This window comes from Girardinichthys multiradiatus, chromosome 18, assembly GCF_021462225.1.
Source record: "Girardinichthys multiradiatus isolate DD_20200921_A chromosome 18, DD_fGirMul_XY1, whole genome shotgun sequence".
Taxonomy (NCBI): Eukaryota; Metazoa; Chordata; class Actinopteri; order Cyprinodontiformes; family Goodeidae; genus Girardinichthys; species Girardinichthys multiradiatus.
The window spans coordinates 23803761-23939547 of NC_061810.1; the positions used below are offsets into that span (position 1 = coordinate 23803761).

The following is a 135787-nucleotide window of genomic DNA, read 5'->3' on the forward strand; positions in this document are numbered from 1 at the left end:
TGTGACATTGCAGAAGCTTACTGAAACAATGCCACAGAGAATGTGGGCTGTTATCAAAGCTAAAGGCGGTTCACCAAAAATTGTGTGTGACCTTTTTTTTAAGTGCCTACTTTCTTTTTGGCCAGGCAGTGTATTACAAACAGTACGTAGCACTACAATGATTAGCAAATCCCGCTGATTTATTATCTTGCAACCAAAACACATTTAACTTTGCTGTGATGTCATTTCCAGATGTGACCCCTGTAGCAGAGAAGGGCAAGAGGAGAAGTAGCAGTGGCTCAGTCTTTCCAGGGGGAAGCAGTGGACCTCAGAGGGCAGGGTCTAGGGCTCTCCCCTGTCAGTGAATACAACGAGAGTATGGCTTGCTTCCCCCTGGAATTTAATTTGCAAGAATATTTACTGCCCTGTTTTCCAGGAGATGCTCACCATGCCCGGTACTCTAGAGGTGCTAAAGAGCATTATAATACAACTAAAATGGCATGGACAAACCATTTTTCTTCCTTTATTGCCAGTTTTGCCCGCTTCACCTGAATCTTAAAGGACCTTTCACACCTCTTGGTCACAATATTATTGACTTTTTCTTGTCATGGCCTTCAAAAATGAAAAGTTGTTTTTTTTTTCAGTTATGTGCAGCAGTCACTCCTGTTGCTACAAGCTCATCCAGGAGAAGTGAATGCTGCAAGTCACTGATGCGATGCAATCTGCTGGGTTTCCTTAGATAGAAACCCTTTTAACCAACTTGAATAATAAAATGAATCTGACTGCGCTGTTTGATAGTTAGGATTAATTGGATGCATGTACCCAATTTGAAATCTGTGTGCTTCGATTGAATTGACTTTGTGAATTGCCACTATATAAATGAAACTGGATTGAACTGAATTGAAGTTATGATTAACTATTACGATGTTCCTGTGGAACAGATTTTCACAGTCTTGCAAGTCCTAGTTTTATAAGAAAATGTGTGCTGACCGTCTGATATACCTAAAACAGTTGAAGAGACTTTCTATCTTTTTTTTAAGTTTTGTTATCGTAATATAGAACTAACCTAAACACCTTGTTATAGTTTCCAGTTCTGAGAAGATCTCACACAGCAGCTTCCCTGCAGCTCCCCCGTTGGTTACCAAAGGAGTCCACATCCTGTGAACCCACTGTTGAAATGCTAACACAGTTGGCATCCCATAACTCAGGAGTGCTCTATTTGGTTAATAAGATGGGCCCAGTATTTTAATTAGCGGAAAGTACCCTCTCACATTCCTGTAGTGTGTGTTTGTGTCTGATTTCCATCTGCGTGTTTGCCTGTTTGATGTCTATCCCGAATGTTGTCAGGTGAATATGATTAATGTGAAATATGCAAAAACATGCCGCCGCCAGTAAGTGTAATGGGGTGTATTTGCTTACAAATATAGTGTGAGAGGGTAGAGATAACAGGAGGATGAGCAGATTATGTGCTGGAGGGATAAAGGAAAGCAGAGAAAGGGTGAGCTATATTGGGAAAACATTTCGTTGTTAGGACTTGATACGTATACAAAAAATACCCCTTATGTAATAAAGACGTTGATTTCAATAGTTTGCATGACAAGCGATCAAAGATAGGCAAAGGCATGGTTTGGAAATATCCTTATATCCACCATGTTAAGAGTATGATCCTCCAAATACTTAATTTACATAATTTACGTTATTACAAGAGATTTCAGGCAGATGTCTGAATTCCCTATGGCAGGTAAAATACTTTCTAAGGACAGTCAATTGCATGTAGTGATTGGCTTTGCAGCAATCTCTGCTGCATTAGCGACTGCATTGACTGCATCGAGTTGATAACTTGATGGTAATCCCTCATACTGAGCATGCATGTCACAACAGCTGGAAAACTCGCCTTTAACAGGAAGAAACCTGTAGCAGAACATAGCTCAGTGTGAGCGGCCATCTGTCCCAACCAACTGGCGGTTTTAGGAGACCGAGCAGAAACAAGAAAAAAAAACAAAAATTAAAAACACTGAAGCACTGGTCTATGAGTAGTTTCTATGTTGAAGAAACTAAACAAAGTTCTTATAAGCTGTTGCTCTTTATGTGGCTATATTTAACAGAGAAACACGGCTTAAGATGTAAGCTCAAGCCAGTTGTAAGATCTATCGGATGAAAAATAGAATACATTCAGTTAGTCTCACCAATACCTTATGCAATTGCTTTGCCTAGGAGAGATAGGATTAAACAGAATAACAAGTGTGTCATGTATAGAGAAAGAACATGAAGTTATTAGCAGCAGTAGCTAAACACAAACTCAGAGCCAGGAGTAACTTTCATGAAGAGAAAGGAGATACCACATAAAGTTAATGGCAGCAATCATATTTGCAGAGTAATAGGAAAAAGTAGCAGAGGGAGTAAGAGTTGTAATTTTGTTCTTTAGCAGCCTAAGCCACTAGCAGCATATTTACAGAGATGGCTCAGAATAACCTAAGTCACTCTAACTATAAGCTTCATTAACAAGGAAAGTTTTAAGCCTGTCCTTAAAAGTAGACAGGGTGTCTGCCTCACGGACTAAAACTGGGAGCTGGTTCCACAGGAGAGGAGCCTGATAACTAAAGGATCTGCCTCTCATTCTACTTCTAGAGACTCTAGGAACCACCAGTAAACCTGCAGTCTGAGAACGAAGTGCCCTGTTAGGAACATATGGAGCAATCAGATCTCTGATGTATGATGGAGTTAGATCATTAAGGGCTTTATATGTGAGGATATTTTTTAATCTATATCTGTCACTGTGGTGTTTTGAATAATATTAAGGATTTTATCATACTTTTTTTCAACTTAAAGTTATTGTATGTGAATTCGGAATTTGAAGGTTATCTAGTCGGATGTACATTTTTAAAAACAAAAGCATTCAATTAGTTTTTACTGTGTTTTTACTGTGTCACACAACAAATGCAGCAACATATGCAGTCACAATAAGAGTCCAAGGCTTTTTGTAATTGTAAAGATAATTGGTGTTTTCCTTTTTTTTATTTACAGTATGTAAGGTAGAAGATGTGCCCTAAATGTCAGTCAGAAACCAACAGCTCTCATCCAGCACCCTAGAATACAGCAGACACCTGATCCCAACAACAGGGGCAAACACAGTTCATGTCCAGATGTGCTTTGAAGCAAAACAAAACAAAGAAACTTATTTAAGAGTAGAATTTATGAATACTTGTGAATATACTGTTTCCAGTAAAGGAAATCATGGCTGGATTATTGTTTCTCTCTATAAATGTCGACATTTAAGAAATGCATGAGTCATGTTTCCTTCAGCTTAAGATCAGGCAGCCATTGATCAAACTGATATCGGTTTCTAATCAGCTTAGACTCGTTGCTGTGAGTCACTGGGGATAGAGCTGATCACGGCAACAAGACGTACCTTATAACATTCAGACATAAAACATGTACAAAGTAACAATGTCAATACATCAGTAAAGAAACCAGTTTAAAATATAACATTGACTGAAAAATGAAAACAAAAAGAATACTTTATTTATTAGAATCGTAAAAAAACACATTACTTGAGGGTACAGAACGTTTATGTTTATTTTGGCAAAGCCGGTCTGACTGTAGATGGTACAAACACTGATATAAATGATCTAGCTGGCTGAGAAATACAATAAAAATAATTTTTTTATATTTCAGTACTTTTATTTGTATGATTAATTTAAACAGAATCAACATTGATGAGGCTCAAACAGAGCTGTGATTTGACTTGCTATTTGGACTTCATGTTACTGGACACTGAAGCCCTCCCTCATTCACCGCTGTAACTGTTTGTGTGCCTGTGTGTGAATGTTTACTGCAGTGCAATAATCCATGACTCTGCAAAGAAACAGCACCTGCAAAACCTATCCGTCAGAACAGCTAGAGTCATAAGATTTTCTAAATATCTGATATTATATAAGAAACAGAGACTTGACTGGAGAATTGGACACAAGTTGTGTAGGTGTAATGCTGGCGTAATCTGCTATATTTAGCCCAAAAACAGAGCTTCAGCTCTGAAGCTTAGTGAAAACAACACCTTCAATACATATAGGCCACAGGAGCTTTATCAGTGTGCGTTATTAATCCTGTACTATCACCTCATAGTATGTTCATGTACAGGTCCTTCTCAAAATATTAGCATATTGTGATAAAGTTCATTATTTTCCATAATGTCATGATGAAAATTTAACATTCATATATTTTAGATTCATTGCACACTAACTGAAATATTTCAGGTCTTTTATTGTCTTAATACGGATGATTTTGGCATACAGCTCATGAAAAAAAGTGTTTTTAATACAAAAAACGTCAACCTTCAAATAATCATGTAAAGTTATGCACTCAATACTTGGTCGGGAATCCTTTTGCAGAAATGACTGCTTCAATGCGGCGTGGCATGGAGGCAATCAGCCTGTGGCACTGCTGAGGTCTTATGGAGGCCCAGGATGCTTCAATAGCGGCCTTTAGCTCATCCAGAGTGTTCGGTCTTGAGTCTCTCAACGTTCTCTTCACAATATCCCACAGATTCCCTATGGGGTTCAGGTCAGGAGAGTTGGCAGGCCAATTGAGCACAGTGATACCATGGTCAGTAAACCATTTACCAGTGGTTGTGGCACTGTGAGCAGGTGCCAGGTTGTGCTGAAAAATGAAATCTTCATCTCCATAAAGCTTTTCAGCAGATGGAAGCATGAAGTGCTCCAAAATCTCCTGATAGCTAGCTGCATTGACCCTGCCCTTGATAAAACACAGTGGACCAACACCAGCAGCTGACACGGCACCCCAGACCATCACTGACTGTGGGTACTTGACACTGGACTTCTGGCATTTTGGCATTTCCTTCTCCCCAGTCTTCCTCCAGACTCTGGCACCTTGATTTCCGAATGGCATGCAGAATTTGCTTTCATCCGAAAAAAGTACTTTGGACCACTGAGCAACAGTCCAGTGCTGCTTCTCTGTAGCCCAGGTCAGGCGCTTCTGCCGCTGTTTCTGGTTCAAAAGTGGCTTGACCTGGGGAATGCGGCACCTGTAGCCCATTTCCTGCACACGCCTGTGCACGGTGGCTCTGGATGTTTCTACTCCAGACTCAGTCCACTGCTTCCGCAGGTCCCCCAAGGTCTGGAATCGGCCCTTCTCCACAATCTTCCTCAGGGTCCGGTCACCTCTTCTCGTTGTGCAGCGTTTTCTGCCACACTTTTTCCTTCCCACAGACTTCCCACTGAGGTGCCTTGATACAGCACTCTGGGAACAGCCTATTCGTTCAGACATTTCTTTCTGTGTCTTACCCTCTTGCTTGAGGGTGTCAATAGTGGCCTTCTGGACAGCAGTCAGGTCGGCAGTCTTACCCATGATTGGGGTTTTGAGTGATGAACCAGGCTGGGAGTTTTAAAGGCCTCAGGAATCTTTTGCAGGTGTTTAAAGTTAACTCGTTGATTCAGATGATTAGGTTCATAGCTCGTTTAGAGACCCTTTTAATGATATGCTAATTTTGTGAGATAGGAATTTTGGGTTTTCATGAGCTGTATGCCAAAATCATCCGTATTAAGACAATAAAAGACCTGACATATTTCAGTTAGTGTGCAATGAATCTAAAATATATGAATGTTAAATTTTCATCATGACATTATGGAAAATAATGAACTTTATCACAATATGCTAATATTTTGAGAAGGACCTGTATGTACATAAAACTACTTATAAGATTTCACCCTTATTAATCTGAAAATGTATTTCTGCGTCCCTGCATACATATGATTATTATTGCTTCACGTAGGTGCTGCAGGTGCTGGTTCCCTGTTATTACCATGAACATGCATTCATGTGGTCGACTATAAATCAGGAACAGTTATATGCTGTGTCGATATCAAACAGTATCATGTTAATAACATTTTGCTCTCTTTAGTCCACACAAAACAGTCTACCACCTCTGATGCTGAGCAGCAACCTGTCTAAAAATTAATGCATACAGGACACAAATACTTGCAGATTTAGTAAACAATGCACTAGTTTTGATTTTGTTTTTTTTTGTAAATACTATCATGACTAATGTCAAGATAATCATTTTATTTGTAATCACTTTTTCCTCACATACATTTCTTAAAGTGTAATTTCATAATCCAAAACATTTTTGAAAAAAGATATGTGGAGATTTTTTTTACAGTAAGTTTGGATAACATAATGGGTATGAAAATACTTTTTTAAATACTGTCAGTTTCTTCTTTAGAAAAATGTTTGTCCTTCATCAGCTATTTCAAATGTTGCTCATATGTGGCACCTACAGGAATGATGGATATTATGCATTAGAGTCAATGTGGATAAAACAAAAAAGGCCAATAACAACAATAATTCTATAAAAATTATGACACAATGTTTTCTCTCCATCTAATATAAGTCAGACTACACTCTTCTAGTTTTAGGTTAGTTAGGGTTACCAAAATTATTTCTATTTACTAAATTGCCAGAACGATGAGAGAGAAATGTTTTGAGTTATTACTTTAACTTTCTTCAAATTTACTTGTTCACATAAATTTCCTTTTTATTTGGTAAACTGACTTGGGTCAAACGTTTTGGACATCCATCAAGAAGTTTCTCACAGGAGTTTACTGGAATTTTGTCCCATTCTTCCTGACAGGACTGGTTTAACTGAGTCGAAATTGTAGGCCAGCTTACTTGCACACATCTCCTCTTCCCACAAATGTTTAATGGGACTGAGATCATGGCTATTTAATTGTCCCTCGAATCACTTTGTAATTAATTTGACAGTATGATTAGAGCCATTGTCCATTTGGAAGACCCATTTGCTCCCAAGCTTTAACTTTCTGGTTCATGTCTTCAGTCGTTGATTTAATATTTACCCATTATGATTATTCGTCAAGATGACATCTGTTAGTGAAAACATCCATCCCACCCCCATACTTTATAGTTGGAAACGTCTTCTCAGGCTTAGGAGTTTGGACATTCTCATTGTGTCTAAATTTGGATATAATTGCTTAAATAGATAAACTTTGCACCTTCAGGCATCTGAAGTTCCACCCAAGAAAGAACCAAACTTGTGGAGATCCACTACTCTCTTCCTGATATCTCTGTAGATTTCTATAGATTTTTCTCATGGTGTCACACACGAAAAAAGGTGTGTTTTTGGTGTTGCCATAAATACATCCACAGGTGAGCTTCCATTTAACTCAAATGTTGTGATTTAACCTGAGGAGCTTACAAAGTCAAGGCATTATCATGTTCTAAGTTGTTTAAAAGCATACCAATCTTAGGTTATCTAAACTTTTAAATTTAAATGGACTATGGTAAATTAACTGAACTTATACTGTGCTTTTCCAGTCATACAGACCACTGAAAGCGCTTTATACTATTCATACACAGATACACAATTTGAGGTTAACTGCCTTGCCCAGAGGCCCATCGACATGTGGCAGGAGGAAGCTGGAATTGAACCCACAACTCTCAGAGCCATTTAAATAAATGAAGAGAAATAATAATAAAATTTAAAAAAAACTTCTGATCTGATTTAATGTCAGTGACAAAAGAAAGATTGTGTATTTTTTATAGAATATGGAAAAATAGTTTTCAGCTCTAAACATATTCTATGGAAAGTAATTTTTTTAACCTAACAAATCCCCATTTCACTCCTCTTTACGAAAACGGCTGCATGATCACATTTACTCACAACAATTACCCTTCAAAATCCAAATCCTTTTTACGTAAAGCTTTGTTAATTTGTTGATCCCAGGATAACATATGTATTTTCAAACTCATCTGATGAAAGGAATTAGGATACAATAAGCCAACCTCTGCAGATGAAACTGATGTTATGAAGCTGACCTAAAATTAAAAAACAAATCTCAGACAAAAACATGACCAGTTCCATGTTTTAAAATCTACTTTTACCTGTTGTATTGTGTTTTTTAATTTAACACCATCTTTTCAAGAAATCTGTATTCATCTGTTTATTTATTTACTTATTTATTTAATACACACAATGACAATGATTCACTGCTTGGGTATGTTAAAAGTAGATACTTTTGTTATTTATTATTCCTACCAATATAAAATATTGCATTTTTAAGCTGGTGTCACTTTTCTTTCTATTACTTGTGAAAAAAATGGCCTTATGTTTTGTATTAACAATATTTTTTGCATCCAACATACAATAAGTGATTATTTTGTATGGCACATGTTTCAGACAGAAAACATTTTCTCATTCTTACACATGGTCGACAATCTTTCAGAATGATACACAGAAACTACACCGTTAATTAAAAATCATAATTAATGTGCTGGTGGCATCTTTGAAGCAAAACGGCACATTTTATTTATTATTTTAAGACCTGCTACATCATTTTTCAAGTTGGTATGATATTAGTTTTCCAATGCATTTATGGAGGACTATGGTTATATAAATGACTTCAAGCTGGTAATGAAATATTAATATAAAAAGAAAAAAAAACCAAAGCTTTTTTAATCTAAGAAGTTAGCACACAGGAATGTGTTATTTAAGTCTAGGTAACCGCTATCATTTCTGAACTTGTTCTAAATAAGTAATGTATTAAAATAAGTAGCGATGATGGGGAATGTTTGTGTACTTCATGAAACATGAAAATTAAATGCTCAGTTCTCTTTCTGTATTTCTGTTTCTATAACCACATTTTCAGTTTCTGACTGGGTTGAATTTCTTGGTTGAATTTCAGCAGGACATGATTAAAAGCAATTAAATAAAAGTAACTTTAGAAAAGAACACAAATCTGGCAAGTATATGAAATACGCAAAAATCCAACTATCCAGAAGCCATCTAGACACTTTATGATAACCATTTCTAAATAATCATGTTTGGATCTGTCTAGGATAGCCTGAGTTATTCATTCAGCAAGTCATACTCAGTCTGCCAGCAAACAAGTAGACTTGAATTTTATTTATAGTAAAGCCCAAAAATATTCATACCCCTGGCAGATTTAAGTGTAAATTTATCTTCGAATTTGACCATGTTTCTTGTTTTAATACTGACATTTTAGAGCGGCCCTGTTAGTGTCCTGACTTGAATCTGATCTGAATCTTTGGAGGGAGCTAAAGATTAGGGCAATGGCAATGAAACCTTTCAACCTCAAAGACTTGGAGGTCATGAAAATAATGAAAATAATTTAAACAAAATCCAGGGGTAGGAAGTTTGGGCTTAACTGTATATTGGTTTAATTTTTACATGCCTAAGTGAATGAGTTTTACATCAGTCTTTATAAATAGTACAATTAGAAGAAAATCACGTTTGTAAATTGCCTGTATGTCCTGTGAAAACGTTGATTCAACGTTCTTTCAGGTCTGGATTGGGGAACTGTGAACGGATCCATCAAGTCAGCTCCACAAACTAAAACACACAGCAATCTGGTATTCCTGCGGACGTGAAAATATGAAGCCAGTAATATGTCTGCACATGAATAACTGTTTGCATTGATGTGACCCCAAGCAAGCTGCAGACTGACCTGTGCATGTCCCTCCTAAAAGCAAAGCTTTTAGACAATGCTACACGTAGGTAAAAATTCTGATTGGTTACATGAAAGTAAGCACAAGTTGGTCAATGGCAACAACAACTAATTTCATCGAAAAGAGGTTAAAACATGAAATTCAGCAAAAACAAAGAAGCAAAATTAAAAACCAAAAAAGTAGCTGCTATGAGCCATCTTTTTTCTGTGTTTTTAGCACTGTGTTTCTCTCCATTATTACAGTATTGTCCACTATAGTTTGCTTAGGATCCAAAACAATCAAGGCTGTAAGTTTGGATTAGTACAACTCTAGTTGGTATTTCTCTTTCAACATTTACCTTTTCAAAACAAATCAACTTTTTGTTGTTTCCTTGAGAAATCCCAGCCAGCTAGCCGTATGCCAACAGTTTTGAGGTGCAGCTCGTATGTTTAGTAAAGCATAACATGACTTAAAGACAGATGCCAATGAAGGAAGGGGAGAGTTGTATTGTTTTTCATTAGACGTCTTTCTTGCACTTGAGGACATGATGGACAGCAAGTTATACAAAATTCATTCTTCAGCACCCACCTTATAAACGAAGAGGGGTTTTGTTCTGTTTGCACATGGCAAATGAGAGCAACAGTGGACGTGAGCGTGGTCTATCTCAGTTTTAACCCAGTTCTGTTTAATCTGGTCTGGGTATCGTCTGAATGTAGACCACTAGACACCAGTTCTGTAGACAAGACATCCAGCTAGAGCAGAGTTTTTGTCTGAAGGTTTCTCCACAATTTCATTGTATCTGTCCACCTCTTGGAGGATAGATAAAGGACTAGTGCAGCTGCTGTCCCTTAAATGGTTTGAAGAATATCTCGACTGCTCAGGGGAGATGGGGACAGTTGTTCCCTTTCATCTACGATGAAAGCATTTTTTACCAATCCAATCCCACTTTTTACATAACACATTTGCATAACCACAGATCTGTGTGACTGGTTTCCTGTATGTTTCTGGGATTCAAATCCAGTCGTTTACATATCGAACACCTGTGCACAAATCTACAAACTGGTTTCTCTTAGAAACATTGTCCCGATGCTGTAGGAGACCTTCCTCATAGAGGCCGGAGGAGCCGAGCGAGAGCTGGTAAGTGAGGCGTGGCTGCGAGAAGTCCCTGCCTCCAGGAAGTAACATGTCCCTGGAATCTCTTTGGGAAAATTCTCTGGGAGCTCCAGCCGAGAACGAGGGATGAATGAAAAAGAGCGGTCATCTTTCAACAATCTATTGATAAAACAACAGAATCATGGGTTGTAAAGGATGTAAAATAAAATGTAATAAAATGTAATAGCTCTTGATAATCATGGCAATAACAGAAAATACATTATAATGTAATTTAGAAAAATCCAACCTTTAATTTGAGAACATTTAGTCAGTTAGAAAACTAAATCCCAAGTTAGGAATTTTTTTAATGACCAGTGCCACAATTATTTGTAAGCCTAACAAATTCCTATTTATTACATCAATATAAATAAAGCTTTTCTCTTAGCCACTCCTCAAACTGGGAAAGACAACATAACTTGCTATTCAAGTAAGTTAGATTTGTGTTGACCTTAATCAGGAAATGGCAACAAGAAAAAAGCTACTCATGACAAGTTCTACAGTCAGAGCAGTAATTAAGAAAAATCAAGGTGGGGAACCACGTGAGCAGAGACGAAAGCTAGCTCCATGACAGCTAAACAGCATATGTCTGACCAAGTCGAGGGACTTTTCCTGTTCTATTGTAGTGGTTCTGAAGCTGAAAGCTGTTGGATCAAAGGTGGTTCTGAATTTTGGGTTCCCTTTTGGTTCTGTCCCTAGGCAGATTAAAGAAGCTATTAGAACAAAAAACCCCTTCTGTAGCTCAAGGCTTTGAGGTTTTGATTAGCATGCACACTGACGGTTTTATTTCCTAACTGAGAAATCTAAACAGTTTGAATCATTTTTTGATTCACAATAGCTTGGATTACAAATAACAATAGTGTCACACTGTTAAATGGGTGTTGTGTTTTATTTAATGATGTGATTGGATTCTTCAACATTATTACAAAGATAGTTTTCATGTTTAAGCTATTTTAAAGTGTTGTTTTAGAGGGGTAAGGAGATTTGAAGATTTCCTGAGGCCTTTAGGGAAAACATCTTTACTTATTAAAGGCTAGTGAGGGCTGTCACAACAAGGGTTAATTTAATGTATCATACTGGGCTTGTAACCCCATATTTCTAGTTCACAACTTCACCATGATGCCTCCTGATTGGAGCCCCTCACTGGACACATCAGAGATGTGTGTGAAGATTTACTACCAGCTAAGCCAAACATGCCATCCATACATCAAGCTTGATCATCTGAGGCCATTCAGACTGTCCTGAGAAAACTGAGAAGATACTTTTCTTTGCAAATTCAAAAGAAACTGTATTTCCACATAGTTTTACTAAAGACTCTCTGCAGCTAAACCCAGTAAGTAACCCCTTTCTACTACTTGCTGTTATACTGATACTCCTGGCTGGTAATCAGCAACTCATTCATCCAAAGTTACAAGCCTGTGTTTGGCAAAACGTGTTGCCTTCTCTTTCACTTCTCTACATAAGGTTGATGATTTATTCTACAGACTGATAAACATTAAGGTAATTTAACATAGACCTATGAAGATGCTATGAAACAGTTTCTCTAACAAATGTCCTGGAAACCCTGATAGAATGGCATGAAATCTTTGAAATACCAGGAGATTTTTAATAACATCCGGTGGCCTCTGAAAAAAAACATGAAAATGTAATTATCTCTATGTCGTTGAAGACCCTAACACATTGATGAGGACTGGATCATGCATCATGAGAACCAGTTTAATTCTATATGACCTTAAGGCAACAAAAAACAGGCTTGTGGCATCCACAGAGGACCTGACACTGATAGAGAAAACCAAGAACCATTTCTGCTGGGAAGCTTGATTACTGGAATGATGGACAGAGCAGATGAGACACAGCTGGGAAGTGATGTGGAGAGATTGTGTAGAGGAATGGTCAAGTGTTGTCTTATTCATAAAAATGGGTGGTACAAAGTATTAACAGCAGGGTGCTGAGAGGTGTGACACCAGTGAATAAAAAAAACATATTTTTCTTAACTTTGGAAATTCTTCCCACTGAATAAATGTACTCATAGTACAGGATGGATTTTATTTTTTAAATTTCATTTTCATAGTGAGATTATTCTACTGAAACAGACTAATTTAGGGGCTTTTGACACATCCTTACCAGGTGCTTACCAGATGTGAAGCACCTTGTAACAGTCGGGATCTAAAATATTCTTCTAATTTATCCTCGACTCATTATATCAAACACAAACAACTATTTCAGGACTAACCTTTCTTTTATTAAAAACAACATATCCTTCTAAACATGTACATTTTTATGTGGATGTACTTACTGGTAGGTTGTTGGACTAACATTGATGCACCTTGGATGGCTTCCTGATTCGAACTTGCTGGCTAGAGTCACATTGTTCCCAAACAGGCAATATCGTGGCATTTTAACCCCAACCACGCCTGCCAGCACCGAACCTGTGTGGATACCTATTCTTAGCTAGGAGAGGGAGGGAGAAAGAAGGGAAGAGCCATTAGACTTATGACAGGCCAGGAAACTTTTGTTGAAGTTTCTTCTAACGAATAGAGTAGAATATCATCCTTGGATTTAGATAAAAAGGCAAATCACACAGTAGATCTCATGTTCAGCTCAGAGAAATTAAATTAGACAGATATCGAAAATAGAAACTTAGTGTGTCATGTCTGCAGCAGAGAATGTGGACAAAGTCATTTAATTTGTGCCTGAATTCAACCCAACCTGGCCTCTGGAGTGACATGACACCAGCCCTGCCGAGAACGCTCACAAATTAGTTCTCCAAGCTGATCTGAATTGATGCAATTAATTACTGTGCAGCACAAAAGCTTTCTTGTTTTTAAGCTAGATGTACTATGTGTGTTGTGGAATTAGTAATGGACATTGTAGCGCTGCGACAATACCTCCATAATAGCGTTGATGCTATTATCTAATCTCATACCCGGCTGCAACAGGATTTAAAATAGCATGAGAGCGAGAGGGAAAATTAGCAATTCACTCTCCCCCTGGTAACTGGTTTATGGAGCTCGTTTTATCTGTTGTGGATCTATAATTAACTGCAGGCAGAGTGAAGGCCATCCTTCCAATTCTGGGCCACTTGACCAACTATTGATTTATAGCACTTAGGTAAAGATTATACACTATACATTACACACATCAAGCTAGAGGAATCCAGTGAGTTGTTAACAATTAATTTCAACATGCATTCCAGCACATAGCAATGGAGTTATGGCAACAACAGCTGAGGGTTGTAGTGAGATAGAAAGAGCACTGACAAATGCAAAGACAATGGAGAGAAAGGCAACGTGAACCTATAATTAGATGGTAGGACCTTGACGGTTCATGGGTAGAGATAAAGAAAATGAAACAGACAGCAATGGAGAAAGAGGCTGGCAGGTGCACCAGTGTGACCTATTTTTGTAGCTAAACCACTTACAGAGGGCTGTATACTTCCCTGTCTCTACAACAGACGACCACTCACAGACAGACACACACCTACACAAACATATCTGCATCTGCACCCAGTCTCCTTTTTAGTTCTGAGCCTCAAAATACAAACAGTAATAGCTGTACACTCTTCCCCTCTGTTTCGCTGTGAGTCAGCGTCCATCGCACATGGCCCTCATTGAAGTTGAAGAGCAAATGCTGCAGCGGCGCAGACAGCCAATCAAAGCGTAGCCTCTGGCTATGCTGACAAACAGATATAGAGACAGAGATAAACTAGAAGGCTCCACATGTGCCAGCTCACACACTCATATTCAGATTATTTTTGGGCTCCCCTGCACCTCAGCTTTCACTCCAACCCAAGTGGTGACAATAGTGTGCTGTGATGTTAACTGCTTATTTAAAAGAACAGAAGAAGGAAATAAGTTTGAGTGATTTGCGTCCTTGAGGTGGCTGAGTAATAAATGATCCAATTATTAGATAACATATTTTCTAACACATTGTTGTTGTTGTTTGTTTTGTCCTCTGATTATGGTTTTGCTTGTAAGCCTCGTCAGTGCACACAATCTGCATGGTTACAAATGTCGTGGGCCTGGATCAGTGATAAAACTTACATTACACAAGCTTCGTGGCAGGGCAAGTAGGGAACCATTGAGGCTAAAATGATTCATCGAACATCTTGAATGACTAAAATGTTTGCATTTCATGTCACAAAGCAGGAAAGAAGATGAGGAAAAAATCATAAAAAGACTTTACTGTGCTATGCTAACTCAGTTTACTCCAGAGTATGTTTGCTGACTTTTGTTTTTATGTAATCCAAAACTCTAGAGTAAACTAAGTTAGCTTAGAGTAGAGTGAAACAAAACAAAACTTTGCAAACTGATGCATTTCTGATTCTTGAAACATGCATAATCTTGAGATGAACAAAGAGATGCAGTGTCACAAATTAGCTTGAACAAACTGAAGTACAGAATGCAGACACAAAAAATGTCAAATGAGTAAAATGATGCTCAACTCTTAACAATGAAATAATCCACACCACGATGGAACAGCCCGGTGGCTTTCGGCGAGCGATTATGGACAGATTTTCAACAATCTCTGAGAGGGAATTAGAGAGGAATAGATAGACCATATTTTTATTTTGGGTCAGTATTACCATTTATAAAACAAATGTAAACAAGTATAATTTATCTCGTATTGGAAGTACACACATTATTGACCAGAGATTGTGGGTAGAAGCATAAGCTTATTACAATCATTAACATAAGTGGCAACAAATCCCTTTTTTAAAACAAAACATCCAAAGAGACAGAAGGAAAAAAGAAAGCAACATCAGAATTGTGTAATACTAAATAAAACATGACAGATCTTGTCTCATACACAATGAGGGTGATGATGATTAAACCTCACTTTTATATTTGTTCACAGACTGTGAACCAGATCTTCTTCTCTTCCCACTTTTTCAAAAAAAAAATGTTTTACCATATATGAGATTATTAAGGGCTTACTATTTTTTGATCTAGAATGTATTTCATTGTATATAATATTACAATAGCTTTAGTTATTTTACAATGTTTATATGAAGCTTCAAAAACAGTTTATAGTCAATTGTCTACTTCAGATATCTGGTTTCATTAACTAATTTAATTTCAACATCATTATTATCTTAACTTTTATTTGCCTATTTCTAAATTGTACTTATTTTGTTTTGGTGCAATCTAGTGGCAATTTATTAATGTCAATTTTCTCAAAACTATCAGTTCCCTTTCCACAGGCCACAGAAACTTTTTGTACAGCAAGATAATGTATCTTTCTCAAATAAAGTGAATTTCAGACTCCCATACATGACGTAAGTCATTTATGAACAGTATGCAGATCCACTCAAAGTAATCACAAGCTAGTAGACCTCTGCCTTTCCGTCTTACAATATCTGTGAGGAAGCTCGGCTGTATTCAAATCAATTAGGTGTTAAAGGAATATTCTCCAAAGAACAGGACTAAATACTTTGATTACCAAAGGACATGTACTCATCCAAGACAACCATGCAGTTTTAGATAGTTTTAAACTATGGGGTTAGAACGCTGTCAAAAACATTGCGTATATAAAGACGGAAATGTGTGCATACTATGGCTCTTTTGGATTTTACTTATGCGCAACTAGTGACTAATATGCACACATTTCCGTCTTTACATACACATTGTTTTTGACAGCATTCTTACCCCATATTAAACACTCATGTTTGCATTATTGTATATGCAAGAATGCCTTATATATGTTTTTTCATGTATAAAATGATCCACTGGAATAATTATCTGGACCACAGCCCAGCCAGAACTTCTAAAATGAGGCACAGGGGTTCTGATGTGAGGCGGGTGAGACAGGAGAAGCAGAGGGGCGACGCTGCTGTCTGGACTGGTAATAGGGTGACCAGACATTAAAAAACCGAATGCAGGACAACAAAGATGCTTATGAATAAAGGATGCTTTATTCTCGTAATTTAAAAAGAAAATCTCTTCACTTGCCCTAATACTCCGTCGTACTTTAATGAGACAATCTCACATAGTAACATTAATAGCAGCACAGCGACTACACTATGGCCGGAGACGAAGCTTCAGCCACCAGAGCTCTAGCCGTCAGTGGTAACCCAACTGGTACCGTACCTTGGAGAGTGAAACCTTGCGGGAAGTGCGGAGAACCCCGCCTAAAAAAAAAGCCAGTAAAAAAGGGGCGTATTTGGCGGTTTTGTGTTTCTCACACCACAAACGGCTCTTTGCAGCCTGAACTCCCATAGTGCAAAGCCAAGGTTTTGTTTTGTTTTTTCCACAGAATGCAACTAGCCTCGTATGGGTCGGCAACAGAAGTGAACCAGTGGCGAAAATGAACGTCGTCCAGCCAACTGCCGATAAATTTGCACTTACCCATAATAGACGCAAAAAGGCTCACTAACAAGAGTATATTAGCAGCAGTGTTACCAGGTGAGAAATGTAGGATTATCGTACTAGAGACATAAAATTATCGTATTTTGACAGAAATTATCGTACACTCGTCATAACCAAAATAACAAGTCTGTTGATGTGTTGAATAGCGTCTAACAGGAACTCGCAGCTTTGTGACGTCAGTACAGAATGGATTTATCAACATCTGCAGCCTAGAGGCTGACATTTTTTTGGGAGTCCCACGGGAATCCCGCGGGACGGGAGACAGCGTCAGTAAAGATCACGTGATTGGGACGGTACAGGATAAAAAATGAACGGGAGCAGACGGGAGCGGGAGCTAACTAATAGGAGGGAAAATAAACTAGGATCAATTGTCTTTGGAAATGTAAAACTGAGACTTTGTTGTAAACTTTAAGAAAAAAAAACTTGAATCGACACCGCCATTGTGTAGCTTTTTTCCAAGAAGCCTATACTATAATGCGAGTCAAACAAACTACACGACCCACAAGCCAACAGTGCTTCTGATCGATGTTTTCCACCTGCGTTCAGGATGGAGGGAGCAAACGCAGGTGGAGATAGCGGTTTTAACACGCAGTCTGCTGCTTGTAAAACGTGTTTAGTCGTAATCAAGTTCACCAGTGATTAAGGGACACTTGTAAGACAGATTCTGGATTAAATCAACCCTGCATCTCTTCATTCATCAAACCAAAAGTACCATCATGTGTCAAGTCTCATCTGACTAACAAAATTGCTGCATGTGCACTAAAGATTTAAGAGGTAAGGTACGGAAGCCCGTGAGGGGACATGGGGAAATGTATTTATTTTGCGTCCCCACGCAATACTTTTGCATTCGGCATTTTGGAACAACAGCACAGATGATAAACTGCTCATAAAACAAACACTGATATGTGATTGATATGGTTTATTTGTCATATGGAGGTTAACATGCAGTAAACAATGCGATGAAATGCTTAGGATAAGAAGAACCGTTCAAATCACGATGAAAACAAAAACACTAATAGCGTACAAAAAAAAGTACACATCATGCAGCAGTAATAAGCAAACAAAGTGTCACAGATGTGGTTTCGTGCAGTATTATTGTCCAGAGTTCAGCAGTTTGACAGCTTGTGGATAAAAACTGTCTTTTAGTCTGATTTGAAGATAATTTTATTTAAGGCTGATTTCAAAATAAAACTCAATAAATCTCAAAACGGGTGGTGTTTGTTTCATTTTTGCAGTTATCTGATTTGGAAACTATCCCACAAAGTATTGCGAAATAACGCAAAGACTATTGCGTGAGAACGCAAAAAAGAAAAAAATCCCCCCTTGTCCCCTCGCGGACTCCGTAGAAAGGCTTCATCAAGGGAAGATATTAAATAAATATGTTGTGAAATAGAAAAAAATTGAATGTACCATTAAATGTACAATTTATTTAATACATCATTAAATATTAAGTGTACCACTAATTACGTCATGTCGTCTTTAAAATTATACTTAATTATTCAGTGGCACATTTAATTGCATTATAGTCCATTTCATGATATAATGGTACATTTATTGTTTCTAATGATGTATTAAATAAATAAATGGTACCTTTAATTTAATGGCACATTTAATGTTACATTTCTTTCATGTTACATTTACTTCACTTATGAGACATTCACAACATTTATTTATTTAATGATGATTTTATTGTATTAATTGTGTCCAGTTTGACCCTCCATTCTTGATGCCTGTATAGGAGGTCATGTCAGAATTTAAATCAGGTGTTCTGGAGCAGACACACATCTAAAACCTGCAGGGAAGGGGTCCCTGAGGACCAGGGCTGTGAACCATTGAGGTACAGTTTCCAAATTGTGAAGGTAATGCCTTTTTGCTCTTTTGTTCAACAAGTACAGGTCCTTCTCAAAATATTAGCATATTGTGATAAAGTTCATTATTTTCCATAATGTAATGATGAAAATTTAACATTCATATATTTTAGATTCATTGCACACTAACTGAAATATTTCAGGTCTTTTATTGTCTTAATACGGATGATTTTGGCATACAGCTCATGAAAACCCAAAATTCCTATCTCACAAAATTAGCATATTTCATCCGACCAATAAAAGAAAAGTGTTTTTAATACAAAAAATGTCAACCTTCAAATAATCATGTACAGTTATGCACTCAATACTTGGTCGGGAATCCTTTTGCAGAAATGACTGCTTCAATGCGGCGTGGCATGGAGGCAATCAGCCTGTGGCACTGCTGAGGTCTTATGGAGGCCCAGGATGCTTCGATAGCGGCCTTTAGCTCATCCAGAGTGTTGGGTCTTGAGTCTCTCAACGTTCTCTTCACAATATCCCACAGATTCTCTATGGGGTTCAGGTCAGGAGAGTTGGCAGGCCAATTGAGCACAGTGATACCATGGTCAGTAAACCATTTACCAGTGGTTTTGGCACTGTGAGCAGGTGCCAGGTCGTGCTGAAAAATGAAATCTTCATCTCCATAAAGCTTTTCAGCAGATGGAAGCATGAAGTGCTCCAAAATCTCCTGATAGCTAGCTGCATTGACCCTGCCCTTGATAAAACACAGTGGACCAACACCAGCAGCTGACACGGCACCCCAGACCATCACTGACTGTGGGTACTTGACACTGGACTTCTGGCATTTTGGCATTTCCTTCTCCCCAGTCTTCCTCTAGACTCTAGTACCTTGATTTCCGAATGACATGCAGAATTTGCTTTCATCCGAAAAAAGTACTTTGGACCACTGAGCAACAGTCCAGTGCTGCTTCTCTGTAGCCCAGGTCAGGCGCTTCTGCCGCTGTTTCTGGTTCAAAAGTGGCTTGACCTGGGGAATGCGGCACCTGTAGCCCATTTCCTGCACACGCCTGTGCACGGTGGCTCTGGATGTTTCTACTCCAGACTCAGTCCACTGCTTCCGCAGGTCCCCCAAGGTCTGGAATCAGCCCTTCTCCATAGTCTTCCTCAGGGTCCGGTCACCTCTTCTCGTTGTGCAGCGTTTTCTGCCACACTTTTTCCTTCCCACAGACTTCCCACTGAGGTGCCTTGATACAGCACTCTGGGAACAGCCTATTCGTTCAGAAATTTCTTTCTGTGTCTTTCCCTCTTGCTTGAGGGTGTCAATAGTGGCCTTCTGGACAGCAGTCAGGTCGGCAGTCTTACCCATGATTGGGGTTTTGAGTGATGAACCAGGCTGGGAGTTTTAAAGGCCTCAGGAATCTTTTGCAGGTGTTTAGAGTTAACTCGTTGATTCAGATGATTAGGTTCATAGCTCGTTTAGAGACCCTTTTAATTATATGCTAATTTTGTGAGATAGGAATTTTGGGTTTTCATGAGCTGTTTGCCAAAATCATCCGTATTAAGACAATAAAAGACCTGAAATATTTCAGTTAGTGTGCAATGAATCTAAAATATATGAATGTTAAATTTTCATCATGACATTATGGAAAATAATGAACTTTATCACAATATGCTAATTTTTTGAGAAGGACCTGTAATGTCATTGTTCAAAGGAAACAATCACTTAATAAATAAGTAAAATACAACTAGGTACATTTTGTTTATTCAACTAAGATAGGCATGGTCTGTTTCCTTGTTTGATATTTTATTATTTCTTCATTATTATTCTTTTTACTTTAACTGGCCTTTACTACAGCTAAAAACAGGGTCCTAACTAGTCCTTCAAAGAAAGAAATTGCCAAAAGACTAAATGAAGAAAACAAAAATGGGAGTGGCACAGGAGTGGGAGTCGTTCTGAATGGGAGCGGGATGGGAGTGGATTTTTTTCATTATGCTGGCCTGGGATTGGGATGGGACAAGACATTTTTCTGTGGGAGCGGGATGGGATAGGAGAGAAAATCCACTCCCGTGTCACCCTGTACTGCAGCCCCACAGTGTCGGGCTCTGCTTCTTCATCTTTTCTTTTTTTCTTTTCCTCAATCATGGGCGGGCGCAGCCAATCATGGCCGTTGTTCTGAAGCCAACGCATCACGTCACACGTAGGTCACATTTAGAAAAGCACGATTGGCTGGAATTTCCAGCATTTGTTTCCGAATCTGGACGCAGATGCCTTCAAGGTTCACAAAATAACTCCGACAGACTTTGGCGATAGGCTGATGACAACTGATTACAACCACACATTCACGGAATGGTCAAATTATCGTACATTTGGCCTTTTTTAGGAATATTGATCGTACAGAGAGCAAAATTATCGTACAAATATGATAATTATCGTACACCTGGCAACACTGATTAGCAGCAAGCTACCTGTATCCTCAACCTCCTCAAGTCACAGAACGCAATGATGTCTGCGCGCCGCTCAAACCTTCCTTGACAGAAAGGTCCTGCAAGAACAAACTACGTGTACGAGAATATACGAGATTTAAATTGTTCAGCATCAAAAAAATTTAACACCTGTGATTAATGTATTTGAAGACAACTTATATTTTTTTCCTTGAATTTAAGACATTTAAGGTCTTAATATCAAATACATTAATTTCAGACTTTTTACAACTTTTTAAGGATGAGTGGTCGCCCCGAGTTCTGATGGATTAAAGAAGTGACACAGAACCTTCAGCAGATTTAAGCAGGTGGGCTTCCAGAAAAAAAGGTTGAGGAAGCCTAAATTTTATCCAATAAACATTCTGATTACATGATACTGTTTACTGCATAACAGCTGATATAAAAACTCACTTATACAACAGACAGACTGGATATGGTAAATGTTAAGTATATACAGTGAAAGCTGTGTTTAGCTGTTGGAGGGATAACTGGTGCAAACAGAAGATAAAATAGTGTGTAGTTTTCTCACATAAAAACCTATCTGTAAATACAAACAAAACAATTGCGGCCATAGCTCTCCAGCCATGTCCTTTAAAAGGTTTCTTGCAAGACACAGTGCTTGACTCTGCCCCAATATCCACTTGTTATGACATGTTTTCATGGAGAAGTAACAGATGTGTCCTCTCTGCAGCATGGACGGCATGCAGCCCTGGCAGCTTTGTAAACAGTGGAAAATCTCTGTTGGACCTAATGAAATGACAACATCTATTAATTCATGGATTTTCTGGAAGTTCCTAACATTTAAAGTATAATGTTCTAGCAATTGTAGATGTGCTTTATGTGCTAATCCCTTGCAGATTCCTTCATATTGTTACATGAGCATGCTCTGAGAATGGTGAGCAGTAAATGGGGTGAAGAGATTAGACTTTGCACAGCAAAGCCAAAACCTTTTGCTGCAGAAACCCTGCAGTTGTTGCAACTGCAATGTGAACACGTAGTCAGAAATAAAACAGCTGATTTCGGTCAGCATGATCAGCCTCTGACCCCTTCTGAATACAAAATGCAGCAGATACTGCAGATGTTCGGTAGATACAGACTTTACTCCTCAACGGTTTTGTGGGCATTACATTTTCTCCGCACCTCCTGGGACAAAAAGAAAAATGTTTGGCTCTCATACAGCCATCCATCCATCCAGACTGATAAACAATAAATAAATAAAGTCTCATACTTTATAGTAATAACATAGTGAAAACAACTTACAGTGTCTGATTACTATCCATGTTTTCCCCTTGACATTTCACACCTCAATATATTTCAGTGTCCTTGAATCACTCTGTGTCCATTTGTGTCTCACAAAGCATTTTCTCTCAATTCTCTCTCACAGCTCTCATCCTAGTTTGCATAACAGTGTAACATTGGCTAGAGCTGAGAGCACTCGCTGAACAGCATTTATCATCCTGAAGTGTTGAGTATCTGTGTATCTCCCCTCTATGCCTAGCACAAAATGAGGAGGGTGGAATAAAACAGTAAAACAAAAATTCTAGAAAGACAGAACGAGAACAAAAAGCTGGGAGAAAGTGTGAAGGAGGTTAAGGGAGTTAGATACAAAGAAGACAAAGCAGCAGAGTAGAGAAGGATAGAAAGATAAAGAAAGGTATAGGAAAACCAGAGAGAGAGAGCAAATATAAGAGCAAAGGCGCAGGCCAGAAATGCTTGGCAAAGGCTTTCTATTTTGAGACAAATGGGCCGTGTTAGGACCACAGCAGTACACATGAAGGTGTCCTGTCTGTTTTTCAGCAGCTCTCTCATCTCAGCTTCTTTTGCACTCACTTGTTTGGTTTGTTACTTTGCCATGTAGATAGCAGTAAAATTGTTTTTAGTAACCAAATTCTCCTAAATACGTAGCAAAAATAATCAGCTGAACACAGCTTGGACTAATACTTACATTTGGCCTAGTTGTTTTTATTTAATGCACCTTGTAAACATGTTTATAACCCTTGAACTGTATCACACTTTGTCCAGTTACATACACATCCTTCAGAGTACTTTTCTGGGGATTTTATGTTATAGACAAATGTTAAGGAAGATTATATATGGTTTTCATATTTTTACAAATAAAGATGTGACTAATGTGGTGCACATATTTATTTAGGCACAAGAACTGTAGAACGGCCTTTTCTTTAGCAAATCAAGACACTGAAATCCTTTTCAAAATAAAGTTCTGGCAGACTGGATGAAGAGCTTCTGTAAAAAAGCAATTTTCAAGTCTTGACAACGCTTTTTATTTAGATTCACCTTTGGACTTTGGCTCGATCTAAATCACTGCATTGCTGCCTTGGCTGCAAATTATAGGGTCATTATTCCCCTGGAAGTTGAATTTCTGCCCTGTCATTTAAATCTTTAACAGTTTCCTCCCGAATTGCCCAGAATTTAGCTTCCATCCATCCATCTTCCCATGAGTTCTGACCAGCTTCCCCCGTTCCTGCACAAGAAAGACATTCTCAAAGCATGATGCTGCCACCAACATGTTTCACTGTAGGGATGGTGTGTTCAGGGTGATGTACAATGTTAATTTTCTGTCACTCATAGCATTTTTGTACATGCCAAAAATAACTACTTTGGTCTCATCTGACCAGAGTACCTTCTTCCAAATGTTTTTCTGAGTACGGTATGCTTTAAGCTTTTCTTCAACTTCCCCTGACTTGTCTGCTGTATTCTCTGGTCTTCATGTTTCTGTTTGCTCACTAATGTCTCCTAACAATTCTCTGATTAATTACAAAATGATCACAGGAATAACTATTGTGCCAAATGTTTAATTTCTGATAATACTATATTTATATATTATAATTATATAAGATTGCATGTAAGCTTGCAGATCTACTCAGGCTCCTTATGAGTGTCAGGTGACCTTCATGGGGACTGAACTAAGGACAAGCATAAATAAATCATATTCTGTGTTTATTCTATGTTCACCTAAGCCAACATAATGAGTTCCTTTCACTGCTGTGTTTTATTTCCGCAGTAAATAATACTGTTATCATTCTGTGCGACATAATAGCTCCCCTTGTTCTTTTGTCACGCCACAAAAATGGCAAAAATATGCAATCATATCAACGCTAACCTGAGAGGAATGGATGTAGGTGCATTCAAAACAAAGGCTGCTAATTATATGATCAACAATTCAGAACTATCACTGAGTTACTTTAGTTTCACCCTGTGTGTTCAAGTGCATTTGAGACATAAAGGTCAAACACAAGATTTCTAAAAAAAACACTGTAAACACTGTTAGAATGCATCGCCACATTGAACTCAGATCAGTTGATATTATATACTTGATATATGGCTGTTTGTTCTGCAGAAGCATAAATAAATAATTTTGTGTTAATTATTTTGTGTCAAGTATTTCATCCAAGATCCTTCTGGGATTTGGAGCATGCAATCCATTCTAAACTAGTTACAAAGAAACCCCAAAACATAACTATCAGCATGACTGATAGAACTAAAGTAATATGATGCGCCCTGTCAATGGAGATAAAAATCTAACTGCATCTACGTTGCACAAAATCTTAGTTACAAAGGTAAACATACAGCAGTCAAACAAATGAAATGTAGACAAATTTCATCCTCTGTTCTAATCTTGGAGAAGCAGTGTTCCTTTTAACAGGAAAACACCTAGAACCTTACAAAAAATGCTCAGGGAGGTTTGAAACAAAGGCAAACTCTTTCTAAAATGTTCACTAAGCATTTAAACATCCTCAGTATGATCTGATTCTGAAGAGACCCAATTAGCATAATTTAAAGAAGGCTGAAAGAACCTATTATGGACATTCCAGCACAAGCTAATCCAAGAAACCGGCTTTATCTTGTCAGAGCTGTTTTGACAGCACAAAGGGTCTCAATTGAAATTAGGTGGGCAGTCATAACGTTATGGCTGATCTGTGTATATAACTCAATAAAATAGAGACACTTAATGCACTGTATTAATCTGCAGTATTCCAGATTTCATTATTGTTTAATTTAATCTTGGTTTTTTCGGTTATTTCTTCCCATATTGTCCTTTGTGCATGTTTAATTTGTTTTTAGCTCGATACCAACCTAATATCAACTGATGCCTTATTAGCAATAAAACATTTGACCTGACTTGGTGGTACAAAAATTCAGAATACAACCACAAATTCAAAAGAATATTGACCCTCAGCTGGAAAATGACTAAAGGAAAAGTAAGATTAATCTCCTGTAGAAGATGAACCCTGAAAATTAAACAATACAATTATCCTTAGTATAAACAACAAAGCTTGAAAACCTCTTTAGTTAATAAATAGCCCAACACCTGCATGGTAAAGAAAGAAGGAAAATAAAAACTCACCTTGATAGGTTTCCCGTCAGGTGTTAGTACTTCCTCTGAAAGCTCCATCATTTTTAGAGCCATGTGTGCAATTGGTTTTGCATGGCTTTCAACCTTCTTATGAAGTCCACCTGCCACACAGTAGGCATCACCTATTGTCTCAATCTGTTTGGGAGAAGGAGGAGCGTCATGACCTGAAATCAATGAACCGTTTTACAAAATAAGTGCAGCAGGGATTATTTTCTAACACACTAAATCACTTAAGTAGAAAATTAAAAGCAATCCTTGGTTCCCAAACTCATATAAGAACTAATTTCTGTTTATTTTCTCTTACATGATTTCCAAAATTACTATATTAGAACTTGAGATGCTCTTTGTAATGCTTCTTACATCAACTTCATAGGCCTCTAAACTAAACACATTTATGGTCATTTATGACACCAGTTTGCTGAGTTTGCTGTGTATTTGTCTAAAATCTAAAACTGATCAGTGCTCAAATATTATACAATTAATTATAGTCAATTAAAGGTTTATAGGTTACTGTATTTTGTATGCTTGGAAATATTGACAGACTCAGTAATTTTAAAGCAAACAGAGTGGCAAAAAAATATTTAAAGTTGATAATACCTAGAAAATCACCAGATGTGTTGTAGCACAAAGGCACAAAGGGGCAAAATGACCATCCCTCTTTGTCCCCAGGTTGTCAAGTCCCTAGCCTACTTATTGTCACAGCAATCAACAGGGATAACTATATCTATACAAAGATTATTCTTTCTCCAGAATGTTTCTTTATTATTGCTGGAAATACAAATCACAGGGTAAAGATGCATGAGTTTGTTTTTGCTCTTTATGATTTTTATTTACCTTTTTTTACTTCTTTTAGATCAGAGGGGCAGTCAGCATATCCACATCAACTCCAGTACCAAAGTTGACTCCAAGAAGAACTGATTTTGACAAAATTTCCCAATTTCACCAAATAAACTATGAAAACTTAGAAGAAATTGTTCAGCAACTAAGCTCTTCTTCCTGCTGTCTCGATGTTTTACCCACAGCTTTCCATAAGAAAGCTTTGCCTGTAATAACATCTGATTTAACTCAAATAATAAACACGTCCCTTTTGTCAGGTGTTTTCCCCCAGGCCCTAAAAACAGCAATTATCAAACCTCTATTGAAAAAGAGCAACTTGGACAAGCTGCTACTACAGAACTACAGGCCTATATCAAACCTCCCCTTCATCAGTAAGATAATTGAAAAAGCTGTGTTTCAGCAGTTAAACAATTTCCTAACAATGACCAACTGCTTCGATGTCTTCCAGTCAGGCTTCTTCCTCACCACAGTACAGAGACTGCTCTTGTCAAGGTGTTCAATGACATCTGTATAAATGCAGACTGTGGAAGAACCACAGTGCTGGTATTATTGGACCTTAGTGCAGCATTCGACACTGTTGATCACTCCATTTTATTAGAGCGCCTGGAAAACTGGGTCAGGCTTTCTGGTACAGCACTCAACTGGTTTAAATCCTACTTGAAGGACAGGGACTTTTTTGTGTCAGTAGGTAACTTTACATCAGAGAGCACAAAAATCACATCTGGCTTTCCCCAAGGGTCCATCTTAGGGCCCCTCCTATTCAATATCTATATGCTCCCCCTAACTCAGATTTTAATAAACAACAACGTAAGTTATCATAACTATGCAGACGACACACAGCTATACGTTACGATGTCACCAGGTGACCATGAACCGTCAAGCGCTGGGTAAATGCTTAGAAGAAATCAATGGATGGATGAGCCAAAAATGTCTTCAACTTAATCAAAACAAAACTGAAGCAATAATCTTTTAACCAAAGGAAGAGCGTTTAAAAGTTAGCACACAGCTTCAGTTAATACAGCTAGAAACCACCAGTCAGGCTTGAAACCTGGGTGTAGTGATGGACTCAGACCTGAACCTTCAGAGGCACATAAAGACAGTAACAAGGTCGGCCTTCTATCACCTAAAGAACATCTCCAGGATTAAAGGATTAATGTGTCAGCAGGACCTTGAAAAACTAATTCATGCGTTCATCTTTAGTAGAATTGATTACTGCAAAGGTGTCTTCACAGGTCTGCCTAAAAAGTCGATCAGATAGTTGCAGTTGATCCAGAACGCTGCTGCCCGCATCCTCACTAGAACTAAGAAAGTGGAGCACATCACCCCGGTTCTAAAGTCCCTACACTGGCTCCCTGTAGCTCAGAGAATAGACTTTAAAATATTTATTTTAGTCTATAAATCACTGAATGGCTTAGCACCAAAATACATTACAGACTTGTTGTCAGTGTATCAACCACCCAGACCTCTCAGGTCTTCTGGCTCACATCTACTCTGCATACCCAGAACCAGAACCAAACATGGAGAAGCAGCTTTTACTTCTTATGCTCCACTAATCTGGAAAAAACTCCCAGAAAACTGTAAAAGTGCTGAAACCCTAAATTGCTTTGAATCAAGATTAAAAACGTATTTCTTTACAGTGACCTTTGACTATGCTATCTAAACATCGTTAGTTAGGTTTTCAGTCCAACTTTCCTTTCATTGTCTTATCAATCATTTTCTCATTAATTTTAAATTTTTCTATCTTTTATGTTATCGTTTTATCATTTTAATTAATTTTTATTGTCTTTAATTATTTTTGTTCGTAAATTATTACCTTTATGCCACTGTTATATATGTTTCCTATTATATCTCTTTTTATTTTTTCATGTACAGCACTTTGAGTTGTTTTGCTACTGAAATGTGCTATATAAATAAACTTGCCATGCCTTCCCTGTTTTCATTTTATTTAAAGCAAAATGACATGTAAAACTTTTTTATTTATTATTAAATGGTAAAATTAAACAACATGTGAAAAATAGTTCTCAGGATATAGTATTTTATTTAGTAAGTATTTCATGCTCCTAGCATACATCTTACTGAGCCACACATAGCAGTAGGAAAACCTACAAGTACCTACCTTCTGTTAAAACATGTTTAAACTACAAATAAGACCTAGCTTCATGGATCTTTTATATTCAAAACAGCAAGCCAGAAATCGATATTGCTGACAGTGCGTTGAAAAATAGCTTTAGAGCAGATAACCCGAAGTAAATCTGGAAATACCAACGGCTCTCATTAAAGCCTACCATAGACTAAATCATTATGACAGCAACCATGACAATGGAGACATATGGGTGATTCACTCTCCTCTGGTGTCCTCCTGTTCCTGCATGACAAACGAACCAACTCTTCCATCGCAACACTCAAGGACCATCCTAATCACAGTCACTGTCTCCCTTCCTCTCAACATTTTCGCTTCCCATCTCTCGACATATCTGCTCTGTCATATGTTTAACAACTGATACAAGAGAAGCCCATTTTATAGGAGAGTCATAAGATATCAGAAAGGTGTCTAAGCTCTAAGACACAGGCTATTATTCACTTTTCCAAAATACAGTACATATACAAATGTAGACTCACACACACAGTGCCTTTAAAATGTATTTTGTCAACTTTACTCTGATACTACAAAACAATATTAACCAATTTCTGTCTGACATTAAACTAATAGAAATCCACCTGTGTGTAATTTAATCTCTGTATAAACAAAGCTGTTCTGTAAAGGCTTCAGAGGACCGTTAGAGAATATTAGTGGACAAACAGCATCATGAAGACCGAGGATCACACCAGGCACCTGTGAAGTTCAAAGCAATGTTAGATTATAAAACAACATCTCGGCCTTTAAACATGTCATGGAGCTCTGTTTAGACCATCATTCAAAAATAGAAAGGGTATAGCATAACCACAGATGTACCAAGATATGGAAGCCCACCTAAATTTACAGGTTGAACAAGAACAACATTAATCAGAGAAGAAGCCAAGAGGCCCATGGTAGCTATGGAGGAGCTGCAGAGTTCCACAGCTGAGGTGGAGAAATATGTCAATGATAAGTCATGCATTCCAGAAATGGGTCCTTTAGGACACAATGGCAGGAAGAAAGCCATAGTTGAAAGAAAGCCATCAAGATATCTTATTTGCAGTTTGCCAAAAGCCATATAGAGTTCACAGCAAACATGTGAAAATGCTCTGGTCAGATAAGACCAAAATAAACTTGGCCTACATTCAAAATGCAGCAAAAAGCAAACGCTGCACATCAGCTTTGACACGCCATCTCCATGCTGAAACATGGTGATGGCAGCATTATGTTGTGGAGATGCTTTTCTTCCGTAGGGACAGGGAAGCTGGGTGGTGTTGATGGTAAGGTGAGGAGGGCAATACAGTGAAAGTGAAAAACTGACGTTCACAGACGCTTTCAATTTTGTCTGAAAGACACTGAGTTATTCTGTAAAGAAGAATGAGCAAAAATGTTAGTCTCCATAAGCGCAAAATACCCCTAAAGGCTTGCACCTGTAGTTGCAGCAAAGCTGGTTGGTTCCACAGAGTATCGATCTAGGAGGGCTAAATACAAATAGGTATCACACTTTTTTTTTTTTATTTTGAAGAAAATTCTGAAAATCAGCCCAGCAAAAAATTGAAGTTTGTGATCATATTGTGACAAAATGTGAAAAAGAAGGGGTATGAATACTTTAGCAAGGCACTGTATATGTAGTGTTGGGGTCATCCATGTTGGTCGGGCAGTTGGACATGCGTCGCCCAGGATTGTAAAACCGGCAGAAAATAAACTTTCGTTGCCATTTTCAGCGTTTCTCACGGAACGATGCATCGGAAGCGCATATCTGGAGACAAAAGCTCGCAGGCGAACTTTTCCTCCACACGGCCATTCCCGGAATAGCTTGAAAGCTGGAAATCTGTCTGATACAAGAAGATCAGAAGATTCATATACCGATCAAAGACCCCACCGACACCCGACGCAGGTGGAAACCCACAGAGGTTTTATTTCCAAAAATAAAATCCTCTTTGTTGATTCAGTCGACTAAACGGTTCTTCCTATTTTTCCCCATTTTGGACGGATGAGAAGTTTACCTTTTTTTTTTTGAGGTGATCACGGACGCGTGATCCTCCCCCCCTCGTTTTTCTTCAGAGCTGACCCATTCTCAACCGGTGGAGAGAAGACAACGTCAAAGTAATTTCGATCTTTTAATATTAAATCGGACAGGTGTATTTAGAGGTCTGGGCAGGATGAGGCATAGTTAAGGTGATTTAGAATCACCAGTAGTTAATCCAGGTATCAACTTGTTGCACGCAATACTGATTGAAGTGTTTTATGCTGAGCTGTTTTGATTTCCTGTGCAAGCGCTGCTGAATCGTGGAGTGCGGTTGCGATCAGCAAGGTGCGTGTGTAAGTTTGGTCCGGCTGATCCCAAATCAGCCAGGAGTTAGTTGGAGTTTTAAAGTTTTTCCATTCAAAACAACTGCTGTCTGGGCCTCTTGTCCTGACCACTTCTTTTCTCCCAGTTTTATTACTGGAATTTTTCCACCGAATTCCTGCCTCAGAGTTTTATGACCCTTTGTTTGAGATTTGGCCACAGATTTAGCCACAGCTGCTAATGGCTGAGGGCGCACCCCACCGTCTACTAGCTGATCCCCCACAATCAAGGCATCAGCACACCAGGAGGACTTCTCTTTCCAAGTTAACCCAAATCACACATTTTGTCCATAAAACTGCTGGTTTGATCTTGATAGACACTCAATGCGCATAAGTTTTCTTTTATTATTATTGTTAGGTAGTCATTGTTATTCCCTTTGTGTAGAATGGTTCTTGTTAGTTAGGTGAAGGTTTTTGGACCAGAATAATGGTATATCAGGGCTATATGGCTTCCATAAATTCACATATTTAAGAGAAGCGTTTGTGTCTATTTCGTCCAAGAGTGATTTATCTGTCAAAATAAGGTTGAAGTTCCCCCAGTGGTTGAATAAACAGGGACATTTAGTGGTTTTGGTTAATAATTATCAATTATTAATGGTAAATAACTAACTGTAATTATGAGGGCTTAGAGCCCATAATCACAACACCAGAGGACATCTCTATTTCTCTATTTCTATTCGTAAGTAATGATTTTTGGTTAAGAAATTATTTTCCTGAATTATGATTTTTAATTATAAGTTTTGACAAATTAATTAATCAGTAATCATAATCCTTACAGTAGAATAAACACTAATATGTTTTTACACCTTCTACCTTCCTTCTATCAAAAAGAAATGTTCCTGTTTCCTTAAATGAAGGAAAAACATTTCCCCAACTTCTGGTTCTAACATGACAAGGTGCACATGTCTATCCACTGACCTTATAAACATCTAGAATGCCACACTGGTAGTCGAAGCGTGTGTAGAGCTCGTTCAGCATTGATATAACCTGCATAGGTGTGCAGTGGGCACACACAGCAGTAAAGCCCACGATGTCCGAGAACAGCATGGTGACATCATTGAATTTTTGCGCTGGCACGGGTTGACCCTGCCACAGCTTCTGCGCCACATCACCCGGAAATATGGAATACAGGAGATCCACTGTCCTTCTTTTTTCTTCTTCCAGAGCCTGATGAGTCCTCTCTAAGGTGGCCTGAGAGAAGAGGGAGGGTGATCAGGAGACTTGTTGCACTGATAAAGGAGCAGATGACAGGAATGCTAAAAGCCAGCAATAATGCACAAAATGAACTCTGCTGCATTATGCAGATACATTAGTGGGTGATTTGTTTTTACCTAAATACATGTGATTGTTTGTAACGTTCCCTCAAGATGCAATGCTATAGTACTGTTTAAGCATGTTAAATATGATAAAGCTAGTTATAACTACGGTCGAGGGGGATGGTTGAAAAGACAGAGAATGATGAAGTGAGCATCCACTGAGTTGTTACCAGAAGCTCTGAAGCCAAATTGTTTTAGCAAGTCTTTTTAGACACATTTTTCTACTTGGTATAGATTTATGCAGTCAACATGGGCAATAAATATCAGTACAGTACAGCAGAGAATTTACCCTGAATACGTCAGTGAGTTATGAAACATCATACTATCATCCCAGTTACAGGTTGTAACCTGCTGCTTTTCTTTTCTTAGAATAAAAGTCAAGAGAACAGGTCTTGGTTTTAAAGAGGTGATAAATGTGGAGACTCCAGAGAGCTGCAGTGTGATTTGAATCATTTTTACTCATATTGTTGAGAATTCAATGGATATTAAATGACAGGTGGTCCTCCTTAAGAACACAACTGATCAAACTGCTCTTTGTTAGAACCCACATTATTGCTGCAGCATTAAATGTAAATGAACAGTTTTCACATTATGTATGTTAACTCCGAATTTAATCAGAAAGGTGTGCAAAGACCATACATAACCTGAAAATACAACAGTTTGTGTTGCTAAAAATATGTATACATGTTTTTGTTTTTTTATCTAGATGAAAGCAAGATGTTCTAAAAATGCCATGACAAGGTAGGCAACACTTAAACACTTAATTTCTGACTTTTCAGAAAGGAGCAGCTGTTCACACCTAAATGCTTTTATAGTCTTTTGGGGGATGTAACATTTTGTAATAAGCTTAGTTTTTTTTCTGACTGATCTGTCACATGAGGTACATTTTACAAGGTTTTTTTTTACCTTTAGTTTATCCATTCTTTTTTTCAAGCCATCCTGGGCCTTGGCTTGCTCCCCTACCAGGATAACATCTCGTGTGGCATCATGGATGGGAATGTCTGACAGATGGAGACCCCTTCCCATCAGCTCCTCTAGCTTATCAACACGTGGAGAGCCCAGAAACATCAAGGAGCAGGACTCAGGGACGTGGATCATCTGCCCCTTTAACTCCATCACCTGGCAGAAATCATAAGAAGAAATAAAATGAATATTTTTTTCTAAGTGAAAAGATTTAACCTTAGTAACCCACAAGCATTGCGTTGCGGTTTGTGTTTAATGTTACCCTTTTTGTTTGTTAGGCTTTTTCTTTGTTTCTTTAGAAAAAACAATGCCATAAACATGTCCTGTTTTGTGAGCTGCTCTCAGCAATGTAAATTAGATGTTTTAATCGGATGTTTTCATTCTGACTTGTTTTCAGGGAACCAACAGAAATTTGGAAGTAATAACACGTTAGAGAAAATCAAAGAAATACCCATTTATAATAGCACATCATGGACACTGCATGTTGCTTTATACTTTACATTACAAGCTTGTTGTTATCTATGTAGCTGGTCTTGACTTGCTTCTGAGTTAAGGGGAACCAGCTGCAGTTTTCTTATCCGATTGAATTTTAACTTTAAAACTGTAAAACTACAGAATGCTATTCATCAAATTCATCAAAAAACGATTACACAAACAATGCAATAGACTGTAAATGATAATAGTGAAATGCATGACCAAAATTGGTTAATGGAGGTTAATTCATAATTTAACAGTACTTAAACTTGGCTCTATGTGAAAAAGTGTTTGGATAGTTTTTTTCTTGTATTAAATAAAATCATCATTTTAAAACTGCTTTTTGTATTTACTCAGATTATCCTTGTTTGATATTAGCATTTGTTTGATGATGTGAAACATTTAAATGTTACAAAACAGAAAACGCAGAAGAAATTTGTATTGGAGAAAAACATTTTCGAAGCACTGTAAATATATAAAAAAGATCAGGTCAGATCAGGTCAAGCTGAAAATCAGTTTATTCCGGTCACCTCCCTGGCAATCGTGCATCCTCACTATAGAGTGCTTTTCTTAGTGAGGGGGTTTCCCTCTGTGCCCTGTCAGCAGATATTTTCCCCAGAGAAAAATGTCATATGAAAGCATCCCCTTTGCAGTCTTGTAAGGTAAAGTTTACAGACATTAATTTGAAAAGATTAAACACTGAGGCAAGGAGCTTCACAAACAACTGTTTTTGGTAGTGGTACCTGGAAAATACTTAGATGACTTTGATGCTTCACATCATGTTAACAAATCCCTTGATGAAATATATATGCAGGATCTGTTAAATATTTGTTACACAGGTATGAAAAACAAAACAAAAGTACTTATTTTTCCTAAATGATGTAGATGAAATAGAAACAACAGGTAAGCCACCTACACAATAATTTCCTTTCTTTTACTTTCTCACCCTGTTTAAAATCCTATCTGTTTCTCTCTGTATCTATGCTCTTTTCTTCATCTCCTCCATCCCCTCTCTCAGGCCTCTCTCCATAGTGTCAGATAGATTATTCCACAAGTGAGCACAGCGCAGCCCTGTTTTATTTATAGCACAAGTCTCTCCTATTTCTGCATAAAACATAGACTCTACAGCTAAATGTGCACAGTAATTCTCTACAAACATCCGAGCAGAATATTACAAACTGACTCTTACTGTATTTACATTTTTAGAAACTAAACATGCATGCAGCATAATTTATGCAGCCTTCAACTCACGGGTCTGTGTTGACCCAACCCCAATAACCCAATCTGTGCTAATACCTTTACAGAGATGAGACCTGAGAGATTGTTTTACCAGCTTCAGTGATTTTAATTGCTCTACTGAAGTTTTAGGAAAGATTCCCACGAACAATGCAGGCTCCAAAATGCAAACACGTAAGAAACATATGCTGACACGAACAAACGACAGTGTGAGCAGCTGTTTCAGGGGGTTGCGTCTGGCCGAGTGGGAGAGCCACACGCCTGACATACTAATAGCCATCTCCATGGAGACTGTGAAATCAGGGGAGCCAAATACAAAATGAAAAACATGCTCTAATGCTGCTTGTGCAAATAAATTAGCTCTCTCCATCTTAAATGTTTTCCTACATTGGTCTCTGACACGTTTACAAGAACTACAAAGAGCAAGATAAAGGAATTAAAACTGCTGTGGTTATTCATAGAAAAATTTAATTAGATTTAAATAACACTAACTTAGGTTATGGAAACACAAAACTTCAAACATGGCAAGCCAAATCACAGCAAAACGACTTTATTTCTGTTTTACAAAATACAAATATCTTAGGTTTTAACTCGGAATTAGACCGATTTCAGTTATAAGGCGCATACATTTAATCAGTGATACATAATTTATAAATAGTTGTTATATTGTTGTCTTACTGGCAGAAAAATTATTAATGTTGTAATGATAATGGAATTTCAGCTGACAATAAGCTGCATGGCGGTGGACAAGTGAGGCCAGCTAAAATGTGGTTTTTGGTGGTGATAAATGCTTCTCTGTTGAGCACTGTTAAGCACAGCATGGTTGAAGTCTAAAGACAGAAAGTCAAGGGTGGTAAGGTTGCACCCAGCCCATCCTTAATGAGATGAAGAGTCCAAATGCACTTTTCATGTATAGGTATGTATATGTAAATGCTTATGTTTATGCAAGTTACATGTTTTTGCACAACATCAGCTCCTCTAAGTTTGAGGCTATGACTTTCGACTGGATCCAGGGGGGGGGGGGGGGGCAATGTGGCGTTTGATCTGGCCATGGAACAGTGGACCAGGGCCCGTATTCACAACGGTTCTCAGAATCCTCTCAGAGAGCTCCTGACTTAGCCTAAAAAATCCTGGCAAGGACTCCTAGCTTAAGAGTGATTCACTTCGATGCTGAAAGCGACTCTTCGTTAGGAGACAACATAGTGAGGAGGTGTGGTTGACCCCGTTGCTAGGTGTGATGATGTCTTGTAAGAGATGTGATGGGCTCTTACAAAAAAACAAACATAAAAAACCCAAAACAAATGCGCTCCTAGTAATCAGTGAACAGAAATTAACCGATGATATAAATTAAACTGGATTCAGAAATGTGTAAATTCATGATGATAAAACTTAGCAAAATTAAATGAATTGTCACACAACATCAAAATGTTTGAATGTAGCTTATCTACATGCTTGTCATTATTTTTGATTTACCTATTATGTTTATTTACCTTGCTGGTTGTTTTCATACTGCTATTTCTATTTGATATAAACTAATTTCATTCTTTTAATAGTACTATATCCTATATTGTTTGTAAATTTGTTCACTTTTTCATTCATGGTTATTTATTATAGTTTTTACTATTTATTTATTATTTATTTATTTATCCTTTCTAATATTACTACAGGTGCACCTTTAATCTATCCTGTTGCTGAAACAAATTTTGCCCTAGGGGGATGATAACGTTTATCTTATTTCTATATTAATAATTGTATGATTGTATTAGGCCAATAACAATATCAGACCACAGCCCAGTTGTTATGACAATAAACTTAGAGAATGATAAACAACCTAAACAGTGGAGAATGAATGTTTCACTTCTAGGTTACCAAAATTACGCTAGAGCAATGAGGGAGTCAATTACAAAAAAAAGAAATTGAGGAAGCCATAAAAATTTTTAAAAACAATAAAGTGCCAGGAGCAGATGGGTTCCCTGGGGAATTTTATAAGCATTTTGAAACAGAAGTCACACCCCTATTACAAAGGGTATTTAATTATGCCCTCACAGATAATGACCCCCCCCAAAGTCCTGGTCAGAAGCAATAATATCTCTAATTCCCAAGGAAGGCAAAGACCTCATAAATTGTACATCCTACAGACCAATAAGTGTGGTCTATCAGTTCTATTGGAATTCAAAAATGTATCAACACAATAGTAAAACCGGACCAAACAGGGTTTATAACGGGGCGTCTAGGGATAAATAATATTAGGAGAACCTTAAATGTGATCACTGTGGCGAAACAAAAACAGGATCCTTCAATGCTTCTCAGCCTTGATGCTGAGAAAGCATTTGCTAGGGTAGATTGGCAGTACCTGAAATACACACTAGGAAAATTGGGATTTCATAAAGATTTTAATAATTGGTTAGTGTGTTATATTCTGGACCCACATCCAAAGTGCAGGTGAATGGATATTCCTCAAGGAACTTCAGTTTAAAAAGAGGAACTAGGCAGGGATCTCCTCTTTCGCCTCTACTATTTGCGATAAGTATCGAGCCCCTGGCGGAAACCATACGGACAGACTCTAGAATTCATGGAGTAACAGCAGGAGGAGTCACTCATAAAATCTCATGATATGCAGATGACAGTATATATATATCTCTAACCCTCTGAGTTCAATCCCTAGGCTTATGACTGGTTTAAGAGATACTGGAGAAATGTCAGGCTACAAGATTCATGAAACCAAGTCGGGGGCTATGATGCTGGTGGGCAAGTGGCCAAAAAGTTTAGATAAAGAGGTCACTTTTAATTGGGCAAAGAGGGGATTTAAATATTTAGGCGTTATGATCACACCACAAACCTCGCAACTATTTAATGAAAATTATGGTAGACTAATCACACAAATACAGTCGGAACTTAACCAGATGGGAGATTCTTCCTCTCTCTTTACTGGGCAGAATAGAAACAGTGAGAATGAATTTACTCCCAAGATTCATGTATCTATTTCAGGCACTCCCTATTTGGATACTGGCCTTTGTTTTCAAAACTTTAGATAAAATCATTAATAACTTCATTTGGCAAAGGAGGAAGCCAAGAATCAGGCAGAAACTATTATTAAGCCCAAAAGAAAAAGGTGGTCTTATTTTGCCCAATCTGAAAATGTATTACTGGGCAGCACAACTTTGTGTCGTGGTCAAATGGTTTGTACAAGATGAGGAGACGAACTGGATTGGTCTGGAGAACAATGCTTGCCATTTGGTACCACATTTATGGAGAGAAAGAAATGGAAAGATTTAAAAGTTGAAAATGAATGGATTATGTGTACGCACAGGGTTTGGTCCCTGGTGAGGAAGAAAATAGGATCACTTTTAATAATATCACGCATAGTGAAAATAGCCAAGATTATTGACTTTTTTCCAAACAAACTGGATGTAGGATATCAGAGATGGGCACAGCAGGGATTAATAAGAATTAACCAGTTTTTTAATGGAGAAACCTTTAAGTCATTTAAGCAGCTACAAGAAAAAATATGGATTATGCTCCAAAGATTTTTACAGATATTTACAATTAAGGGATTATCCTTTATCACACAATGAATGGGCTACTTTGAAACAAAATATAGTACCTGTCAGGATCTAGAGTCATCTGCTGCCTGCTGCTAACACCTTTCCAATACTAGGTGCCGCCAGTAGGAGAGTCCTGAGGCGACAGGTGTTGCGCATCTATTCATCAGCTGAGAAGCATAAAGAGGATGGTTGCCAACACTTCGTCGCCTGAGTGTTTTGCCTCCGTGGTAATCTTCTGGCCAGCTCTGAAAACTTTGCAAGAATTGCTGTGAAGGATTTTTGAAGTATTTTCTCTGTGTGAAATTTAACTTCCCTTGTTACCTGTTCCAGGTATGATTTCTGCCTGACCTGTCCCAGTCCTCCGTTGTGATACTGGCTATTTCCTGGAATTGGACTGAACCTGGCAAGCGGGGCTTCTTTCCTGACACTTATCCTCTCCCTAGCGGTTTCCACGGATTCTCCAGTAAGAGAATGTTTCAGTTGGGTCATGTTCTGAGGTCCAGCGACTAATAATTTCTTTGTGTTTTTTCAGTGATGGGAGATTAGATTCGCCACTTTTGTTGTGCTTGACCAAGTTTGCAATAAACTTCTTTATTTAACAAGTTCTCTGAGTGTCTCTGCATGAGGGTTAAGTCGGCTGTAAAAATCATGACAGAACACTCAGGCCAGCCTAACCCAGCAGAGACCCTTCAGAGAACTTTAGCTGAACATAGTCAGCAGATTCATGCACACGGTTCCACTCTCTAAACCCTCCTAGACCGGCAGCTGCAAACAAACCAGCAGCTAGAGCATTTGGCATCGTTGTTTCGAGGTGCTTGTAGTCCCGAGTCCGCCGTACCCATTGGGGGCGCTGTGGAGCCCCTGGAGACCCAACATCAGCCACCTTTCCAAGATGTTACTTCTCCTCACCCTGAGAAGTTCTCTGGAGATGTGGGCGGATGCCGCGAATTTTTACTCTAGTGTAATTTGGTGTTTAACTGGTCACCCTGAGCGTTTTCTCACGATGAGGGTAAGATCTCATATGTCTTGGGCTTGTTAACCGGGAGAGCGCTCCGGTGGGCGGAGGCATGATTTTCCAACTGCACTAGTTTCGGTGTGTCTTACGAGGTTTTCATTATGGAGTTTAAACAAACTTTTGATGTAGCTTCAGATCAGTCCTGTAGTGCCCGCAGGTTGTGAGCGCTAAAACAGCGTTCTTTAGCTGATTTTTCTATTGATTTCCGTACATTGGCTGCGTCCTCAGGCTGGAACGCAAGCGCGTTAAAGGCTGCGTTTTTCCAGTCTCTGGACGAACCCATTAAGGACGGGTTAGCCCTCTTAGATGAACCAGAGGGGTTAGATAAGTACATTGATTTGGCTGTCCGCATTGATTCTCGCCTACGGGAGAGGAGGAGGGATCGCTCCAAGAGGGCAGTGGGGCGGTCTTCCCCGTTTCCCTCGTCCCCGTTACCAGTGTCGTTGGAGCCTCAAGTCGGCCACCCCGAGACCAAGCCCATGCAGGTAGGGAGAGACAGTCTCTCGCCTGGAGAGCAACGACGACGCCGGGAGGCTAATCAATGTTTTTATTGTGGTGCCTCCGGCCATTTCATTTTCGCTTGTCCTGTCCGGCCAAAAGGGCGGGTCCGCCGGCTGTGATGGGGCAACCGACGGACCAATCCTCCAGTAGTAAAACCCCTCGATTCACGTTACCGGCTACCTTATCTTTGAATCATCACGCTGAGGTTTTATCTGCCCTAGTTGACTCTGGCTGTGATTTGAACTTGATTGACTATGATTTTGTTTCCAAGAAACAAATTGCCACAGAGAAGTTGGCCCAGCCCCGTCGGGTTTTAGCCTTGGATGGGTTATCATTACATGAGATCACCCATCAGACACAGCCACTTGAGCTTGTTTTGTCCGGTAATCACCGAGAACAGGTATCTTTTTATGTTTTTCCCATTGCTCAGAGTTCACGTTAGTACTCGGTTTCCCCTGGCTCCATCGTCATAACCGTCTGCCCTACCACCCCTGGTGAGGAAGGCGAAGAGAAGGAACTCCCAGATTTAACCAGGGTCCCCTCCGAGTATCACAACCTCAAAATGGTTTTTAGTAAATCTCGGGGTCTGTCTCTGCCGCCTCATCGACCGTACGACTGCGCCATTAACCTCCTCCCAGGTGCTCCTTTGCCCTCCAGTCGGCTCTACAGCATCTCTGGGCTGGAGAGAAGGGTAATGGAGAAATATATTGCGGAGTCTTTAGCCGCTGAAATTATCCGTCCTTCTTCGTCTCCTTTAGGGGCGGGTTTCTTTAGTATATCAAAATACGACAGGAGTGCTACAAATTTGTGTAGGAGGAACCTGTAAGCAGATCGGGGATCACGCTCATATTTTTTGGGACTGCCCAAAACTGAGCTCATTCTGGCAGGGAGTTCAGACAGAAATTCAAAAAATTTTTAAGTTCACCTTACCATTGAACCCACTGCACTACATATTGGGCTTGACCCCAGGAAGAAATATTGGGAAAAGGAAAGTCCAGTTACTACAAATTCTTCTATTGGTTGCAAGAAAAATGATAACTCTGTCCTGGCTCAAGCCTTTGCCTCCCACCCTTCAACAATGGCAAGGAAGACTGAAAGATGTGTATACAATGGAAAAGATAACGGCAACATTTCAAGTAAAAATGGACGTTTTTCTGAGAGTATGGACCCCAGCTATTTCCCACTTTGGATGGTCACACAGATGAAGATGTTGTGGGTTCTAAGAAGTTATGTTTAGTCCCTTCTGTGGGTTTCGTCTTGGAATATGCTGGTTGGGTTCACCCACCCCTCATGTGAGTCCACGAGGACCATTTTGATTTTCAATTGCTGAAATGGATGTTAACTGTTTGCCGAGACACTGATTCTTTTTGTTTATTTGCTTGTTTGTTTTCTTTTTTTCTGTTGTATTATATGTGTGCAGGTAAATATGTACGTGTCGGGGAAGGACTGTGGGTCGGACCAAAGCGCAGACAAGAGCTCGGTAGCCGCATCATAGTTACTTCCTTGTTTATTTAAAAACGTCCAAAAGGTAACAAAACACACTGCAGGGATGAAACAAGGACTAGATCAAAACTTGCGCAAACCTGCAGGTACTCATAGCAAGGCATAGCATAGTCCAAACGAAGCATAGGTATCCAAAGCGTAGCATAAACGAAGCATGAACAAAGCATAGACATAGAAACGTAGCATAGAAACGTAGCATAAACGAAGCATAGACATCACCGACAAAGAAACAAGGAACCAGCGAGGAACTAAACAAACAGAACAACTAATATACACAGAGCACAGAGCACAGAGAGGGGAACAAAAGGCAGGTAATCAAGTCACAGGTGTGACAAGGAACAGGTGAAACAAATACAAAGGCTGAGGATGGGTGAAAGGACTAAAACAGAAAACACAAACTAAGCAAGAGAATAAATCAGAGGAGGAAATAAAGAACTAGAATAACTATGAACTAAAGTAAACAGAGAAACTAGAGGGGAACATAGAAACAATAACTTAAGAAATAAACAAAGAGCCATAAGGAGAATCAAAATTACAAAATAAACCAACAAGTCCAAAATGTCACTCCATGACAGTACAGATGCATAGATGTTGAGTTCATAATAACACATACACTTAAATAAAGAATGTTCAAAAGAAAAATAATTGTATGATTTTTATTGTTTATCTGGTAATTTATTCAACAGATTAGGAGGTGGATCACTGTGCGATTGAGCTGGTAGCGTTTTAATTATTTCACTGTCATTCGTGTTTGGAGAATTTCTCTCCTTTCTCTCTGTCCTTCCGGCTTCTTGCCTGAGACACTCTTGAGCTTACTAAGATACTTTGTGAGTAACTTTTAACTTACCGCTCTTAGAATTTAAGAAATTCTAAGATTTTTCTTAAAATGAAGTCACTAGGAACTACTTTTAGTCTTAGGATTCTTAATGAATATGGGCCCTCGTCTTTACCTTTGCGGAATTGCTGCGGGGGACATGGGAGTTTACTTCTCTGGTCTACTTGTGTTTTGTAGATCTGGAGAAGGCTGATGACTGTGTCCCCCAAAGTATTCTGTTGGGGCCATGTCGGAGTATGTCATATCTGGGAGGCTTTTAAGGGCTATTCAATCCTTGAATGCCTAAAGCAAGGCTGTGACCGCATTCTCAGCACAAAGTTGAGCCTGTTCCCAGTGAGCATCGGACTCCAACAGGCCTGTCCTTGTCACCGATTTTTGATGTTCATGGACAGGATCTCAAGGCATAGTCGTGGAGAGGAGGATGCCTGGTTTGGGAACCTCAGGATCTCGTCTTTGCTTTTCACAGATTAAGTGCTTCTGTTGGCTTCTTCAGACCATGACCTCCAATGTGCACTAGAACGGTTCGCTGCTGAGTGTGAAGCAGTTGGGATGAGATTCAGCTCCTCTAAGCCATGGTTCTCAACCTGAAAAAGGTGGACTGACTCTTCTGGATTGGGGGTCAGTCCTGTCTCAAGTGGAGGAGTTTAGGTATCTTGGTGTCTTGTTCACAAGTGATGGTAGGATGGAATGGGAGATGGACAGAGGGACTTGGGCTTCATCTGCAGTAATGCAGGTGCTGCTCCGGTCTGTTGTGGTGAAGAGAGAGCTTAGCCATAAACCAAAGCTGTCAATTTACCAGTCCATATACGTTCCGACCCTCACCTATGGTCAGGAGATATGGATCATCACCAAATGAAACTTCAGATACAAGCAACCGAAATTATCTTTCACCATAGTGTGGCCATACTCAGAGATAAGCTAAAGTTCTGCCTGCCACTGCCACAAATTGAGCTCGGCCCTGCTGCAATTCAATCAATTTCTCGGCACGTTTGCAGAGTAATGCAATGCAGACGTGCACAGCACCCCTAACGAACAAGATGGGTAGCTCGGTCAGCAGGGAGCTGAGGAAGAGCGGCTGCTGACGTCACTCTTCTGCGTCCGCCGCTGGGAATGCTTTTTCGGGCGGGTAGACCACGAAAACAAAAAAGCAATGTCTGCTTTGTTTTCTTTTTGATTATGGCATAAAAATGTGCAGTCGTGAAGAAGAAAATGCAAATAGGATGATTGATTACTAATTTTATTTATGGGTCAAATAATGCAGCCACATTCTTAAAATGAAAAAGCATTTCTGGAAATGCTTTTTCATTTTCTAATTTTACATTTCAAATTGAATTTTGGTATCTATTTGCTGGGGTACATTTTGAAAAATAAATCTCAAATGTATTTTTCTTTTTCATTTTAATTAAGTGAAAGAATGAGCAGTCTTGAAGAAGAAAATTAAAATGCAAATAGGATTATTGATTACTAATTTCATTAATGAGTCAAACAATGCAGCCACATTCTTAAAATTAAAAAGCATTTCTGAAAATGTTTTTTCATTTGAAATATGGTAACAATTTGCTTCCATACAGTTTAAGCTTTGGTGACATGCTAGAAATAATACGCGACCTGACCCTTACCTAGGTGAAGGCAATATTAAACAGACATTTTAAGTAAAACAGTTCTATAGATATCCAGCGAAGATTGATAAATATCACACAGGACAGTTGTGAGTCACCCCCATAATTCCTCTTCAGGGCGATTGAACTAAAAAAGAGGCTGTTCAGGGGAAATAGTTGCAGATGAGCAGTACAGCATTGAATTTATTCAAGAGGAAATTCCTGAGGTCAGGCAGTACTGGGTTGTTGAGTGACATAATTAGGTATCAGCCTGACATTGAAGATCAAACAGTGACAGATAAGACTCTTATTGAAACGATGAATGAGGCTTCTAGGGTTGATTCAGAATGACAGCCCAAACAGGGGAAAAATACCAAAATTAAAACCAAAATAAAATAATCCAAGAACAGTCAGCTGATGTTGAAGCCCAAAACCTATAAAACACCTGCAGCCATCAGTCCAAGACAGTCAGAACTTAATGAAACAATAAGGCTGCTCAGAGAAAAAATTGCAGAAATGAGGAAAAGCATGACCAGCACTCAACCTGCCCACCAAGCAAGAAGGAATGTTAAAGGGAATATAAAGGATGTGAGGAGCATAACATAGGTGACCAATGTGAACATTGCTTTAAGTGTGCACAGTCAGGGCACTTCTCTAGGGGCTGGAGAGGGCCAAAAAGGTTGACTGGGAAACCTAAAGGTATAAATATAAACATTCAGATAGCAACACACACTCACAACAGTATAATGCATTCCAGGCTAAAGCTGAGGAGAAGGTGTATGAGCTGCTCTGTAAACAGATGAGACAGCTGGAGGCTCAAGTAGAAATTGATGAGAAGGTGAAAAAAAGAAAGGGCCCACTTATTCTAGTCATCTCTCCACACATCACCACACCAAGGTGAAATCTCTGACCGGGGTCTAAGTGCATGGTGGACTGCTTCTTTGACAATGTGCCAACCCGGGCTTTGTAGTATACAGACTCACAGGTTACCATCATCAAAGAAAGCTTGAGGCAGTCGCAACTTCCCCAAATTAAGTTATGCAGTACAGGTGAGCTCTTAGAGCAGTGTTGGGAAAGCAGCAAATTAGACTCCCATACTGTTTGCAGGTTGGGTTGGAGTAAAATTTAAAATAGAATCAAAGAGTGTCCTTAATCCAGAGGTACTTGTGCCAGTCCTTGTCTCTAATGAGCCTGGAGTGGTCATCAATAATTGGCCACAATGTTACTGAACACAAAGGAAAGAATGGTGTGGAACATCACCCTGGTGTGGTGTCACATCTATAACAGTAAAGGAGGCTTTCTTATTTGACTGTAAAAAAAGGCAGATGTGTTAATTCACCTAGTGAAAAGTGCTCACCAATAAAATCCATAATGAAAGTAGGATTAAAAACAGTGCTCCCTACAGGTCAGACCAGAAAGGTGAAGTGTAGTGTGAGGATGGGTCCTTGTTTGAAATAGCAGAAAGTCGTCTGCCTGAAAAAAAGGAAACCGGTCAGCAGTAGCAATCCCAGTCACAAATGACAGTCACTCAGACATTACCCTTATACCCCACACTTTACTGGGATACTTAGAGCAGGGGCAATTAACCGTCTAGAAGCCAGAAGCACTGTCAGTGCAAGTGGAAAAACTTCAGAAAAAAAGTTACTTAGCAACGACAACAACTGCCCAGCCTTTTATAAACCACAAAGAGAACACAGACACCAAGATGCATCCAAACATGATTTGTGGGACTCACATTATCCACTGACCTACTGACCCATGTGCAGCACGAAGATGTGAGGAGGATGCTTAGTGGGAAGTGTAATGCAATTTCTAAGTATGAAAACAATGTGGGGTGCAACACAACACTGCAGCTAGCCTGAGGGATGAAACATCTCAGCCATATTCGGATGTCAGTCTTTTGAGAATCACCTGCAAGATACGAGGGATGTGCTTCATCGCTATCAGACTCATGAAGTGAAGCTTCATGAGTCTGATACCATGTTAAGACTTCAAAGACAAGGTGAAATTCTTGGGAAAGATTGTATCCGAAGGTGGTTACTGTATGGATCCTGCTGAGATAGCACCAGTACAAGCACTCAAAGATCTCATACCAAAGGCGGCGGGAGATTTGAGGAAACTGTTGTGGCTTCTATCATAATATATTATTCCAAACATCTCACGCACTGCCAAGCCCCTGTACACAGTCTGCTGTCCACAGAGAAGAGATCTGAAAACGGTGTGAAGGTAGCAGACTCAAAAATAAACAAGAGAAAACACAGGAGTTCGGGACCAGCTTCCCTCAAGCCACCCATATAAATGGACAAGACAGCATAAGGATGTACTCTGTCAGCTTTTAGAATATTTGCTATCTCCTCAGCTATTAGGTTAACCTGACTTCATGGAACTATTTGTATTGCACTGTGATGCCTCTCAGGAATGATTTGGGCAGAGCTGTACCAGAGACAACAAGGCAAACTTGTAGTCATAGGTTATGAGTTGAGAACACTAACACCTCAGAAAGAAATTACCTATTGTATTCTGGAAAGTTAGAGTTCTTAGCAATAAAACGGGCAATCTGTAAACAGTTCAGAGTACTTTTTTATGCACCATTTTTTTATGGTCTACACAGACAATAGCCAGTTATTCTGAGTTTTAACATAGCCAAAAGCCACACAGCAAAGCTAAAAGCCACCACACACCACTGGATAGCCGAGCAAGCAGACTTCAACTTCTCCATCAGGTATTGACTGAGCAAAGTTTATGGGGATGCTAATGGGCCGTCACGGATATCCCTGGACATGGAGGAGTACATGCACACCTGCATCCAGGATATGGAACCAGAGGTTATCTCTTCACTCCCTCAATCAGTTCAGCTGACATCCCACAACCAAGGGCCATGGCTGTGTCGGCCATGGCTGTGCCTGAAGCAAAGGCACCTAAACAGGATAAAAAGAGCACAACTAGTAAATTTTGTCACAACATTTGAAATGTTCTCCACTTACTTCCTTCACTTGGAACGTTGTAAAGGATATGAGTGCATACTTGTTGTTAAAGACCACTTTACTTGCTTTGCTTAAGCATACGCATGCACAAAGAAGTCAGCAAAAACAGCTGCAGATAAGATTTTGGAGAATTTGCCCTAAAGTCTGAATTTCCAGCTAAGCTGCATCATGATCGGGGCAAAGCATTCGAAATCAAACTGTTCTCTAAGTAAAATAAAATACTGTGGCATACATGGTTCCTGTACAACACCATGGAGCTGGAAACGGTCATGTGGAAAGATTAGCCCTCCTCTCCATGCTCAGATACCTGACAGAAAGAGAAAAGTCAGATTGGAAGAGCTCTCTACCAACAAAATGGTGCATGCATATAACTGTACACGCAGCCGAGAAGTTCTGCCAAGCATCTCCCAGAGTGATTATGTGGAAAAGTGGAAAAAGAGGTTGCAAGAAGCCTACAGGTTGGTCTCTGAGACAGCTCAGAAGGAGTGGAACAGGGCAAAGATGGAGTATGACCGAGAACTCATGGAGTGGATCTACAGCCAAGGTCTAAAGTCTTAGTAAGGAATTTCAAGGAGACAGAAGGACTGGTAATGGGATGACAATGCCTATATAGCCACTAAAAGAAAACATAACGACAGTTCATACAGTCCAACCACAGAAGAACCCAAGGAGACCAGAGTTTTGCACTTTTTATTGCCTGGTGATTTCTTGCCAGTACAAACAGAAGAGTGTATGGAAAAGAATTGTGATATCAGTTAGATAATAAGGACAACCGGAGGTTTATCACAAATCCAAAACCACAAACTGACCAAGTTGGAGGTCGGCTGATAAGGAATGCAGAGGAAATTCAATCTCAAGCTGCTGAAGAAGAGATGGTGAAGCCAGAAAAGGAAGTGGACAGAAAGGCAGAAGAAATGTCTGCAGAGGACCAGATGTCAGTTGATGAAGCAGATAAGGGTGATTCTGGGGGAGCAAAATCATCCGGTGAAGCAGACAAGAGAAGTCCTGGACCACGATCTCACGTTACAAAAGAGTAGCCTTCTAGACAAAAAATCCATCCAAAACACGTACATACAGCAGGCTAGGCCAACCAACATATTGTCAGACACAAGTAATGTTTTAGTTTGCATCTTCTCATGTTACATTGTTCATTTATATGTTGAGCTTATAGTACATAAGTAACTACACAGCACAGAGTAAGTTAGTATTTTCAGCTCTAAGTGGATTGAATATAGCTGACTAGTGCACATCTGGAGTTTAGACCACCGACATGTTGATTTAGATTGGTAAATACGTAATGCAGGTATGAATAACGGGTGACGGGCAGGAAATAAATGTCACACATTACAGTCTGGACACAACCTGCAGAGATGGCAGAGTAACCTTGCAGGTATTACCTGGCCAGTAATCTCCCTCTTCTTGTCTTTCAGCAGGAGATATATGCCACATTAAGACTATTATAAAGAAAGTGTCCCAAGAGACTTGTCTTGCAAACCTGCCTTAGCCCGCTGACAACTCAGCTGCTCCAGAAGATTTCATTATCAGGATGACATTTATTTTAAGGGAAGAGTGTTGGGGACCAGTTCTAATGGACCTCGGGACATGTGACCCTCCTAACGCCCCCCTTGAATTTTTGGTTTTTGTAATAACAAAGGCTATGTTTTTCAGTGTTCATCTTAAACATGGTATTGAAATGCATGTTGATAACAGTAGTATCCTGGCAGAGGGGGAAATATGATCAGAATAAGGTCAACTCAAGCAGGAACTGAAGACATCCCTGGGTCCTAAGTATGTGTCATTAAGCAGACCATCTTATTTATTTATTTATTTCAGACAATGATTTCAGTAAATAAATCAATTTCAGAAATGCTTATAACAAACAAACAAATATCCAAATGCCATACAAAGAAGTGTTTGGTAAACATTAAATTAAATTTCCAGTTCCAAATAAATTAAATTAACTTCAACACAAATAGAAACCAGTAAAATAAACATTTTCCAACAAGCAAACTTGTCAGTATATTTAACCTGAGATCTGACATTGATTATTAATTAATATAAATTGTCTGAAAAGGGGTATGAAGAAGTAAAACTTCTGAGCCGGCAGTGTAAAGCATATCAGACTTATGGGCCTGTTTTCTGTATTCCCAGGTGAACTAAAGCTGTGAAAATGTGTCATTTTTAATGTGTTATATTAAGCTGTATATTTCTGGATGAAAACATGGTATTTGTGTGTTTATAACTTTTCTGTGATGTTATCATCTATAGCAGGATTGCAGCTAACTTTAATTAATGTATGTAACCTCCCGTTACTTGCTAGTAAACAGTTGCACGAGTGTGCAGAGATAATAAGCATATGCTTTGTCCTGAGAAGGCAATTGCTGCAGAAATATGCATTGTGAAGCATGTCAGACTTATGTACCTATTTGCTGTATTCTCAGATAAAACGAGAAGTAAATAAGGTATTTTCAACTAATGCACTCGCTGACATCTCATATTGTTTGAGTGTGCAACATTAGCTCCAGGAGTAAATGTTGTGAAGTAAACAACGTTTGTTTGAAGTAGATTTCTAAGTTTTCACACAAGCATTTTATATCTAAAATTCAAATTTTGGATTGTGTGTTCTTCCAGTTTGCACTTGCTGAGAAATCCAAGATGGCGCTGTGTGAACAGCAGCAAGTTATATCGGCTCTGCCTCCCCTTTTCCTACTTTTCCTATTTTCAAGTGTTTATAGATATGTTTCTCTGTTTTCCTTTAGAGTGGGTGAAACACTGTGCAGTTGTGTACATGGGAATCCTAGTTTTATTAATGTTGTTTTGGCTTTTTCCTGTTTTTTTTGCACTCTTTAAGTCCGCACCGGGGAACCTATATTTAAACGTGGCCCCATTGTCTACACATGGGACCATCTCCTCGGGCTGCGTTTCACCTGTCTGAGGTGGTCCTCTGCAGCACTGGGACCCTGCAGATTACTGTCCCATCAAAATTTATTTTCTTTACACCACGGACTTCACCTACAACAAGGACAAATGTCATCTCCAGAAGTTCTCTGACAACACAGTCATTGTGGGCTGTGTGTCTGAGGGGAATGAGCTAGAGTACCGGTCGGTCATCATGGACACTGTGGACTGGTGTGAGCACAACCATGTGTGCTTGAACACTAGTAAGATGAAGGAGATGGTGATCAACTTCAGGAGAAGGACATCACTTCACTCAGCAGTGAACATCCAGGGGGAGGACTTTCAGTCAGTGGACAGAGTTAAGTACCTTGGTGTTCACCTCAACAATAAAGTGGACTGGTCCAATAACACCAATGCCCTGTACAAGAAGGGCCAAAGTCACCTCCATCTTCTGAGGAGACTGAGGTCCTTTGGAGTGTGCAAGCCTTTGCTCAGGACTTTTTATGACTGTGATTGCCTCTGTCATCCTCTACGCTGTCGTCTGCTGGGCCCCACACAGCACATAGTGGGACCGGAACAGACCAGCTCTGTCCTGGGCTGCCCACTTGACTCTGTGGAGGTGGTGGGTGAGAGGAGGATGTTAGCCAAGTTCACATCCATCATGGACATAACCTCTCACCCACTGCACCGGACTGTAGAGGAGCTGAGCAGCTCCTTCAATGGCCGACTGAGACACCCTCAATGCAGGAAAATGCGGCCCTTCATCGCCACTACTGTCGGACTGTTCACCTCTACTGTAAAGGAAATTGTGGAAATTATTTTATTTTATGTTTTATTTTATTATTATTATTATTACTACTTGTTTTTGCACATTTACCTTGTTCTTCTTTGTTCTTCTCTGCTGTAACAAGTTAATTTCTCTATTGTGAGATCAATAAAGTCTATCTTATCTTATTACATGTACATAATGTGGATATTTTTGATTAGTTCTTTTTCAAACCTCCCCTAAAAAATTTACTTTGCTGCATGATGTTAAAAGTCCAGTGTCTGAAACTTACTAAAATGTTTCACAGTATATGCCATCATTAATACCTACATGTATCTATAAACAATAACACTGAAATTTCATGTCAGTGAATACAATGATGTGAAATAGTATTCATTTGAACAATACTAAACACTTGCAAGTTGCCATTCCCATTCATACTTTTAATGCCCTTTATCCTTTCATGACTCAATGCAAAAACACATGTCAAACTATACCAACATTTGTAAAACAGGTTAAAGCTTTAAGTCAAGAAAGTGTTTTTGGCACACAAGATAATCATTAATTAATTTTAATGATTAATGATGTAACCATGCCAACCTGCTTTGCAGCAAAAATTTCATCAAACCATCCTGCTATGAAGCCATAACCTTCTCTACGAACTGAACGGGACTGTTGTGATTTGTCACTGCTATGTTTGTTTGCTTTTCACTGATGTGCTGTTTTGTTTAGCTGATTCTGTTACACAATATAGGATCTTTTTTCCCTCTTCTGATTGCTGTTTTATTTATGTACAGTAGGTATAATTACGCCAGTATCTCCTGACCTTCCTCTCAGAATCAGGTGTCTATTTCTCTCGTTCTCATTTTTTGTGTTACAAACGTTACACACTCAGAGATGCACACACACACACCCACATCCCTGGAGGCAGTTGTGTTGGCCTACTTGTGCGTCTCTGTTTAACTCGACACTCTTTTCTACTTCTACTTCTGCCTATGTCTCTGTCATGACAGCCCAGAGAAAGAGGAAGTAAGTCAACTGTGAGAATGAGAGGGAAAAGCAACAGAGCTGTACAAAGAAATAAAACTCCATAAGGAGATGGAAAAATATGGAAAATGGGGTTAACAGACATAAAAAAGGGAGAAGTAATAAAAGCAAAGTAACATAATGTCTGATCACAATTTTGGTAAAGAGAAACTACTCAAGGCCTATGGAAGTGTTACAGTAGGGAAATAACTATTGAACTTATGAACATTTTTCTTGGTGAATATATTTCTTATGGGCTATTGGAGTGAAATTCACATTATAAGTCAATAAGAACAGAAGTATTTCACACATACAAATACATAAAATTCATAAGTTATGTTAAAAAGCGGAAAGGTACATATGAAGAAAAAAAGCAGCAAAAAGGCATAGAAAGCCAAGAAAATAGCTGAAATCTGTCAGCATTTAGATAGCAATGCTTCTCCTATCAGTGAAAAAATAATATCAGCTGGTATAGTCACAATGAATTGGCTAATAAAAGCTTTCTTGTTACCAAGGGATGGCTCACAAAGTATGCCATGATGGGTAAGGCAAAAAGATCTCTCAAGACATTCACAACCTTATTGTTGCAAAACATACTGGAAGTGAGCTCCATCAGGGCCATAATGCAGTTACGAAAAGAACATAATTTCACCATAATTCTGACCAGGGTTTTGATAGAGGAGTCAAAATAATTAATAAGACAAGAACCACTTGCAGGGATCTTCTGAAAATAACAAGTAATGCACTCAGCCACAATGACCTCAATAGACCCTGCATAACACTCCACTGTAGAAGCAAAAGCATGTTGAAACTTATTCAAACTTTGCTCCAAAACATTAAGACACAATATCATTGCACTCACTGTTTGAAGGAGGAAATGGTACTGCACATCACCAAAAAAATACTATACCAACATTGAAGTTTGGAGGTGGGACCAACCATCATGGTGTGGGACCTTTTTTCAGCATACGGTGCGGGCAGACTTTAAATAATTAAAGGAAGGATAAAGGGAGAAATGTACCAGAACATTCTTGATAAGAACTGTAAGATATATAAAGAGTGAATTTGTAAGGATGACAATGATCCAACCACACAGCTAACTTGAATCTGGTTGAAAGTTTAAGGCAAGTGCAGAGAAATGCAAAAAAAGACAGGGGCTAAGCACGTTTTAGTAAAAGTCAATTAGCCTGAAACATTATTATACATTTGGAATGTGTCAAGAAAGGGGCCCCATGTTTTTCAAATTTCCCATTTGAGCGCTGAAGGGAGCGTCTGACTTTTTCCAGTCTCAAGCATGACATAAGGTCATTTAGCCACTGCTCATGAGTTGGAGAAGCAGCACCCCTCCATCTGGTCAAAATTGTGCGCCTTGTCAGCAAAGAACAAAATGCCAGCACCTGTCTTTTAGGAGCTGGTACAGGCAACTCCTCACTACTGAAACCAAAGAGAGCCAAGAGAGGACGAGGTGTTATTGGTGCTCTGAGGAACTTGGACATGGTGTAAAAAATATCCGTCCAGAACCGGCTGAGTCTGGGGCAGGACCAATACATGTTAATGAGTGTGGCCTCGGCAATTTTGCATTTGTCACAGTATAGGGAGATCTCTGGGTAGATACGAGATCATTTACTTTTGGAGAAGTGGGCTCTGTGTACCACTTTGAATTGAATGAGACAATGGCACGCACATATAGATGATGTGTTCACAAGTTTGAGTATAGAGGCCCATGTCTCATCTGGTATAGCCAGATTCAAGTCCTCTTCCCATGAAGCTTTAAGTCTGAGGAGTGAGGAGGTCTCTGTCATGTTTAGCATTTTATTATAAAGCCATGAAACCAGCCCTTTATGTGTCGGGTTCAGTAATAGGATGGTTTCCAACAGCGTGCCATCTGGCAATGAAATTGAGCCTGGGAGGTGAGATTGAATAAAGTTTCTGGTTTGCAAATATATAAAAAAATTAGACTGAGGCAAGTTGTATTTACAGCTAAGTTGTTCAAATGACGCCAGTTTCTTCTCTATGTAAAGGTCCTTAAAATGGGTAAGTCCCTTCCTGTGATACTCCAAGAACACTCCGTCCTGGACAGATGGTTTAAAAAAATTATTAAGGACTCAAGAGGGAAAAATTGTGGAGTTTAAAGTATTTCCTAAACTGGCCCCATATTTTCAGTGAGTGTTTCACTACTGGATTTAGAATAGAGTTAGATGAAGAGAGTGGAAGTGGGGAACAAAGTATGGCTGGGATGGATATGATGTTGTCACTGCGTAATTCCATAGTCACCCAATCAGGACGGTCACTTGAGTTATGGTAAAAATACCAGAATACTAGGCATTTAAGGTTGGCAGCCCAGTAATAGAATCAACAGTTAGGAAGGGCAAACCCCCCCACTCCTCTTTAGATTTTTGAAGTTGCAACTTGTTGAGCCTTGGCGTTTACCCTGCCATATATAAGATGTAAAAATTGAGTCCAACTCATTGAAAAACAAATTGGGGATAAAAACAGGTAGTGCCTGAAAGAGATATAACAATTTGGGTGGTATAGTGATTTTAATTGAGTTGATACATCCTACAAGGGACATGGAGAGTGGCGTCCACTTTGTGAGGGATCTTTTCACTTGGTTCAGCAGGGGAATCAGATTTTCTTTAAATAAGTTTTTATGTTTTTTTGTCACTGTGACACCCAAATGTGTGAATTTTTGTCTATCAATTCTGAATGCCAAGTTGGCAAAGTTTGATATAGTTGCATTATTGCCCAGAGGGAAAAGCTCACTCTTGGTAAGGTTCAGCTTATACCCGGAGAGCCGACCGAATTGGCTAAGCAGATCGAGAGCGAAAGGCAATGAGGTTGATGGTTTGGAAATAAAAAGTAGAAGATCATCTGCATAAAGCAACGCCTTATGTTCCTTGTTATTTCTCCAAATACCAGATATTTCCCTACTGGCATTCAATGCGATGGCGAGGGGCTCTATGACCAGATCAAAAAGCAGGGGGCTTAGAGGACAGCCTTGACGGGTGCCCCTTTGTAACTTAAATATGGTGTTTTTCTTTTTAAACAGATTGTTACAAATTAACTGCGCCTCCTCTCAAGGACTCTGCTTTGTCATCAAATTTTTTTATGCTGCTCTGCACCAGTAATTCTGGAAATCTAGTTAGTTAAAGCAACAAATTCAGCACTTACACAAGACAAAGACTACAATCAGTAAAGTGCAGCCAGTAGACCTAATGCTGACATAACACCTCTCCTAATCTTGGCAGTTTCACACTCTGCATGCATAAATGTTTAAAATGATCAGATTCAGATGGCTATTTCTGTTGGCAATCCAGTGAGACAAAATGAAAGAAATTGGGAGAGCATGAAAAATGTCTGACAAGGCCAGAGATGGAAGTAGTCAAAGAAAGAGAATGAGATGCAAGGACATAGGGAAAACAGACCGGCATGAGAAGAATGAGACACACTGTACTTGATAAACAGAAATCAGGGACAGGAAGAGAGGGGAGGAGAGAAGGAGAGCTGGAGGTGGAACATAGACCTAATGCACTTTTTTTCTGAGAAGATTCTGGGAGATGTCAACATACTCATTCGCATGAACAGCCACTGAGCAGCGAACAGTCAATGAGTCAGCCTCTTTCACACACACACACACACACACACACACACACACACACACACACACACACACACACACACACACACACACACACACACACACACACACATCCGTGTTTTACTATCTTTATGAGGACTTTTTGGTTACTTCCATTGACTTCCATTCATTTTCCTTGATTTTTAGTGCCTACCCCTAACCCTAACCAGTTAATACCTAACCCTAACCCTAACAATAAATCAATTCATACCCTAGTCCTAAACCTAGCCCCTGTCCCAAGAACGGAATTTGAAAAAGTGAGGATCAGGAAAATGTCCTCACTTTGCGATAAAAATACGAAAAATGGTTCTCACTCAGCAACAAGTACAAGAACACACACACACAAAAAGCTTCATTGGTCTTATCTTGTCAGACTTCAGTGTGCAATTCTCTAGTATCCCATTCACTGCTTTAAAAGCTGCTGTATACAATAGACAAACATACATGAAAAGATACCACATATGAATATGATCCCCACCAAAAAAGTTGCTTGTAAAATCATTTTCTAACTGAATCTGAGAACAACATGAGTATTTGTGCTAAACATAATCACTCATGGAAGCCATAAAGCACAAATCTTGCTGAGAAACTGTACAACATCACAGTTCTTTTCATTGTTTGTATTTCATGTAAATAAAATACTTCATTTAACAAAACACAATTAGATACATTTATGAAAACCAGACTTAAGGGCCTAGAAATCAGGAGCTTTGTAAACTAAATCAGGAGTGTCTGAAGTGTGGCACATGGGCCATTTACAGCCCTTGGAATGATTTTATGTGGCCCCTGAACACAATTCAAGAATGGCAATATTTGGCCAGCTAGGGCATGTGATTGAAAACAATGGGTGGTTTTTTAAAGTAAAATATTAACTGATTAATTAACATAAAATCAAACAGAAAATGTTAGGTAGAAACCTTTTTTTTATTTCATAGCAATTAGAACTTCCAGCAGCCAATACTTTAACTCAATAGCACCCCATTCATTAAACTTGGCTAAATACAGCAAGCATATTTTCACAGTGCTGTTGCTAAAAAAAATATATATATATTTGTGTGACCATGAAAACCAAACAACTTCATAACTCTGTAGGCCTTTTTTTAATGAGACCAGCGTGCAACACCATTTTTATGTTTTGGATCTACTATGATTTATAAATCACTTTTCAACAAAAATCAGTTCACTTTGTTTCATTAAAATATGAAAGGGGACATGTCATGCAAAATTCACCTTTTTAGCCTTTAAATTCATTTTGTTGTGAATGTGGAGTCTGTAGGAGTACAGAAAAGTTGAATTTAGTTTATCCAGGTGTTGCAGAGATATCTTTATATTCTGTTTGGGTTATCAGTCCATAGAGTTTTCCCTATTATCTGTTACATTTTTTTAACTGTTACGTCAGTGCAGCTGATTAATTTCGCGTATCCACCATATTTATTTCTCATTGCGATTTAGTAGTCCAAGCTCAAGTATGCCTATGCTGCAAGAGGATAAGTTCATTTCGATTGTTGGGTGTATTAGCCCACACAATTCATTACACTGTCCCCCACCATCAGAACCCCTCAGAGTGCCTGGTTAAATCTTCCTACATTAGTGTGGAAATTCCTATCTCCCCCATTTCAAGGACAAGTGCCTTCAGCAACCTCCGCTAATATCAAAAAGGATTTGCTGAAAGACTTCATCTGATTAAGGCATCAGTTCCTTCTGTCTATGGAAACAATGGACGCAGCAAAGCTGTAAGCTGCAAATAACGCTAAAATGACAACATATTTTATTTTAGACATGAATTTATTATGTTGATATGATGTCCTGGCCATTGTTTTGATAGCAGTAGCATTGTTAGCATGCTTATGTTAGCACTGTGTGCTGCTTTTAGCTCCTTGAGGACAGAACCGTACTGCGTTTGGAATATTATTACAAAAACCGTTTTGCGTTGTTTTGCCGTTTTTGTCTTGCTTCTGCGCTGCTAGATCATTGTCATCAAACTACATAAATGGCCAAACAGGTTAAAGTGGAGCGCACCTTAACCTGCTGGGGGGCGGGGTGTAAAGTTCCTCAACAGCATTTAAAGAGACCACACCAAAACAAGTTGCTCTTTGACGCACCTCAGAACAGGAGTAAAAGAGGAGCCTGTGGAAATACAAGTTTAGACCACAGCATTGTAGTTCCACTTTTTATAGATCACAACTAAATGATTTAAGTTTGCAAAGGAAGGATTTAAACGCATGATATGTCCCCTTTAATATACATTAAAATAGGTTTATTACTAGAGTATTTAAAAACTTTATGCCATGTGGCAAAAAGTTTGTAGACCAATGAATTATATTAATGTTTAAACTCAAAAAAGAGAATTCAATTCCGGCTTGGGCCGGAGCTCGAAGATTTTTATGCATTTAGATTTTTGTTACAACCACAAACGTCAATGTATTTTATTGCCATGTTATATGATTCAAATTTGAAAAGTGTGGGTTGGATTTTTATCTAGGTCAACTGAGACAATACTTTTTTGCTGCAATTACAGTTGAAAGTCTTTAGGATTTTATCTCCACCATCTTTGTACACCTTGAGACATCTCCGCCCATTTTTTTTTGTAATACAGCTCGAGCTAATTCAGGCAGATTGGAGTATGTCTGCAAACATCGGTTTTAGAACCTTTGCAAAAGATTTTCAGATATTAGGCCTGGACTTTGACTAGGCCATTCTTACAGATTAATATACTTTTATCTAAATGATTTCATGTTGTAGATGTGGCTATTACATGCAGGCTAAAAATATAATTACAGAATTTCTTTATGGTAATATCGCAATCATTAATGACTTTGGCAAAATACATTTTTGAACAGACTTTATTCAGTTTGCAAAATTTTGTCAGCTTGTGTAAAGAAGAGGGAATCTTTGTTAAGTACATAGCAAACTCTGTTCTAAACTGTTTTGCCTGATTTAAAATAATAATTTTAAAGATTAAAGATGACCTACTTGGGTTAAACGTGTGTGTGTGTGTGTGTGTGTGTGTGTGTGTGTGTGTGTGCGTGTGTGTGTGTGTGTGACTCAGTATCATAACAATTTTATTAAAAACAAGCACCACATCACCGTGCTCTATATATAACTTTGCCTTCTTATATATATTATGGAATTGATTATTTTCTGACATTTCATCTTTTTTTTGGTCTTTTAATTTGTTTTCATATATTCATTCCTTATTTATCTTTCTTGGATCTGCCTCTGGGACTACAGAGGGAAATTAGCTGGAAAAAAATCTAGGGCTGTACATCTTTGCTCTTTGACCTTAATGTTTGAGGTGCAAGGCCCCAGAGAAATAAACAAAAAAAAAAAGGGTACTGAAAATTTTCTACTCATCTTAGTTTCAAAGGTTAAAGACATAATTTATTTAATGTGTAAAACAAATACAATATTTTCTTGTGGTGCTTCTGACTTTTCTCATGCTTCCTTGTATTTTCAACTTAATACAACAGAAAGAGAGAAGTGATTTTCAAAGACTGCTCCTCTGAACAAACAGCAGCGATTTACCTACGTCAGATCAAAGATGGACCCCGATGACATCAACATTTTCTTTGTACGAGACATGCAGGTGCACAGATGATGCAAACAAGCAAACCTCTTTCAGGACCACAATTGCATTTGTTAGATAAGAACGATTACAGTGCATTGTCAGCCATTTTTCTCCTCAGTTCCTACTTCTCAGTCTCTTATCCAGTGCTGTGAAAATATATTTGCCCCATTACATATTTCTTCTGTTCATTCTTCTATATGCTTTCTCGTCACCCTTACATGTTTCATCATACAACAAATGTTAACACCAGGCAAAGGTAACTACTGCATGTCATTCAGATCCTGAAACATCATAGCAGCTCTAAAACAAACACGTTTGACTGCGGGTAAGACGTTCTTATTTTTAAATGTTAAAAAATGTGTTAGTGTACTCAAGACCGATAGTTATTAATGGCTTTGTTTCTCATTTGTTGTGTAATTTATTTAGATCTGGGGCAAGATCTTTTAGCCTACTTCATGTTGTCAGACAGGTTCCATTCAAGTGAATTCTTGACTACAGCAGAGATGTTTACAAATCATGCTTTTCAAGTCAAGTCTTCGAGGGGCAAGTCCAACATAAGTCTCATCTTTCACACCAAATCAGAATCAAGTCTCAAGTCTCTAATGACTAAAACAAACATTTTCTTATCAAATCCATGACATCTAGTGCACCACTAACCCTGCACTGCTGCAGGTAAGGGTTTTAAACATATATTGTTTGTGCTTAGGCTTAAATTACCACATAAACATTTAATAATTTACATAAATCATTCAATAATAAGTCAAATATAAGAAATCTGTGGGGTCAAATATTTTTAGTTCACAGCACTGCTGCACTAATCAATTTTACATAATTTATGGCGAAATGTTATGGAAAAGAGCAGGATTTGTATTTTTCTTTAACTAACAGTTAAAACTCAGCGCGGGCTCTGGATAACATCAAACACCTCACACACACTATTTACTTATAGATGAACTGACTCATTCTTGGCAGACTGTTGACTCTTTGACACCAAAGAGACTGGGAACGCTCAGATATTTGCAGTAAAAGTCTGACCATTATGGAGGTAAGTGTTTCATGAGTCTCTGATTGTGTCTTGGTGAATTAAATGTTGTCGACTGGAAGTGGAGGAGGAATTTAAGCATACTAAAAATTATATCTTGTTTATCATGTCTGACAACCTACTGAGATACAATGTGAGGAAGATGTGAGGAATAAAAAAAAACACGATAAACGATATCATCCAGAGCTTGGAGGAGAGCCTTTGACTGTACAACCTCTTTACAACCCCTTGTGTGGTGGCCACCCTGTTCACACAGAGTAAAGAGACAGCTAGAGATGCAGTTTGCCTTTTTTCAGTAGGGCTCTGAATGTCTTCTGCACAGCAAATATCTTTAGGTGAAGAGAGGATAGAAGTCAAACCGAAAAGCCACTACAGGCCACTCAAACACACACCTCTGAGGCTGCGCATGTGGAGCGTGGTCTCCTTACCCCAGCCTGTGGCCTTTTTTCTCTGCCATTTCTAGTAAAAATTTCTGCCAATTATTTCCTGGCTCTCTATCTGTGTTTCTTCTTTTGCTTCCCTGACCAGGTGACACAGGACTCACGGGGAAAAGAATAAGGAAAGCTATGCCTGCTCTCCGGATCCACAAACACAGAAGACAGTTTAAGCACAGTCCCATTTCTAAAGAAGTGCCCAGACTGTGCAAAACATAAAGACACAGAGAGCTTTGTAAGTTGTAATACTCACATAGGACAATGCCAGTCAGCAGGTTATATACCATCACTGGCATGAACTCATATTACCTTTGGGTTTTTCATGATGCATTTGAATGGTTGTTTTATGGAGCGGAATGATTTTTCAACAATTAACAGAATCAAAATTATATAAACAGCCTCAAATTGAGCATACACCACCACTAATATGTGTCTTAGAAAACTGCAATGAAACAACATGCTTATTAGTAGCCATGAACAAACTTTCAGCATGGTTTTGGTTGGATATTCTACCACTCTTCTTATCAGAAATGGTAGAGCTTATTTGAATTGATCGGTTTCCTTCCACAGACTCAGCTATTAATCATAGTCCATAAACCTTCAATAGGATTGAGGTCGGAGCCATACTGGAAGCTTTATAGTAGCTTCATTATGCATTATCTATTCCCCAAAAGTTTCAACTTTCTAGGTGTTCATTTGAGGTAAAGTTGTAAAGTATGGAGGTAGTTCTTCTTCTACATTATTTCATCCCCATTTGTGTGAAGTACCAGTCACACAGGCAGCAAAATACACACACCATAATGCTGCCACTAAATGCTTGACAGCTGGTAGAGCCTATCTCGGTTTGAAAGCCTCACTCCTCCAAACATATCTTTTGTCATTTTCACCAAACACCTCAATAATGGTATTATCTGACCACAAAACTGTTTGTGAAGGTAATCAGCTTGTCCTTATGGGCAGCTGTGAATTTCAGTCATGCCAGTTTTGCAGCAGGGATGTCTTTCTTGGTTGATGTGGTGATGAGCTGATGAGCTTTGGTGGGAAATCAACTGGGAAATCAAATAGGACAATGATCTGAAACACACATCAAAAATGTTTTTGTAATGAATAAAGTAGGCTAACATGAAACTGCTGGAATGGCCCTGATCTAAACCCAACTGGATATTGATAGAATATGATTAAAAGCTGGCCCTGTATGAGCCTGTGTGTATAATTTTGACCCTGTAGGATTAGACACAATCTGCATAAATTTAAACTTGAGCACCAATTGTTTCTATATGTTACTGAAATTGTCATTGAAGTATGCTGTGTAGTTATTTTGCCCTTGAAAGCCATAGTTCAAATGCTTAATTAAAACTCAGAATTACAATAGCGTTTAGCATGGGTCCTTTTTGTGCAAGTGGAGACCCTGAACTTCACAATCACGTCATGTCGAAAACCTAATTGTGTTTTGGGGTTGACCTTGTATAGGAAAAAAAATGTACCTGAGGATTTACAGCAGATAGCCGTTTCACATGCAAACCCTCATGCTTCCTTCTGCATGAGCTTGCTAGAACATCAGTGACTACTGGAGCGACAGAAGGATAAGAAAACACTTGCCAAGACAGGCAACAGTGAGCTTTTTTTTTTTTTTACAGTTTGCAAACATGAAAGTTTGTCCTTCATTCTTTTCCTTTTTTGAATCTCTCATTCTATCACACGTCTCACTGTGAAAAGCTGCGTTGCTTTATCTTACACTGTTTGTGACATGGTTAGTGACATACGAGGCTGATGGTGGAACAGCTGATAATTTGTGATGCTCTTTTCGTGTTACCGACATGATTTTTACATAATAGAGACTGCTACAAGAGGAGTTCAACCATTTAAAAACCACATGGCCAGATCATTAAACAACTAAATCAGCTTTGTTAGTGTAAAGGGTACGTCTTTGAGGACCCCTTATTGATCCATTAGAGCTTCCCAACCATCTGCAAGTTCCCTCATGTTTGATAACTTCTCTGTCACATTGAGCAGCAGTCTTTAACCTTAATGTTCCTTTTTCTTTTACTTCCTCATCTTTAATTGGTCTCAGTAGGTGTGTTTCATCACTAACGACACTGTAGCTTCAGCCCAGGTTGAAATGCGGCTAATTTTTAGATATGAAATCCTGCTCGTAACTTAAAAATTACGTTCTTGAGTGTTACCATAACTAATTCCCCCGTATAGCACATCATTGGGAAGTGGAAGGAAAATTATAAATAATTTGCCAATATTTTTCACAAAATAAACTATTCGCCTTCAAAAATTCCTTTTTTTGTTTTTAGATTTTGTGGCACTGGTGACCTTTATTCACAGTAATCAGGGATATGGGCAGAAAGTAGAGAGGAAGGCATGCCTCAAGGGCAAGAAGGTTGGGAATCTAACACTGGACAGCTGTGTTGAGGACTAATAACCACCCTACCAACACACCTAATTAGTAAACATCGAGAGCTAAAAATTAATCCATTCATCCATTTTCTATACCTGCTTCTTCTGTACTGGGTCGTGGGGCAGCTGAAGCCTATCTCCAGTGGTCCACCCAGGGGGGGGTCCACCCTGGACAGGTTGCCAGTCCATCACAGAGCAACACAGAGACACACAGGACAAACAGCCATGCACACACCCATTCACACCTAAGGGTCAATTTAGGGAGACCAATGAATCATGTTTTTGGACTGTGGGAGGAAGCCAGAGTACCCTGAAAGACCCCCGCATACATGGGGATAACATGCAAACTCCATGTAGAAAGACCCCCGGCCGGGAACCGATCCCAGTACCTTTTTGCTGCAAGGCAACAGTGCTACCAATGCTAAAAATCCAAAAATCGAAATACGATGGCATAACAGATAAACAGGTCAAGGAGAGCAATTAATCAGAGAATCAGACAAGAGGCCCACAGTAACTGTAGAGAAGCTGCAGAAATTTAAAACTCAGGTGGGAGAATCTGCTCACACATGCACCCCACAAATCTGACCTTATTTAGGAGCAGCAAGAAGTAAGTCGCTGTTGAAATAAATAAGAATTCCTATACACAGTTTGCCACAAGGCATGAAGGGAACACAACAAACATGTGAAAGAAGGTGCTCTAGTCATACAAGATCATAATTCAACTTTTTGCCTGGATGTAAAATGCTATTTGTGGTGGAAAACACGGCATATCCCTATCCCTATGAGTCCCTATGAGTCCCATAGAGAAACACGGTGGTGGCAGCATCATGCTGTGGGGATGTTTTTTGTTCATCAGGGACAGAGAGGCTAGAGGCTGGCAGTTTTAGTGAAAGGTGGTTCCACAAAGTTTTGACCCACGGGGCCTGAACAGAAATGAACGGCAAATAATGCACCACTTGTACAACTGGAAGAAGGATTCTTAATTATATGCAATCAACTTTTATAGGTGTTGGCTGGGTGTCAAAACAGATTTTTAAGCTAAAAACTGAGTCCAAAAAATATCTTTTAAAACACGAATATCAGTACATATTCACACATACACAAATAACCTGTACGAGTTGATGTAAATATTGTACACTGGGAGGTTTAACATTTAACTTAGGGAAAATTGAGACATAAACACAGCACGTCACCAGAGCTAGACCGATCCGTCTCCTCTCTGTCAGTATTGTTCTGTGTCAGGGTGTTTGGTTGTGTCACAGACATCCTGCAGAGACCAACCAATCGATAAAAAACAGGATACAGCACACAGCTCCAATTGATTTGTTTTTCAGGCAAATTGGAAGCAATTCAATCTTCACTCCTCTTGTGAAAAAAGAATTTACAGGTTTTGAGTGTGCTGTGATAAAATTTCACTCAGAAACCACCTCCACCAAAGGAGCGTTAGATTTTTTTTCTGTTTCTGTTCAAACACTGACATCTGGCTAGACAGAGGACAATGTGTGCTCAAAAGGTAACTTTGTAACTGTACACATTTAGTTGAGAACAATGTATCACCTGATAGATATCAACACAGTGCAGAGATGGCTTTTTATGGCTCCACAGAGCAGAAAGTCTGATACAATGCCGTACATTATCCTGTGCTTTATTGATCAAACGTGGACTGGGCAGTTATTAATCCGAAATCATACATCTCAGTCTACAAAAAAGTATAGCTGCTTTGAGTACTTGAACACCAGAGACCGTCTGGACTTTTGGCGCATCTGCTGTTCACACATTTCCTTACAAAGAAGGTGTCTCAGGTGAAGATCTGCTCTTAGAGCATGAAATATGAGAGAGGGTGTGAAGAGAAACCTCCGCCAAGGGTGCAGAACATGGTCCAGAAATTGTAGTGTGGGCAGAGCTGTTTCCCTTAAAGAACAGAAAGAATGTCAGATAAAGGTCCCTGATAGAGATGCACCAATCAATTGGCTGGTGAGCAAATCCGGTTTTTAACTTGACTGACTTGACCGGTGACCAGCTGATCGGACACTAAAAAAACCAAAAACCATTTTTTTCGGTCAGTAAACACACTGTAGCTTGGAGTCCATTCTGCGCCGGATAGAGCATATCCACATTGTAGAGGTTTTTCTGAGTAAAGATGACTCAGAGTAAACTACTTTATTATTAAAGGAGTCTGAATTTTCTACAGAAATAAGTCCGCCGTTTCTAGTGGCAGCCACTTAAAAAATTAGAAGTCTTTACATTGGTTACGATAGACGAAGGATCAGCAGGGGACAGAGCTGTCAGAAAAGTTACATTTTACAAACACAAAACGAACCTTACACAGGTAAGATGGAACAACTGCTGTTCATCACACTTTGTCAATAAAATATTACCATATTGAAAAGACCACCAGTCAATCTAGTAATAGTTATCTATACATCTGATTTGTTTTGGATTGATCTTTGGCACGTTACTGCTGCTGAGTTGGGAACGTGGCGGCATTTAGATGCCTTCACATGTCCAACGCAACCTTGAGGGCTTCTCAAACAGAAAATGTTTCGTTGAAGTGACTTGATGACACTTAGAGCTTGAGGCAGTCAACCTGTCAGAATCAGAAATGGAGAGAAACTCACCTCTTTGGAAAAAGCATTTCTTTAATAAATAATAATGCCAAATCTTTACATTTATAGCATTTGAAGCCTTAAGTTTCAGAAGTTGTATCTTTAATAGTTTAACTTCTCCACATTTAGTACTTATGAGTATGAAGCTTTTATTTTAATTCAGCAAGTTTTCTCTGGGCTGATTTAATTGAGAGTGGGTTATTCTTACTGCTCTTCATCATTCATGGTGTTACGTTTTCTCGCTATTTACAGTTTGTTGCCCACTGTCACGGCTCTTCTTCATGTCCAAATTCCCAGGAAAAATCTGTACGATCCCTTCTGTGAACTTGCTTCACAACAAACATTGGCCACTGGACAGCAGGAAAGTCAAGATGTGTTCAAAAATCATCTGTGCTTTAGTAATTCATATAATCTAAATGTCAACTTTTCATACATAAATATACACATACATACATACAGTGTACTGCTAAAAGTATTTTAGTACCCCTGCCTACCATTGAATTCAGGTTTTCATACAAACTGCTTCCACAAACATTTGTGAAAGAATTGGTCACTGTCGGGAGTGACTGGGAATGACAGTAACTCAGCCGACGCTGAGACCCCACTCTGTCTGTCTGTGTGTGAAGAGGTCAGTCAGTAGCTACAGACTTTTAAACTTCATGTGGTTTTCAGATTAGCTCAAGAACAGTAGGTAGAAAGGTTCATGGAATGGCTGCATGCCCACATAGCTGCATCTAAGCCTTACACCACCAAGTGCAAGGCAAAGTGTAACAGTCAGTGGCGTAAAGCGTGCCTCCGCAGCACTCTACAGAAGACATGTTCAACTAGAGTGAAAAACCATGTCTCTGTGTAGAAATCCAATGGAAGGATCCGGGTTTGGCAGTAGCCAGTAGAATGGCACTTGGATGACTGCACTGTGTAAAGGGGATTACGGCTCTTTTTCAGAATTTGGGCGTCTTAGTTCCAGTGGAAGAAACTCTTAATGTTTGACAATATAAACATTAAAACAACAGCTATTATAGCAAGGGCCACAACTTTGCAGCATATGGATCATTCCTACTTGTTAAAAACAGTAGTGTTTACAATGGTGATTTTACCTTCTCCTTGGTGCCGGCTTGCATGGGGTCGGGCCTGGTACGGATAGTAAATGGGGATGCGAGTCTCAGCAGTATGCCCTGGAAAGAAGGTTCCATCTTGGGTGAAACAATCTCAAAACAGTCCCTAAATGAGAGGATCCGGTGGGGCTCAATGCGAGCCTGTTTCCTCAGTCCTTCTCCAAGCTGCAGCAGCTCCATGCGATGTCCCAGGACAAGGTGAAAAGGGAAGGCACGGCAAAACGTAGCCAGGGAAATGCAAAGATCACTGGGATTAGTAGATAGGGGGAGTGGGGGGCGGTTAGTGCTCACCGATGCCAAATTTGGGATGGAAGAGACTGGAGAGGGGCAAGTCTCTTGGATTAAGAAGGATAGGCAAACTGTGGGAACTGAGGTTGGAAAAAGAGATGGAGGGGAGGGGGATGAGGAGGGTGAGGCAGTGGGGGATGCAGTGGGGGTGGGGGTTGTAGAATCACAATCTGTATGTTCTGTTTCTTCATTTGGCAACAGGGGAGTGAGAGGCGGCACCTCTTCCACCTCAACCTCTGAATGAAAGATCCGCCTGGCAACAGCTCTAATCAAACCTGGCATAACTAATCCCACAACAGGTGCAGGGTTGAAACAATGAAGAAACAACACCTTCCCTCTGCCGTCTCTGTCACCACTATTTCCAAGTTTCTCCAATTTCCCTCTACCTTTCTCCTCTTCGCGAGGGTCCTTGCATTGAAAAGAAGGGCTCTCGGAGGAGGCCCGGCGCCCCGTGGAGGTGCGAATGTGTTCTAAAATGGCGTCAAAACCATTGAAGAAATCCTGAAGGTTGCCGCCTACAGCCCGCAGTACTCGCTCATTTTCCTCGAAGCAGAGGCCAAAGAATTCCTCGCCAAAATGCTCTCGCAGCTCGCAGAACGGTACTCCTGTGAGAAAAGGGGATGCAAAAACACCAAAGTCAGGAAGACAGCTCTGCAGTGTGAACTCTGCATACACACAAAATAACCTCACAGACAACCTTTCCTGTCCACACGAAGAGAATCAAATGAAACAACAAAACAGAATCATAGATGTGACATACTTCTTGTATCATTTTTTTAAAATAAGAAAATATGCAGATTGAAGGCTACACTGCTGAATTATTATTAGCTTGGGGTTTTCTCTTTCACATCTGACATGAACCCTGCTGTTTCAGCTTTTTAATTATTTTCTTACACCCAAAATTAATGAAGTAAAAATACTTTTAAGCATATCGACCACAGGAACTCACCAGAGTAATGAACATCAAAGCTTTGCAAAATAATGAATATTGATAGGATAAAAAGATCATCTGCCTACTGACTAAAAATATTGGGGAAAAAACAGGATTAAAGGATTACGCAAAACAAATACACTTGAAATTTTATATAAAAGAATATAATCATGCAGAATCACAGCACACTGACATCAAATAAAGAAGTCTGAACATTAACAGCTTCTAAGGCTTCCTTCACTTCTTCCTATGGATGCATTCTAGTCACTTTCAGCTATGAGACCTCTAACAGGCTGCAGGGCTCATCTTAAAGGGAAAAGGTCCTGGATCCCTCATGAAGAGCTAGATGATGTGTCTAACTGGCTCACTTTAAATCTGACCAAAATAAACAGCATAAAAAGGAAAAATAAAATGGATAAAAGTTGCATAGGAGTCAGTCCTATTTCACTGACTTGTTTTAGAGGCTTGTTTTAGAGCAAATCGTTTAACAAGCAACTGCATTTAAAATAATTGGCAGAAATCAATTTCCACACTAATGCTGCAAGGGTTTACATGTGAACTTATTTTTAATGATCAGATTTTTGCAAACAGCTTTAAATCTTACTGAAGAAACAAAAACAAATTTGTTGAAGGTGTTTAGGCTGATTTACCAAATGCTCTGGAAAGGTGATAAACAAATATGCTAAAAACGTTTTACACAAACAAATGCATTTAAAAGTAAGAAATTATAACTAGGGTGGAAATGGAGCAGGGCAATTTGCTGATTTTAATGCTGAACTTGGTGTAAAACTTGGTGTAAAAGCGTGATGAGGCCCAGTCCACATTTACCTGCTGATTTGTTTTAAAACTGTGATTTTTTTTGTGTTTGCACCACTTGTCCCAATGCAAACATAGTTGCTTTTGTGCATTTTATCTAAAGAGGGAAATAAAAATAAATGTTTGTACCGTATCTAAATAGAATGGATATTCTGAGATGTTTTGAAACAACTTTATGCAACTGTATTACTTTCTGGTCCAAACCTCACAACATCAAGTTTCAATTTAGCTTAAAATGTAAGCTGTAAAAGTTCATGATAAGAAGGGAACAGTAAAAATTCTCATTGATTCTCAAGATACATATAAAATACTTAGTTTCTCCTATTTTAATGAAAAGTGTCTACGATGTTTTATAACAGCAACACCTGGTTTCACTTCACTCGGCACGGTACTGGTTGGGTTTCCACTGACCCACTGACAGCTGGAAATATGGCTTGAACCCCCGCCTCCAGCCGTCAGTGTGGTGTGCTGCGCTGTTATTAACGTTATTGTGTGACATTGTCACATTAAAGTAATCTGCGTGAATGATAGAAAAAATAATAAGTAGAAATAAATAGACTATAAAAACACCAGTATATTAAATACAAATAATGTTTGTATTATTGTTTTATGCAAGAATGTCTTATATATGTTTTTATTTAATGTATGAACATTTCCACTGGGATAATTGGACCACAGCCAAGCCAGAATTTATAAAATAAGACTCAGGGGTACTGATGTAAGGGAGGTGTGGCAGGAAAAGCGGAGAGGAGAGACGCCGTTTGGACTGGTAAAGCTCCAAGGTTTGCCTGAAGAAGTTACAATTTTGGGCTTTATAAGGAAGTTTTTGTCTCAGCCATGGCAATAACAAGCCGAAGACTTCTGACCGCGGTGAAGTTAGTTTTAGGTTGGATATTGGATGTTCGTGCTCCACAGATTCACCAGAGTCTTCTTCCCGTCTGACACGAAGCAGGCAGTCTGATTACAGGCAGCTGCTCTCTGCCTGGTCCCTCTTCCTGCAGAGACTGGTTCGCTTAAGGACCGTCAATACATTTCCAAACCAAACACACTGTTTCGTGGGGGTATTGCTTTGTGTGTATTGGGGAAATGTATGTTTCTTTTCTTTCAGTCTTCAGCAATGGTTTATGATTTGTAAATAGTAAAATTATATTTCGGTTTGACGTCAAACACAAAATAGTGTTGTATGTCTGTCTCACGTTACATGCTTACCCAATATTGTGGCCATGTACTGCAGAATCTGTAGGACGCCTTCCTCTGAACCAGAGTTTTCAAGAAACGGGCACCTCTCCTCTTTCTTTTCACACTGCCTTTCGCCACTTCCAACATCCTGACACCTGTGAGTCACAAAAAGCAAACAAAGAAATGTATAATCAACCCTGGGATCAGTAAAAGAAACTAATATGATGCTCAAACTGATAGGAGGCTAAATTTATCTCATCTAAGATAATTATATTTGGAGTGACATCTGGATAGCGTGCAGAGGAGAAAGAACATTATGCAAAACCCACATGTGGTGTAGCTGTGTTGCACATTAGCTGGTGTAGTTCCTCTATTTCTGGTTGTGAGTGCAGAGTAGATATATTTGAATGGATTCATCACATCAAGGAGCCTTGACTATTGTTCCAGAAAAAGAAAAAATATTTGCCCCCTTACAGATTTCTTCTGGGTTTTTTTTTTCTGTATTAGATCATCAAACAAATGTTCATATCAGACAAAGATAACCTGAGTAAATGTTCAGCAATCTCTGACCTTAAGCTCAAGTGCACATGGATAATGCAGCATGGTCCGTTAAAGTCTTAGAATGGCCTAGTCAAAGGTTTGATTTAAATTTGATTGAGGTACTTAAACAGGCCGGTCATGTTTGAAAAGAGTGGGCAATAACTTTCTCCACAGGATGGTAACAGACTTCAAAGTTACTGCAAACAGTCATTGCTGCCAAGTTATAACACAGTTGGTTAGTAACTCTAGGCAACTGTTTCACATAGGGGTAGGTTGGTTTGAATAGATTTTTCCCCTTATTAAATGAAACCACTATTTGAAAACTGAGTTTTGTATTTACTGACGTTATCTTTGTCTGATGTTAAAAGTTGTCTGATGACCTGAAACGTGTGTCACAATAAAAAGCAAAAGCAAAAACAATCTGTAAGGGAGTAAATACCTTTTTTCAAGGCCCTGTATTTGTTTTTCCACATTAAGATGCTCCGAAGCACATGAGTGAATTAGGTTACACCGGCTGAGGCCACAATGTCAGACACGGAGGACCAGATGCAGCATTTCTACGCAGGATGTGCTGTGTGAAGGTTGTTTATAAGTGTTGCGCCTGGCTGAAAACCCTCTACTGAGTCTTACTGTTTTGACAGGGCACCGACAAGAGGTGAAGGAGTGAGACGAGGTGTTTGTCTTTGTCTGTTTCTCTGTGTGAGTGCGTGAGACCAAAACAAGAAAGGGAAAAGAGGTGGCTGCAAAGCAAACAAGAAGTGGCAGAGATGGTGAAAAAAATGAGTGAACAGGTGTATGACGTGTGACAGGCAAGTGTGAAAAATATAGGCAGTCAAATGGGAAGTGAACGACAGGGATACCTGAGAGACGACAGTAAATGGACAAAGATGAGGATAGGAGACGAGAAAAAAGCCCTCAGGACGGATTGACTGTTAGATGTTCGTACCTGATCTCTTGTTGTCTGTAGAACTGCAGAGTTCGTTGTAGAGCCTCCTGAACTGTTTGCGTCTGCAAAGAAACATGAAGTTATTGAACATGGGTTTGAATTTACAGCACCTCAAATTTACAAAACTACATTTGCTTGAAAAATAATTTCTGATCAACATTTGATTAGTAAAGCTACAAGTTTTTTGTTTATTTTGTTTGGATATATTAAAAGTATGAACTGATTCTAACGGCAGAACAACCCATAACGTAGACTAAAGGAAGTGCATAATCACCCTGTAAACCTAAATAAAAACCTTGTAGAAGAATTGGAGCACCTTATGTCTTTAAGTTTGCCACATGTAGCCACTGGGATCCTGCAAGTTCTCAAGACCAAACTGTTGTAGACCATCAAAGATGGATGAAGTTAACTGGTGAAGAGAAATCTAAATACCAGTATCTGTATTTTGTTTCTGAATGTTAATAAAACAGTCCATTCTCCTCCAGGCCAAAGCCAATACCCTCCTAACATGCAACAGTGCAAAGCCTGTTAAAATGGGCTGTTTTGAAGCCTCAGAATGTATACCTAATGCACTTTAATGTTATGTTTACAGGGCAAATCCACTACAATAATATTTGAGATATGGTAAATGGCCTGCATTAGTATAGCGCTTTATCAAGTCCCCGGAGACCCCTAAGCACTTTACACTACAATCAGTCATCCACACATGCACACACTGGCAGTGGTGAGCCAGACTGTAGCCACAGCTGCCCTGGGGCAGACCGAAAGAAACGAGGCTGCCATGCAATCGGCACCATCGGGTCCTCTGACCACTATCAGCAGGCAAGGCGGTTGAAGTATCTTGCCCAAGGACACAACGACTGAGACAGACAGAGGGTGGGTTCGAACCGGCACCCACCAGTTACAGGACAAACCTCTACCACCGTTGCCCCTAGTTTGAAATAGCTTGAATGTCTTGTGATATGTTTCCAATTCGGTCCAACCCCATGCAGAATGAACCAGTGAGCGATATTGCTCGAAATGTTTAAGGACGTTTATTGACAAGCTGCCATGAATATCCAGTTTCGACTGTGGGGCCAGATTTATTATTGTATGCCATCAGAGCCCTTTCAAACAAAGAAATCAGACTCTTCTCTTTTAGGTTAAATCCAGAATAGAATTTAAAATTCTCCTCCTCACATATAAAGCCCTTAATGATTTAGCTCCATCATACATCAGAGATCTGATTGTTCCATACGTTCCTAACAGAGCACTTGGTTCTCAGACTGCAGGTTTACTGGTGGTTCCCAGAGTCTCTAGAAGTAGAATGGGAGGCAGATCCTTTAGTTATCAGGCTACTCTCCTGTGGAACCAGCTCCCAGTTTTAGTCCGTAAGGCAGACACCCTGTCTACTTTTAAGGCTAGGCTTAAAACTTTCTTTTTTGACAAAGCTTATAGTTAGGGTGGCTTAGGTTATCCTGACCCCCAGTCAGTCGTGGCAGATGGCCGCTCACACTACGTCTGGTTCTGCTGGAGGTTTCTTCCTGTTAAAAGGGAGTTTTTCCTCTCCACTGTCACTACATACAGGGGTTGGACAATGAAACTGAAACACCTGTCATTTTAGTGTGGGAGGTTTCATGGTTAAATTGGACCAGCCTGGTAGCCAGTCTTCATTGATTGCACATTGCACCAGTAAGAGCAGATTGTGAAGGTTCAATTAGCAGGGTAAGAGCACAGTTTTGCCCAAAATATTGAAATGCACACAACATTATGGGTGACATACCAGAGTTCAAAAGAGGACAAATTGTTGGTGCACGTCTTGCTGGCACATCTGTGAACAAGACAGCAAGTCTTTGTGATGCATCAAGAGCCACGGTATCCAGGGTAATGTCAGCATAACACCAAGAAGGACGAACCACATCCAACAGGATTAACTGTGGACGCAAGAGGAAGCTGTCTGAAAGGGATGTTCGGGTGCTAACCTGGATTGTATCCAAAAAACATAAAACCACGGCTGCCCAAATCACAGCAGAATTAAATGTGCACCTCAACTCTTCTGTTTCCACCAGAACTGTCTGTCGGGAGCTCCACAGGGTCAATATACACGGCCGGGCTGTTATAGCCAAACCTTTGGTCACTCATGCCAATGCCAAACGTCGGTTTCAATGGTGCAAAGAGCGCAAATCTTACGCTGTGGACAATGTGAAACATGTATTGTTCTCTGATGAGTCCACCTTTACTGTTTTCCCCACATCTGGGAGAGTTACGGTGTGGAAAAGCCCCAAAGAAGCGTACCACCCAGACTGTTGCATGCCCAGAGTGAAGCATGGGGGTGGATCAGTGATGGTTTGGGCTGCCATATCATGGCATTCCCTTGGCCCAATACTTGTGCTAGATGGGTGCGTCACTGCCAAGGACTACTGAACCATTCTTGAGGACCATGTGCATCCAATGGTTCAAACATTGTATCCTGAAGGCGGTGCACCAATACACACAGCAAGACTGGTGAAAGATTGGTTTGATGAACATGAAAGTGAAGTTGAACATCTCCCATGGCCTGCACAGTCACCAGATCTAAATATTATTGAGCCACTTTGGGGTGTTTTGGAGGAGCAAGTCAGGAAACGTTTTCCTCCACCAGTATCACGTAGTGACCTGGCAACTATCCTGCAAGAAGAATGGCTTAAAATCCCTCTGACCACTGTGCAGGACTTGTATATGTCATTCCCAAGACGAATTGACGCTGTATTGGCCGCAAAAGGAGGCCCTACACCATACTAATAAATTATTGTGGTCTAAAACCTGGTGTTTCAGTTTCATTGTCCAACCCCTGTACATGCTCAGTATGAGGGATTGCTGCAAAGTCAACACCAGTGACTGTCCACTGTCTCTACATCCAGGAGGAGTAAATGCTACAAGTCACTGACTTGATGCAATCTGCTGGGTTTTCTTAGATACAAAAACCTTTTAACCAATTTGAATAAATAACTGAATCTGACTGCACTGTTTGATATTTAGGATTAATTGGAATGTATGTACCTGACTTGAAATCTGTATGATTCGATTAAACTGACTTTGTGAAGTGCCTGAAATAATCGTCAAATAATTTAGTAATCAAATAATCATTAACTGGAGTATACAGACTCTGAAACATACCATTTGCTGAAAGAACAACCCATTCAGAGCAGCAATTAGGCCAAAATTGTGCAAATATATATACATTTTGCATTTGAGATGACAAACCTGCTTTGTCTGTAAATGTGCTCTGTCCAGAACTCCTCAAGTTGGATAGCTTTAGCTTTACCTGGTTACAATTCTGTAAAGAATCTCCTATTAGGCACCTTTTGCTATCCGATTGTTAATTGATTAATCGAAAAATAGTTGACAGACAAATCAATTAGCAAAATAATTGTTAGTTGCAGCCTTACTTGTTTTATTTGGAATTTATCAGTCTGTTGTTTGTTTCATGCATTTCTTTAAATATAAATTTAAATTGATTTCACCAAAAGAAAAAACAAATACTGTCAATGAATAATACTGCCATGAGTATAGCTACAGTAGTGTTGCAAAATATTAAGCTCTAGTCTCATTGATTTATTTAGTTGCTTTTTTGCAGCATTTACAAGTGGTCACAAGATGCTCCAGCAAGTGGTTCTAAATTTATCTCTTTAGCTTTGAACGTTTTATGCCCTCCCAACAGAGCTATAATATTTGTGTTTTGCTTTTTGTGCAAATATTCAACATCTCTACAATGATGATAAAAATGTTCTTAAACAATAGAGATGCACCAATGAATAAGGATCAACCTGTTTTTTCTTGATTGGCTCTGATTAGGTATCCGCAAGTCAAATATTGAAAAATATGAACTTTTTTACCTGCTTCACTAAATGCATCCAAATTAACAGTTTCCACCATTTTTGGTCAACAAACACATCAACCATCATGCACTTTGATGCAGTTGTTTTATATTGAATAAAATCAGATGGAGACATTTGCTTCAAGACATTAATACGGATCATCATGGAACTCCTTTATCTTCGATTGGATTTAAACAATTAACTCTATTAGTACATTCATTAGTACATTCAGCACATTGTTTTTGTTTTATAGCACTTAGGAAAAAAAATGGAATCTGTAAAAATCTGAATCTGATGGTCAGACCTCAAACAAAGCAGGAAGGGATTGCATGTTTGTCTGATTTATCCTACAATTTTATAGAGGATGATAAAGACAAAAACACCTAAACTTAATTTAGAACCATGGTGCTTCTCATGGCTATTGGGCTAGGTAAAAATGATCCGCACCCAAAAAAACCCTCATCACCTAACACGGTCATTTCTAATGAATATTTTTCTCAGGGGACACTTTATTCGTGATTAATTTTGTTCGCGCCTTTACTTCAAAATGACTTGTTAAAGTCCATTTAGCAGTTCTGTTCAGGGGCCTTTTTAATGTGAACGCCTTTGTTAATATCTGTGAAGCTCTGAGCAACAATAAGAAAACAGATTGTTTAATTTTTACCCCTGAATATCAGTTTAAAGGGAAAAATTCTAATTAACCTCCGTAAGGAGAAATGTTTTTAAGTAGTCTTTATTATGTCTTTGCTTTAAATCGTTACAGAAAATTGCTAAATGACCATAAGACACACACAGCTTGATCGTCTGTGCGTGCAGCTGGCATGTTTTGTGCTGCTGGCAGCCTAAGCTTTAGAGGGCGGGTCCAACACGATTATCTGCGATATGGCTGAAATGCACGGGTGTTGTGACAATACTGGAACACAGTGTGCCAGCTGGAGGGGTCATTCCGGGGCCTCCAATCACTCTGGACAGATAAAGGAGAGATTTTCTGAGTCTTTGTGCATTTATTTTGCGTTTCTGTAAGAGAGTAACAGACAGGAGGAAAACAAGGGAGATTTGGGGGATTTAAGACCAAAATTAACCCCAATAAACTTTAACAGGCAGGCTATAGTTTGTATGCAGATGAACACGTGATCGTTTCCTGAGTGTTGAGTTGCTGTACATGCATCACTTTGTCAACACAAAGAGAAAAAAAAGAAAACATTTGATCATTTTTAGGAAAGACAGACATCTTCTAAAACTGGTCTAAAGCACATGAAAGGCTGGTTAGTCATGCTCTCATCTGCTGAAGGAGAATCTGCCTTTCCTGCCTGCCAGCATCACTGATTTTTATTGACACAAAAACATCAACACATCAAACTGGATATGCTACTCCCTTTCTACTTTTATTTCAAGCGTCATATTGCATTTCATCAGTAGGTTTTACTGACTTTGATTGAGTAACTACAGTGCTGTTAAAAACAATTTTCCAGATTACCAATTTCTTTCATTTTTAATGCTTTTTTCGTACTCGTACTCGTCGTTTTCCGCTTATCCGGGACCGGGTCGCGGGGGCAGCAGACTCAACAGAGACGCCCAGACGTCCTCTCTCCAGACACCTCCTCCAGTTCCTCCAGGGGGAGCCCAAGGCGTTCCCAGGCCAGCCGAGAGACATAGACCCTCCAGCGTGTCCTGGGCCGTCCCCTGGGCCTCCTCCCGGTGGGACGTGCCTGGAACACCTCCCGAGGAAGGCGTCCAGGAGGCATCCGGTATAGATGCCCGAGCCACCTCAACTGGCTCCTCTCGATGTGGAGGAGCAGCGGCTCTACTCCGAGCCCCTCCCGGATGGCCGAGCTCCTCACCCTATCTCTAAGGGAGTGCCCGGCCACCCTACGGAGGAAGCTCATTTCAGCCGCTTGTATCCGGGATCTCGTTCTTTCGGTCATGACCCAAAGTTAATGGCCATAGGTGAGGGTAGGAAGGTAGACCGACCAGTAAATTGAGAGCTTTGTTTTTCGGCTCAGCTCTCTCTTCACCACAACGGACCGGCACAGCGCCCCCATTACTGTGGCAGTCGCACCGATCCATCTGTCGATCTCCCGCTCCATTCTTCCCTCACTCGTGAACAAGACCCCGAGATACTTAAACTCCTCCACTTGAGGTAGGAACTCCCCTCCAACCTGAAGAGGACAAGCCACCCTTTTCCGGTCGAGTACCATAGCCTCGGACTTGGAGGAGCTGATCCTCATCCCAGCCGCTTCACACTCGGCTGCGAACCGCCACAGCGCATGCTGTAGGTCTTGGCTAGAGGGGGCCAGCAGGACCACGTCATCTGCAAAAAGAAGAGACGAAATCCACTGGTCCCCAAACCCGACCCCCTCCGGCCCTTGGCTGCGTCTAGAAATCCTGTCCATAAAAGTTATGAACAGGACCGGTGACAAAGGGCAGCCCTGCCGGAGTCCAACATGCACTGGGAACAGGTCCGACTTAGTGCCGGCAATGCGGACCAAACTCCTGCTCCGCTTGTACAGGGACCGGATGGCCCCTAATAAAGGGCCCCCGATTCCATACTCCTGGAGCACCCCCCACAAGGCATCACGAGGGACACAGTCGAATGCCTTCTCCAGGTCCACAAAACACATGTGAACCGGTTGGGCAAACTCCCATGAACCCTCGAGCACCCTGTAGAGGGTATAGAGCTGGTCCAGTGTTCCACGGCCGGGACGAAAACCACACTGCTCCTCCTGAAGCCGAGGTTCGACTATCGGTCTCCTCTCCAATACCCTGGCGTAGGCCTTACCAGGGAGGCTGAGGAGTGTGATCCCCCTGTAGTTGGAACACACCCTCCGGTCCCCCTTCTTATGAAGGGGGACCACCACCCCAGTCTGCCAGTCCAGAGGCACTGTCCCCGACCGCCACGCAATGTTGAAGAGACGTGTCAACCATGACAGCCCTACAACATCCAGAGACTTGAGTTACTCAGGGCAGATCTCCTCCACCCCCGAAGTCTTGCCACTGCGGAGCTTTTTAACCACCTCGGTGACTTCAGCCTGGGTGATGAAAGAATCCAACCCTGAGTCCCCAGCCTCTGTTTCCACCACGGAATGTGTGATGGCAGGATTGAGGAGATCCTCGAAGTACTCCTTCCACCGCCCGATAATGTCCTCAGTCGAGGTCAGCAGCCTCCCACCCCCACTATAAACAGTGTTGGCGAAGCACTGCTTCACCCTCCTGAGGCGACGGACGGTTTGCCAGAATCGCTTCGAGGCCAACCGGTAGTCCTTCTCCATGGCCTCACCGAACTCCTCCCACGCCCGAGTTTTTGCCTCTGCCACAGCCCAGGCCGCAGCACGCTTGGCCTCACGGTACCTGTCAGCCGCCTCAGGAGTCCCACACGCCAACCACAGCCAATAGGACTCCTTCTTCAGCTTAACAGCATCCCTTACTGCCGGTGTCCACCACCGGGTTCTGGGATTGCTGCTGCGACAGGCACCGCAGACCTTACGGCCACAGCTACGGGCAGCTGCATCGACAATAGATGCGGAGAACATGGTCCACTCGGACTCTATGTCTCCAACATCCCCCGGGATCTGGTCGAAGCTCTCCCGGAAGTGGGAGTTGAATACATCCCTGGCCGAGGGCTCTGCCAGGCGTTCCCAGCAGACCCTCACTATGCGCTCGGGCCTGCCAAGTCTGTCCAGCTTTCTCCTCCTCCAGCGGATCCAACTCACCACCAGGTGATGATCAGTGGACAGCTCAGCCCCTCTCTTCACCCGAGTGTCCAAAACATGTGGCCGAAGGTCTGATGATACGACAACAAAGTCGATCATCGACCTCCTGCCTAGGGTGTCCTGGTGCCAAGTCCACTGATGGACACCCTTATGTTTGAACATGGTGTTCATTATGGACAATCCGTGACTAGCACAGAAGTCCAATAACAAAACACCATTCGGATTCAGATCGGGGAGGCCATTCCTCCCGATCACGCCTCTCCAGGTGTCACTGTCGTTCCCCACGTGGGCCTTGAAGTCCCCCAGCAGAATAATGGAGTCCCCGGGAGGGGCACTATCCAGCATCCCCGACAGGGACGCCAAGAAGGCTGGGTACTCTGCACTGCCACTCGGCCCGTAGGCTGAAATGATAGTCAGAGACCTCTCCCCAACCCGAAGGCGCAGGGATACGACCCTCTCATCCACTGGGGTAAACCCCAACACGAGACGGCTGAGCTGGGGGGCAACAAGCAAACCCACATCAGCCCGCCGCCTCTCCCCGTGGGCCACTCCAGAGTAGAACAGAGTCCAACCCCTCTCAAGGAGATGGGTTCCAGAGCCCACGCTGTGCGTGGAGGCGAGCCCGACTATTTCTAGTCGATATCTCTCGACCTCCCGCACCAGCTCAGGCTCCTTCCCCCCCAGCGAGGTGACATTCCACGTCCCTAGAGCCAGCCTAAGCATCCGGGGATCGGGCCGCTGAGGTCTCCACCTTCGTCCGCCACCCAATCCTCTTTGCACCGGTCCCTCACGGTTCCTCCTGCAGGTGGTGGGCCCACTGGGGGATGGCCTCGCGTCTCTCGTTCGGGCTTGGCCCGGCCGGGTCCCGCGAGGAGCAACCCGGCCACCAGGCGCTCTCCGACGAGTCCCGACCCCAGGCCTGGCTCCAGGGTGGGACCCCGGCTCCGCCGTACCGGGCGACGTCACGTGCCTCGATATTTTGTTCTTCATGAGGGATTCTTGAACACACAATTTCTTTAATTTTTTATGCTTTTTTCTCACATTTAAATGTTTGAGGTCATCAAGCAAACTTTAATTTTAGACAAAGATAAGCAGAGTAAATACAGAATGCTGTTTTCAAATGATGATTTCATCCCAAGGCCTTTTCCAGGAAGGCTACATGTTGTTAAAGAAATACTAGTCAGAATCTACATAGCCAGTTTGGTGAGCCTGACAAAAGTGGAACATTTTACGAGGTGTGTGTCAGGACCTGGAAAACTTGCCATAACTGACTGAACAATGAATTTTTCTCTCCAATCCTAAAACATGTCCGGGCATCAAATTGTGACCTTAAGCTCAAGCATAGTTGGATTATGCAGCAGGACAATGATCTGCAACACACTAGATAGTCCCCCTATGAATTGTTCGAAAAAAAAACCTAAAGTTTTAGAGTTGCATAGTCAAAGTAGGGACTTTAATCTCTTTAAGTTGCCATGTCGTGACCTCAAAAAGGCCTTCCACGCTTGAAAATCCTCCAATATGGCAGAATTAAAACAATTAAACAATTAAATTAAAACAAACAAGCAAAGAACATTTGCTCTGAATTTCCACACAGCCATGTGAAAAGCTCATGGAAAGGTTAGCTTAGACAGCTTTTTCCCCTTAACTGAAACAATAAATAAAAATGTATTTCTTCAAGTTATCAATGTCGGATATTACAATTTCTTCTATGATCTAAAACACTTAAGTTTATCAAAAAGCAAAACCAGGAGATATCTCTTAGAGACTGTTTTTGGGTCCTGCATACCCTGTTAAAGTGCGCTGATGCCTCAGGAAAGTTAGAAACCTTCTCACCAGCAGAAAGGACTATTAGAGATCATCAGTAATAATAATGTAATAAATTAATGACAAAGCATGTCCAGTTTGTCATTGTTCAGGTGTTACTGTAACAATAAAACACAAAAGCTTCACTGAACAAATGAAATTTATGGAGAGAAATGCCTCTTTGTGAGTGAAACCAGTTTCTTACTATAACCATAAAGTTGAAATGACGCCTTGCACAGTTCAGAAGCAGGAGCTGTTTAGACAGAAAGCATGCTTTGTTTTTGTTTGAACATTTATATCTTTTGTTTGACATTTTTCGCATGGTTCATTGCAAACTGACCTGAGATTAAACTCATTTCTTTCTTTTTTTACCCTCATAGATCACCAGGGAAACATTTAAAACATGGAAGGCAGTGATAATCCGGGACAGGGGTAGAGAAACTGTGGGCATTAACCCCGACATTCTTTCTGGACAAATCACAAACAGGAACAATGTACTAGCATGTATAAACAAAACCAAAAAATTATTTGACGATACAGTTAACTAAAGAACGGCATCAAAACAAAACCACAATAGTTTTAGTTACCAACGGAAAAAGACCAGAAAAATGCAGCATGTGCAATGTGAAAGTTACAATATCATCATCAAGGCACCAGTAGATCTAACTAACTACAAATACAGGCTATTTGTTTGCTGTAAACGCAGCAGTGTCAAATCTGTGTTGCAGCAAATAAACAATAGATTAGATATTAATGATTTCACCTGGTAAGAAAGTTGCAACGTCGCCAAACACGGCTTTGGAGCTTCACAGAGAGGTTTCAATAAGCAATTTTCTGCATCTACCTTCAGCATCTTTCAAAAAAGTTAAGAAAATCTGGTGCATCATTTATGTACAGACGTCAGGTGGAACATGAGCCACATGGCATGAGAACGCCACACCGGATTCACCTTTATTTATGCAGCAAGTATCTGTATCTGAAAAATTTTAAAAACAGATTAGGAGCTACATACAGAAACAGAAATGGGGAAAAAGAAGCAACTCAAGATTTCTGGCAAAGTGGTTATGTCGATTCTGACTGATATATGGGCTCTCTGGAAAAGGTCTAAACGATTTGGGGCCAAAGACCCTATGTTATAACAGCTGTACAGATATTTACTGAGGACAGCATTTCATGTTCTCAATCCTTTCTGCCGTTTTTAATCCTTTAGCTGCTATAAACTGCCGGTAAGCTGGCCGAAAGGAGGCAACTACACGTTTCTTTCGCTTATAAGAAACACTAACGTGGTTGTTTGGAAATATTTCCATATGTAAAAACCAGAGTGAACCATTTACACTGTGAGAAGCTCAAACCAGCCCATGCTATCTAGTAGTTAGCAATGTTTTATTGTTATTCTCTGATATCTAAAATACAACCAATAAACCTACTGCAAAGTCAAACACTGCAAACACAAGGTCAAACCTCAGGTTCCGTTTTCTGCTTTCTAGTAAGTTAATATAGTAACATTTTATAATGGAAAATATAATTTCCATTAAAACAATCTGCATGAGAACTACCAAAATACAATTACCAAAACGCGTCCTTCACTACAAGCGACACATATCTGCTCTGTACTAAACAAACAAAAGACCATCCGCAAAAACAACTCAAAACATACAGCAGAAACTACACATTTACAATTACTAAATATTAATAACTTTGCTAATCCAAACTGACCTAAAACATGAAAGGTTTTGTTTGATTTAATGTCAGACAGTGAGAGGAAAAAAGGCTAAGTGTGTTTTTATAATGTAAGTAAAAACACACTTAAAACACACAGTTAAAAACAGTTGTTTTTAACTGTATAGAGTAAAGTCTTACAAGCTAAAGTGCAATTTCCATTAAAACGATCTGCGTGTGCACAAAATACTGTGATCGAAATGCGTTCTTTCCTAAAAACTACAGAGGTTTGCTCGGATATAAAAGCATAAACATAATAATTGAAAACTATATGACCACACTAAAACATGTACCCTAGGAAAGGAAGATGAACTGATTGTTTGGGAGACACTGGGAGGTGTGTGTGCATGTGTGTGTCAGAGTGCACAGAAACAGAGGCCCTGCTCCAGACTGTCAGCTGCGATGAGCTGCAGTAAACATTGCCCCTGTATGCACTCGAATGCATTTTGTCTGCATGAGTGACGTTCAGTACATGTGTGAGAGAGGACAAGAAAAGACTGTGTTGTTTGATAAGACAGTGGTCGTATTCACGTAACTAAAAGCTATGAGTCATGGATGTTGTTAGATCTATTTTAGGGAGACCTCAGCCTCTCTAAATGTTCTTTAACCCAGTGGTTCTCAACCCTGGTCCTTGGGACCCCCTGTCCTGCATGCTTTAGGTGTCTCCTTGCTGCCACACACCTCACCTAAATGAATAGGTGATTAATAGGCTTCTGTAGCACTAGATGGCTGCTGAGGAGGTGAAGCAACCGTTTTAATCAGGTTTATTGGAGCAGAAGAACATCTAAAACATGAAGGACAGTGGATCCTGAGGACCAGGGCTGAGAATCACTGCATTAGCACCTCTACTTTTCAATTAATGAATTATTTTTTATACATCAAATCAATGCAGATGTCCACTTTAAATAAAGAAGAACTAACCCAAAATTACCAATATAATTTGTTAGCATATCATTAAAATAAATTATTTAAATTAATATTACATTAAATGATCCTTCTGGTGTTAATTCATTAGGTAGGTGGACAGTGGTCCTTTAGGACTGTGCTGGGAGAAGAATGCACAAGTGCAACCTGTTTTTGTGCACAAGTGGACAGGAGTGAGATCAGAGGTGGATGCAGGGAAAGTTAGTGGTAAGAACTGACTTCTGACAGAGAACACGCAGATTGTAAAGCGGAGTAATAAAACTCTGACTTCCCACGAGCCAAGTTCCTTTCAGGGGCTTTCTGCAGTTTGCATGATGATGGAAAACATGGTTATGGGACACTGAGTACATGAGCATATAAGCAAAATCGAATTTGGTAAAAGGAGTCGTACAGCAATGGTGAAAACAAAGGACACTCTTTTTCATTAGTTTTATATATAAGGAGACAAAAATAACAGTCTGGTCTTTACCAGGCTCTAATCACAACAAATTTCACTCTTCAGTTGTTTTCTGAACAAATCATTTTTGTTTCACTGGTCTTTCCAGTGATGCTTTGGTTCATTGAGGATTGCAGACAGTTTTTGCACAGCTCCGTTAAGGTTCCACCACAGCATTCAGGCAGGGGTCTGGACTTGGACTGGCCCATTGCAAGAGTTTGCTGGGACTGCCACCTGTACCATCAGTAAACTGTTGCTTTAACAGATGTGCTAACACAGAGGACTGATCAGTTATTTAAGTGATTAAAATTAAGTTTGTCATAAACAAATTATTCATCTTGTATTTATCTTTGTTTATTAGTGAAGACTTTTATGGGTTTTTATTTACTTGAGGTAAAATTTGAATCATTTTAGAACATGTAAATAAGGGAAACAGTTTTGTTATGTCTTGGTGCAAAAAAAAAAAAAAAAATTAAAAAGGTGTACTAATTGTTTTTACTGGTAACCTTTTTCATGAGCCCAGCCACACTGTGTACCTTTTTTGATAAAAACAACGCATAAAGTTGTTTTGACTAGTCACATTTAATAAATAAAGTCAGGGGTTCCACAAAGGTAAAGGAAACTGCATCAGACACCAGGTCCTTATAAATGCTCTATAAGTATTCGTAAATAAATTTAAAAGGTTTATTTCTTCTGAAAATGTTTTGGTGCACAATTATGGAGGTAAATTTGTCTCAATATTATTCAATCAAACAAAAACCTAATCTCAATCAAAAAATTTTAAGTTGTGATCAAAACTTTCAGAGTTGTAACGATTTTTTTTTTTTTTTTTTATGGAATATTTTATTTTGGGGAGAAAAAAAATAATTTGATAAAACTTTTTTTTTGATTAATATTACTAATTTTTTCTCACGAAGAAAAAAAAGTTATTTGCAAAACATAAACTTTTATTTGCGCAGGTCAAAAATCTTTGGTTACGAGTCTCGCTTTTTTGGTTTTGACGCTCTCTGTTTTTGGTTGAACTCAACAACTTTTGAGTTCTGGAAACAGGAACATCCTGGGCGGGGCCTAAAGACGAACGCTGTAAGACGTTTCCCTATTGGTTAGCGCTGACTAAAGCCGCAGACTCTGATCCCCCGCATCTCTGAACTTCTGCTCGAACTGCAGGGCTTGCAGCGTCGCTTCAGTGAGGAGACATCAACTCTACAGAAGAAAACTGCGGTCAAGTGAGCCGACAGTCAGAAATACGCGGTGACGTCAGCCGACACTAGCTCTCTCTTAAAGATTAGCGTGGCGCATACAAGGTGCATTACAGTAATGGAGCAGAAAGGACGCCGATCCTGGCAACGGTTGAGAAAATAAGAGGAAAACAGAAAAGTAACCTTCAGAACATTTATATTAATTACATTTTTACAACTTTCACATACATGTTTTATGTAAAAGAATAAATATTTAATATTTTACTGTACAGTTTTGGAGAAATATCTTGTCAAAATACCTCAAAATGCTCAACCATTATATGCATTTGACCCACTTTCAGGAATTTATTTCTCCAAAACCATGAGAGGTGACAACACAATCTCTTCAGATTATATTAGAGGGTCATCTATATTATAACCAGAATTAGTATTTCATAATTTCACTGTAAAGGTTTGGAGAAATACACAACTACCCCAAGTGTAGTATAAAACAGAGTCCATGTCAGGCAGATGGCATCCCATAATCCTGTGTGTTGCCCTCACAACAAGTGATACTTCCTCTCCTGTGCAGTTCCCTCACCACACTGTCATGCTGAGACACAGAGTGCTTTCCACCGTGGCCCTGTAGATATTTGTAAGCAGCTGAGGAGATGAAGAAGAGCTGTTGTTGTACCTTCTTCAACAGGCGAGGGGCGTTTCCGGTCCAGGAGAGTTCAGAGGAGATCTGGATGCTCTTGCACTTTAAGTTGTCCAGACCACTTCCCAGGACCTCATCGACCTCACCAAAAAGAAGCGTTTGTGGTACTTTGTTGGTGTAGTTGTGTATTTCTCCAGAAACCTACAGTGAAATTATGAAATACTAATTCTGGTTATAATATAGATGACCCTCTAATATAATCTGAAGAGATTGTGTTGTCACCTCTCATGGTTTTGGAGAAATAAATTCCTGAAAGTGGGTCAAATGCATATAATGGTTGAGCTTTTTGAGGTATTTTGACAAGATATTTCTCCAAAACTGTACAGTAAAATATTAAATATTTATTCTTTTACATAAAACATGAATGTGAAAGTTGTAAAAATGTAATTAATATAAATGTTCTGTAGGTTACTTTTCTGTTTTCCTCTTATTTTCTCAACCGTTGCCAGGATCGGTGTCCTTTCTGCTCCATTACTGTAATGCACCTTGTATGCGCCACGCTAATCTTTAAGAGAGAGCTAGTGTCGGCTGACGTGACCGCGTATTTCTGACTGTCGGCTCACTTGACTGCAGTTTTCTTCTGTACAGTTGATGTCTCCTCACTGAAGCGACGCTGCAAGCCCTGCAGTTCGAGCAGAAGTTCAGAGATGCAGGGGATCAGAGTCTGCTGCTTTAGTCAGCGCTAACCAATAAGGAAACGTCTTACAGCGTTCGTCTTTAGGCCCCGCCCAGGATGTTCATGTTTCCAGAACTCAAAATTCGTTGAGTTCAACCAAAAACAGAGAGCGTCAAAACCAAAAAAGCGAGACTCGTGACAACTCTGAAAGTTTTGATCACAACTTAATATTTTTTGATTGAGATTAGTTTTTTGTTTGATTGCATAATATTGAGACAAATTAACCTCCATACACAATCTGGATGTACATGACTTCCTTCAGCCATGGGGGCTAAGCCCCCCTATCTTTCAAACCTTGTGACATCTCTGCTAAGAGTCATAAAAGAAGTTGCAAGCCAGTCAGTTACAAACAGTACTTTGAAAGAAACCTCCTCTGCGGCAAACAGCCCTCTTCCTGTTTCTGTATGGAGCAATAAGCTCATCCCTCCAGACAGATTCACACACAGAAATACAGTTGCACAATGTCACCCTCGTATGAATGTACACTATAAACAAAGTCGAATACAAGTCTGACTTTAATTCTTTGATTCGTCTCCAATGTTGTACTCTGTTCTGAATAACGTTGCACCCGAGTTGAGTACATTATGGCTACAAGCTGGAAAAGCAGGGGGATTTACTATGACTGTGCAGCGACCAGGATAACTGGCAGAACAAACCAGTAACAGCGATGTCTCAGTTCTCAGTACTCGGTTCTGGAAAAAAAATCTGTTCTCAGTTGTCCTCACTAACATGCATTAAGTATTGCTGCTGGACCCTGTATCTATAGTCGGGAGTATTGTTTTTTCTCAAAATGGAGTGGGATCACTAGAGCTGACTATTGGCAAATTGGAGGAAATAAAAATCCCACATCACACAGTATAAATAAAACATCTCATTACTGTTATTAATGAATAAATCCTAACAGACGTTAAACCCAACTAAGAATAAAACTGCACAGGAAACAATGAAGGTCAGTATTATTTATTTATTAATTAGTTGACTTAATATCTATCCAGCTCTGTCTCTGTCAGTAATATAATATAAATGATTAATTTATTTGAACAAGGACTACAGTTCTTGTTTTTAAATCAATAATCCACTTAATGGCATCACACAGTGCCTGCAACATTATTCCACCCCCACCCCACCCCCTTTATTCTTGTAGATTTCTCCTTTTTTGTGTTTTATTACACACTTAAATGCAGTTTTTAAATGATGATTTCACTTATTAAGAGAAAAAAAACTATCTAAACCAACCTGGCTCCTTGTGAAAATTCTTTCAACATTTTTGGAAATGGGAGTTAAATTTCTTTAGCCACACAAAGGCCTGATTTGACATCTAGTCAAACAGTGTAATGGTCTGGGGCGTCTTTGCTGCTTCTGGACCTGGACTGCTTGTTGTTTTTGATGCAGACAACAATTCTGCTTTCTGCCAAAAAATCCTGAAAGAGAATATCCGGCCAATGGTTCACGATCTTAAAGTTAGGCGCTCTTGGATGATGCAGCAGGACAATCATCTAAAGCGCATTAGCAACTCCTCCCCTGAATAGCTAAACGTAATAAAAAATATATATTTAAATGAAGTTTTTGGTTTGGCCTAATCAAAGTCCGGGCCAAACTGTGATTGCAATTGCATGGCCTATCCTCAGACTGATTGTTTATGCTTAAAACCCTCTAACCTGACTGAACTGAAACAATTTTTCATGTAAAAGACAAGTGATATGTGCTAAATGACTGTTTTTGGATGGCTAAAAATAGGCTTTCACTCTAATGCTCATATTATAACAGTGTAAAAAAGTTAAAAAGTGTAACGTCAACCTTCATCTACAAACTTGTTTTCAAATACATCCCTGAGGGTTTTAAATCAGCTTAGAGCAGTATGTAATAAAATCCTCTTTATGAATGTATTATTTTTTAAGTCAATATGTCAGAGATTATGAGGTTCAAGAAAATGATAAGAAATAGCATATCCCACATCTTGAATAATCACAAAGGATAACCCAACTGCAAACGTCCTAATCACACATCATCTGTCACAATGGCCCTCAGCTGTAATAGCATCTTTATTGCATTACAGCCTATAAAACAACTGAGGCACAGACAGAAGAGGCAAAAACAGACACAGGATTATCTGTCACAATCCGCACACAGTTAAATATATGCAGACAGGGGCCAGGGCATCTCTGACTTTGCCTCACAACAACATATTTAGTATTATATAATCTGCCAGATGATTCAGGCTAGCAGAGCAGAAGGAAGAAAATAGTTTTTTTTTTTAATAGAGAGCACAGCACACATCATAGCATTGATGAAAACAAGGTTTCAAATGGGTCAAAACTACAAATAATATGGAACCTGCAAAAACTTCTGGATGGATGGATGGATGGATGGATGGATGGATGGATGGATGGTTGCATGCCTCAGAGCAGTGTTTTTCACCCCTGGTCCTAAAGGCACACTGCCTTGCATGTTTTAGAGGTTTCTCTGCTTTAACACACCTGACTCAAAGTACTGCAGCCTGTTAATCAGCCATCAATTGAAATCAGGTGTGCTAAAGGAGAGGAACATCTATAAAATGTAGGCCAGTGTGCCTCCAGCACCAAGGTTTAAAAACACTGCTAGTAATAAAGTGGAAGTACAAATATTTTTTCCATATTCTTTTCTTTTTCCGTACTCATCCAGAAATTGAAAATCCTTAAATGAAATTAAAAACAAATTCAGTGTTCATCAAAGTCTTTGCAGAAAGACATTATCTTGGATTTTAGAAAAACAGGTTTACATGAGAAAAGCCATCTAAAAATGAACAGGGATGGATAATTGCATGACGTATCAAGAAAACTGTAAAACTATAAACTAATAGAATTTTACATAATGCTCTACAAATTAATATATATATATATATATATATATTTAGCCAGCGTATACCATAAGCTATGACATAGTGCTAGACATAAGAGCTGTACGCTTACCGTGGGTGAAGTGAGTCGTTTCAGGCTCTCTCCCAGCGAGTCCAGGTTCACCCTTCGCCGCCTGGTTGCCCTCTTGTGGGGTACGCAGGGTCCCTGCTGCTCCTCGCCCGCCGGGCACGCCGACCTCTCAGCGGGGCTGCGGCCGTTCCAGAGCACTGCTCTGTGGGACGACGGGAAGGAGGAAAACGGGCAACCCCGGCTCTCGTCGGCCGACTCCAAAGCGCCATCCCCTACGTCTCCTCCGGGGCTTTCAAGCCCACAGTCCGAGCCCACCGAGCTGCTAAATGACTCGGATGAAATCTTGCGCGACGACGAGGACATGGTGGTGTTGAGGAGGAGGATGGTAATGAGGATGATGATGATGATGGTGGTGGTGTTGAAGAAGATGATGCTACAGTCGGCTCCGTACCAAGTCCACCTGTCCGCGGGGGAGTCATCAGACAGTGGGGTGAGGAGAGGGGCTGGGTAGATGAAAGGGGGTGAGGTCCGTCCGTGTTATTAGGACCGCATGTGTGACAGATAATGTCCACGTCTGGTCGTGTATGCGCGAAATGTCTGTTCTGGAGAAGAGCAGGAGAGCACTAACGGCACGCAAACATTTATGTAAGGAGGAGAAGGTGGCGGTTTCTCCAGATAAAACAAGCCCTCCTTTCCCCCTTCAACGAATGCGCTTTGCTCCCTAGGGTGATGAAAACTCTCTCCAGTAGATATATCTTCTGAGAGACACAAAATGAAGATCTTCCTACCAAGTTTTCTAAGCGTCTGGCTAACTATTTATAAAGCAGACGCTCTCCAAGAATAACCAACCTGCAAAGCAATTAACAATATAAAGGCAGTCCCAAAGCACATTATTTATTCCTCTTAGCCGGGTGAAAAATGCTGGCATCATAAAAATGTTGTGTATCCCCCCCTCTCACCGAGCCGAATCCCCCAAGTCACCGCAGATGTGTCTGCTTCCCTCTCTTCTCCTCCTCCTCCTCCTCCTCCTGTTCCTCTGCGACAGCGGCTCTCCTCTGTGGCTGGTCTTATCATCACTTGTCCGTCCTCCTCTCCCCGTCCTTCCTCGTCCCGCCTTGTTTATCGTCCTGTGGTTTATTTTTATCGGGGTAAGAACATCGCTCGGACTCGGACTGAAGCCACAGAAACAGCTGGAGTCGGAGCTGCGCGAGAAACGGAGCTGCGAGAGAGCGCGTGCGGGTTTGCCAACTGCCGCGTGCACCGAGCTCGCGCTTTGAAGTGCGCAGCAAAGGTTTGATCAATGATCATATTTGATGGAAAAGCATTTGCCCTCTTTAAAGATTTCTTCTGCCTTTTTCTTCTTGGTCACGTTTACACTTTTCAGATGATCAAACGAATGTTAATACTGGATTTAGGTAAACTGAGATTTTCAGTTGTTATAAGAATTTTTTTTTTTTTTTTTTTACTGAGATTTTTGTCAAATTTCACAAGCAATGCCTAGAATAGAGAACATCCTTAAACAGAACCTTTCTGACAACAGGAAGTAGGCAATATTTTCTCCCAAGTATTAACCACAAAATGAGAAGACATAAAAGGAGTTGCAAGCCTTCCAAAATACCTCCACAAGCACATTGATGACTTACGCAGGAGGTTACAAAATAACCTAGAACATTTAAAGCAGCTGCAGGCCTCACTTAGATCGGAGTTCATCATTTAAAAATAAGACACTGTGCAAAAATGACATCCATAACAGAGTTGTAAGGCTGACTAAAAATAACACAGAGGCCTATTTCACACTTCCCAAAGAAAACTTGATGATCTTCAAGACTTAGAAAAACAATCTCTGGATCGATGAGATATACCTGTTACATCTGGCATGAAACACAGCATTTCAGAAAAAAAGAACATTAAAACCAACAAGCAAACTTGATGGTCAGCTTCCATTGATGGAACCATGAATTCTGCTCTCTATCAGAAAACTCTGAAGGAGAATGTCCAGCCAATAGTTTGTGAACTTAATATCACGTGCACTTGGGTGATGCAGCAGGACAACGATCCAAACCGCAACACCAAGTGCTGGCTGCCTAAACAAAAGGAAAGTGGCCAATGAAATTACAGACTGGTAATGTCTGACAACCCTCCAATGTGGCTGTTTTTAAATAATTCTGCAAAGAAGTGTGGCCAGAATTCATCCACACCATGTAAAAGACTCAGAATCAGAAAAAACGTTATTGCCAAGTAGTGTTTCACATGAGGAATTTGCTTTGGTGGTCAGGTGCTACACATAGACAAACATACAGCTCATTGGCAGTTATCACAAAACTGTCATGCTAGGTGTTGTTGGACCAAACTGCAGAGAAGAGCTCAGGAACAAGGTAAGTAAAAGGATTATTAGAATTTAATTGTCTTCAGGCTAGGACACAGAGTAATGAATGGAGACATAACGGTAGGAACCAGCGGGGAACTAAGGCAACAAAGGAACTTAAATACAAACAGGAAATGCAGGGAAAACCAATGAACAACAAGACCAGATAATCAAGAGAAACGAGAAACAGGTGTGCAACAGACTGCAGGGAGACAGAGGGAGTGAGACCAATTAACACAATAAACACAGAACAGAAAGTAAAGAAAGGACCAGACTAAGACTAAATAAACAAAAACACGAGCACAAAACATAGACACACCTGGTCATGACAAAAACACTTGATGGCAGCCATTGCCACCAAGGGTGTTTTGAGGGCAATTACATTTTAATCTAGGGCCAGGTTGGCTTAGATAGTTTTGTCCCTTAATAGATTGAATTACATTTGAAAACTGCGTTTTTGTATTTACTCACGCTGTCTTTGTTAGGTATTGAAATTTGTTTGGCCATGTCAAACATTTACACGTAAATCTTCCTTTTCTGAAATCATGTACAAAAGCATTAATTATGATTGTGCCTTATTTGCCATGGTTGACAGGCTAACAAACCCTCCTGTGTCTGTAAACTCAAAACTCCACTGTACCAGGACCTGCAATGAAATTGTTAACTTCTTTACTGAGAAAATCCACAAGATTAGAAGGGTATTCTCTACATCAATATCAAGTCCAGTACCAATATTGTCTCCAATCAGAAGTAATTTTGAGAAAATGACACAATTCTGCCAAATCGACTAAAAAAGCCATGAATAAATTATATATTAACTAAGCTCTTCTCCCAGCTGCCTCAATATTTTACAAACAGCTTTCCTTAAGAAAGTTATGCCTGTCAAAGCGTTTGATTTAAAGTGATAAACACGTCCATTTAATCAGGTGTATGTTTTTTTCCCCAGGCCTTAAAAAGAGCAATTTTCAAACCACTGTTGAAAGAACAATTTAGACAGGTTGCTATTGCAAAATTACAGGCCCATCTCAAATCTTCTATTTATCAGTAAGGTTATTAAAATTTTCTGTTTCAACAGTTAAATAACTTTTTAGAAATGACCAGCCGGTTTGACGTCTTCCAGTCAAGTTTCTGGGCTCACCACAGTAACTGCCCTTGTCAAGGTGTTCATTGACATCTGCATAAATGCAGACAGTGGAAGAGTCACGGTTTTAGACTGGAGCACCTTGAAAACTAGGTCGGTCTCTCTGGTACAGCACTTGACTAGTTTGAGTCTTACCTATGGCCTGTACTTGTATAGCGCTTTATCAAGTCCCCAGAGACCCCAAAGCGCTTCACAATACATTCAGTCATCCATCCATTCATACACACATTCACACACTGACAGTGGTAAGCTACACTGGCTACCTAAAGGACAGGGATTATTTGTGTCAGTAAGCAAACTTACATCGGAGACAAAAAAAAAATCCACATATGGGGCTCCTCACGCTTCAATTTTAGCACCACACCTATTCAATATCTACATGCTCCTCCCAGCTCAGATTATGACAAACAACAAGATAAGTTACCACAATGACGCAGATGACACATGGCTAGACATTACAATGTCACCAGGTGAATAAGAACCCATTCAAGTGTTGGCTAGATGCATAGAACAAATCAATGTGTGGATGTGCCATAATCTATCAGTTGAATGAAAAACAAAACAGGAAACAATTTTTGAACCAAAACAGGAGCGATCAAAAGTCAACACACAACCACAGTTACTACAGCTAGAAACCACTGATCAGGCCCGAAATAGGGGTGTAGTGATGGACTCAGACCTGAACCTCCAGAAGCACATAAAGACAATCTCTAAGTCGGCCTTCTATCACCTGAAGAACATTTCCAGGATTAAAGGACTAATGTCACAGCAGGATCTCAAAAAACACTTCCATGCGTTTATTTTTATTCGAATTGATTACTGCAACAGTGTCTTCAGAGGTCTCCCTAAAAAGTCCATCAGACAGTTGGAGTTGATCCAGAATGCTGCTGTTTGTGTCCTCACTAAAATTAAAAAAGTCCTTACACCGGCTCCCTGTATCTCAGAGAATGGACCTAAAATAATTTGGTTAGTTTATGAATCACCCCTTCTTGAACCGCCACCTTTACGTAGTGAGTACTCAAATGATCCTATAGGCTATGTTGTCTGGGGCTTAACTGCTTCTGGTAGGGTCTCCCATGGCAAACAGCATCTGGGTGACAGTTCAGACAAAGAGCGGCTCAAACGCCTTCATAAGGACCATTAGAACAAGGCACGTGACGTTGCCTGGTACGGCAGAGCCGGGGTCCCACCCTTGAGCCAGGCCTGGGGTCAGCACTCGCTGGCAAGAGCATGGTGGCCAAGTTACTCTTTGCGGGACTTGGCCAAGCCCAAACGAGAGATGCAAGGCCATCCCTCAGTAGGCCCACCACGTAATGGAGGAACCATGAGGGGCCAGTGCAAAGCGGATTGGGCACCGGACAAAGGTGGAGACCCCGATCTCCCAATGCTTAAACTGGCTTTAAGGATGTGGAATGTCATCCTGCTGGGGGGAAAGGAGCCTGAGCTTGTGCAGGAGGTCAAGAGATATTATCTAGAAATAGTCAGGCTCACCTCCATGCACAGCATGGATTCTGGAACCCAACTTCAAGATAGGCTGGACTCTCTTCTACTCTGGAGTAGTTGAAATATATATTGAAATCCTTTAATTGCTATTAAGACTGGACATCTGCAGGCCCCTAATCTTGGGGTTCCAGGATAAACAATGTCCAACATCTTTAGAGACCTAGTGGGGGACATCTTCTTCTTGTCCACTTTTGATAATATTAAACGGGACATATCATGCTTTTAAATAATTTCTTTTCACACTTAAATCATTCAATTCTGGTCTATATAAAAGGGAACTGCAATGTTTTGGTCTGAATTCCTTGTGATTGTAGCTCCATAGGCCCCTTTTTTACCCCTGTTCTGAGAGCAACTTGTTTTGGTGTTTGGTGTCTTGTTTTGGTCTCTTTAAATGCTGTTGACGCATTTCACACCCCATCCCCTCCAGGTCAAAGAGCGCTTCCCTTTAACCTGTTTGGCCATTTTTGTAGTTTGATAACAATTATCTAGCAATGCAGAAACAAGACCAAAATGGTGAAAACCATGCTAAACTGTTTATGTACTCTTTCAAACACACAGTAAGGTTATATCCTAAAGGAGCTAAAGGCAGCACATAAAACATTTTTTCATGAAAAATAGAATTTAACCAGGCACATCGAAGAGGTTCTGATGCTGGGGGACGGTGTAATGTATTGTGTGGGTTAATACACCCAACAACCAAACCGAACATATCCTCTTGCAGCATAGGCTTACTTGAGCATACAAAATCGCAGCGAGAAATAAATAATGCTGGATACAGAAAATTGATCAGCCTGAAGTCCATAACCTTATTTAGCTGTTCGGCAGCAAATATTGTGACTTGATAGATGGAAAAACATAACAAATGATTGAAAAAAAACTACACGAACTGAAAAATAAGACCCAAACGAAATATAAAGATATCTCTGCAACACCTGGAGAGCCTAAATTAAACTTTTCTGCACTCCTAAGGACTCCAAGTAGAGAACAAAATGTATTTAAGGGCTATAAAGGTGGATTTTGCATGATATGACCCTTTAAAACAGCAACAGAGACACCACAGTTACCTATTTACTTAAATAAAAAGCATCAGGTAAATCTGATTAAACCAGTCATGGTCAACAACAGAGCGGCGATATGCTCTGTATAGGGTTAAAGGCAGGGAAAAACGCTCCTCCATGGGCAGCTAATGGAGATGGTTGCAGTTGTACAGGCTTGTTGGCCACTATCAGACGACAGTACGATGCTCTTGTCTGGCACTAATAACAGCCACAACCTTGACCTCGATTGGCACAGCATGTCTGCTAATTAATTGGCCCTGATGGACCAACACAGAGACACAGTAACAGACATGATGCATCATGTAAGTGCATCCATGTAGTCACACACACATCCCAGAGTAATTTCCTGAAGGTTCCTACTAATAAATTTGACTCTCTGGAGCAACATGACCCCAATCCAATGCTCAGACATTCACTCTATCTAACAAACGCCCACACTTTTCCTTTGCACACACTCTTCGCTAACCCTGCCTCTCTTTCTTTATCTAGTTGCTTGCTCTCAGCAATCAGTCTGCGGTCCACCGGTAATAATGTGGGCATTTAATAAAGCCAACACTACAATGGAATAAATAATGTTCCAGGGAAGATAAGCCCACGGGCACAAGGGGCTGTCTCGAGCTGGCTGCCAGCCACGTACAGCTGAGTGCTGACAGGGCAACAGAATATAAAGAGCAGTTCTCGGTGTATTGTGGAAATTTCATTCAGTAGACACATATATCATAGATGACATCAAATTTTAATACCTTTATCTTGGAAATACAAAATGAAGCGATTCAACCCTGAGTCCCACTGGCATGAATTAAAAAGAAGTGTCACTGAGACTAGAAATTACAAATAGAAGATCCATATATGAAATTAAATACCATAGTATGAACAAAAACAAAAAACATTTACAGCAAGTTAGATAGTAAAAATCACAATTTATGTTTAGAACAACAAACCAATCTGACTATGTCACACCATTAATTAAAGTGATTTAGTCATTTGGTTATTCAATATCGATTTCAACAAGACTGAAAAATACATGTAACATAAATAAACAATTAAAAACTGCAGAAAATACTTCAGTAAAATATCATTTAAAAAAAAATGTTCTGTTTAGGCATAAAGACAACCCCATATTTATTCACTCGTAAACTGGCAAAAAATTAAATATAGGTACATCAGGAGCACATGATTAGATCATCATTACTCAGCATTTTGAATGGATGTTTGTCCTGTTAACAACTCAGACATTTAGTTCAGTGTGCTCCTAACTCATGACAAATTCTCACATCATCAGTCAGGACACCATGGTAAGAACCAAAGAGTTGTCTGAGGCCATCAGAAATAAGTCTGTTGCATCTTCTAAGTCTAAAGTGCCCTGAAAAGATTGATATACCAGCCATTCCACTGTACAGAAAACAGTCTAAAAAAGGGCTTCACTCAAAACAGCTTCAAACAATGCCCGGTCGTTAATGCAAGTTCATCCTGAAAGCAGACCGTAAGATTCTAAAGAGGTCTCCAAGCACCCTAAAATGTCGTGGTGCGACCTACAGCAGATTATTGCTACTGTTGATGTGCATGTCTGTGTAATCGGGAAAAGACTTCACCAGACTAAAGTATACCAGAGAGAACATAGTGATCAGGACTATTGGAAAAATGTTCGTTGGACAGATCTAGTCTAACATTTAAATATGGTGAGACCAGAATAGAGGACATGCTTGGTGTTAACAAAAAACAGGAAAAGAACCTCAAACCAGCTGTGAAGTATAGAACTGAAAGTGTCATTGTTTGTTGACACCTTGGTGCAGAAGGACCAGACCAGGTTACCATCATAAATTCTATGATGAATTCTACAACATATCAGAAGGTGCTTGAGAAATATGTAAAACCGTTTGTAAAAGGTTAACCCAAAACGGCGCTGGACGCTGCAACATGACATTGACCTAAAACATACAAGTAACTCTACTGGCTCAGAATTAAGAAAGGACATTCCTGGGGTGACTGATCTGATTGAGGTGATGTGACTTGAAACGAGCTATACATGCCAGAAACCCGTCAAAGATCTCAAAGTTGAACATGACGAGTGGGGCAACACTCCTCAGGCCAATGTCAGAGAATAGAAAATGGCTACAAGAAGCAACTGAAGTCATTTCAACCATAAAGGGTAAGGCAATTTAATAGGGGGTATAGAGTGTCCTAACTTTTTCTTCAGCTAGTAAACACAATTTTGTTGAGATCCTTTGTTTATTTCAGCTTTTTATATTAAATGCAGTTAAATCCTTTTATTTTCCATAATAAAATAAATACTAAGATTATACATGAAGATGTGGACATTTCAAAATATAGAAATTAATATATAATGGGGTTTCCTAACAAATGAAAGCAACAATAGTTTACTTTAAACAAGATTTGTTTAAAAAGTTAGAATGTTTACCTACTGGGTAAAGAGTAGTACAGTAGTGCTGTAATCAGCCTAGTAAAAAACATAAGAGCAGGAAATTAACTGTTCTGTAGGCAGATTTATGGCATATGTTCAGACAACACTGCTATTTACGTAGAGTCTAAAAAGCATGGACTCTGAACAACACATGTACAAACATACAGTTTGTGTTTCATATGAGTATAATAAAAAAAGATAGACATATGAACAAGATAACAGAAAGGCATAGACATGGACAGGAAGAAAATCTGAGTTAATAAAAAACTACATTTCTGAAGACAAGAAAAAAACTGGTGAACCATCTCTGTGTTAATTTGGTAACATGTTTTCATCAGGTTATTATTGACATTAAAGCTTGAATTTAAAAAGCGTGAGATAACACTACTGCCACAAAAAATAAATTTATTATAAGCGTCTTCACAAATCACTGTATAGAAAACAGAAATCGGCATGCCTCTTGCTGCAGAAGCACACAAACGAGGCAGAAGGACTTCAGACTAGGATAAACTGTAGATATTAAGGATGAGAGCACAAAGTACATGTTGGCCTTAAAGCTTAATGCCAGGGTCAACAGAAAGAGGATGAGTGTGTGTGTGTGAGAAAGAGAGAAATGGCTGACTCGGTTATAAATCCACCCCCAACCAATCTAATTGGCCATGACCATACATCACTTCAAGCCATTCTGTTGCTATTAACCATGAACCTTCGTCCTCTCTAGTACTTGTGTCATATAAATAACCTACGTCGCTGCTCCACATGATAGTGTCTGAAGCACAAACAGAGTTAAAGAGGGACAAATCGCAAGATACTGTGTTTTTCCTGCAAATGCAACCTTTTTGCAAAGACATTTGCTGGAAGGGTTCAGACCTTTAAAAACACATGTTGAAAAGAAAAAAAAAACAAACAGAAAAATTTAAAAAAGAACTCTTTCAAAGTTGTTAGAATTGTAAATTGTACTGGAATTAGCAAAGAATAAATGTAAGTTCAAAAATTAGAATACAATTGAAAAGTGAAACCCATATTAAGTAGATTCATGTTCATGTAAATGATAAATCATCTTTAAACTCCAGGGTTAATTGTGGAGTACCACAGGGTTTTTTTTTTTCTTAAAGAGTACCACAGGACTCTTTAAGTCCGCAACTCTTTAAGTTGCGGACTTAAAGAGTTGTGGTACTTAGGCAGCACAGAATACATTTTCACTATTACGCTGATGATACTCAGCTTTACTTATCCATGAATCCTGATGAGCCCAACCAGTTAGATAGATTACAAGCATGTCTTGAAGACATAAAAACTTGGATGACTTTAAATTTTCTGCTTCTAAATTCAGACAAGAAAGAAGATGTCATCTTTGGAGTCTTTAAAAAAGAAACTGCTTAGTCAATCACTTAACTTGGATAGCATTAAATTGACCTCCGGTAATAAAGTAAAAAACCTTGGTGTTATTTTTGACCAGGACATGTCATTTAAATCCCATATTTCTAGGATTTCCTTCTTTCATCTCTGGAACATTGCCAAAATTAGAAATATCCTGTCTAGGAGTGATGCTGAAAAACTAGTCCATGCATTTGTTACTTCAAGGCTGGACTATTGTAATTCGTTACTATCAGGATGTCCACAAAATGCAGTCAAAAGCCTTCAGCTGATTCAAAATGCTGCAGCAAGAGTTCTGATGAAAATTAAAAAGATAGATCATATTTCTCCTATTTTAGCTTCCCTTCATTGGCTCCCTGTTAAATCCAGAATAGAATTTAAAATTCTCCTCCTCAGATATAAAGTCCTTAATGATTTGCTCCATCATACATCAGAGATCTGATTGTTCCATATGTTCCTAACAGAGCATTTTGTTCTCAGATTGCAGGTTTACTGGTGGTTCCTAGAATCTCTAGAAGTAGAATGGGAGGCAGATCCTTTAGTTATCAGGCTCCTCTCCTGTGGAACCAGCTCCCAGTTTTAGTCCGTGAGGCAGACACCCTGTCTACTTTTAAGGCTAGGCTTAAAACTTTCCTTCTTAATGAAGCTTATAGTTAGAGTGGCTTAGGTTATCCTGAGCTATCTTCCTTATTTTTTACCTCCGTCTTCTTCCCTCCCTGTTGGATGGAGTAAGGGGGATTCAGGTTTAGCCAAAACCGGCTCAGTTATGGTTGAGGTGCAAACACACCCTCCATTTCTGCTACCTGTATGACCCCTTCTCTTTTCCAATGGTTATAATCAGTCTGACAGAGAGAGGTATCCCAATCGTTGTGGTTTTTAGTATAACAATGGCCATCAGTGGGCTCTAAATGGACAAACTGTCTACTTTTAAGGCTAGGCTTAAAAACTTTCCTTTTTGATAAAGCTTGTAGTTAGAGTGGCTTAGGTTATCCTGAGCTATCTCTGTAGTTATGCTGCTATAGGCTTAGGCTGCTGGAGGACATAATGACCACTTTCACCCTCTTTGCTACATTCTCACACTATTTTCTAATTTTGCATTATTTGCTGTTATTTCAGTTTTTAACTTTGTTCTCCCTCTTTTCTCTTCCTAGAATCTACACCTGGCCTTACTCTGTCTACCTGTGACACCTTTCTGGAGAGGGGCATCGTCCGAGCTTCTGCTGGCAACAACTTAATGCTCACCCTCTACCAATGATCCACACACTTTCTCTCTCCTAGACATGGCGATTGACTGAGCTCTTACTGTGACTAACTCTATGTCCTCTCTTTCAGACTCTAACCTTGAAAACTGGCTCAGAGTTTATCTGTTCTTTCTTTCTAGATGAAACGACTAAAGGAGCTACATCCATTAACATTTACTTTTCCTTCCCATAGAAAGTACTCCTGGATCAGTGCTTCTTTGTTCTTTTTGTGTCTCTGCTCTGTTCTCTCAAACCCCCAGTCGGTCGTGGCAGATGGCCGCTCACACTGAGCCTGGTTCTGCTGGAGGTTTCTTCCTGTTAAAAGGGAGTTTTTCCTCTCCACTGTCGCTACATGCATGCTCAGAATGAGGGATTGCTGCAAAGTCAACACCAGTGACTGTCCACTGTCTCTACATGCTCATCCGGGAGGAGGGAATGCTGCAAGTCACTGACTGGATGCAATCTGCTGGGTTTCCTTAGACAGAAAAACGTTTTATCCAATTTGAATAAATAACTGAATCTGACTGCACTGTTCAATGGTTAGGATTCATTGGAATGTATGTACCTGACTTTTAAGAAGTGCCCTGAGACAACATGTGTTGTGAATTGGCGCTATATAAATAAACTGAATTGAATTTGTGACAGTGATGTATTTGAAGTGTTTATAGTATTTCTGTTTATTTCACGGTGGTGCAGTTGGTAGCACTGTTGCCTTGCAGCAAGAAGGTCCTGGGTTCGATTCCCGGCCTGGGGTCTTTCTGCATGGAGTTTGTATGTTCTCCCCGTGCATGCGTGGGTTCTCACCGGGTACTCCGGCTTCCTCCCACAGTCCAAAGACATGCCTGTTAGGTTAATTGGTAACTCTAAATTGCCCTTAGGTGTATGAATGAGTGTCTGCATTGTTGTTTGTGTGTTGCCCTGTGATGGACTGGCGACCTGTCTAGGGGGTACCCCGCCTCTTGCCCATAAACTGCTGGAGATAGGCACCAGTCCCCCCGCGACCCACTATGGAATAAGCTGTAGAAAATGACTGACTGTTTATTTCCAATAACAAAAACCCTAAATTCAGTTCCTAAAAAAAAATCACATTACATAAAACAAATCTAAATACAGAAATGTTGTGATATAGCCTTGCAATAGCCTAAACAATCATGGAGAAGACTACTGGGTTGACGGTTGTCGAGCAGGCAGTCACTGAGACCCTCCATGTGGAGGGTAAGCAACAAAAGATTGCTGCTAAAGAAGCTGAATGCTCAGTGCTGCATCCAACCATGTAATGGAAAGCTAAATGGAAGAAAAGCGTGTGGTAAAATAGGTGCACAAACATCTGGGACAACCGCAGCCTTTAGAGACTTTCCAAGCAAAAGAGCTTCACAACATACAGACAGCAACTGGAGTATTTGCTCCAACAGCCACCACAGAGGTCTCCAGGACATGGGCTACAACTGTTGCTTGGGCTTATTCACTCCTGCATAGAGACGTCAGAGGCGTCTTATCTGGATAAAGGACTGTTATTCAGTGCTTCAAAGTCCCGTTCAGATAAAAGCAGCCATATTTCTGTTTGAAATCAAGGTCTCAGTCTGGAGGAAGAGTACAGTAGTACAGAATCCAAGTTGTTTGAGGTCCAGTGTGACATTTAACTCGGCGATGTGATCTTCTGATGTTGGTCCACTGTGTTTTCTGAAGTCCACAGTCAACGCAACCATCTACCAGAGTATTTCAGAGCACTCCATGCTTCCCTCTACCAAAGACCTTTATAGAGATGCGGACATCGTTTTCTAGCAGGACCTGGTACCTGCCCACACTTCCGGATTTGCAAATACCTGTGCTTGATTAGCCAGCAAACTCCCCTGACCTAAACCCCATAATCTATGGAGTATTGTCAAGAGGAAAATTTGAGACACCAGACCCAACGATGATTACCTCATGCAAAAGCAAGGGAAGCCTTGACCAAGTATTGAGTGCATATACTACATAGTACATGGACACTTGTCAGTAGGCAGATATTTTTGTACAAAAGGCTGTTTTATTGGTCTCATGTAATAACATTTTCTGCAAAACGTAATTCTTTGGTTTTCATCAGCTGTAAATCATAACCCAAAATAAATACTTAAAATACATTACTGTGTGTATTACTAAACAAATGAGTCTCACCCTTTGAATGTTATGATATATTTTAAAAGATGCACCTGTCAGAAAACATGTTTTATAAATGGACGATTTTACTCTATAGATTGGAAAAAAAACGGCACGTATCTTTTAGGACCGGGAAGGACATTTACAATAGTGGTAAAACATAGCACATATAGAATGAATATTGACACAGGCCTGACTTGTGTACAACTGCTGCAATAAAATAAAACCTCATAGCCCTCATCTTCTGTTAGTGACACCGATTCGGCTGCAGCCAGCTGCATCCATGCATCAAATGGAGTCCGAGAACAAACCTGAAAATAAGATGAGCCTCTGAAGTAGCCTCTGAAGAGATTAGCTCTTTGAACTAATCAAAGAGCCAATAGCTTTGCTGAAATTGAAAAAAAACAATGAGGTTGAATGTAAGGTCATTATTGGAGATGGCTCGGGAGAAAAGGTGTGAGCAGAGAGACAAATGCTCGTCTACTATTGCACAAGTTTCAGCGATGACACGTGGAGGGTCACAAGGCCAGAAATTAAGAAATTAAATTTATTGGACAGAGGGTGGAGAACAGAAGACAGTAAAAAAGGTTTATTATATTGAGAGCTTAGGTTATGTCTAATCAAACCTACAAAAAATACATTTGAAAAAAATTTGATTTATTTTTATTAAAGCATTTGTATTACATTGGAATGTTCCATTAAATTCCAATCATCCAAGTAAAACTATGTGAGAGTGCTCCAGTTAGCCGTCAGTCTTTGTACAGTCATATGGTTTCCACCATTGTGCAAACTGCAGGACTTTTTTCCTCTGATCATCGAAATTTTCCCTGATTAGCTTTCTCCAACGTCGCGGCTCCAAGTCCATCATGCCTCCGACAACTTCCTGTGATAAAAAGAAGGGCCAACCCTTTAAAATCTTGCTCATGACTTAATTCAGTTCAGTGTAATTTATTTCCAGAAATATTCAGTCAAAACAACGCGATCATATGTAATCAAATTTAGTTACATACAGAACATTACGATTCAATGTTGGTTTATAACAATGAAAATTTAGCTGCAGCTCTCTAGCAGTGAGCTTTTCAGGCTTTCTTCTATTTCCAGGCCAGTTTGTTGCAGCTAATGTTGTTTTAGATTATTTTGAGTGTTGTTTTTTTTGTCTTATAGCAATTTCTGGACTCATGTGGATAAAAACACATCTACCTTATTTGGTTTTCATGTTCTTTTGTCCTTTCCATTTTGAAGAGTGGTTACGAGAAATGGGCTTAGAAGTCATGTAGTATAATATGCATACCTAATGGAGATAGGAAGTCCTCCATTACTAATTAAAGGTCCTAAAAGGGTAAATTAAAAACATTTATTAATTTAGAGATATCATTTCCTAATGTGGGACTATTTTTCTGAATGAATGTACACTGCTCAAAAAATAAAGGGAACACTCAAATAACACATCCTAGATCTGAATGAATTAAATGTTCTCATTGAATACTTTGTTGTGTACAAAGTTGAATGTGCTGACAACAAAATCACACAAAAATCATCAATGAAAATCAAATTTATTAACCAATGGAGGCCTGGATTTGGAGTCACAAACAAAATTAAAGTGGAAAAACACATTAGAGGCTGATCCAACTTTGATGTAATGTCCTTAAAACCAGTCAAAATGAGGTTCAGTATTGTGTATGACCTCCCTACAACATCTGGACATGCTCCTGATGAGACGGCGGATGGTTTCCTGAGGGATCTCCTCCCAGACCTGGACTAAAGCATCCACCAACTCCTGGACAGTCTGTGGTGCAACGTGACGTTGGTGGATGGAGCGAGACATGATGTCCCAGATGTGCTCAATCGGATTCAGGTCTGGGGAACGGGCGGGCCAGTCCATAGCTTCAATGTCTTCATCTTGCAGGAATTGCTGACACACTCCAGCCACATGAGGTCTAGCATTGTCCTGAATTAGGAGGAACCCAGGGCCAACCGCACCAGCATATGGTCTCACAAGGGGTCTGAGGATCTCATCTCGGTATCTAATGGCAGTCAGGCTACCTCTGGCGAGCACATGGAGGGCCGTGTGGCCCTCCAAAGAAATGTCACCCCACACCATTACTGACCCACCTGGTGTTCTCTGGCAAATGCCAAGCGTCCTGCACGGTGTTGGGCTGTGAGCACAACCCCCATTTGCGGACATTGGGCCCTCATACCATCCTCATGGAGTCGGTTTCTAACCGTTTGGGCAGACACATGCACATTTGTGGCCTGCTGGAGGTCATTTTGCAGGGCTCTGGCAGTGCTCCTCCTGTTCCTCCTTCCACAAAGGTGGAGGTAGTGGTCCTGCTGCTGGGTTGTTGCCCTCCTACGGCCTCCTCCACGTCTCCTGGTCTACTGGCCTGTCTCCTGGTAGCGCCTCCAGGCTCTGGACACTACGCTGACAGACACAGCAAACCTTCTTGCCACAGCTCACATTGATGTGCCATCCTGGATGAGCTGCACTACCTGAGCCACTTGTGTGGGTTGTAGAGTCCGTCTCATGCTACCACGAGTGTGAAAGCACCACCAACATTCAAAAGTGACCAAAACATCAGCTGGAAAGCATCGGTACTGAGAAGTGGTCTGTGGTCCCCACCTGCAGAACCACTCCTTTATTGAGTGTCTTGCTAATCGCCAAAGATTTCCCCCTGTTGTCTATTCCATTTACACAACAACTGTGAAGTTGATTGTCAATCAGTGTTGCTTCCTAAGTGGACAGTTTGATTTCACAGAAGTTTGATTTACTTGGAGTTATATTGTGTTGTTTAAGTGTTCCCTTTGTTTTTTTGAGCAGTGTACTAAGGTTAAAGATAAATCGGTTGAGATAACACTACTACAATAAAAGACGACTTTATTTTGAGGCCTTTTTCACATCTTCACTGGGGGTGAATAATTGTGGAGGGGCCTGTGTATAAACACACAGAGATTAACTGTTACGACTTCAAAAGAACTCTTGCTTAACTAATGTGCTCCTGTTTTGTTTGTCTTATTATATTATGTCTTATCTGTAATGAAGTGACTAAAGTCTTCGAGTAAGAACACATTGTCAAGTTATCAATTCAACTTTGGAAAATGTTTGTTAACAAATAAACATCTCTAAAATATTAATACTAAAACCAACCTTGCCAAAGTAATGAGGAAACTTCTGTTCATTTTCAATGACATGGGCAAATCCTCCCTGCAATCCGAAATCTACAGCAAAGTATGGCAGGCCACGAGGGACCTAGAAGGACAAAAAAATATATATATAATAATGTGGAAAAAAGACAGTTGGGAAAAACTTGGTCGAACAGAAACGGAGGAAAAAGAGGACAGGAATCCAAAAGGGAAAAGACAAACCGCTCTCCGGATGTCTTTTGAAGACAAGTCAACAAGCTTCTTGTTCATGGCCCACTCCTCATCACACTCCATGATAGCTTTCTGAAAAACACAAACAATAACGACAATATTGCACCAGAAAAAACAAACAAAGAGGCTTAAGAAAGAGCTCAGATTTGCCCAAATGATTCAGAATGACAAGACACAGCTCAAACAAACCTTAAAGTATATGGGTGCCATGTCCCCCAGCTCCCTCGGCAGTGGGATGCACTCTAAGACCATGTGTTGTTTTCTGCGAGGGTTCATGTATGTTTCCATAAACACACAGTCAAGCTCCTGGGCTTCAAACATTCGCACCAAAGCACGCCGGAACAGCTGTTGGCAGATAAGATTTTTAGGATCAAGCACTGCAGAGGCTGAAACTGGGATTAAAAGTACTACTTTTACTTGAATAGGTCAGAGTGGTAGCTATAAATGCAGAACCTGCATTTCTGACCAGACATCCTCATCCAATCCGGTGGCAGAAGAGTGATGCTGAAGAGGACAGATGAGACAGTGGCCTTCAGTCATTGAAACTCCTGTAGGCAAGCTCAGGTATACCTGCAGAAAAGACCACAGGGACGTGATTAGTCAGTCAGTTTAATGGATGACGAAAACAGGCTGAAACTAAGCGACTATTAATTGATAGCTTGAAGACTGATATCAATTTAAAGAAACATGGCTTTGGTAACGACTAAGAATATTTTCATTAGGTTGTATTATTCTTAAAAGATGTAAATAGTTAGATTTGGCCTATTGGATTTAAAAAAAGATTGCAAAAACAAGACTTTGTTTTATGGAAGTATGATTTATGATTGTAGTTTTCTGGGCCAATTCCATTTTCTGATTTTTGTAAAGCTCGGATCTGCTAATTTGGGTTTTATAAATATTTGTCTTTATAAAACATAATCAACAGCAAATACATATTTTACAAAGTTGAATTAAAAACTTGACAGTGTTTTAATACTGGAGCTGCACAATATATAAAATCACAATCATTATTGCAACGTCGGTGCATGCAATATTGCAACCGCAAAGGACTGCTTGGACGCAATATTTGGTGGGATTTTCCATTTCAAGTGTCATGCATTCATGCCCGGATGTCATTTTTGTCCGGTTGGACAGACTCTAACTGCCCTTAATGTCAAGGTTCTAAACCTCGAAAAGAAACAGGCAGAAAAAATGGAATTACAACCACAATCCATATAGCAATTTTTAGCAATTGTATCACAGTTATATATTTTCCTGATATCGACCAGCCCGAGTTCATACACAGCCTTGCAAAACTATTGTGGCTACATGATGACTACAACAATGACCTTCTTCTTGTAACTTCCGCAAAGGAAAGACTAACAGGCGTCTTGTCATCAGATTCTCCAACATGAGCTCTGTCTCTATGCAGCTCCTCTGAACCAACCATGGGCTCGTTGGCTATTTCTCTGATAAATGCTCTCCGTGGCCTGTCAGTTTAGATGGTCAGCCATGTCCAACCTCCGAGGCCTTCACAGAACAGTAGTTCTGGATATCATCCACACAGATGGACTGTATTTACTAATTAGGAGACTTCTGCAATTCATTGGACTGGATTTCATAAAAGGGTTGAACAAAAATGTATGCCACACTTTTCGAATTTTAATCTATGAACAAACTGAAAACCACGAATCCTCTGTTGTTCTTCCATTTCACAAATATGCATAACTTTGTGCTGGCCAATCAAATAAAAGTGAAGTAACATTTGAAAAGCTTTAAAGTAAATGCATGCCTTTGCAGGTTTTACAATAAACATTTGTCTGTTCTGGTTTCATAGACAGGCCCGTCACAAGCAGAAAGAGTCAGTTGGTAAGCCGTACCTTTCAATGTGCATGCAACCCCGTCCCAACAACCCACTGACTGAGGGCAACAAACAAGTTATTAAGATAAAATATCTTCCTCAGCATTGTACAAATACAGACAACATCAAACATCTCGTACCTTGCTCCCTATGGCCACTATAAGATGCTTCGGGAGCTCCTGGCTGCTGAAACAGTGAGGGCATTTATCCATGGAGGCAGCCAGCCTTCTGCTCTCCCCGATGGCTCTGTTCCTCATCCTCTCCTCCTCCCTGCCCTCGCCCTCCCGCTGCGCTGCACCCGACACGAACATGTCGTCCAGTGTATAGTTGTCGCCGTCCGTCTTCCCCATCATCTGGATGGAGAAGAACAGAGAAATTAAAAAAAGCAGAAATACGTCTATAAAAACGTAGGTAACAGAGTGATGACTCATCAGCTGGGTTTTCTATTGACAAAAACATTTCTTGTGGCAATAAATGTAGTTTATGCTTTTTACTTGCTGCCTAAAAAAACACACTGAAACTGACGTGAAAGCCACTGTGTTACCAAGCAAGGTTACAGCAACAATAAAATGGGAGGACTATTGTTTTAAACTCAGTCTCAAAGTGCTAATGTTGCAAAGTGCGACGAAGTGTATCACTTGAGACTCGTCACTATGGCAACCAGGCAACAGGTTGAAATCTGTATGTGAATGTGTGTGTTGGTGTGTGTGTGTGTGTGTGTGTGTGTGAGAGGAGTTAAAAACTGGATTAGTTTAGTAATGGTGTAGGAGGGAATGTGAGTGGGTGTGTGTACATAGCTGTAGTGAAGAGTGTGTGTGTGTTCTTGTACTTGCTGCTGAGTGAGAACCATTTCTTGTACTTTACCAGCAAAGTGAGGACATTTTCCTGTTTCTCACTTCTTTAATTGCTGTTCTTGGGTTAGGGTTAAGTGTGTTTCTGCTTGTGTGTGTCTGTGTGTGTGTGTGTGTTTATTAGTGACGTACTGAACATCACTATGCACAAGCACATACAAAATTAGTTTCTGTTTCTTAGCCTGCCTGCCTTCACTTTTTCATTAATAATGTTTCATTATTTAACAGTCAGCAAACAACATAACATGTTTCCGAGCTATTTAAATACTCACGAAATTAACAGCCAGGCGTAAAGAAAAAGACAGTTGTTTATCTGGTATGAATACACTAGTTTTAAAACATAGAAAACAGTAAAAATACCCAAAATAAAACAGTTTACTATGAAATGATGGCAGATGTTTCTATAGAGGTCAGAGGGGATGGATATTTTTCATAATCCTTTCACTTGTTCCACATTTTTCCAGTAATTAAAATATTTAATACAACTCCATCCATTACCAGACTGCAGGTACTGGGAAAAGCTACTCCATGAACTGCACAGGAACACTGAATAAATCATAGCAGCTATATTCATGGCGTAATATGTCAGCCCTTCTCAAAGCAGTTTATTTTATTTTAAAATAACCATAAAGTGATAGAGAAAGGGAAATGAGTTATCCACCTCAAATGATGGAATATTGGATGAACAAAAATTGATCTAAATACATTCATTACTGAAAAACACCAATGTCACAACGGAGATGAATGCAGGGATCAATAAACTAGGAAAAATAATTGTCAGTGTTTTCTGAGACCAAAACAAGTAACCTCTCCTCTGCTGCCTTGTTTTTCTTTTAGTGCCTGCTTTGTTTGGTCTTGCATGTCCCTCCATGTAACTACAGCCTTCCCCCACAGAGCACCATTACAACCAATCTGGCTACAATTGTGCTGAAAGATGTACAAGCACGGAAGAACAATCAGAAGGGAAGGAGGGCTGATGATAGGAGAACAAAATGAAAGAAATAACAAGTAACACAGACCAGATCATAGCGATGGAAAACAAGTGGAAAATGGTTGTAGCAATTAGGAGGAAATCTCAATGCAACGCCAAAAGAGGGGTTGTGCTGACAAGTCAGGTAACATTAGGTTCACAGGGTTCAGGGCTGAAAGAATATTTGGAAAGCATGTCTTTGCAATATTATGGTTAAATATTGCGATGACAATATTGATTCTGAATCATCCACATTCTCCTCACTACTCAGTTTCTTTTCCATCATCACAATGTCCGCAACTACTCTTGTAGCATGTGTTCTGAAATATAATACTTTCCCTAATGTCGTATCTTAGCTATCCTTTGTAGTTGCGACAGTATAGACATTGACATGGCGACGATGTTTGCAATTTGATATACTATAAGAGATGTAGAGATGCACAGAGAAACTATTTGGTGACCCCAATCTGACCGCCCCTGACTGGTAACTAGCTGGACTGAAACTCGAAAAACTGACCCTTTTCTGATCAGTAAACACACCGTAACAGGCCTGCAGTAAAACCACTCTTCAGTGTAGAAGTTGTTTCTGAGGAGGTGTTTTAAAAATGCAGTGCAGAGAAGTATAAATCCGTCGAAACGTTTAAGTGAAAGTTCTTAAGAACTGGTTAAAATTTTTATTAAGGTAAAAAAAAAAGTTAAAGAAATACCTTGGAGCCTTTACCCATACCTTGAGTTTAAGAGGCAAGAACAGATGGGTGAAGACAGAAAGCTACCTAAGGAGATAATGCTTCCAGCCACAGTTATCCTACCATTAACAATAGGAAAGGTTAATGAAAACATGTTTCTCTTGCTTAATAAAAAAAAAAAACTAAATGTAAATAAGTTAAAGTTACAAATTCACATCTAATTCAACATAAAGTCAGCCTACGTTTTAAACCAGTCAAGCAAACATGGATTGAATTTCAGGAAATCTGCTTTCTTTCCCTCTCAGAAATGTTAACACTTAGGTCAGCCGGCACAAAGAGATATTGCTGCTCAGCAAATGCACAAAGAAATACGTCACAAAAACATCCTAATTTACATACGACCAAAAGAAAAACAAAGGAAAATATTTTTCTAACATCCTCCTTAAAGATAAATGACAAAGTGTGTTGGAATGAATACTGGCTGATAAAACAAAACCATTTGAACAGAAGGATTAGATGGTTCAGAAGCCTGGAGAAAAACAGCCTCCAGTGATGCTAAAGATTCAGTTTTCTCTCTCTGAACTCATCAATCTATAGCTGTGATTAGTAACCGTATTTATAGAAGCCCTGCCATGGTAACTGCAGATGTATTTTTAGCGCCAGTCTTTGTAGGTGCAGAATGCCTGTTCACTGATACGAATGCATGTGTGGCTGAATAGAAAAGTGGTGCGTGTTAATGTGCCACATGTGAGAGAGTGCAAAAGAAGTCAGACCGAGGAAAAACTGGGACGCAGATCAAGTAGGGTTTTTAATATGGTGGCAACTTACCCACCGTTTTAAGCACTCAGTGGATGAGAGAGAGAAACACATAGCATTACAAGCAGCAGTGAAGAGAAATAAATAAAACCAGAAAACCAGAACTCTGGGTGTTGACTGGCGGCTGCTGTAGCACACCTATTCTTTTTGTTGTCAGCTGTTCTTTTTCAGGTTTGCTGCTGTGTTTAGGATCATTGTTCTGTTGGTGACTATTTCAACCAAAACCCATGACTCATGTCTTACATGTTTTCAACTTATTAATAATCTTTCAGACTTTTCTTTAAGAATGATGGATTTTAAATAGTTAGAAGTGGCCCTGCAACCCTTCCAAGATTGAGGGGCAGCAATTACTGCTCCTCTGAATTCGTTCTTATTGTCTGAACACACATCTGTATGCTCCAGAGCAGCAAACCGTCAAAACATCTAGTCACACTCGCTGATGTTCAATAACAAAGAGCATTCGATAACAAGCACCCTGGCCTTTTATTTTCCTCTTATATTCTATGAAGCAGGAAGTTTGTTCTTTTGTCTGTACATCCTACAAATCATTCCTCAAGTCTTGAGACACGTGAAAGAGACTAGTGAGACCCCTCAGGAAAAAAAAAGTATCTTCAAAGCAACATGCTAAGAGGCAAGAAAATGACAAGGATGCACACTGATAGCTCCAGGCTGATGAACACAACTCGTTTTGTAGTGATCTACAATAATATAAACCTAGTTGTGTATATGCTATTGGTTCTTTTTGTATTAGGTTACAATAAGCTTTTAATGACAGGTTCAGACTGCCTGATAAGATCCACTTTAAACCCTGTTTTCTGATTAATCGCTGCTTAGTTATAGTTCACAACTGCATTAACTGAATTATGTAAAAAACAATTTATATCATTAAGTCCAAAACCAAACTCCAGCGAGTCTAACTTAAGTATCTATAAGAAGATGATTTGTTCCAGAGTTTCTTACCTTTGCTGCCATACGTGAATAAAGAGCATGCTGATCTTGTGCAGAGCTCATCTTCTCCCTCCTCACCATCTCCTGCAGGCCAATGCTGTCGTCATCCTTGAAGTAGCGAACACGCTCTCCATCAACGTGGGTCTCAATCTGAACCCGTCAAGAGAAAAAAAAAGCAAAGAGAAGAAAATAGTGCTGAGGAGGTAACATGCTGGAAATTAAAGAAAAAGACCAATTCCTCTAGCGCCAAGGATGCACTTTTTGATTAAATGACACGCATGAAAGTATGGATAAAGAAAACACGTGCAGAATGTAGAGATCTAGCAAACTAACTCTGGAGAAAACACAGACTGGACATTGTTGCTTACTTTACCTACAAGTCAGAGTCAGATGGGATCAAAAAAATAAACCATGAACAAACATCAGAATACAAATCTCATCTGAGTAATACTTCAGTCCCCAATCTGTATTTCCCCTGTCTGGCTATATTCAGATCTCTCTGTTATACTTCCCCACTCTTCTACCCTCATCAAGCACCATCTTTACCGTTTTCTTCTTCCGCCGTCCTCCGTGGGGCTCCTGGGGTCCGGAAGGACCCTTCACAGGCCAGGCCCGACCTGACTCGTCAGTTCTGAACAGCAAAACTTCCTGGTCTTCCCTCGAGTGACTTGTTACCTAAAGAAAGAAAAACCCAAACACACCAGGTTACAGATGTTTGTAAATAAACAACAACAACATATCAGCGTAATCATTTGATCTTCAATCATTTCAAAAGAATAACAAAAAAAAGAGATAGACATGAAGAACTTAAAATGTATTTTAAAAAGGCTGCAATAAAGTTTGAGGACGATTTGGGGAGTTTTTCATGGCAGCAACCCACATCCTGACATTGCTCATGCCACACATGTATCTTCCTTACAAATGTGACACTATTTAAAGAGAAATAAGCATTTCCTACTATAAACAACTGTTATAACAAACAAATAATCAAATAGAAATTTCCTTAGCGTTTGTGCCGAGTATAGATCATAATTATAATCATTATCTGCAGCCAGTGCTGAAACTATCTTTCAGTTTTCAGTATGTAGTATAGCGCCACTTTACTGCTATTCCTGGTATCTGGACCAAATTAGACCAGTTCTGTTTAAAGTGGTGTATTTGCCAAATAAGGATCGGAGTACCCTGCAATAAATATAAATTCCTTTAAGCACAATTTCTGTCTATTAAAAACTATGGCAGCATCCCCATAGTAGCTGTTTTAGTGTGTTTTTTGGCACTTCAACCAGAACACAGGCCCAGTTTATTCTAAGTTCGAAGGTTTTTTTTTTGTGTAGGTACATTCAGTCAGTTAATCAGGAACCAAAATATTGATTGATGAGCAAAACGTTTAAGTGTGATTTGACAATTCAAAGATAAAGAATGGCATAAATGTATATTAATGTAAAACCACTGCTTTGATTGAGTTTTTAGCCTTTAAACAGCTGTAGACAAAACATTTGAGAAAATCAAATATTTCTCCATACTCTGTTTGAAAAGCATCAAATGATTGATGCTCTGTTCGTAAAAGAAACATATTTACAGCCTTAACCGGTCTCTCAAACATTTTTTCCCTTTGATGGAAGCTGCAAATCAGAAGAAAAACGGCCTTACATAACAGCAGTTGGCCGGTTAAAGAGTGCATGAGGCAAACAGATATAGATGCATAAAAGAAAGGTGGGAGTAGCAAAGTATGGGACGTTGTCTCATAAAAATAAAGCTGTAGTGTCAAAAAAAAAAAAAAGGCACAGAAAAGCACATTTTTGGTGCTCCAGACAAACCTTTCATGGGTAAAATGTCAGGAAAAACATTAAATATAACGGAGCAGAATTAAGAGTTCAGACACTCTGGACTGAAGATGAGCCAAAAGGCCTCTAAAACAAGGCAAACTGCTAAGTTTTCAAATGATCACAAATCAACAGTCGTCCAGGTTGGAGGGAGCAGATACCTCTCAGCTGATAGTGGCACCGAAGCCAAAGAATTATGACACGTTTAGTAAGAACGGTTTGCCGTCCTGAAATAAATGACGTTCTCACCTTAAATATAAAAGTCTAATAATAATAATAATAATAATTATCTAACTGCCCGAGAGATGTTAAGAAACATTTCTTGGGTGGTAGAACGTGCGACCCACATAGGGAGGACCCAGTCCTCGACGCAGAGAGGAATTAAGATGTTCGTCCACACGTTGCAACATATGTGCTTTGCCATCTGATGACAGCTGACTTTCTTCTCCTGAGTCTGCTTCGTTTCTCTCTGATAGTGACTGAAATATATTCAAGGGAACATCGGATTCTTCGCTGCCGGCCATTCTAGCAGTGGTCAGTGTACGTGCCGGGGTTCCCCTTCCTACATCATAAAAGAGTGCGAAGGAGAAGTCTGGAAGTGCCTTTTTATTGAAATTTATGTCCATATATCTCAACAACTGTTCGTTTCAATTTACTTTTTGAAATATTTTATTAATGTTTCCTTTCCATTAATGTAACTGGATTTATCATAAAAATTCGATGTCACAGGCACTTTAAGGTTTTTAAGTTAAGCCAGGTAAAATTAAGAAAATAAATTTTTTTTAAATAAATTCTGTTGAGTGACAAGTTTCTATTATTATTTTTCAATGTCACAAATTTACATACGCTTTCTATGTTACTGAACTGCCTTTTAAAGTGCATGGCTTGAGTCAAATGTTTATTACACAAGCTCAAAACCTCTTAAATAAATGAATTATTCTAGAAAAATGTTGGTAACCCTAAAACAGGAAAAGTTTAGTCTGTATAAAAAGACCCAACCTTTTTGTTCTCACTGTCTGACGTTAAATCAGAGTGTATAAATATCTAGTTGCAGCTGTAGGTGCATTGTCAATCCTTGACTTGTGAAGATTAATGCAAACCTGCCTTAATTGAATGGCCTGGTCGTTTATCTTTCCCATTTTGAGGAATAGCTGGAAGAAATGGAGCACATCATATTTACCCCCCAGGAAAACGAGGAGTCATATTAAAAGGTCTTTGACACTCAGGTCAGATTAAAAGAAAGTCAGTCAGTCATTTTCAACCGCTTCATTCACAGTGGTTCTCCAGCAGTCTACGGGCGAGAGGCAGGCTACACCCTGGACAGGGCGCCAGCCCATCGCAGGACAACACAGACACACACAGGACAAACAACCACGCACACACACACACATTCACGCCTAAAGGCGATGTAGAGAGACCAATTAACCTAACAGGCATGTTTTTGGACTGTGGGAGGAAGCTGGAGTACCCGGTGAGAACCCACGCATGCATGGGGAGAACATGCAAACTCCATGCAGAAAGTCCCCCGGCCAGGAATCAAACCCAGGACCTTTTTGCTTTTTGCTACCAACTGTGTCACCGTGCAGTTGAAAGTATTAAGTACAAAAATGATCACGTTAAATTTATTTTATCTAAATCGTTTATTAACATTGCTTTTTGTCTGGTTTGGCAATATGCTCATGCAAGAAAAGATGACTTTATTTTGGAACTTTTTACACATGTTTACCAGAGGTCCCAATAATTGTGTAGAAGCCAGAAAAAAATAAGGCTTAGTGATGCCTGTCTGAAAAGACTTTCAGGGTTTTCTTAAAAGAAACACATTAAAATGAGAACACTTTGGGAAAGCGTTGGTGACAAATAAAGGGCATTTGCGTCACATTAGGGAGTTTACCGAAGTGCTCAACAGCAACAGTTATAACCCAGACAGCAAAGCGTGAAAGCTGAACGACAAACCGAATTCAAATAGACCCCCTTTTAGAAGCAGACAGACATAAGAGCAGAGAGTTTAGTTACATCTGAAGCAAAGCTTGTGTGTCAGGGTTGGTTTTTAACAGCATGCTGAGAGTGACTGATGCAGCAGTTTGTAGTTCTCTGTATCTGTGAGGTTTAGGACAAATATAGCTTTAAGGCTTTTGGATTAGCATTTAGACTTTTAGTGCTAGCAGAAGATAAATCTGGGGAAAAGTGTGAGTGATGAGAAAGCGTATGTGTGTCTGTATTCGAGCTTAAATGTGAGGCTGTTTTCACAGTTTATGTGCATACCTGGTGTTAGCTGATAACTGCACTCTGGTGGAAACAGAGTATCGCTATTCGCACAAGAAGAAAAAGCTCTCAGGAACAGCATGCATTTAGAAATAAGACAAGCATAGAACACAAGCAAAGAAACAGGTCCTGTCTTTTACCTTATCCTTTTCAAGCATTTAGTCATTTTCTTTGTTGGTGGAAAGTTTCGAGTATATATTCTAATATGCAGCTAAACCATAAACCCCTGCAGAGGAAGTGAACATAAGAAGTTAAAAAGAAGATTTACCAACCTGCTTCAACTTGGCTGCTTCATGTTCTTTCCTTCTGGCAGCATGAAACTCCTTTGCTTTTTGAGCTGCTTCCAGCTGTGACTTCAGTTTCTCAATCACGGCCTGAAAACACACACACACACACACACACAAAAATGTGACCACGTGCCGACCACTGAGTAGGTCCTCTTTTTGCCACTTAAAGCTCATTGTAGCATGGAGTGGATTAAACCTCTGGAGGTCTTGCTGTGGTATCGATCCTATCCTTCAAGTTCTGTTGGGTCCTCCTCACACTGGACTAGCATCATGACATTGAAAGCAACACAGAACAATAAATGTGATCAGCCGTGAGAAAATCTCAACTGTGTTCAGTGTTCATAAAAACATCCTTGAAGCTTTCTGCCCTGCGACAGCTATGCTCATGGTCCCAGCACGGCTTCAAGCTGCAAACAAATACATCTCCCCAAGCAACTGACACAAACAAATTCCAAACTCTACGAAAATAATGGAAAAAGACACAATATTCAGACCTCTAGCACAAACATAGCACATAATATGTGCTGCAATCCCTGTACAAAACGGATCCCAGCTGGGGAGAACTGCACACCACTCCAAATTACCCGTATAGGCTGGTTGCAGGGAGACCAAGGGAAGTTCTGAGTATTTCAGGCTGCAGTTCATGTCTCGCTGCGGTAAATGTACTTGTCACACTATCACAGATAAGCTCTAAAATTGAGTGATGAGGAGGGACGAGGATAAAGAAGAGGAAGCACTGATAAAGTTTATAATATATTTTTATGATAGTTGGAGCTCGGCTCAGTCCTCAAAACCTAAATGTGACCCGCTCAGCAACCAGTAAAAACCATACCGGTTTGGGATGTGTAAACCTAGCAAACTGGTTTTCTAGTTTCTTTAATCCAACCATCTTCAAACAGTCATGGAGGTCCAGAATATGTAACGGCTATATTATTCATATTCATTCAAACGGTCCAGTTGGTCAGCACCGGTCTTGCGTTGGGTGGTATGCGCCCAAATAAGCTCCATTTAGATGGTAGGACCCAGAATTTCTCAGAAGAACAATAATTATTTTACACAGAGCATCCTGGTAGCATGTTGTTTCCCCATTAGGACATGATGCTGCTTAACTATGAGAGAAAACAAGTAGAGAATGCAGGTAAAGCAGAACTATATTCTAAACAATTGGGGCACGGCTTGTTTTCCATTTCAGCCCTCCTTGTCTTGTGGTGACCAACAGAACATCAATAAAAAACAGACTCACCGTATTGCCCATGATCTCTGCTTTTATCAGCTTTGACCCCAGCTTGTTCATCTCTTCCTCTGACAGCAGTGGAAACTCTTTTTCTGCCTCCTCCTCTTCCTCACTTTCACTCTCAGTCCTATGTAAACACAATCAAAGGGGGGCCAAAAGGTAAAAAGAGATTAAATATAGCATTTAATTACAAATCCATCTAGCTGATTCAGAAACGTATTTTTTCCCAGTCTTCCATTCTCAAAATGGTATTTCCGACGTTTTTTAATATAAACGTTTGGTTGTTTGCTTCTGAGCTCTCTCCCACAGTTTATCTGATATGATCCATTTGAGTTGTTGGACCCCGTCAGTGATAATAGAAGCCTTGCCTGGCAAGCGTCGTTCTACGCTATTACACTCCTCACAGCATCATTTCTGCCTGCTCCCCCAATGTAGGCTCATTTCATGCTGCAGGGGGTTCTGACTGGCCGTTTACCAGAACAACTTAGTCTAATGAGGCGAAACATGGTAGGTTTTACAAAGCAGTGATACTCTGACATCTGGCCCACGTATAAGACCAGTACACCATGAAAACCTGAATCACTACCTTTTATTTTTAGGTTAGCTGTTTTTTTCCTTTAAAAGCTTCTTTTTATTCTCATTTTCACCTTTAAAAGTTTTTGTTGTGCATGATTCCCTGCAAAAGACACAAATAGATGAGAATTGGGGTTTTTTTCTAATAAAAATCTTACATGTATGGTGTGCATTTGTAGCACTCTTAACTCTAATACCCCTGAATAAAATCCAGTGCCACCAGTCACCTTGTAGAGTCACTAAATTAGTAAATATCTCAGCATATGCCAAAACTCTGGCCTTTAAGGGAAAGTGGCAAAAAGAAAGCTGTTGTTGAAAGAATGACCCAAAAAACCGGATTGGCCATGTAGGGGACATTATCAACGTGTGGAGAAACACGCTCTGGTCAAAAAGTCAACATTTTGTTTTAGATACAAGCAAGGTGCTATGTCGAGTGAAAGACTAAGACTGCAGGTCACCTTGAACACCCTATCCCCATGCTGAAACATGGTGGTGGTGGCAGCACCATGCTGTGGAGATGCACTTCTTCAGCAGGGACAGGGAAGATGTTCAGAGATGATGAGAAGATTGATGGATGGAAGAAAACTTATTATAGCTGCAGAAGACTTGAGGTTGGGGGTTCACCTTCCAGCAGGACGATAGAAACCATCCAGCCAGAGGTTTTATGAAAAGATTCGAAGAATGTTCATTTTTGTTGTTCAAATCAGAACTGAAACATTATCGTTTCCGGCAGCTTTTGGTCCAACTATCTCACTAGGAACTGATTTCTGATTGATTGAAGCGAGAGATTAAAGATTAGATTTCTATTTTAACATCTGTATCATTTGATGCAGCGCTTTCAAGTGTCCGAAATGTTGAGCTTTCTTTTCAAGCAAAGCTTAAAAGGTTTTTGTTATTTTAATGTCTTTCCTTTGATTTTGTGTAAATCACATTGGACTATTTGTATAAATGGTGCTATACAAATTAATTTGCCTTGCTTTGCTTTGCCTGTGATGCGTTAGAATGACCCAGTCGCAGTCCTGACCAAAATCCACTTAGTTATCTGTGACCAGAATTAAAAACCAATGTTCACGGTTGCTCTCCATCCTATCGGGTTGAGCTTTTAGCAATTTGCAAAAACAAATTGGCCAAAATGCCCATCAAAGGTTTCAAATAACAAAACAAAAAAAGCCTCAAACCTTGATGATGAAGCAACATGAGGAGTGTTTACGATCCTCTCTGAATGTGTTTGGCTTTCCTGAGGATTTTCAGCCCTGTCAGGTTCAGATGTGCTGCATGTTTTCCAGGCTTGACCGCTACTCTTCTTCGGGGGAGAGTCCTCATCATCAGAGCTGGGTTTCAGGAAACGGGCGGATGACTGGGTTGGAGGAGGACGCTTAGGTGCTGCAGAAAAGTATAAAGAAGGTTTATCTCATATACAAGGTCACCTGGTACGCTTAAAACGTAATAAAATGTTATTTTTCCTCTTTGTAGAAAATATATTTCTGCTTCCTGTCAAACATTTAAGAGGCGTTAAAAGTTATTCAAGCAAATTTAATAAATCACTGTTAATTCACATGAACCCACCTTCAACAGTGTCATCGTCCTCTGATGGTTTGAGGAAACGGCCTTTTAGTGAGCCAAGAGAGGCAGATGATGATGAAGATGCTTGTGTAGTGACATCTTTTTCTTTATCCCTAAAGCTATCCCTTTCTTTCTCTCTGTCTCTATTTTTGTCGTTTTCGTCGTCTCTGCCTCTGTCTCGCCCTCTCTCTCTATCCCTATACCTGTCTCCGTCTCGGCCCCTGTCAACCTCTCTTCCTCGATGCCTCTCCCTCTCATCTGCCCTCCTGTAACTGTATTTGTCTCGGGGTGACAAGTCTCTTTCACTTTTTCTCCCCCGAGCTTGATCTTGCTCTCTCCTCCTCCATCTCTCCCTGTCATCCTCGTCTCCTTTCCTCCATCCTTCTCTTGGTGAACACTCTCTGTCGTCTCTACTCTGCCCATGCGCAGCTGTCTCGGCATCGGCGAGTCTCTTCTGAAATTCCTCCATCGACTGATAGAAGAGAAACACAATAAAGACTTTAAAGATTATTAGGGAAGGGTATTCAAATAATGTTCAACTCATTCATCTCAGCTTTAAGAGCATCTGGTATCGGTGCTCTGCAGACTGAATGCAGATTTGTTCAGAGACAAGTCAAAGTCAATATTTGGCTAAATGTTACGGTTTTCCAATGCTTACATCTTTAAGGAGACCAATTTTTACACATTGCTGATCAATTTGAGCCTGTGAATGTGTGACGGTATGCAGAGCTCAATCCTCACCCCGTATCTCTGAGCTACAATATCACTGAGGGTGCGCTGCTCCCTCTCTGCTTGCTCCTTCATCCTCTGATAGCTCTTCCTCAGCCAGCTCAGGCCACCATCATTCACCACAGGGCCTGCTGGAATAAACAGAACAGAAGCATCAGGGAACACAAATAAAACCTGCCCCATACCTCTTATTGTTTGGGTGACATTGTTTTTCTACGTCCCACCATGCCATACTTGGACCACTAGATTTTTTTTATGTGAAAAAAAGATTGAAACGAGGTAATTAGATGCCACTAAGGGAGAGGATTATTACCAATGTAGCACCTTGACATGGATTAAAGGGGATTATGTGTGGAGCAATCCGAAATAATCCTGAAAATTAAATTACTTCATATTTTGTCGTTTCTGAATTGTAGGTCATGTCCCCATGTTTGTCAAGTCAAGTCAAGACAAGACATTTTCTTCCCAGAAACGACTTTCACTTTAATTGGAGCAATTGAATCAATGATGTCCGAGATTTTAGAATGAAAGTTATCTACCAGCTCATCTACAGTGTTACAGGGCAAAGTGGAGGTAGAAGAACCCGGGACGGCCACTTCGAGGACTGTAGCCTCTGTACATGGTCGCGGGCTAACCCCTACACCATCAGCACTGTGCCCTATAGTCTCTCTTTATAGGTGATATAGTGAACCTGGAGTCCAGTCTTTCTCCACCTGCGTTCAGCTTTTCGACACTCCTTTTTTCACTTCTGACTGGTGGAGCACTTCTCCATGGAGACATTTTCTTCCCAGAAACGACTTTCACTTTAATTGGAGCAATTGAATCAATGATGTCCGAGATTTTAGAATGAAAGTTATCTACCAGCTCATCTACAGTGTTACAGGGCAAAGTGGAGGTAGAAGAGTAAATCTGGTTAAAGGTTTCAGCAGCACCGTCCTTAAAGATGCGTTTTCTTATCCTGTCGCTTTGGCAAACTGAGTCATTGCAGATGATGCTTTCAAAAATAACAGAAAAGTGGTCAGATAGGGCAACATCAGTTACAGACACCTTGGAAATGTTGAGACCCTTAGTGATGATCAAGTCCAAAATATGTCCCTGTTTGTGCGTTTGCTGTTTAACATGTTGAGTCAAACCAAAATTTCTAAGAGTGTCACATAGATCTATTGCACTTCTGTCTTCAGGATTGTCCATGTGAATGTTGAAGTCTCCCACATTAAATAAACAGTCATAGTCAACACATATCACAGATAAAAGCTCATTAAAATCACTGATAAAGTTTGTTTTGGACTTAGGAGGTCTGTAAATATTCAAGAACATGATTCGGACCGGGCTCTTTAACTGGAGAGCCAAATATTCAGAAGAGTCAAATTTGCCCAGAAATACTTTTTTACACTCTAGTGAATCTTTAAAGTTGCCAAAAGTTTAAAAGTTTGTAAGTTCACACACTGTTATCCAGAAAGGCAGAAATCTAGGTACAGGACATACGTGTTTGCTGCATTATGGTAAAGTGTGACGTAAGAAGATCTTATGGCATCTCTGACACACCTGCCCTGGCAAACTTGCTAGTAAAAAAAAAAAAAAACAACCACAATCAAGCAAATTTAAGGAATGCCTTAAAAAATGAAAAACTGAAAAGAAAAAAGTGATGCAAAGGAAAACAAGGGGAGAGTACAGGAGATCAAATAAAAGTCTCTCGTTGCTTTTTGTGCACAGTTCTGTGTAAAATGAGCCTTGTAAACTTTGCTTTCACGTTCTACCTCTCTTTGCTGCAGTTTGAGCTAGGTCCTCTGGAGGTAAACCAGTTCCTCCATCTTTCCAGTACGGGTTCAGCTCCAGTTTGTGCAAACCAGCCTGGAAGAATCAATACTAGATTGAAATACCTGCAACATATAACTGTATATAATCAATCTGAACAGAGACTAAAGAAAACAGTAAAAAGCTGTTTAATCCTTTGCTTTTGCAGAAGATTTCAGCAAAAACAAATCCATACTCCTCTGTCTCAAACACTTTTGGTTTATGTTCGCGTTTTACAACCAGAAAGTGTAACCAACCCATAAGTACAGTAACAATCGGCACCTGTTCAATGGCCTGAGCCTTGGCTCTCTCGTCCTCTTTGTGTCGGTCTTTCTCCGCTCGTCTCTCTGCAGTGGACGTGGTTTTCATGGCCAGGAAATCAAAAGTCATCCATTCGTCTCTCTTTGAGATGGAGACACAATCAGAGAAAAAGAAGATGGAATTACCAGACAAACTAAATGTAAGTGCTTGTGTGAGCACATCTGGCTCGAGCAGTTGTGGGAACTGTGGACATTGTACTAAACATACCTGGATGTTCTGCGCAGGGCTGAGGCCGCCCTCTGAAGCCTTGGACTGAACCTTCCATGCTTTCGCAGGCTGAGTGTGAGCCTCGACCCACTCCTCCTCCGAGTCCTGAAACAAAGACAACAAAAAGAAACACATTTTTCAGTTAAGAGAGACCTCATAAATAAGTGTTTCATAACAGCCTAAGATCTATCCTTGTTAGCTTTGAATCTAACACGAATTGCAAAAAGGATCGAGGAGCGCCTTTTCTTTTTAAGGATATTAAGTTCTTTTAAAATACGTCATTTATTAATTACCCGATTTTCCCAGTGTTTCATCGAGTCTGTTCTCTCTCATTGTTGTGTGGCTTGGTTTGGTTTTTCTCGCCTTGTCTGTTAAAAATAGACCGATGAGGCTTATTAACATGGCAAGCAAGGAGATTGGGATCCAGCAAGCCCAGCTCCAGGACATGTACTCTAAGCAAGTAAAAAATAAGGCTAAACCTATCCTCAACTGTCCCGAACACCCACTTTACGGGGAGCCGACCACCTTCCGTCTGGCCGCTGTTTTAGGATGCCTAAGTTTAGAACGCGGTGTGCCAAGGTCCGTCATTCATTGGTGAGCTTAAACTCCCCGGGTAGGACTGCACAACCCAGACTAAACTACCTCTCAGGCCTCTGCACTGAAATGCACATTAACGTTCATGTCATCCTTGGAGTACTTTGCACTTTGATGCAGTTCACCATGCACTAAACTGTATCAACAAAATCTGAGAGTAGAAGTCTATTTATTATGGGTGTATCTCTCCTGAAATTTGCAGGGCTATGTTATGGGAGTTACTGCTGATGTCATGTGAGTTTTTTTTTTTTTTTTTCTATGATGTCTGCTGCAAAACAAATTCCCTCCGGGATATCAATAAAACTTTACAAATAGGTTTTAAGCAAAAATAAAAGTTGTTTTACATTGAAATGAATCATCACCTGGAAGAACCTCAAATATTTACATTTAAATAGAAAGAAGAACTCCCATGCTTTTTAAATGTCATTTAAAGCTTGCTAAAAGGATTCGTTCAGGGGTAAGAAACTACCTGTGAACTGTCGCTGGAGTCATTTCCTACTTCTGCTTTCTTCTCCTTCTTGACTTTTTTCTTCTTCTCTTTTTTCTTCTTGGTTTTCTTTTCTTTCTTCTTTTTGCTCTTGACAGATCCCTCCTGTTGGATGCTCACATTTAGCACATTTCTTTCCTCTTTTTTTTTGTCGTTGTCAACGTTATTTACAGTCATAAAGCTGTCAGACACAAATCTTTGTGAGATCAATACTGAACACACTGATATTGTGATGAAAACATATTTTATTTGTACACTGTGCAGTGCTAGTGTTACGGAGCAGGGCACATTTATAGTGTTGGCTATGAAACAATCATATCTCACATACAAAAGGTGTTGCCAAAGGGCAACATTGCAAAAACGATGCGTCACGGCTCCGCTGGCTGAGAACAAAATGACATTTCAAGCAGTAATAACTTCTGTTCATCTTCATATTTGAGGAGACAAACATATTCATAAAATGGTTTATAGTAATTTCCATTATGTTAACGTAACAATTAACCAAGTGATGACTCCTCGTCCGACTGCCATTAAAAACGATGCTTACTTCCTCTATCTGCTGCAGCCTCTGGTTAACTTCAGGAAGAATCCAAGTGTCCTCCCCTCTCTGCCTCTTTAGCTCCTTCCTCCTCTCTTCCCGCTCATGCTGCTGTTTTGCCTGAATCAAAGCATTGGAAAGAAGGAGATTATTCAACCACAAAAGCATGCAACGCTGCTTTCCACCAAGCCTTTATATGATTTTAACTGAATTCAGAACAAAAAGATGAACCTGAGAAGGTGCTGTTTGTAGATGCATTCAGACACTAAATATCTGCCCAAATGCCAATCAGCAGTCAGACCCAATCAATCATTGGCACTGATTGATCATCACCACTTTACATTTGACATACCCCTAATAAGACATTCAGGAAAGCATGCCCTCCTACTTAGATTATTTCTAACACAGCTGAACAACCTTGATCCACTCAGAGATGTACGGTTTTCAATACAGCCTTTTGGGGGTGCTGGTTTAAACATTGTCTACAGAGAAGAGGGGAAGAAGAAAAGAAAAACAAAGAATTACATGACTTCTCACCATATTAACGCAGTTTTTGGAAGAGAGACCGTAAAAACAGCAGATCTCTCTTCGGGGTGTTTCTTTAAAATAAGCATCATTGTTGTTCTTTTTCTTCTTCTACTCATGTTCTGACCCCTTGTTTTCTCTCTCTGCTGTCTGATCAGTGACACCCGCTGGCTGAGGTTATAATTGTCCCCGCCAGCGAGGTCATGAAAGTCTGGGCTGCGTGCAGACGTTCACTATGACCCCTAGCTGAACCTAGCGGGCAGGTACAGAGGACAAAATGTGCACCACTCAGGCTTTTACATCTAGCATACAGTAGAGCAGACTAGGAGATTTGAATTAGGCCTTAGGACACATCACCGGGCTTTTCCTTTGTTCAGCCTCTGCCTCCTTGTCTCCTCTATGCCTTTTCTCACTATTTGCGGTTTGGAAAATGATCTACACGAGGTATTTTTAATGTGACAGTATCTAACATGCGTCCTTACACAGTAGTTACAGGCAAGAATGAAGCGATATATTCTCTGTGGAAGTCTGATAGACAGATTGCACAAAGAGAAGCTGGAAATGTATCAATAAAATGGCCAGAGATCGCAATCAACCCATTTTCACTTAATCGGCAGATTAAATCCTTCTTTTTTTTTTTTTTTGTAATTGAAACCAAGAACTCCCACCAGTTTTAAAATAGACACATTTCACAATAAACAACAATCAACAACATGTACATTTATACACTTTGCATCTCAAATCTCGGTGAGGTTTTATGAGATCAATGGATTATAGTGCTTGAGGGGAAAAATGAAACCGATCACAATCAGAACTGGCAGGTTAAACCTTGAAGAAAACAGTACCAGCCAGTAAAAGGCTGACTGGCACACTCTACTACAAAATCTCTTCAGACTGTGAGTGATGAGTGAAACTATATGTAAACAGAAACACTAATTGTGTTGTGTTAGAGGGCAAACAGGCTTTATTGTTGCAAGCGTATTGTTTATAAAGCAAACAGTTGACATAAATAAAGTCTTAAATCATTATGAGCCACTCACACTTTAGACTTTGCTGACATAATTAGATCCCTGTGTACTGAGCTGAACAGATTCAAGCGTTTATAATGTTCATCTTCAGGATGCAGCAACCGGTCTGAGAGGTGTGTAAACAAAGCTGCCCCGCACACAGATAGCGTTCAGCTGTTAAACTGTGTACATGTGTGATTACAGCACCGAGGCTGGCCTCAGCATCAAACTGGGCCCGATGGACTGATGGATGTGGCCGAGGCATAAAACAAACGTTAAAACACAGGAGCGAGTCTGCTATCTGCCTCATTCAGTGTTTAGTTCATTCATTTAGTCGGGAGGTATCTGCAGATCCAGACACAGAAATAATCAGCCCGGATTTAAGTCACACAGATGCTGTTAGCTTTCCAGGACAAAGGGAAAACTCATAATATACACACCTAACGTTATCCTGTCGGGGTAGCTGTTAGCCGTCTTAGCTGGTTAGCGTTTATTTGGAAAACACGGGTGTGGTTTAAACTGAAAATATCTACAGTGAAATAATTTGACTTTATCGTATATTGTTGTTTTTCTAAAAGCTCGCAGCTTGTACCTTTTCTATCGCCTCTTGTCGCGACTGACGCTTCTTTTCTTTCCTTTCTTCGATGCTGCTCGAACTCTCAAAACTGACCCCTTGCGTCGCCATGACACCGTCGTAAAGGCTGTTGTCGTGACGCATCGTGGTTTACGATAACTACTGACTTGTGGTTCTTGTAGTTTAGGAAGACAGTTTTAAGAAAGTTGCGAACACGGACAGATATGTTGGCACCAGTGATGAAGAAGTGTAATAAGCTTTAAAAAATAATTCATCTATTTCAGTTTCATAGATATTAAAAATAATATTTGGAAAAATACAACCTTTAATTTGAGCACATTTATTCAGTGGGGAAAAGCATGTTAAGATATAATTCCTTTTCTCACTTATTAGCATTAATGCTGTTAAAAATTAATTCAACCCCTTTTGTCAACATGACAGCACTACATATATTATGTTGGATTTAGGTCTGGGTACTGAAATGGCCACCGAACAATGGTTGAAATACCATTTCTGCATTGATTTGGCCCTATATCTGGGATCAGTATCCAGCTTAAAAAGCCACAGCTGACCTTTTTTATTTCTCCCAAAAAATTTTAAAAGCTTTTTTTTTTAAATGTCCTAGTATTTCAAAGAGATTATCATGGCCTCCACAACAAGGTTCCCAGGGCATTTGGATATGGAACAAGCTCACAATATTACCTTTATCTGACCAAAGCAATGAGTTGCAGTTGACGTCTTAGCAGAGTTTAGCAATCTTGTACAGGAACAGCTCCAAAAATGTGAATATTGGGAAAAAGTTCAATATGTTTTGTCACTAATTTCAGAAACTGAAATTCATGTATAGATTGACTACACATAGAATGATATATTTCAAGCATTTATTTCTTGTAATTTTGCTGATTATAGTTTACAGATAATGAAAACTGGAAAATTCAGTGTGTCAGACAATTTTAATATTACACAACATTAATAAAATAGGATATTTTAAACAGAACCAGCAACATTTAGCACAGAAATGTCAGGCTTCTGAAAGGTTTGTTCATTTCTATGCACTCAGTACTTGGTTGGGCCTCCTTTTGCATGAATTACTGCGTTAATGCGGCGTGGCATGGAGGCGATTAGCCTGTGGTTCTGCTGAGGTGTAATGGAAGAGTGGGCTGCTTTGATAACACCCTTCCGGTCATCTGGATTGTTGGATCTGGTCTCTCTCATCTTCTTCTTGACAATACTCCATAAATTCTCTATGGGGTTTGGGTCATGAGATTTTGCTGGCCAATTAAGTACGGTAACACCACAGTCATTAGACCAGCTTTTGGTACCTTTGCCAAGTCATGCTGGAAATTGAAATCAGCATCTCCATAAAGCTTGTCAGTAAAAGGAAGCATGTAATGGTCTAAAGTGGAACAACACCAGCAGATGACAAGGCAACTTCGTTGTGGAGGCTGTGAAGTCAGCAGTCTTTCCCATAATTGTGCAGGCCATAATGTAGCCGTTCCAGAGCTCACATTAAAAATGCTTTTTTGAAATAGGTGTTATGTAATCTAATTTTCTGAGACACTGAATTTTGATTTTTCATTATTTGTCAGATTCGTCAAGAAGAAATTACAAGAAACAATGGCTTAAAATATTTCACCCTGTGTGTAATTAATCTATATAATACACAAGTTCTAGTTTCTGAAATAAGTAACAAAACATTTTGAATTTTTTCACAATATAAATATTTTTTTTAGATCTACCGTTACTTGGTGACCTCTCTCACCACCCTATTCACTGTGTTGTCAAGATGAACTTTGGTCCTTGTCCAGCCAGTGTGGTTAGTGACTGAGGGAAACTGGCCTCTGTATCACATCAATTAGAAGTCCATAGCAACACTGACCAACTTAAAAAAGTAAATGTATAAATTAGTAACACTTAATTTGGAATTCTTGGAATTGTTAGGGGTACCAACAATAAGACCATTGAAAATGTGTGAACATCATTCATATGTCCTCTTTGATTTAAATGGCATTGGCTATTAGAAAAGAAGTTGGATTGTACTGGATTATGAGGACTGCAATATTTTCATCTTCACATGGTAAAAGAAATGATAAGAGACAAGGATCAATAAAGCTACACTTTGTGCTCACACCCTTTAAGAAACATGAGCGCGGAGTCAAGTCAAGTTTATTTATATAGCGCTTTTCAACAACAAGGCACTCAAGCTGTACATAAGGAAAAACGTTACAACGATACAGAAAATCAAACAACAGAAAAACAAATCAAATGACATTAATAATCCCTGGGGGTTTACTGGTAAGAGCTGGTTCTAATCCAATCTTCCTAATAATCTAAAAATCTATGAATCTTTCTAAACTGGATCACTGGTATAAAACGGTTATAGTCCAAACTTTCAAATACTAATAATGTTAGGCTTTTACTGGTATGAAATAGTTGTAATACAATCCTTATAAGAAATCTGAAAATCTCTGGTCATTGGTGTAAAAACAGCTTTAGTCCAAATTTTCAAATACTAATAATATTTGACTTTTGCTGGGAATCCTTCTGAGAAATTTGAAAATCTATGAACAGTAATGAAATCACGCATCTTGGTAAAGTAAGATAGGAGGGAAAAAAATCACATTTCAGACTCTATTCTTAGCAGAATACAGTCTAAAGTAGTACAAAAAAACCTCAGCAGGGGTAAGCAACACACACATAAGTAAAGATTTAGCAAGCGTACGATGGAATCTTGCGAATATATACGTCTGAGTGTGTTTGCAAGAATTAGACTGTCAACACTGATAGAAGCGCCATTGTCCTTGAGAAGAGAGGTGGAAGTTTTATCAATCAGCCGCATAGTCCTATCAGCACACAGCTGGTAGGGGAGTGCTGGGGAAGAGGAGTGTGGCGTGGTGTAGCGTGCTCCCTATAAACAGAGGCTATAGTCGTCGAAGCAGCCGTTCAGGGTTTGATTCCCGACATTAAGTGCTTTGCTGTATGTCTTCCCCCCACTTCCTGTCTGGTAACTGTCAATAAAGGCCACTAGTGACACAAAATAAAAAAATATTAAAAAAAACAAGAATGTTAACTGTTGATATGCCCAGGATCACAGCTGGCATTTCACTTCTAAATAATTAAAGAAATTGAAAATGTATTGTTGAATTTTTCCTAAAGCTGAAGGTAGGGTGTTGTGTAAAGGGTATCATCATAGACTTAAGAATTCCTCTACATTCACAAAAAAACATTACATTTTTTGGTAGGTTAATAGGGGTTAAATTTGACAACAGAAATTTTATTTTTAGGTTTTTCTCACAAATTCTCCTTTAACCTAATCAATAAAAGCAACTGGACCACATATAATTCAGATCTAACATGGGTTTTTATCTGTTGGTCCCAGAGGAACTAAGAGCTTTGCAGGTGATTTGACCTGAACCTGATGACAAAATAACCTCCTGCTGCAGAAGGGCAATACTAATAAACATGTATCTCAATATCTATGTGAATAACCCTGTTAAATAATCCACGTTTTACATTTCGTCCTCACCATTATAAGGTGAAAGTAATCCTACATGACAATGTTTTTTCTTTGGCTGTGTTGTAAAACATGATTATTATAACAAACACTGGTACGATAATTACATTGAAAAACAAATAACTAAATTAAATCTGAAAGGCAGGATTGATTTCAGCTTAAAAATCATACTTACTTTATACACTATACCTACTGGTCCTTCTCAAAATATTAGCATATTGTGATAAAGTTCATTATTTTCCATAATGTCATGATGAAAATTTAACATTCATATATTTTAGATTCATTGCACACTAACTGAAATATTTCAGGTCTTTTATTGTCTTAATACGGATGATTTTGGCATACAGCTCATGAAAACCCAAAATCCCTATCTCACAAAATTAGCATATCATTAAAAGGGTCTCTAAACGAGCTATGAACCTAATCATCTGAATCAACGAGTTAACTCTAAACACCTGCAAAAGATTCCTGAGGCCTTTAAAACTCCCAGCCTGGTTCATCACTCAAAACCCCAATCATGGGTAAGACTGCCGACGTGACTGCTGTCCAGAAGGCCACTATTGACAACCTCAAGCAAGAGAGTAAGACACAGAAAGACATTTCTGTACGAATAGGCTGTTCCCAGAGTGCTGTATCAAGGCACCTCAGTGGGAAGTCTGTGGGAAGGAAAAAGTGTGGCAGAAAACGCTGCACAACGAGAAGAGGTGACCGGACCCTGAGGAAGATTGTGGAGAAGGGCCGATTCCAGACCTTGGGGGACCTGCGGAAGCAGTGGACTGAGTCTGGAGTAGAAACATCCAGAGCCACCGTGCACAGGCGTGTGCAGGAAATGGGCTACAGGTGTCACATTCCCCAGGTCAAGCCACTTTTGAACCAGAAACAGCGGCAGAAGCGCCTGACCTGGGCTACAGAGAAGCAGCACTGGACTGTTGCTCAGTGGTCCAAAATACTTTTTTCGGATGAAAGCAAATTCTGCATGTCATTCGGAAATCAAGGTGCCAGAGTCTGGAGGAAGACTGGGGAGAAGGAAATGCCAAAATGCCAGAAGTCCAGTGTCAAGTACCCACAGTCAGTGATGGTCTGCGGTGCCGTGTCAGCTGCTGGTGTTGGTCCACTGTATTTTATCAAGGGCAGGGTCAATGCAGCTAGCTATCAGGAGATTTTGGAGCACTTCATGCTTCCATCTGCTGAAAAGCTTTATGGAGATGAAGATTTCATTTTTCAGCACGACCTGGCACCTGCTCACAGTGCCAAAACCACTGGTAAATGGTTTACTGACCATGGTATCACTGTGCTCAATTGGCCTGCCAACTCTCCTGACCTGAACCCCATAGAGAATCTGTGGGATATTGTGAAGAGAACGTTGAGAGACTCAAGACTCAAGACCCAACACTCTGGATGAGCTAAAGGCCGCTATCGAAGCATCTTGGGCCTCCATAAGACCTCAGCAGTGCCACAGGCTGATTGCCTCCATGCCACGCCGCATTGAAGCAGTCATTTCTGCCAAAGGATTCCCGACCAAATATTGAGTGCATAACTGTACATGATTATTTGAAGGTTGACGTTTTTTGTATTAAAAACACTTTTCTTTTATTGGTTGGATGAAATATGTTAATTTTGTGAGATAGGAATTTTGGGTTTTCATGAGCTGTATGCCAAAATCATCCGTATTAAAACAATAAAAGACCTGAAATATTTCAGTTAGTGTGCAATGAATCTAAAATATAGGAATGTTAAATTTTCACCATGACATTATGGAAAATAATGAACTTTATCACAATATGCTAATATTTTGAGAAGGACCTGTATATGCTGTTTCTTGTCAAGGCCCAGAAAAATGGGGCAAAAGCTTTGAAGTTTTTTTTATCTCCTTCGCCATCCTCCTCACTGTAGCAAGATTACACCCTTATCCAACCTTGTTGGACAGCAGCTTTAAAGTCTTAACAACCTAGTACTGCTCCTCCAAAGATTTTCGATTGGGGTCAGGTCTGGAGACTGGCTAGGCCACTCCAGGACCTTGAGATGCTTCTTCCAGAGCCTCTCCTTAGTTTCCCTGGCTGTGTGCTTCGGGTTGTTGTCATGCTGAAAGACCCAGCCATGACCCATCTTCAGTCCCCTTACTGAGGGAAGAAGGTTGTTGGCTAAGATCTCCCAATACATGGCCCCATCCATCCTCATCTCAATACGGTGCAGTCGTCCCATCCCGTTCGCAGAAAAGCATCCCCAAAGAATTATGTTTCCACCTCCATGTTTCATGGTAGGGATGGTGTTCTTGGGGTTGTACTCATCCTTCTTCCTCTAAACACAGTGAGTGAAATTTAGACCAAAAAGCTCTATTTTTGTCTCATCAGAACACATGACCTAATCCCATTCCCCATCTGGATCATCCAGATGGTCATTGGTAAAGTTCAGAGGGGCCTGGAAATGCGCTGGCTTGAACAGGGGGACCTTGCATGCGCTGTAGGATTTTTATACATGGCAGCATAGTGTGTTAATTCAATTCAATTCAGTTTTATTTATATAGCGCCAATTCACAACACATGCTGTCTCAAGGCACTTCACAACAGTCAGGTACATACATTCCAATTAATCCTAATCATTGAACAGTGCAGTCAGATTCAATTATTTTTTCAAATTGGATAAAAAGTTTTTCTGTCTAAGGAAACCCAGCAGATTGCATCCAGTCAGTGACTTGCAGCATTCCCTCCTCCCAGATGAGCATGTAGAGACAGTGGACAGTCACTGGCGTTGACTTTGCAGCAATCCCTCATACTGAGCATGCATGTAGCAACAGTGGAGAGGAAAAACTCCCTTTTAACAGGAAGAAACCTCCAGCAGAACCAGGCTCAGTGTGAGCGGCCATCTGCCACGACCGACTGGGGGTTTGAGAGAACAGAGCAGAGACACAAAAAGAACAAAGAAGCACTGATCCAGGAGTCCTTTCTATGGGAAGGAAAAGTAAATGTTAATGGATGTAGCTCCTTTAGTCGTTTCATCTAGAAAGAAAGAACAGATAAACTCTGAGCCAGTTTTCAAGGTTAGAGTCTGAAAGAGAGCACATAGTTAGTCACAGTAAAAGCTCAGTCAATTGCCATGTCTAGGAGAGAGAAAGTGTGTGGATCATTGGTAGAGGGTGAGCATTAAGTTGTTGCCAGCAGAAGCTCAGACGATTCCCCTCTCCAGAAAGGTGTCACAGGTAGACACAGAGTCAGACCAGTTGTAGCTTCTAGGAAGAGAAAAGAGGGAGAATAAAGTTAAAAACTGAAATAACAGCAATTAATGCAAAATTGGAGAGTAGTGTGAGAATGTAGCGAAGAGGGTGAAAGTGGTCATTATGTCCTCCAGCAGCCTAAGTCTATAGCAGCATAACTACACAGATAGTTTCAGTTTCAGTTTATTTATTTATATAGCGCTTATTTACAACAATGTCGTCTCAAGGCACCCCACAAAGGGTCCGGAACGGCGCGGGGCCGCCGAGGAGGCCAGACCAAACCACCGAATGCCAGAGCCTGGCCACCCCAAAACGGGCCACATGTAGGGGCACTAAGTAAAATAATAAACTGATAAAGTTTGTCCATGTAGAGCCCACTGATGGTCATTGTTATACTAAAAACCACAACGATTGGGATACCTCCCTCTGTCAGACTGATTATAACCATTGGAAAAGAGAAGGGGTCATACAGGTAGCAGAAATGGAGGGTGTGTTTGCACCTCATAACTGAGCCGGTTTTGGCTAAACCTGACTCCCCCTTACTCCATCCAACAGGGAGGGAGGAAGGCAGAGGTAAAAAAATAAGGAAGATAGCTCAGGATAAACTAAGCCACTCTAACTATAAGCTTTATCAAAAAGGAAAGTTTTAAGCCTAGCCTTAAAAGTAGACAGGGTGTCTGCCTCACGGATTAAAACTGGGAGCTGGTTCCACAGGAGAGGAGCCTGATAACTAAAGGATCTGCCTCCCATTCTACTTCTAGAGACTCTAGGAACCACCAGTAAACCTGCAGTCTGAGAATGAAGTGCTCTGTTAGGAACATATGGAACAATCAGATCTCTGATGTATGATGGAGCTAGATCATTAAGGGCTTTATATGTGAGGAGGAGAATTTTAAATTCTATTCTGGATTTAACAGGGAGCCAATGAAGGGAAGCTAAAATAGGAGAAATGTGATCTATCTTTTTAATTTTCATCAGAACTCTTGCTGCAGCATTTTGAATCAGCTGAAGGCTTTTAACTACATTTTGTGGACATCCTGATAGTAAAGAATTACAATAGTACAGCCTTGAAGTAACAAATGCATGGACTAGTTTTTCAGCGTCACCCCTGGACAGGATATTTCTATTACTAATGGTCTTCTTTAAGACTGTGGTCCCAGCTCTCTTTAGGTCATTGTCTAGATCCTGCCGTGTAGTTCTGGGCTGATTCCTCACCTTCCTCATGATCATTGATGCCCCAAGAGGTGAGATCTTGCATGGAGCCCCAGACCGAGGGAGATTGACCGTCATCTTGAACTTCTTCCATTTTCTTATAATTGCTCCAACAGTTGTTTTCTCACCAAGCTGCTTGGCTATTATCCTGTAGCCCGTCCCAGCCTTGTGCAGGTCTATTTTATCTCTGATGCAACTTACACAACTCTCTGGTTTTGGCCATTGTAGAGAGGTTGGAGTTTGTTTGAGTGTGTGGACAGGTGTCTTTTAAACAGATAAGTTCAAACTGGTGCAGTTAATACAGGTAATAAGCGGAGAACAGGAGCGCTTCTTAAAGAAGAACAAACAGGCCTGTGAGAGCCGGGATTGAAGAGTACCTATGATAAAAATGAAAAACTTCTACATGCTTTGCAAGTGGGAAAAACTGCCAAATCTTGTTCTCCCCACTGTATATACTACATCCTTCAAATAACATAACCAAATAGTCCAAAAAACAAACATAATACAGTCTAGATTGTATAGATAAGATTTAAAAAAAGCTGCACGTGTATGTTACAATCCTTAGACTGTGACCTTTGATCCATAAGGCGCTACTTCAGATATTTTCGAAAAAGAAAAACTATATTTGACTTTTTAAAGGTGAGCAGATCACACAGAGCCTGAAGCGCAACCTTACACTGCAGCCCTTTAACAGGAAAAGGTCTGGCAGAGACTTTATACGGCTTAGTTACAGCTCGGTGATTTCCGAGCAGACGCTGACCTCAAAGACAAATTAAAGGGGAGTGGAGTACAAAAAGTAATAATAATAAAGTTGAGTGAATTATTGAAAGGCCTGTGCAGTACGAAGAGCATTTAAGAGGTCTGATTAAACTAGTTTCTGCATGAGATCTTCCAGCACAAAATAGGTCTGCTTTGTTTCAGGATTTACTATACAAGAATTCTCCAGGCCGTTTATCCTTAAACCTTTACAGTTCTGTTATCTTTCCCTGTCACTCATGTAGACTTAATTATAACCAGTGCAAATCCTACAAACAAAGGCTCGCATTCAGTCCCTGGATAAGTCAGCCACAAACAGGCATTAATGACAGCAGAATAAAGGCCGCCAGCTGGAGAGGAGAGATGTACCAATTGCAACTTCTTTTGCCAACACCTTTTTTCTGTTTCTAAACAATCTGACCAGAAGATTACTGTTTTTTTTCCTACAAATAAAAAAAGACTATAAACAGCAGGATTAAAGAAAATATGAAAAGAAACACTTAAATTGTTAAACAAGAACAACAACATTTAGTTGTAGTTTTCAACTTATTGCACAGCCTTTTATACTTTTTGGTCTTTCTGCTTTTTACAGACTAGCACTAAGACAGTAACACTGAGCCAGGTGACGGGTAGTGTGCAGCAACAGGTGGGGGAGGAGCATAGCTGCATTACTTTGTGTGGTTAAGAAACCTTGCGTTTTTAAAATCTTGGTTGCCTTGATAGCGATAACCACTTGGTACCTAATCAGTAACAACATAGGGCAATTTTAAATGTAGGTGGAACGTAACCAAATCCATTCCCAATGCCAGTTTGTGTTTCATCTCAGTAAAATTG

The 135787-nt window shown here is 40.0% G+C and overlaps 2 protein-coding genes across 5 annotated transcripts; both read right to left on the bottom strand.

Moving 5' to 3' along the window:
• Positions 1 to 7941: 7941 nt before the first annotated feature.
• Positions 7942 to 90027, bottom strand: gucy1a2 (guanylate cyclase 1, soluble, alpha 2). Of its 2 annotated transcripts, XM_047392109.1 has the most exons (9): positions 89056 to 90018; positions 71108 to 71169; positions 69652 to 69776; positions 66390 to 67300; positions 33162 to 33374; positions 31858 to 32130; positions 25629 to 25772; positions 12902 to 13056; positions 7942 to 10728 (listed from the first exon to the last, which is right to left on the bottom strand). In XM_047392109.1, exons 1-9 carry the CDS (start codon positions 89374 to 89376, stop codon positions 10509 to 10511), a joined length of 2424 nt encoding a protein of 807 aa, XP_047248065.1. In that variant the 5' UTR covers positions 89377 to 90018; the 3' UTR covers positions 7942 to 10508. The 2 variants fall into 2 exon arrangements, with proteins under 2 accessions (XP_047248065.1, XP_047248066.1); XM_047392110.1 differs by lacking the exons at positions 7942 to 10728; positions 12902 to 13056 and adding an exon at positions 23431 to 23744 and having other exon boundaries at positions 89056 to 90027.
• A 12762-nt stretch (positions 90028 to 102789) lies between these two features.
• cwf19l2 (CWF19 like cell cycle control factor 2) lies at positions 102790 to 126406 on the bottom strand. Of its 3 annotated transcripts, none has more exons than XM_047392569.1 (19): positions 126276 to 126406; positions 124161 to 124271; positions 123596 to 123718; positions 122533 to 122637; positions 122287 to 122406; positions 121968 to 122061; positions 120223 to 120338; positions 119485 to 119953; positions 119097 to 119301; positions 117355 to 117472; positions 116097 to 116198; positions 112286 to 112414; positions 111752 to 111889; positions 107609 to 107821; positions 106082 to 106198; positions 105818 to 105973; positions 105620 to 105700; positions 105402 to 105503; positions 102790 to 103139 (listed from the first exon to the last, which is right to left on the bottom strand). In XM_047392569.1, exons 1-19 carry the CDS (start codon positions 126399 to 126401, stop codon positions 102999 to 103001), a joined length of 2766 nt encoding a protein of 921 aa, XP_047248525.1. In that variant the 5' UTR covers positions 126402 to 126406; the 3' UTR covers positions 102790 to 102998. The 3 variants fall into 3 exon arrangements, with proteins under 3 accessions (XP_047248525.1, XP_047248524.1, XP_047248526.1); XM_047392568.1 differs by having other exon boundaries at positions 120223 to 120341; XM_047392570.1 differs by lacking the exons at positions 102790 to 103139; positions 105402 to 105503; positions 105620 to 105700 and having other exon boundaries at positions 105834 to 105973; positions 106046 to 106198; positions 120223 to 120341.
• Positions 126407 to 135787: the final 9381 nt, after the last annotated feature.

Excerpts from the sequence above, each read along its gene's own strand:
- gucy1a2 (XM_047392109.1), bottom strand. The coding sequence starts at position 89,376 with ATGTCCTCGTCGTCGCGCAAGATTTCATCCGAGTCATTTAGCAGCTCG. Across the intron at positions 69,777-71,107 it reads TACAGACAACAAGAGATCAG|GTGTCAGGATGTTGGAAGTG; the intron begins GTACGAACATCT and ends TGTGACTCACAG. Across the intron at positions 67,301-69,651 it reads GTACATGGCCACAATATTGG|GAGTACCGTTCTGCGAGCTG; the intron begins GTAAGCATGTAA and ends CTTTTCTCACAG.
- cwf19l2 (XM_047392568.1), bottom strand. The coding sequence starts at position 126,401 with ATGCGTCACGACAACAGCCTTTACGACGGTGTCATGGCGACGCAAGGG. Across the intron at positions 122,062-122,286 it reads AGGCTCAGGCCATTGAACAG|GCTGGTTTGCACAAACTGGA; the intron begins GTGCCGATTGTT and ends TGATTCTTCCAG. Across the intron at positions 105,701-105,817 it reads TGGCACCCATATACTTTAAG|AAAGCTATCATGGAGTGTGA; the intron begins GTTTGTTTGAGC and ends TGTGTTTTTCAG.